General features: G+C 49.3%; 1 protein-coding gene and 1 long non-coding RNA gene across 6 annotated transcripts in view; one reads left to right on the top strand and one right to left on the bottom strand.

The window, feature by feature from the left end:
- The window catches only part of LOC116880153, a 5,292-nt gene extending 2,438 nt beyond the window's left edge, over positions 1–2,854 (top strand). Inside the window, exons 2-3 of the long non-coding RNA XR_004385173.1 lie at positions 1,203–1,281; positions 2,484–2,854. This is a non-coding gene — a long non-coding RNA (uncharacterized LOC116880153). The remainder of the gene's footprint in view (positions 1–1,202; positions 1,282–2,483) is intronic.
- Positions 2,855–19,122: 16,268 nt separating this feature from the next.
- KCNB1 (potassium voltage-gated channel subfamily B member 1) lies at positions 19,123–124,385 on the bottom strand. Of its 5 annotated transcripts, none has more exons than XR_004385172.1 (4): positions 124,217–124,385; positions 122,261–122,993; positions 31,600–34,242; positions 19,123–20,304 (listed from the first exon to the last, which is right to left on the bottom strand). XR_004385172.1 is itself a non-coding variant. In XM_032879005.1 (3 exons), exons 2-3 carry the CDS (start codon positions 122,825–122,827, stop codon positions 32,233–32,235), a joined length of 2,577 nt encoding a protein of 858 aa, XP_032734896.1. In that variant the 5' UTR covers positions 122,828–122,993; positions 124,217–124,385; the 3' UTR covers positions 31,486–32,232. The 5 variants fall into 5 exon arrangements, 2 of the variants coding, with proteins under 2 accessions (XP_032734896.1, XP_032734897.1); XR_004385170.1 differs by lacking the exon at positions 19,123–20,304 and adding an exon at positions 21,559–21,866; XR_004385171.1 differs by lacking the exon at positions 19,123–20,304 and adding an exon at positions 27,003–27,408.
- Between the last annotated feature and the right edge of the window lie 6,656 nt (positions 124,386–131,041).

The raw sequence follows: 131,041 nt of genomic DNA, 5'->3' as shown, positions 1-131,041 counted from the left end.
CAGCTCCATCACTCGGGGAATGGGGAGAGGTAGGGATGTCCTTTGGCTTCTTTATTTTCCCGAGGAATCTCTGTTCTCTTCTGGATCGACTTCTTGTTCTCCTCTTCTTTGTTCTCTTGGAACAAGAGACTTGGAAGTTGGCCCAACAAAATGTTAATTATTTTATTAGTTATTAATTCATTTATTAATTCATTTATCCATTCATCCCTCTGTACCTCCTTTCTTCCATCCGTCCACACATCTGTCCACCTTTTGGTCCATCTATTTCTTTTATCTGTTCATCCCTCCAACCACGTGTCAGCTCTCCATCCATCCTTCTTTCCACTCATCAGCTCTTCCATCAATCATCTCTCTCTCTGCTTTTCTCAATCCTCCCCATCTCCCCATTTTTTTTCTTTCTTTCTTCTTTCTTTCTTTCTTTCTTTCTTTCTTCCTCAATTCACTCAGCTATGAAGTTTTATCCACTCTTTTTACTCACTTATTCATTCATCAAAATCATTCATTTGAGGGACACCTGGATGGCTCAGTTGGTTGAGGGTTTGACTTCTGATTTCAGTTCAGGTCATGATCTCTGGTAGTAAGACTGAGACCTGAGTTGGGTTCAACACTCAGCAGGGAGTCTGCTTGAGGATTCTCTCCATTTCCCTCTACCTGTCCCCTACTCACATGCATGTGTTCTCTTTCTCTCAAACAAATAAATAAATAAAATCTTTATTTAAAAATTTTTTTTCAAAGATTTTATTTATTCATTTGACAGACAGAGATCACAAGTAGGCAGAGAGACAGGCAGAGAGAAAGGAAAGGAAGCAGGCTCCCGGCTGAGCATAGAGCCCAATGCAGGGCTCGATCCCAGGACCCTGGGATCATGACCTGAGCCGAAGGCAGAGGCTTTAACCCACAGAGCCACCCAGGCACCCCAATAAATAAAATCTTTTAAAAAATAAATTATTCTGTTGAAAAACTTTTTTTGAGACCCACTGTGCAACCTCTGTGCTAGGCCCTGAGTGGCAGAGCTCGGTCTCACCCTGCCTTCCAGCATCACATAAAGGAGACTAGTGAGGACCCCTAGGGCAAGATCCCCATTCTCCTTTGGGCTGCTATATAAAGAGCTCGAACACCAGCAAGACCTAACCCTGTTTCCTGTGGTGTCATAGTCTAGAGAGTGCTGGGTCACCTAACTCTCGTTTCTCTTTGGTCCACAGTCCCTGCTCTGATAACCACTGACAGCTATGGGAAGGAGCGGAAAAAGCGAGGTGTCCCCAAGAAGCCGGAGACAGCAGGGTAAGTTGATGCAAATGAATCCAAAGTCAAGCTAAAATTGGTGAACGTTTCTCCTTGGATTAAATTGCTGTCATGTCTCTCTGTCTCTTACTTTGGTGGCATCAGTGTCTCCCACTTCTCGTCCTGGGACATTTGTAAGCTCATTAACATGGAATTTGAAGCCCTTAATATTTGGTCTCCGTTCAACTCCATTCCTTCCTTCCTTCCCTCATTCGCTCATTCCTTCACTGCATGTTTATTGGACACCTGTTATATGTCAGGTACTGGGCTAGGCCTCGAGGCTGCAGCGAAGAACGAGAAAGGACAGAAATACCTATAGGGTCCTAGGGTGAGGGCAGGAATTGCAGCTCAGAGAGGAAGGGGCAGGGGGCAGCTCAGGCTTGTCCTGGCAAGGGGTCGGCTCCGCGGGCCTCCCCGAGGCCGCAGCCACCAGGGGGCAGCAGCCCCACGCCGAGTCTCCCCGGAGTCCTTGACCGGCTGCGTCTCTTCCGGCAGGATGGGGGCGGGGGTGGCGTCGACTGCTAATTGTAGAAAAAGTTGGGTAGAAGTAAAATTGTAATTGGCTCTTATTTCAGATCCTCCAGAATGGGGAACTGCCCTTTTAAATACTTCTCACGGCACATCTTTTCTGTAAAATCGGATCTGTTCTAGAATGCCGTGGCGTGCTTCGGAGTGTCACTTGGGGCTTTTTTGGGTTTAGGTGGTTCCATTTTAGGCACCGCCACTTAGTAGCTGTGTGACTCCAGGCGAGTTCTCTCTCTCTGATGCTTAGTTTCCTAATCTGTAAAGTGGGGCAACACCTACCTCTCCAGGTTTCTGTATTAAATGGTTCATTCAGTGCATTTTTATGAGCGGGAGACTATTCTGGGAGCTGGATGTGACCGTGACCAGAACAAACAGGAGTTCCTGCCCTTCTGGGGCTGGCATGAGACTGGGACACAGACTGAGAAATAAACCACCCAGTCTTTTGGATGGGATGCTTAGACGAGACTTGAAGCAGGGAAGTTCTCAATGATGTTAGTTTTAAAGATTTGAGCCAAGTCTCTTGTCATATGTGACCCGTTGATGAAGAGTGCCACGCAAAAGGTTTCTATTCTCAGGCAGAAATTGTGCCAAGCTGGGCCTACAGAGTCTAGGTATGCAGTAGGTGCTCCATAAATGCTCACAGGCGCTTCGGGTGGTGTCTCCCTGTGTGGCTGCAGGTACTGTGTTCAGTTCCAGCTGGGACCCGTTCCAGGGAGCTGCCGACAGGTGAAGGCGCCTCACGCCCAGTGGACAAGGTACCTGACCCAGGGCCACACGATCTGTGTGAGGTGTGAGTGGCCTGCCCAGGATGCCAGGAGCCGGCGCTGCTACGGAGATGGCGCCGGGACAGGAGGGTAAGCCCTAGACCTTGGGCCTGCGGAAGTGGGATTGTAGAGCCCTGGCCGTCTCTGCTATCTGAAGGACAAAGGTGCCGTAGCAGTCAGATGTTGACTTCTGGCAGGAGTGGGGCCCACGAGGGTCCGGGCCCCAGTGTCCCAGAAGGAGCAGCTCCTGCCTCTCCTGCTGTGTGACCCTGGGCAATCTCATAGCTTCTCTGAACTCCAGTTGCTTCAACTGAAAATGCAGCTAACAAGAGGGCCTCCCGCTGGGGCAAGGGTGAAGGTTAGGGGAAATCGTGCAGATTGAAGAGATAGCATAGTTGACATCCAGAAAGAACACATGGAAAAGGGAGCTGGTATTATTACTGAATCCTTAAAAGCCAGCTTTGGCTACCCTCACTTTATAGGTGGGGAAACCAAGGCTCAGATAGGCAGGCAGTGTGATTTAGTCAAGATCACACAGCAGGATTTGACACACATTTGCCTTATATCAGCTTCTTAGACTGCTTGCCTCAAGGGCAGGTGTCTCAGAAAATAGTTAATATACTAACGATCATGGTAGCCAGCATTTACTGAGTGCTTATGATGTGCTGAGCTTGATTCTAATTTCCTTTTTAAAAAAATCCATTCATTCAATAACTATTTGTCGAGCACTTACTATTGAGCACGTGCTAGGCAATGTTTTGGGCGCTGGGGAGACACAATGAACAAAGCAGATGTGGTCCCTCCTCTTATGGAAACAGCATCCTGCTGTATGGAGACAGACATTAGGCAAATAAATCTGTAATTTGTCAGATGCGAGGTAAGTGTTAGGGAAAGAAGGCAAGATTGGGGGTGGGATTTTTTTTTTTTTTTCAAGGAAAGTGACACGAAGAAGGTGACATTTGAACAGGAATCTGAAGGAAATGAGGGAGGTAGCCATGTGGATAACTGGGGGGAAGGCCTTCCAGGCAGAAGGAACGGCAAGTGCAAAGGCCCTGAGGTGGGAGTCGTCACCACTGTGACCAGAGTGGAGTGAACAAGGGGGCATGCAGAAGCAAGTGGAGTGGCATCGTTAACACACATGATGGCATTGAAACATTCCAAGAACGCAAAGGGAATACTGTTAGGATCCTCTCTCTCCAGATGCAGAGATGGAGAAGCAAAAAAGAGATGCCCAGGGTCACACACCCAGCAGGTGGCAGAAATGGGATTTTTCTTTCCTTTTAAACTATTCTTATTAACATATAATGCATTATTTGCCCCAGGGGTACAGGTCCGTGAATCTTCAGGCTTACACACTCCACAGCACTCACTATAGCCCATACCCTCCCCAATGTCCATAACCCAACCTCCCTATTCTTACCCCCCCAACCCCCCAGCAACCCTCAGTTTGTTTTGTGAGATTAAGAGTCTCTTATGGTTTGTCTCCCTCCTGATCCCATCTTGTTTAATTTTTTCCTTCCCTACCCCCACAACCCCACACCCTCCCTCTCAAATTCCTTATATCAGAGAGATCATATGATAATTGTCTTTCTCTGATTGACTTATTTCGCTCAGCATAATACCCTCTAGTTCCATCCACATTGTTGCAAATGGCAAGATTTCACAGAAATGGGATTTGAACCTGAATTGATCAGACCCCCAAGCCAAGCTCTAGAGACTAGACTGTTCCCCACTGACAGTGCTTTCCCAGGGCAGGGATTATTACATGAGAGCTCTCTTCTGGGGTCTGTCCAGGGAGTTATTCTCACATTTACAAGGTTAGTAATTTCTTTCCATTTAAAAGGGAGCAGCCCTGCTCACTGCAAACCTAGAGCAGGGAATCCCAGTGCCAGATGGGGTTCTCGGGACAGACGTATCTGAACAAGAGGCATTGGGCCTGCACAGATCTGGGTTCAAACCCTGTCTTTGGCCCATATAGCTGCTGGCTCTGGATGAGCCTGCCTCCTGACCCTGATAGGCTCTGCCACTCAGACTGCTGGAAGGATCTGGAGACCTTTGCACAGCCCCTGACCCCTCATAGATGCTTAGTCGTGGAAGCTCCTATCGTCACATCTAACCTATTACGTGGGTATAATGCTAAGTACTTTGTGAAAATGAGGTATCATGGATTTGAGGACCCTGGCACACAGTAGGTATGCAACAAGTAGATGGCAGTCAGTATTAGTACTCTCTAGGGAGGCCCTCTCTGTCCGCCCCCTCCAGCTTCTCTCCCACCTACCTGTCTCAGACCCCAAATTTTCCCATTACAGATTTATTTTTTATTATTTTATTAAGCTTACCAGCTAGAGCCTCCATCTTTGGCTAAGCCTTTCTGGCCTTAAAACTCTGCTGAATGTCCAGTTTCTCTTTTGGATGCAAATAGTCCATGATGAGAAGCATGGCGCTTTGTTGAAGCTGAGATGAGGGTCACGGGAACCCCTGCCCCCCACCAGGGGCAGGTGGCATGGACGGCAAAGGCAAGACTGTTCCAGACAGAGGCATCTCTCCCCACCCCCACCCCGCCTGGGACCAGTCTCACAGAACAGGTGATGGAAGGCCTGACTGGGGCATGAGCTCACCAGGCAGGATTGGGCAGGAGGGGGATCAAAGCGAGGACGGAGACAAGCTGTCAGCCGGATTCTTTCCGTGGGCAGCTGGCGAGGGCGGGCATGCAAAGGGCACGGGCCTGGGGAAGGATTAGCTTGTCAGTTGGGGATTTCAGGAGGGTTTATTTAGCCGGAGAAGTGTCTGTGAGTCTGGAACAAGCAGAAGGAACACCTGCCAACAGTCACACACCTACTGTGTGCTGGGTGCATGTAGGTGGTTTACATGGGGGCGCGCATTCAGACCTCACAAGCCCTTTGGAGACCAGGGGCATTGACGCCATCGTATGTGATGAGGATGACAAAAATAGTGGTAGCTTTAAATACTCTCCTTTGTGAAGTGCCTACTGTGTGCCAACCTCTGTGCTTAGACCTGGAGAATGTAACAGGCATGTAATAGGCACTAAATCAGTGTTTGCTATTATTGTTAGTTATTATGTTGCATTTTTAAAATTGTGCTATATTTTTTAAAGATTTGAATTATACCTACAGAGAACTGTCTAAAACATCTACAAACAGGTTAACAAATGTTTGGAGAAGAGACACCCCGAAACAGTCACCACCCAGGCAGGGAACAGAGCCCGGGCACCGCCCCCAGGGCCCCCACACCCCTCCTAGCCACAACCCCTCCCTTCCCCAGAAAGGAAGCCACCTTCCTGACTTTTATGGTAATCCATTCTAGAGCTTTACTCACCTCAGAGCCTATCTCTAAACCCTAGTTTAATTTTGTTTTGTTTTGTTTTTTCAAACTGTACATCACTAAAATGATGCAGGATATGCCTTTTGGGATCCAACTTCTTTGGTTCTGCACGAGCAAAAGAATGCTCCTTGTAGCATTCGATCATTCATTCCTGTTGCTGAAATGGTTTGCTCTTATGTCCTGATCGTTTTCATTTTCTCTGCGCAAAGCAGCTCCTAGAGCCCTCCCCGTTCTTCAGAGAAGGGAAGAATATGGGTACCTCTGTTTTCCACTGTAGAAATGGAGGCTCCTCGGAGCTGGGTCACGCATGTCCTTGATTCTACAGTCTGTGTTCTTAATCACATCCACTGTGTTACCTTCCAGCAGGAGGAGAAGGGGACGCAGGGGATAAGCAACTTGCCCAGTTTGCCCAGCAAGGATGTGACAGTGGCACCTCCCCCGACATTAAGAGCTGGATCTGGGTCGCCCTTTGTTGGCCTCTGGAATCATGCTCGGCTGCCAGCTCAGGGTCAACTTCTCTATCAGGCTGCAGTGCCCACACACTTTTGGGTCCATGAAAATGATTTAATTTTAATTTCTTTTAAAATCAGGAGAAACAAGATTGGTGATCATAATCATGATAATGAAGATCTAATTCTAAATCCAGTGTGGGTTATAGTCAACTTTATACAATACAGCCATGAACTGGGACTTGACAGCTTTTTCTGCACGGTGGAAGGGGCACACAGAGGCACACATCCCGGGAGCCCAAGAGAGTCCCAATGCCATTGAGTCAGCCCCATGTCTTTGCAGGAACCAGTGGCTGCAGTGGCAAGCGGCCGGCCACCCCCGGTGCCGAGGGACCTGGGAGAGGCTCAGGCAGCTCCAGGACTGTTCCTGCCCTGAGGTCCACAGCCTCGTCTTCATCTAGCGCCCGCGACCCTCTACCTGTCCAGGTCCCCTCTTTCCAAAGCCTCCCTGGCAGGCAGGGAAACCCCCAGGGTTTGGGATCCCATAGGATGAGGCAGTGGGGAGAAGTATGCAAATGTCAGACTGGAGGAAGAAGCCTTGTCCTTCTGTTGACACTGAAAATAGCGCTATGCTTCCCCTCAGTGCCTGCCTGACATCTCCCGCTGGTTCAGGACTTCCCAAAGTTCATCTCCTAAACATACTCGCATGGCTTTTACCCTATTCTCCTTACCTGCAGACTCTGCCCACCTTTTTTTTTTTTTTTTAACTCTCCATGCCTACTTTTTTTTTTTTTAACATTTTATTTTTAAACAATCTCTACACCCAACATGGGGCTCCAACTCACAACCCCAAGATCAAGAGCCACATGCTCCTCTGACTGAGTCAGCCAGGAACCCCCACATCTACCTTTTTTTACTTAAATAATTTACCTTAAAAGGAAGCTTGTACTTAAATACATACGTTTAGGGAGGAATGTTTTATCACAACTAGAAATAAAGATAAATAATACTAGCCAGTTTTTATTAAGCACTTAACCATGTGCCAAGCCCTGTCCTGACCCTTTTACCCACTGACTCCCTGGATCCTGACTTAGGTGCTATTATTATCCCCATTTTACACGTGAGAACGTTGAGGCCCAGAGAGGTTAAGCCACTTGTCCAAGGTCACACAGTGGCAGAACCCAAGGGCAACATTCTGGGCTAAGATTCCCGGCAGGAGAAATACATCAGCTGCAGAAGGCAGGGTTTTTTTTCTAGTTCCCTGCTTGTGACCCCTGTGTTTAGAACATGCAATCATGCTTAGTATGTATTTGTTGAATAAATACTGACTGAATGAAAAGATGAATGATCGGTTGCCTTACTTCGAAGGCAATCAGAAAAATAAATATAACAGAAACCCAATAAGTCTGGGTAGATCTTTCCTGCCCAAGAAGCTGAACATGAAGCCTGCTCTCTTCTCCTTCAAACAAGAAATTAGCCTGTGTCTGAGAGACGGTAAGGCAGCATCTGAGTCTAATGGAGACTTGTTCTATGACAAATTGAAAGAATTATAAGGGACTTGAAAGAGGACTGATTTTCTCCATTTGGGAGTCGACTGTTATTAATTTATTTTTAAACACCTTCATTGAGATAAAATTCGCATACCAAACCAATCCCTCATTTAAAGTGTACCATTCACGGGGCACCTGGGTGGCTCAGTGGGTTAAAGCCTCTGCCTTCGGCTCAGGTCATGATCCCAGGGTCATGGGATCGAGCCCCGCATCGGGCTCTCTGCTCGGCGGGGAGCCTGCTTCCCCCCCTCTCTCTGCCTACTTGTGACCTCTCTCTGTCAAATAAATGAACAAAATCTAAAAAAAAAAAAAATTAAAAAAAGAAAAAAGAAGAAAGAAAAAGGAAAAAAAAAGAATAAAGTGTACTTTTCAGTACATTCATAAGGACTGTATAAACATCCAACAGTCTGATTTTAGAGTATTTTTTTGTCCCTCCCTAAAACGGATCTCCTTCCAGGTGCAGGTGCCCCTCACTCATCAGGCCCCTCCAGCCCTAGGCAACCGCTGATCTAATTTTGTTTCCATAACTTTGCCTATTCTGGACATTTCATATGAATAGAATTGTACAAACCGTCTTCTGTGTCTGATTTCTCCCACTTAGTATCCTGTTTTCAAGGTTCGTGCATTTTGGACCACGTATCCATACTAGAACCAATCATTTAGTGCCCCACCCTGGGTTCGTGTAAAATCATTTCGACAATACTGCCACTTTGGGAAGCTGTCCTGCGATGGATAGAGAATTTGTGGGAGTTAGTGGCTTGTGGTCCCCCTCTCCCTGCCACACCAGCTTACTCTGTGCTTGGAGTGGTGCTGAACCACAGTTCCAAGGATGGAGTTGGAGGAGGGGGTGTGTCTTTCAGCTGGCCTTGGGGCTGGCCAGGAACTGGCCCTCATAATGCTGCTGCTGAGTCCTCCTTCCTAAATCAGTACTCTGGGTACTCCTGGGAATTACTGTCTGTTGCCCTCTCTGGGAGTGTGAATGAGTCACTGGGCAAGCTTTTGAGCAACACCTGTGTGTGCCGGTCTGGGGCAGGAGCTGGGGCAGCAGAGGGGAGAGAGGTGCAGACTGGCCAGGAGGTGAGGGAGGACACGGCTTGACTCACAACAAGGCTGGGCTCCCCAGAAGCAGGCTTTCGCTGCCTCTGCCCCTACACTTGTTTTGACTACAGGAGGCCGTTTTTTTTTGTTTGTTTGTTTTTTTGTTTTTGTTTTTGTTTTTTTTTTGCAGAAATCTTTTTGTGAGTTTAGCTGCTGTCTTCCCAGGCCAGCTCTAAGTGCCTGAATTGCCAGAGCTCTGAAGTCTGTACCTTTTGGAGTTCCACATAGGTACCATTTTTGCAGCACCCTAAGAGTGATGCCTGTTTTAATCCCCTAAAAGGCGCTGTAAGTTAAGTGAACTTTTCTCCATTTTCAGAAGAGGAAACTGAGGCTCAGGAGAGTCAAGTGACAAGGTCTCATCACAACAAGGTCTCATGATTAGGAAATGCTGGAGCTGGGATTCAAACTGGACTCAGAGCCTGTGCTCTTGACCAAATAGGGAGGCAGAAGCCCTCGTGGTGGGCAGCTTGCTTACGGGTACCCAGAAGGCAAAGCCATCTCTTGGGGGTCGTAAAATTGGACATTTGCCTACACCTCCCTCTGGAGAGTGTTGCAGGAGCTTCTGCAGAGTGGGGGAATCTGCTAGGGAGGGAGAGGGAATTTCCACCAGCCAATACTTTAAAAAGATCAGAAATGTGTTGAGGATGGAGGTGGGGGTCAAGCAGTGTGGTGCTCCTGGAACCTTGCCCCACAGCTAAGGAACTCAAGACAACGGCCTTTGGAGGATGAATGACCAAACTCACTGCAACCAACTTTAGCAAAAAAAGGAAAATTATTAACTCACGCCATTAAAATATTGAGAATAGGGCTGCCTTCAGGTTTGGCTGGATCTAGGGTTTTAAAGGTTGAAGCTCTCATATCATTTTCTTTTGGCCCCGCTCTTCTCTGTGTTGGGTTTATTCTTAGGCAGTCCTCTTGTGGGGTATGGATGACTGCCGGGAGCTCTAGACTTTCTTCCTCCCAGTTTAGCATCACCAAGAGGACAAGCACTTCTCATTTCCAATGGCTTTATACTTAGCTCCTTAGCTGAAGTCCTGGGGTTGCTACTTATTTGCCTGGCTCATCTCACCTGCTCATCCCTGAACCAATCAGGCAGTAGGGAATGGACTGCTCTGGGTCTGTGCCAGGGGCACATCCCTGGAACTAGGGGAGGGGCCAGTCCTTCTTGAACCATTTAGACCAGGGATGGGGAACGAACGAATGGCTCGCCCAAAGGAAATGCGGGGTGCTGGTAGCAGGAATGGGAGCTGGGCAGGTCCCAAGACAACAGATACCATTCTCATGGGAAGTACTGGCTATTTGGCTTTGTCACCAGCTTGCTTTGTGACCCTTTCTCCTCCTGGACCCCAATTTCCCCATCTATATAGTGATTATCTTCATGGATTCATCCGGCTCTGAACTTGTAAAGCCCATAGGCTTCATTTAGCCAACGGCCCCACATCCTAGCTTAACAGACGCAAGCTGTGGCTTAGGAATGCATGGCCTTCACAAACCCTGAGATTGAACTTGGGACAAGACACCCAGCCTCCTGTTCCTGCCCATCGCGGCAGGGTACAGCCTGTGATGGTGGGAAGGAAGGGCTCCAAGGAGTTTTCTTTGCACATCTCCAGTGTTCTCCATCTATAATTGGCTCCGAATGAAATGATCTCATCCCTAAACACTGAGGAAGAAGGGTGGTGGTTGGGGGGGGGGGGTGGGAACAGCTATCTGGCAGCATCTGACATAATTTGTGACTAACCCGTTTCCCTCCGGAAAGAGAGATGGTCCGCTCGCTTGAAGAAGTAGAAGTTTGAGAAAAATGTCTTGGTAATCCACTGAGGAGCCTCCAGCTTTTGGGGGCTTTTGAGAGGGCTGAGATATTTCTCCACTCCGTCTAAACCTGGTATCTTCTGACCGTTGCCCACAAGTCAGCTTGACCACCTGTCATGTCAGCCACTGGCCGGGGAGGAGGTGAGCATGGCCAACCCATCAGGCAATTTGTCTTGTATGGATTCTCGATGGGCTTCTGTGGCCAGCTGAAACTCGTTTACATGCCCATACATTAATTTTGAAAGATGGGCTCCTAATCAACTCTGAGAAAGCTTGTCACAGCACCATCTGCTTGGCGCTTGTCACTATCGCATTACATAAGAGGAAAGACATTTTTAAAGAATGCGGCTGCATTTAGTAATTGGATCGCCGGAGAGGAGCCAAGCCGGGGCGGATGGCACCGTGATTCAGAAATGCCACAGGCCCTTCTCCAGGGCGGGGCGGCCTCCCCAGATTCCACGGGGTGTCATCCGAGCCCCGAGTGCAGCCCAGCTTGGGGGACAGGCCTGAGATGGCGTCTGTTCTTCTTGTCTTTCTGTTCCTCTCTTATTCTCTCCTTCCTCCCGTTGGTTCTCCCTCACCTGCCATCTCAAATCAGTTCTACCACATAATAGCAATAACCAAATGACTTTGCTTCCTTGAGCCCTGATTTCCTCATCCGGAAAACGGGGGTGATGAGAGAGGGTGGCTGTGCCATTTAAATGCGGTAATACATCTGAGTTCACACCTTGGGACTAGACCCTCAGAGTTATCAACATCATTTTGAGGGAAGGGTCTTCTGTTTCTTCAATAGGCCAACATACCTCTGCCTCTGCCTCAGGGCCTTTGCATGTGCTGCTCTTTCTTTCCGGAATACTCTTTTCCTGTATCTTTGCATGGCTGTCTTCTGATTCTGGCCCAGCTCCAATGTCACCTGCTCAGATGGGCCCCCCTTAACCACCTTAAGCAGAGTATTCCCTGCCCTGTTCCCTCCAGTCATACACATTCATCTCTACTATTTTCTTCTCAGAACTTGTCATCTGTCTCCCAGAGGACCAGCTCTGTATCCCTAGCACCTAGACCATGGCCCGGCACATGGTAGGTGCTCCATAATTATTTGTTGAATGAATGACTAAACTTGTTAACTCCTCATGACATTTCCCATAAAGCAGGGGCAGGTGGGGAAGTGACTGCCCAGGGTCACATAGCCCAGGGAAGGGAGGGAGGGGAGGGGGGGATGCAGGTGTCCTGCTTCCAAGTTTCCTGTGGCCCCCAGGTGGCAACAGGGCAGACATTTGGAACTTTGGGCCCGCCCCACCACCCAGAAGGGTTCAAGCAAGGAGGAAGCCCAGGGAGCAGCCTCTGAGAATGGTTAAGAGTGAGCCAGCCAGGCAGCTAGGAGGCAAGACTGTTTACAGGAGCTGGGGCCATCTCCATGATAACTGGTCAGCCTACAGCTTCCTGCCTCACTAGGGAGGAGGTTTATACTTGGCTGGGATGCAGTGAGACAATGGGCATGGGGACTGGCAGAGGAGAGGGGACCCTAAATCCCCAGTATGGGAAGTCTTGTTTTTGAGAGCTGTCTAAAGGCTGGAAGAACCTGGTGATACTACATAAGTTTCATGTCTGTGTGCATGTGCGTGTGTGTGCATGTGTGTGCGCGTGAGTGCGTGTGTGTGTGTGTGTGGTGTGTGTGTGTCGGGGAGAGTCTGGGTTGTATGCAGCCAAGGTGCCTGCATTTGAAACCTTCTGCACTGTGACATTTTGTGCAAGAGAATTAACTTCTTGGTGTCTCAGTTCCATCCAGTGTAAAGTGAACAAGGACAGTAGTGCCTTCTAGGGTCATTACGATGATTAAATGAGAAGGGGCACCTGCTGGCCCAGTCAGAAGAGCATGTGACTCTTGATCTCAGAGTTGTGAGTTTGAGCCCCATGTTGGGGGTAGAGATGACTTAACTTTTTTTTTTTTTTTTTTTTTTTTAAAGAGAATACTCTTAGAATGTACCTGGTATTTCTGGAAATCAACTTATATGTGACTTCGGTTGCGTTCCTCCTATGGCTGTGGGGGGTGTGGTCTTAGTCATTCTCAGGAATCTCCACTTCCCTGGCTTTTTTTCATTCATTTAACAAATATAGACCATCCCTTAGGGTGCCAGGCAATGTTCTAGAGGCTGGGAACACAGCAGGGAACAAAGCAGGTGACAATCTCTGCTTGCGTAGAGCTGATATTCTAGCAGGGTAGATAGACATTAAATACGGTAAAAAGGAAGCATACTATGTTAGATGGTTTTAAGTGTTAAGGAGAAAAATAAAGCAAGGTCAGGGGATGTGGACTGTAAAGTGGGGGTTGCAATTTCAGACAGTGGTACCCCTCACGGCACAAGCAGAAGGAGGCAAAAGATTAACTAGGGCAAGAGCATCCTAAGCTCAGGGGAACAGCCAGTGCAAAGGCCCTGAGGCAGGAAAGTGAGCATGTATGAGACTGTATTGTGTCATTGTATCTCTTGGTAGGTCTGCATGTGTGTGGTGTTATGTGGTACCCATTTAGTGTATATGGGTCATTATGGATGGAGATGTTTGTATATGTTTTTCGTACATGGGACTGCTGAGTTCAGCCACAGAGATTGTGCCTGAATAATTCAGGGGATGCCATCCCTGTAGATTGCAATGGAATGGGGCATCCTGGAGGTGTGCCGTGCAGTGGCCCTGTGCATATTTATAAGTAAATATTATAAGAACATGTCTGTGAAAATGTCTGTATGTTCATGAGTCTGGACATTTGGGTATAAGTGATATGTAAATGTGTGTATATGGATATATCTTTATCTAAAATGCTAGTATTTTGTTTATCATGGACTTTTGTCTTAATATTGATTTTTTAAAAATAGGATTTATCTTAATTGAGAGGGAGGCAAATCATAAGAGATGCTAAACTCTAGGAAACAAACAAGGTTGCTGGAGGGGAGGTGGGGGGTGGGGAGAGATAATTGGGTGATGGGCATTAAGGAGGGCACTTGAGTGTCTGCCTTCAGGTTCGGTCATGATCTCAGGGTCCTGGGATCGAGTCCTGCATCAGGCTCCCTGCTCAGCAGGGGGTCTGCCTCTGCTCCTTCCCTTGCTCATTCTCTCTCTCTCTCAAATAAATAAATCTTTAAAAAAAAAAAAAAGAAGGGCACTTGATGTAATGAGCACTGGGTGTTATATGCAACTGATGAATTCTACCTCTGAAACTAACAAAAAATAGGATTTTTCTTGACTACTGAGTGTTTTGGGTGCACCCCCCCTCCATTTTATGCCATGATGAGTGCCTCCCTCTCCTTACCCTGGTCTTGGACCTTCTCTGCCCCGGGGATGGAAAATGAATGTGAGGGAGGCCTAGCTGAGGCAAGGGAAGCCCTTCCTTCCAGTTTCTTCCAACATCTGTGCTTATCAGTACATAACCAGAATCCAAACCCAGTTTGGGCACCTCTTGTTCCTTGGAGATAAGATCTGCTGAGGCCTGACTGCATGAGAGGGACTTGCATAAATTATTTCATTTTATCCTTACAACCACCCTTTGATGGAGATATTTGTTCATTTGATGGAATGTATCTTTATTTAGGGCCTACTATGTGGTAGGAGTCCCATCTGGCATTCCTGCTGGTCCAGCATTTATTCCTTGTCTTTCCAGTAACGGCACCCCCGGTTTTCTTTTAGGGTACCTCGCCTGTCCCCCTCATGGTCTGATTGGTTCAACCTGGGCTTTCTGTACCCCTCCCCCTAGCTCAGGGGTGGCCCAATCAGCATAGTCCATCCATCTGGCCATAGTGATTGATTATGGGATGTGCTCGTGACCACATTGTTCCAGAGTGAATTATGGTTCTTTGGCTGCCTTTTTGGGAAAAAAAGAGCTCTCTCTCCACCCAAATGTTTAGCTGTAAGAAAGCTATAACCCTGGAGCTCCTAGTGAGGATCCACTACATGGAGAGAGATAAAAAACTGAGTCCTTGTGACATTTTTAGGGCTCCTAGATCCAGCCATACCTGAAGCCATTACCCTAAGACTTTCTAGTTCTAAGGGTTTATTTTTAAGAATTTTTAACTAAGCCAGTTTGAGAGGGCGTCTGAAATCCTGCGCTTAGCATCTTTATATATTATCTCCTTTCATTCAGAGATGAACTCCCGGGGGAAGGAGCTATGCTGATAAAGAAACAGTCTCAGCCAGGTAAGTGGCTTGTCCAGAGTCACACAGCAGTTTGGTAGTTGGAGCAATAGACAAAAGGCCTGAGTCCCAAATTAGCTACCATTTTGCTCTGTGACCTTGATCAAGTCATTTCTTCAATATGAGCCTGTCTACCCAACTGTAAAATGGGGAAAATAGTAGTGCCCATCCCATTAGGTCGTCGGGAGGGTAAATGTGATGACCAGTGTGCATAAAGTGCCTAGAACAGGGCTGGGCATGAAGCACTGAACGTGAGCTCTTACTCCTGTGGCTCTTTTTTTGACGGAAGGAGGTGGGTCTGGGGGCTTCACCCCTTGCCTGCAGCCAACACGCGCCCTGCCCCCTGGCTGGTCAGAGACTCCCAGCAGCCCCCGGTGGTGCCTTCACCCACCTCCTGCCAGATGCGCAGACCTGGCTCGCTTAGCCGGGAAGTAGGCACTTAAGAAGCCACTTCCCCAGTTTCTCTTTTAATTTTCGTTACATAAATTTCGCATTTCCTGGAATAGAGATCTTGAACGGCTGGACTCGTTTGAAAATCGAGTCTGCAAAGGACCTCATTTATATTAATGGGGCCTCGAGTCTAGCTTGCAGGGAGTCAGAAACAAGGATGGATGGTGGGGACTCCCGGGCTGAGCGGCTCCAGGCTGAACCCAGGCGCTGCCTTGGGTGAGCAGATGTCTGTAGATTCCAGCTGGGACCACTCCTATTATGGAGGGGGCTCCTGGAGGCAAGGATTGTGTTGCTGCCGCGTCTAACCACCCCGCGGTGGCTGCCCACTGCTCAAAGTGACCCTGCTTGACAAGGCACTGTGTGACGGGCCCCAGCTGACCTCTCCCGCCTCCTTCCCACCCCCCCTTCTTCTTGTATATCCCTCTCCAGCCAAGCTGACCTCCTGAGACTATTTCTGCCTCAGGAACTTTGTCCCTGCTGTGCCCTCTGCCTAAAACGCTGTTCTCCCAGCTCTTTGTGTGATTGGCTCTTTACTGTCAATCAGATCTTGCTTCACAGTCACCACCTCCGGGAGGCTTTCCCTGATTGCCCATCCCTCTAGAGTAACAATCCTCAGTCACTCTGCATTTCACAGTCTACACTCTGGTGCAGAGAGGTCACAAACAGTAACAAACACGCAGTGCCAGACAGACAGGATTGACTCTGACAAGGCTTTCCAAGCTACAACACGTTAATTCACACCACAGTCCTCGGAACTAGCTCTTGTTAGTACCAGTTCATGAAGCGCGGAGAGTTGAAATACCTTACCCAGGGCTACCCGGCCAGAAGGTAGAGGAGTCAGGATTTGAACCCAGGCCATCTTGCTCCCACATTTGCTGGGTTAAGCAGCTCACTGAAGTCACAGGAAGTTAGAGCTTCCTGTCACAAGGACTGCAACGGTGTAGGCTCAGGAGGCTGTGGGAGGCCAGGAAAAAAAAAAACCCCACCTGATCCTGCCTTTGAAGGATCAACAAAACTCCCTAAAAGATGTAGTGCCTCAGCTGTGTCTAGAATTTATTTATATTTAACTTTATGTTATAGCTTAAGAATTTTTAACCTTTCCACGCTGTCCGCAGTTACGTTTTTAAGTAATGGGTTTTATTCCAGGGACAAACAGTGCTATTCATCATTTTTGGGTAGTTGTGTGTTTGCATTTTTTATATTTTTCCAAATGCTGCAAAGGATCTGAACTTTGGAAGGTAATGAAGGGCTTAAGAGCTTGGGCTCCGGACCTGGGTTCAAACCCCAGCTCCTCTCCTTGGCTCCAAGGACTCTACACGCCTGGGGCAGGGGACACCTCCAAAGTCACCGAGGTGGTTAGACCAGTGATAACTGGAAGGCCCCGCCTCCTCACCACCGTCTATGCCTTGGTGACAGGTGAGACCCAGGCTCCCCAGACCCAAAAGGGGCTGAACTGATCTTCTCTCCTGCTTAGCAGGTCCTTGGAAATTAGGTTGGTTTAAGAAAATAAAGTAATGTGAGGCACCTGGGTGGCTCAGTGGGTTAAAGCCTCTGCCTTAAGCTTGGGTCATGATCCCGGGGTCTTGGGATCGAGCCCCGTGTCGGGGGTTGGGGGGAGTCCTCTGCTCAGCCCTAGCCTCTCTCTCTCTGCCTGCCTCTCTGCCTACTTATGATTTCTGTCTGTCAGATAAACAAATAAAATCTTTAAAAAAAAAAAGAAAAGAAAGGAATGTGATAATTCAAGGAGGAACTAGTAGGAGTAGCTGCCTCTGGGAAGGGAAACTGGGTGGTGACCAGAGGGGGCGAGAGAGAGATTTTCCCTGCGTAACCCTTTCACACCTTTCCGACTGACACCCTGTGACATTATTCCCTAGTAAATAAGTAACCATTAAATAAAACAAAAAGCAGGGAATGTATCATTTTCACGTATCTCTGTGGATGAAGCTTTATATAGTATATTCATTTTCTTTCTTCACCTCAACAACCTGGGAAGTCGTTATTGGGCCCCTGCCTGACACCTCAGAAAAGTGAGCCCTTGGTGGGCGGCAGGACCTCACTTCAGGTCACATGGTGAATTATGCGAGAACGTGGACTCCAGCCCAGGTCTCCTGACCTTCGGATCGGGCAGTCTCTGCCCCACCAGGGACATTTCCTTCCCCAGTGGAAGCCATGTTGAGGTGTGGGTTGGGGGGCTGCCAATACTGTAGAGTGGTCATGCAGCGATGCATGTCACAGATCTGGGTTTGAGTCCAGGGTCTGTCACTTGCCTGTTGTGGGATCTTGGGTAAATCCACTAACCCTGTGGGGCCTCTGTTCGGCAGTGGCCAGCCTGCAAGATGGCTTCCGGTGATGCTCATGTCCTTGTATTCCCTCCTTCGGGTCACCCCGGGCCACAGTGAATAGGGCTGACCTGCATGGCCTAGAGGATACTGCAGAAGAGGCAGTGTGCGTGACTTCCAAGTCTGGATAAGAAAAACACATTGTGACAGTGGACTATTATCAGACTTAAAAAGGGAGGCGCCTGGGTGGCTCACTGGGTTAAAGCCTCTGCCTTCGGCTTAGGTCATGATCTCAGGGTCCTGGGATGGAACCCCACATCGGGCTCTCTGCTCGGCGGGGAGCCTGCTTTCCCTCTCATTCTCTGCCTGCTTCTCTGCCTACTTGTGATCTCTGTCAGATAAATAAATAAACTCTTAAAAAAAAAAAGGAAGGGAATTCTGCACACAGGCGAGACAACCTTGGGGACATGATGGTGAGTAAAATAAGTAAGTCGGCCACACAAAAAACCCAAATGCTCTATCATTCTACCTATAGGAGGTACCTAGAGGAGTCAAAGTCGTAAAGACAGAAATCGCAATGGTGGTTGCCAGGGGCTGGGGGAAGGAGAGTGGACAGTTACCGTCTAATGGGTTTAGAGCTTCAGTTCTGCGGGGAGGGACGGTGGCGATGGTTGCGCAAGAGTGGGAGTGGACTTAATGCCACGGAACTGTGCGCTTAAAATGGCTGGGAGGGCACCTGGCGGGCTCAGTCAGAGGAGCATGTGGCTCTCGATCTCAGGGTCATGAGTTTGAGCCCCATGTTGGGCGTAGAGATCACTTAAAAATAAAGTCTTTTAAAAAAGTGGCTGGGGATGGTAAAATTTATGGGATGTGTGTTTTGTCACAATAAAACAGTTGTGGGGGAAACACACCATAGCTTCTGTCTTTCTGTTGGATCGTTCACCCTGAGGAAGCCCTCAAGAGGGATGTGAAGACATTCAAGGAACCCTATGGACAAATTCAGGTGGGCAAGAACCGAGGCTTCCCGCCAACAGCTCTGCATCGACCCACCAACCATGTGAGGGCGCCATCTTGGAAGTCAGCCTTTGGGCCCAGTCAAGCCTTCAGACAACGGTCCTGGCCGGGTCCTTCACGGCAACCTCATCAGAGAGTCCCTTCCAGAGCCACGCAGCTAAGCCACTCTCAAACCCCTGAACCACGGAAGCTGTGTGAGATAATAAATATTTATGGTTGTTTGGAGCCCCTAAGCATTGGGATAATTTGTTACTTTAGCAATAGAAAACTGACATAGTTCCTCATCTGTAAAATAAGGATAATGATCATCTCGCGGGGTTGTTGGTGATGATAATTTTATGATGATACCCATGGTGATAATTTCATAGGTTGTGTTTCATAGGGTTGTTGCTGAGAATTAATTAGCAAATCACGTAAAGGGCTTGGAACAGGGCCTGACGCGCAGTAAATGCTCGGTGAGTGTTAACGAGCATGATTTCATGTGCTCTATGATTTCTGGCATTGGTAGGAGCTCAGCTAGACAATAGCTCTCCATTAAAGAACGCATGTAGGCTGTAGGTTGCAGTGGCGGTAAAAATTATAAGAACAGTGAGAGCTACCATTATGGAGTGCTCACTGGATGCCAAGCTTTGGGCTAAGCAATTTACTTCTTTTCCTCGAAGCCCTCCAGCAGCCCCTTGAAGTGGACATTATTATTTTCCCGTCTTACAGACTAGAAAACCAGGATCCAGAGAAGGAAAAGGACTGGCCCTAGGTCACATAGCAAAGCAGTGCTGTAGTTAGAATTTGAGCTCAGATGCTTCAGACCCCAAGTTTTCTCTTTGCCATCACTTAGACTGAGCTGCAGCTTGATGAATCCCCGCCCCCCAAAGCCCATCTTTCTCCTCCAGCCAGTTCCTGCTCATTAGCACAGAAGGGAAATTGCCAACCCATTTGACAAGTGGGTCCTTTGTTCCTGAAACGTCCCTTCTGCCAGTGTCAGTCTCCCTTCTGCTCGGGAGACCAGAGAGTAGGTTCCCTTAGAAATTTTTCTTTTTCTGATTGCAGTGTCCTCTCCCAAACTCTCTCCTTCCAGATTCAGGATTGGCAATAGGAAGGACACACGCATCCAGAAAAAGCACAAAACGACCTGCCCAGCCTTCGTCCCCTGTAGTGTCTCCTCTCGGGCAGTTTATTCAGGCCCGAACCTTTGCAGCCTGGCACCTTCAGACATGCTACCAGCTGGCTTTTCACAAAAGCTCTCCTAATATTTGCTCTGGGGACATGTGGCCATCAGGAGGGGCATGTCCCCAGACAGGCGATGAGCTCAGGACATGGGCATCACCACACCTGCTCCTCTCCCCGAGGAGGAGGGGAAACAGTTGGGCGACTCCTGACAACACAGCGTTTTTGGAGCCCGTGTGTGTTCTTGTGTGTGGGCAGGAGGGCAGATGGGGCCTGGCGGGAGGGGCAAGGATGTTTGCACCTGCAGTGTGGTAGTGGCTGTGCTGGGCCTGCTTTCTCCCATGTCATTGCTTCTCGGCTATTTCTGAATTGCAGGAAGAAGTACATTTTGCATCATGACCTGTAACACACACAATTGAAATGGAAATTGCATGAATCTGTACTTATATTATGAGCAATGCATTCTATTCTCTTCTGTTCTAGTCTATTTCTATTCCAGCCAAGTTGTTCTTTCATTAAAAAAGTAACAGTCATGACCTGTGAAATAAATTGCGAAGTCCCGTAACACAGGTTTGTAATCTGGGTCTGTGAGCTTGCAGGAGACAAAACTCCCTCTATTTATTTTCACTGACCTCCAGCTGACCTGTAACACTTCCTTTAGTTGCCAACGCAGGCAACAAATCATCTTAGTATTTGCAGTACTTGTGATGTTGTCACTGATACAAATTGTAGATGATTTTGTGTTCCATTATAGTTGTTGCAGATGACTTAAAACAGCATTGACGTTCTTCCACTTCTCAAGGGTTTTGGTCATTAGTAGACCCTCTACGAGATCTGCTTGTTTGTTAATAAAGAAACACATGTATTACTGTATCACATCGTTAAAATATTTTAATAATTGCATTTCAATAGAGTAGGTTTCTTTTGTAAACCCATGCGTCATATTTCATGCACTTAAAATTACTTTTCTGAGAGGGTGTGCATGGGGCTTATCAGACCACCTGGTGGTCCCAGGCACGCAAAGTTTAAGAACCCCTGCAGGAGTGGTCCCGGCTCAGTTTATAAAATGCTGTCCCAAGCTGTAAACTTCAGGGGAGCAGTGCCCTATGGTCTCTAACACATGTGCGCCCCCTGAGCCAACACTGAAAACACACCAGTGGCCAACATTTGTGTAACACTTACCTGTGCCCACCTCTATACAAAGAACCTTATGGATCATTTGACTTAATCTTTATGCCAGCCTTATTAAGTGGGTGCTATTTTTTTTTTGCCCCATCTCTCTCTCTTTACCCAATTTCACTTTTCTTCACACCAGTGTGTCAGACATCTTAATCTGTTAATTGGTAGCCTTCCTCTTGAGGATGTGTTGTTCTTGTCACATTTCTTGTAAGACAGGTCAACTGGCAACAAATTCCTTCCATTTCTGTTTGAGAAAGTCCTTATTTCTCTTGCACTCTTGTGGGGTAATTTTGTAGGGTATAGAATTCTAGGTTGCTGGGTTTTTCCCTTTCTTTTCTCTCAACACTTGCCATCTCTCATTCCATTCTTTTCCTGCTTTCATGGTTTCTGAGACATCAGGTGTAATTCTTATCGTTGGTCTTTTACAGGTGAGGTGTTTTTTCCTCTGGATTCTTCCAGGTTTTTTTTTTTTTTTTAATCTTTGATTTTTCTCTAGTTTGAAAATGACATGCCTGGTGGAGTTATTTTGGGGAAATTTATGCTTCTTGGTGCTTCCTGGATCTGTGGTTTAGTCTGACATTAAGTTTTGGAAATTCTCAGTCATTTTCATTTCAAATATTTCTTCTGTTCCTTTCTCTCTTCTCTTTCTGGTATTCCCGTTATGCAGATGTCACACCTTTTATAGTTGTCCCACAGTCCTTGGATCTTCTGTTTTTTTAGTCTTTGTTCTCAACGCTTATAAGTTTTTGAATTTATGCTCTACTGGAGGGAGGAATTTATCATCTATTAGAGGGAGGAAAACAATAAAATATAGTGTGTCAGAGATGGTGTTATGGAGAACAATGCAGAAGGGGACAGCCTATGAGAGGTATGCGTGTGTGGGTAGGGGATGTTGCCATTATAACCAGGATTGTCAGATAAAGGGGATGCCAAGAAGGTGACACCTGAAGGTGGTGAGGGAATGAGCCATGAGGCCAGCCTGGAAAAGATGTTCCAGGCATAGGGGACAGCCAGTGCAAAGGTCCTGGGGTGGAAGTATGCTTGGTGTATTGGAAAATTGAATGGTGGCCAATGTGTCTGAAGAGGACTGAGGGAAGGGAAGAGTAATCAGACAGGAGATCCAAGAGGATTGAGGGTTCAGGGGTGGGGACTGGAAAGGGGCAGGATCATCAGGTGAGTCCACTCTGGGCATGTCTGAGGAACAGTGAGGAGGCCAGTGATAATGGAGCCACACAGCCTCAGGAGAAAGCAGGGGGTAGTGAAATCAAAGAGACAGTGGGGCTAGGGGATGTATGGCCTTGCAGACAGCACCAAGGACTTTGGATATTATTCAGAATGCGATGAGAAGCCTCTGGAATGTTCTGACAATGAAGTGACATAATCATACTGACAGTTTGACAGGATCCCTCTGGCCACTGTGCTGAGAGGAGCTTGAATGTGATCAAAGGTAGAAGCAGGGAGCCTGGTCTGGAGGCCATCGCAATCATGAGGCGGTAGACAGCGATGGGGTGGCCCCACATGGCGGCGATGCAGGGTTGAGCAGCACAGATTCCAAATCTATTTTGGAGGCAGAGCCCACAGGAACCGCTGACAGGCCATTCATTTAGCACTGTTTGTTATCACAAAAGTTTGGAAGCAACCTTAATGCTCAGCTGTAGGAGACTAGCAATTACTGTGTACAACAGAACACAACACAGGCTCCCAAGAGAATGAGGAAGCTCTTCATGCATTAATACAGAAATACAGAATGATCTTCAAGATCTATGAAATGACAAAAGCAATCTGCAGAGCCGTGTTTATGGTATATTACTATTTGGGTGGGTAAAATAAAATAAAACACACACACACACACACACACACACACACAGATACACACATGGTCCTTGGATATGCTGTTCTGGGTTTGGTTTTTTTTTTCCTAGTCTTTATTCTCTTTGCTTTCCAGTTTTTGAATTTATGTTCTGTTGAAGGGAGGTCAACAATAAACAAAATGTGTAAATAAAGTACAGTGTGTCCGAGGCAGTGTTACAGAGAACAATAAAGAAGAGAAGGGGGATGGAGCACCAGAGTCGGGTGTGTGACTCTTGTAGGCACCTGAGGCATGTTGATAAGAGGTGGTGGGGCCAAGAATGCCCACGTACAGTTAACACGAGAGCCAAATAACCAGAGTTTAGACTTTGGTCCATGCACATGGCACCCGGCGGTGGGGGAAACGTTGCCACTGCTTGCATATCGGGGTGACAAGCCTGTTACATTTTCAGACCATCTCTATTTCAGGTGAAGAAGCTAGTGCTGCCCCCCCAGGTCCCCGATTCAGCCTCTCCCGCAGATCTCACATCCCCATTTCCCTATGCCCTCCCAAAAATAATACAAACTCCACCAAGCTTGTTTTCTCCATACCTTTTTATTGAACTGTGCATACTTCGTTAAAGGACCATTTGCCTAGAAATTCTTGAACATTTGGACATATTTTACAAGACAGGACAGCAGCTGGAGGTCACAATTTCATCTCATCACATGCATAAAAAGACACAAGTTTTTTGTTGTTTGGTTTCTGTGTGTGTAAGTGTGTCTGTGTATGTGTGCATGTGTGTGCGTGTGCACAGGCACACACACACACAATGTTCATTTTCACTTTTACAGGAAGGACTAGAGACATCAACGGACCAGAGATGAACAGGACCCACAAATGTGACCCCAAGAAAAGAGTGGCTAAGGACATTGGTCATTTATGGCTAATGTGATTGGCTTGGCCCCCATCATGGGTGGGGTGATCAGAATGGCTTTGCTGGCAGAAAAGCCTCAACCTCACACCATGGTTCCTGGGAGGGACAGAGGGTCTTAGAGCTGATGGAATTGGGGCACATGCTACCTTTGGGGGCACTGGGGTCAGAAGAAAGGAAGACCCATTAGCTCTCAAAGGTGGAGGGCAGGTTTGCCCTCCTTTCCAGCTGGACTCCCATGGCTCAGGGAATGCAATCCAGTTTCCAGATGTCAGCTCCCAAATTCCTGCCCCCAGCAAATCCCTTCCTTGTTGTGAGCTAGACTAGAACATGAGGCTGAAAATGCAAGACAGGACAGTAGGAAGGAACATGCGGATGCCCTGTGGGGCCCCAGGAAGTGCTGCTCTGAGAAGACTGTGGACCTTAGGGCAGACAAATGTCAAATTTGGATAGCATCATGGCCCCCAGTTGAGTCAAAGGCCAAATGGCATTGGTGGGGCTTACAGGCTTTAATGGAAGGGGCCCCCCATTTCTCCTTCCTCCCTAGTTAGCAATACCCCAAGCCTGGCAGGAACTGATGAAATTCTGTATTCACTCAGAAGTCAATCATTTACACATTCACTCACTCCAAAGAACACCAGCTAGGTGCCTGTATGTGCCACGGGCATACACTGCGGGGGGGGGGGGGTAATCCCAAGTTTCTGGCACATAAAATGATGTTCCCAGCCCTTGGCCTTGGACTGAAGCTAGGATAGGTCTGGAGAGCAAACAGGTTGGCTGCCCCCAGCCCAGCAGCTGCTGATCTTCCTCTTCCCCACCGTTAGGCACAGGGGGCTTTGATGTCAAGCTTATCTAAGGGAGAGCCCCAAACCCTAGTGAAGACCAGGGGGCTACAAGCCAAAGCCTCAGAGAAGTCCGAATCTCTTGGGCATCTTCTCCTGTGCTTCCCTCCTTGTTTTCCAAACCTGGATTAGCTCAGGGAGGCAAGAAGTGTGGGATGATCCACGCAGGACCCTTGAGAGCATCTTAATGAGACAGAATTGGGAGTTTCCTTCATTTTCCAAAATTGTCATGCCATTGTAGCCACTGACTTGAGATATTTCTGCAGGACAGAGCTTCAAAGGGGGATCTTGGGAACTGGATTTTTGTTTCATTGTGTTTCCGGGGAAAGTGCAAGCTCAGTCTGTCCTTGCAATCCTACCGTCCAGCCTCACTTCATAATAAAACCGCCCACAGCTGCCTATACTTGGGGTCGCCTTGAGGATGAAGGCTCACCTCCTCCAAACCCATCATACACAATTGGGGGAGGGGGATTTTAAAACCTCTTGTGTCAAATGCTCTCCTTGGAGAACGCAGTTTCCAGACTGACTGGGGAAGGGGCTACGGATGTGGGAGCCTGGGCAGCGAAAGCCTTGTCTGGCTGCAAAATCAGATTACAGTGGCCTCTCTCTTTTGGTCCTTCTGGACTTACTTCATTGGGTGGAGATTTTCAGATGTCTTGAATGCGATTTTTCTGTTTTATTTGCCAGAAGAAAAAAAAAGCCCTTTTGGAATGGTGCCATTAGCTGTTGCCTGGGCAGTTCGACGGCTGGCTAGTGGATAAAAGATAACTGCATCTTGTGTACAGAAAGCCTCAGGCCTAAGAGGGCACAGGGTCTGGGCAGAAGAGCCGAAGCACCATGAGACGGCCAGCCAGAGATGGGACTGCTCCTTGGCTGGTTTGGGGAGGGTAGCATAAGCCTCATCCCACCCAGTGTGGGGCCTGTTGGGGCACTGGGGACGGGTTAGATGAGTGATTGATTGGTGAGGTCATTAAAGTTGCCCAAGATAGGAAGCAGAAGGGAAGGAGGGTATCCTGCTGCCACTTCCCTCCCTGGCACCCCTCGCGGAAAACTCCAAATCCTAGAATCTGAATTCCTGCTAATTGTGCTCCCTGCTTTTGCCTCAATGCCTCGAGCCTGTGCCCAGATGTTCAAACCACATATACACCTCCCCCGGCGGAAAGGGGTACAGATTTCCCCCGGTGTTCAGTCCAGTGGCCGTGCAACGTGAGGGTCCCTCAGCAACATCCATTTTGTGCGTCATCTAGCCTCTTTCGAAGCAGCTCATTCCCCAACATGGCACCGAATTCCATGGTAAGGCAGCCCTGCCCATGAGAATCACTTTCTTAATCTGAGCTGAAATTGACCACTTCGTTCCTTACAGGAAAGAGACTTTCAGAGACTCACTCACAGTCATCCTGCAGGCATATCTTTCCCCTTCAGGAGAACAGCCCCTTCCCCATCCTGGCCAGGCTTTAGATCTTTTTAGGGTCTTTGGAGAGAAGAACGGAGAGTTAGAACCGGAGGGGAAGAAAAAGATGAGGGACTGCTGGATTCACCAGAGCCCCTTGCAAATCCATTTCTTGAAGTCGGCATTTGGGGACATTCAGGAGAAATTCTAGGTTAAGACAAAAGCAGGGGCAGTAGATAGAAACCCAAACCTCCCAATCTCTCTTTAGATGAAACCAGCCACGGGATAGAGTTATTTGCTTATCTGGGCATCAAACCTGGCAAACTACTGGGAGACAATTTGTTTTGTTCTTGTGCAAAAGTCTGTAAAAATCTAATCTGTTTTATTTGGCTCTGGTTCAAATCAGAGTACCAGGAATTTTGGGGGGGGGGACTCTGATGAGGGGCAGAGTCCAAAGTAATACATTCGTCCTTGGTTTCCTCTTGGGGTTTATCCAAGGGGATGGTTCACTGCCATGGGGGTCCAGATTCGGCTCAGAACTCTCATCTGGGCGGAGGCCAGAGTCCTGAAGTTGATAATGAGGCAGGTGGAGTATGAACATCTAGAAATGAATGCAAATTGGAGATCATCTGGCCTTTCTTCATCTTCCTGAATGAGTTGAGGAGTGGAGAATCACTTTCTGCTGAAGATCCTGCTTTGTGAGATGTCCTCGGCCTACCCAAGGCTGGAAGCTGCCTGGTGGAATTAATCAGGACAGTCCAGAAACTCCCCGGGGCCTGGATAGGTGGAAACTGGAAAAACACCATTGCCCTTGCCATAAGTCTCCGGTGGTATGGAGCCAGGCAGCTGGGAAGGGATGGGGAGATGAGACGGCAGGTTCTTGGGAACGCATCTTCTCATGGTTTGGCTGCAAGCTTGTTTACTGTGTTTGTTTGTTTTTTTTGTTTTGTGTTTTGGGATTTTTTTTTTTTTTTTTTTTTTTTTTTTTGGTGAGGATGTTACAAATGGATTAAAATGAGGAACCAGTAAGAAGTTGATGAGATCTGAGGCCCAGCATGTTCTCTGAGGTTTGCAAGAACCTGAAAATGCTCTGGCCTTCGGATCCAATTGATGTTACAGGGGAGTGGGTCACTGAACATGGCAACAGGCCAGCCAAGAGGGGTTTGGGGGTGCGTTCTGGACCTCAGTGGGAAGTTTGCTTGCGTGAGATTTGTAGTCCTCAGATCTCCAGGGATGAGAAAATTCAGTCTCCAAAACGCCAGCTGGGTTGGGGAGGAGGAGCTGAACCAGCCAACATGCCGTCCCGATTTTGAGGGCCATCGGTAGCCTTGCTTCCCCTTGGTCTCCCTCCTGCTTCCATGCCCTGGAATCTTAAGAACAATAAATAGGAGAAACACACAGACAACGAGGAAAGTTACAGTGTCCACAGACTCTAGGCCTAGTGTCAGGAAATGCCTGCACGAGGAAGTCAGAGCCTGAAGTCTTTCCCCACCGCCAGAAAGTCAGGTCCAAAAGGAAGAAAGAGAGCCTGGGGGGCAATGGGAGGAAATGGAAAAAACAAACAAAAAACCCAGAAAATACCAGCTATGATAATGACCAATCATAAAAATTCCTAAGATGTTACTCTATATTACAAAAGAAGCAATGAGACTAATAGCCCTATTACAAGTTTGCTAACCATACACATACACGTACATACTTTTTATCTGAACAAAAAAATAGACTACTCTGGATATCCTACAATGTAGGCCTGCATCAGATACTTCTAGAGCCAGAAACGTGGCAACAGAAAATGCAGAGGTAAATTTCATTTTGGGGGCGTAGCCAGGCTGGTTTGGGTCTCCCTGGCTGAGTGAAAGGATTTGCATGTTGTCATATAAGCGGTGAGAAACCAGAAGTGTATGTGTGGGGGCGGGGGGCTTGAGCTCAGGGCTGGAGGCTCTCTCTTGTTCCCTTGGGGGGCCGCAGAGGTGACCCCTTCTTCCTCCAGCCACTGGAAAAGCCCTCTCACAAAGGATCATGCCCTAGAGGCATTTCACTACAATCTCACTGCATTCGAAATTACCTAATGGATGCTGAAGCCTGGGATTATGTTACATGGAACTCGTTGGCAGAGAAATAAGGAAAGGGTGGGGGGCAGGAGGAGAGAGAGAGAAATAGAGGGGGAGAGAGAGAGAGACCTGGCTCTTGTGAACCCTTGTCCGTGGTGAAATTTCCATTTCCCCTTGTCCGTGGACTAGACACTCCAGCTGTGACTTGGAGCAAGACAGAAATGTACAATAGTAACACACATCAATACATCACAGTTTTACAGAAGAGAATACTATTGTTGTTGCTGTTTTTCTCCTCAGAAGAGGGGGTCTCATTAGGAGAAAGGGCAGGGGCGAAGCTACAGTCACCAAGACGTGGAGGAGGAGAGCTGGGAATCAGTTTGGCAGTTTGTCGCCACCAGCCCTACTCGGGGGCAAGCCGGGTGAGTTGAAAGGGAGGGCCTCCTCGGGATTTGGCTGTTCCCCAGTCTTCTTCCTTCTTGATCCCCAGTGCTTTTAGAGAAAGGGACTTCACGGAGACAAATGTTCTGTCCTCTTTTTTTCTTTCCCCATTAAATGTGCTTAAGAGAAAATTCCTAAAGAAGGCACTGAGAAATCTACTGTAGCCAAGTCCTATTGTTTTTCTTCCCAAAGATTAAAAAAAAAAAAGTGGAAAAGCCGACTCCTCCAGAGCTTGCCCTCCTCTCTCCGCGGGTCGCAGACGCCCCCAATCACACGGGGACCTGGTCCCTAGCCCTTACTGATAATGGTGGAAGTTGGAAGCCATGGTCCGCTGGGTTCTTGGTGAGTTTCACTGAATTCACCAAAGGGACCAGACATTCACCCGCTAGAGCCCCTAGTTTGGTTTCTTTGGGTTGACTTGTTTTTTTGTTTCCTTTTGTTTTGTCTTTTTCCCATTTTCATTGGTTCAGGAATGGCTGGGACACGGATCACCGAATGAAAGTGGTATTTGCCTCCAATCCATGCTTTCCTCTCCTCTATGAGGACCTGTCTGTCAAGGTCAGCTTCTCAGTGGAGAATCTCGGGTAGATTTCCCAGTGCATGGACACAGGTACAGGCAGGGCTAGACACATATTAAAAATCGGGGTTTGTTCCTTTTTTGGCAGGTGGGGCTTGGGAAAACTTACAATACTCTTATTTTGAGTTGGGCACAGGATAAAAGCTATATTCCCACAATACGTACACAAGTAAAAGAAAAAACCAAAACAAAATGCGATACTTTCTAAGCATAGTATATGCTGAGTTTCAGTTATTCTGTTTCTATAAGAACTCTATAGGACTCTGGCTTGTAAGCCTGAAAAGGTAGGTTCTTAATGATACTTCTGAAATCGTCCTTCAAAAGTGACTCAATAAAATGCTACTTTAAGGTCAGACAAACTACACGGGGAAGGGAGGGCCAGGTCCTGTGTGACCGCACAAGGCAGAAAGGGCCTTTGGTTACAAGGAGAGTTGCACCAATTGGTTATTAGTTTAAAAGAAAGAAACAAGAAGTCATATCCAATCTGTACACTTCTCATCTGCTTCAACCACCAAATGAAATGCCTCGATTTGAAGAAGGGGTGGTTAAGTACCTTCTCGCTATATATGGCTATGTTTAAACATGTTCACTTTCCTGATATGTAAAATAGACTCTATTATTATTGTTATTGATTTTTACAGATAGCATCAGCTCTAAAAATATCTGAATCGGAAATCACAACTATTTACTTTTATCAAAAAGCATTTGTTTGTTTTCCCTGAATTTTCACGTTTGTGCTGACGGCCGACGGAAATGGTGATAAAAACAAGGAAGAGACGCATGAGCTGACATGGCTCGGGGACGACTGTCAGGCGGCCGCTCCTCAGGAGGCCCCCAGCCCCCAGTGTGCCCCGCAAAGTGCTCGGGCCGCTGCTGCCTCCTCTCCCGGGCGTGTCGCCAGCACAGGGCGCCCTCACCCTTTCCCTGCCCCTTTGCCGTTGCTGCCAGGGTGCTCTGAAGATTTCTCGGAGCGTCAAGATACTGCGGCATCGTTTTGTTGGGTAACACAGCAAAGAACAGGACTGCACCCTTCTGGAGGGATCCCTAGTCCTCGGAGACACCTCGAAGCAGTATGAACCAGGTACGGATTCAGCAGAGAACAGGTGTTTGTAAGGGCGGTGGAATGACTCCGTGTCATCATACCTGTGACAGGTGGTCCAACCTCATGCCACTGTACGGAGGGCAGGTGAAATGACTCCGTGACATTTGTGAACGGACAGACAGATCGTGCCATTATACTAACAGGCCAACCGGTAACACCTTGTGTGAAGGACAGGCGAACCCTGCCGTATTTGTTCCATCAGGAAGACGTACGCCTGTCACCAGATGGTGGATTGGCAGATCTACACTACTGTACTTGGGACATCGTCCATCAGTGCTGTATTAAGAGAACGACATCAGTACACTGTACCCAAGCCAGGCAGATCAAAGACATGTCATCTTTCCCAACAGCATGACATCATGCTACCCGGTGGCTCAACCCGATGTTTCTGAACCGAGGAATGGCCAACACCACCATCCTGTGGGACCCCACTCAGGCAGGCCAATGCCAGGTCATCAAAAGGGGACAGGAAGACCAACACCAAGAAATACGCCAGAACCGTTCACAACGCACACGAATACTTATTGCTTTTGTCTGTACTGGCCGCGATGACGGCTGCAGGAAGGAGAGCTGAGTTGGAGCACAGACAGGGAGACTGAAAACACACCAACAGCTGGTTGACAAGAAAGAGGACAGAGTAAACACCCAGTGCCCACCGTCCACTGTATTCTTCAGAGATGTGCCTGCTTCTGGTACACGTGACTCTGCGGGAGGCCCCACTCGAGGGGTCAGTACCCTTCCTTGCAAGGGGACTAATGGGAAGCGTCAGAGGGGCAGGGGAGGAGGCCACAGACTTTGACACAGCAAACAGCAGGACCAGCACAACACCCCCCCACCCCACCCCGTGGCTGGACACGGGCATGTACCAACAACCCAGCTATAGTCCCAGAAAGTGGCCCATGGGAAATAGTGCTTGTTTTAAAGTGCAAGACGTTGACACTGTCCCTGGTAAAACCTATTTTTGAAAAACATAAAGTGCTTTTTATTTTAACTTTTTTTTTTTTTTAAACTTGAATACCACAGGAAACAAAAAAGAATTTCTATTATAGTAGATGCTTTCCCTGCTGCCACAGGAAGTATTCAAAAGTCTGAATTGGGCATTTCAATTGGGGATTTTGTTTTTTTCCTTTCATTTTTGCAGGTTAAAAAAAAAATCAGATTTTATTCTGTTCTTCAGTAACACACAGTCTCTTTGAATAAGCTATTTCTTTTGCATATTTGACACTTGCATATCTTTTGAGTCTATACTAGTGATGCACAGAAAGTGTTTTCCTTATAACAACCCTACAGCACTGCTCACAGTTCATACTGCCGGCTGAGTGCCTGCCGTCTGAACCCTTCCCGGATTGCCAGGGGGCAATTAGAATCAAGGACAAGTGGTGCAACTCACCCTGACGAAATCTCAGAATAAAATCTCAGGTACTATGGAACACTGAAGTCAATGAAGACATTTGAGTAAGGGTTTCGTGCTGGGATCGTGGCTGATGGCGCAGAAATTTCCCCATGACACGAGTATCCTCTGTAGCCTTCTTAACAGTGGGATCCATCCAGGAGGTGATGGACAGGAGTTCCTAGAAGTGGCCAGGTAACATCCAAAACCAAATTGGTCAGCCCAGCTGCTTGTTCCGGCATCCTTCTCCAGCTGAAGCCAGGAGGGCTGGAGAGGCTGCGCCCCCTTCTCCCCGCGAGGCTGTGATGGACAGCCATGACAGACAAGTGGGGAGTAGGTGGCCTTCGTTAGGTCCAGCATGTGGTAGTGGTGGCTGTGAGTTCTGCCCACGTCATCTCCCAAAGAGGGCAGTGGACTTGGTACAAAGAGATGCCACATCCTGTGGCTTGGCCGACTGCATTCTGTCATACCTGTCGTGGCTCTCAAGGACCTAGGGAGCCTCCCGTAGAGTTTTGCTTCTGTCTGGAGGCTCTGCAGAGCCTTTCTGAGTTCGTGCGGAAAGGCTCTGCGGCAGGGAAGCTGGACGGCACGCCTCTCGGGTCTCGCCACGAGTCTATGTTGTGGGGAGGCAGCTCAGATGCTCTGATCCCGTGTGCTCGCGTGGGCTCCTCCTCCCGGCAACACGCGGACGTCGGGGGAGATGTGGTTCTCGAGTTTGCACTTTTCCTGGCCACTGGGGCCTTTTCCAGTCAATGCTTCTGTTGAGTAAATGCAGTTCTGCCTTAAGAACTTAGGGGAGGTGGGTAAGGGGGAGCTTTCGAAGTGGTTCTTCTCTGATCTTGTCCCGACGCTGAACTTGGGACTGGTGCTCGCCTGGACGCTCTTGGGAGGGCTGGAATCTACACTGTAGAGAACCTGCCCCTCGTCATCTGTGTCCGCGTCGATGTACTGGTGGACACCTGCTTCGAAGTTGAATGCTATTGCTGTGTGTTTCTCAGGTGATCGGGGGGGCGTCCTAGCACTTGCTGTGGTGTAGACGGAGGACTCTGGACTCAGTACAGGCCTGTCCAAGAGTGTGGCACACTCGAGTCCGGCGACAGCAGCGGCAGCGCTCCCCCGGTTCCTAAGAGGGTCATGGTACATCCCCAGAACGGGGACTAGTGGACTGGGGTCCCCCTCCATGAAGTTGACTTTAAGTGCTCGGAGCTTCAGGGGGTTGTTCGTCTTCAGAGAACTCTTGGGGCTCTCAATGAAGAAGGTAGAGCGATGGCTGGCATCAGGGGTGGGGTTGGCCTCCACAAATCTACCACCACTGGCAGCCAGAGCTCCCCGCCAGCCCACCTCTGGGGCCATACTGCCCCCAGTCTTGCTGGGAAGTGATGCCAAAGGGCTGTGGGAGAATCTGGTGGCTTCCGGGAAGTCTGTGGCACAGCTAATGAAGCTATCAATGCTCGACATGCTTCGCATGTCGATGACCCCTTCTGTACGTGTGGGCAGAGGGGCTACAGGGCTGGGGATACTCTCCATTTCAAGTTCTTCCTTTGGTTTGCTCTGCGTTGTTGACTCCTTCGTATTGAGGATGGGTTGAGATTGGGTCTTGGCCATCTTATTGTACATGTCTTCCAACTGCTGGACGTTCAGGTGCTGAGGACTAGAAGATGATCTGGCCTTCTCAGGGGATCCCTGCTCCTTGGTTTCAAAGGACTTACTTGAGCTAGTTTCAGACAGTGTCCTCTTTGTCCATTTCCATTTGTTGGGAGACAAGTGATTATCTTGCACTTTGTCCTTCTTACCCATATTGTCTCCATTTTTCTCAACCACAATGTCCATCATCTCGATGCTCCGGGCAAAAGCATCTTTCATGTTCATGGAGACGATGCTGCCATTCCTCTTGGCTCTCTCCAGAGCCTCTCTCCGCTTGATCGCTTTCTCCTGCCTCTTCTGCTCCTTGTAGAACTCAGAGAAGTTATTGACAATGATGGGGATGGGAAGAGCAATCACCAGGACCCCTGCAATGCAGCAGAGCCCCCCGACAATCTTCCCCAGGAGAGTCTTGGGGTAGATGTCTCCATACCCAACGGTCGTCATGGTGATGGTGGCCCACCAGAAAGAGGCTGGGATGCTTTTGAACTTGGTGTCATCCTCATCCTTCTCAGCAAAGAAGACAAGGCTGGAGAAAATCATGATGCCCATGGCGAGGAAGAGGATGAGCAAGCCCAGCTCATTGTAGCTCCTCCGCAGGGTGAAGCCCAAGGACTGGAGCCCAGTGGAGTGGCGTGCGAGCTTAAGGATACGGAGGATACGCATGATGCGGAAGATCTGGACCACGCGGCGGACGTTCTGGAACTGCAGCACACTCTTGTTGGATTCGGTGAGGAAGATGGTGACATAGTACGGCAAGATGGCCAACAAGTCAATGGCATTGAGCGGGCCCTTGAAGAACTTCCATTTCTTAGGGGAGGAGAGGAACCGCAGCAGGTACTCCATGGTGAACCACGCAATGCACACGGCCTCCACGTGGGCCAGCTGGGGGTTGTCTGTGGTCTGGCCGAACTCGTCGAGGCTCTGCAGCTCAGGCAGCGTGTTGAGTGACAGGGCAATGGTGGAGAGGACGATGAACATGATGGAAATTATGGCAAGAATCTGCAAGGAGAACAGAGTGGAATTTTGTTACCACCTGCCAGGAAGGATGACCATCTCAACACCCTGCATCTGCAGTTGCTCTCAACATGCCCGGATGTCTGAGCAAAAAGACCCCTTATTCGAATCCATTTATTCCAGATGTACAAACCAAGGCCCAGAGACGGCAATGATCTAAAGCTAATATTCCAGCCCAGGGGGCGGGGTCACCAGTGAGGATGCAGGAGATCTGAAAGAGGGTGTAGGGTTGGCAATTGAGAGCTTGGGCTCTGGTGTCAGGCTGTTTTGGGTTCGAATCCCAGCTCTGCCACTTCCTACCCTGGGCCAGTTGTTTACTTTAAGCCTCATTTTCCTCTCTGCAAAATGGGATGGTAAATAATGTCTACCTCGGAGAGCCGCTGTGAGGCATAAATGCGCTCACACGGGCAAGGCATCAGGACAGCTTCCAGCCGCGCGCAGAGTGTCTGATACATGCCAGCTGTCCTCACAGGGGAGGTCTCTCAGCCCACAGCACCCCATCAGCCTATCCCACCCAGCCTCCGAGGGGTCCAGCTGGTTTTCGCTTCCTGCCCTGTCCCGAAATGGCCAGCTCTATCCCCTGAGCCAGTGCCCTTGTGGCTGGGCTAAGTATGAAAGGCTTCCATTTTCTGCAGTGAATCCCCGCTCACCACACCGGGTTGTCAAGCCTGCATTTTCATCCCAACCCCGCTCTTCAGGCCTCTCCTGACACAGGTTCCCAAATGTCACCCTTCTCTGGCCACACGCTATTGGTCAATCCTACACAGCTGTGTCTCTTTTTCTCTGTTCAGTGAAGGCCAGGCCATCTTTTAAAACTCCGCCCATGCGTCGCCTCCCTGCAGAGGTCATCCTTGGCGGGGCTGGCTGCTCCCTCCTTCGGGCTCCCTCGTCATTCTGTGGGTACTTTTAGACACGTTCCATTACAGAGGGGGCTCTGTGTGTGTGTGTTTATCACTGCCCAGAATCTATGAGTTTTTGGGGACAGGGATGGGTTCTGAGCCTTATCTCTGCACCCCCAACACCTAACCCGGGGCAGGGGCTCCCAAAGTGTTTGTTCACTGTTGCTCAAGTTCACAGAGCAACAAGTGGAAGGGATAGGACCAGAAATCAGTTTTAAAATATTTGGCTACTTTTTATTGATCATGTACTATTGGTGAGGCACCTTGCTAGGCAGTAGGGATGCCATTAGCAGCAGGAAAGCTCTGGTGTCTTTCTCAGCCAGCTCAGATGATGAAAGTGGGTGTCACGTGGTTCCCCAACCTCAGCTGCTCTACCAACTTCCCAGGTTTGTTCGTTTTGTTTTCTTTGCTATGCTTGCATCCAACGTATCCTCTGTCTTTTAAACAAAAGCTTTTGGGTTTTAATTCTTCATATTCACTTATTGCAAAAGTAAAATTCCGTAACCACTTTATAAAAAGAAATATCTGATACATACAAAGGTAGATCAAATTTATGTACATTTACAAACCATAATCAAGTGAACACTTGTGAACCTATGACCCAGGTGAAGAAACAGTATGAGACAGTAACGCTGACATCACCCTTCTCTACCCTGGGGGGAACCACAATTTCTTCTCATCTCTCTTCATTTCTGGAGAGTTTCTAATAGAGAGATCTATGTCCCTAACAAACTGCTATTTTGTTTCGCTCAGGACCAACATCCTATTGTATGTGTTCTTTTGTTGCTTGTACTACTCTTCCCTCAGTAGCAAAACAACACACACTGCTCACCTTTTCTGTTCTATTTTAGCCTTGTCCGAAGAAAAGACATTAGCAAAGATGCTGGTTTTGTGTGCTAGGGAAAGGTGTGTTAAATCTTCATTAAAATAAATACATGCTTATTGGAATAAAGCATTCCGGCGGCATACTTTGGGAACTCCTGCACTGAGTTAGGAGTGTGGGTTCTTGAGGTAGAATCCAACTCTGTCATTTACTGGCCAGGAGGCCTTGGCATTGAAACTTTCCTTGCCTCAGTTTCCCTACTTCTGAAATGGCGGATATTCCAGTCATTCATAATTGGGGATCATTTGTCAAAATTTGACAAATGCCACAGGAACTTTTGGTATCAAAAATTTGATAACCAAATTTTATTTGGTTAAAATAAACCAAGAGCGGGGCACCTGGGTGGCTCAGTGGGTTAAAGCCTCTGCCTTCGGCTCAGGTCATGATCCCAGGGTCCTGGGATGGAGCCCTGCATCGGGCTCTCTGCTCAGCAGGGAGCCTGCTTCCCCCTCTCTCTCTGCCTGCCTCCCTACCTACTTGTGATCTGTCAAATAAATAAGTAAAATCTTAAAAACAACAACAACAACAACCACAACCAATAGGGGAGGGCTACTCCTGGCAGCCAGTGGGTGGAGGTCAGGGCTGCTACGGAATCCTACCGTGCACAGGAACAGTCCCTCAACAAGGAATGATCTGTCTCAAAATGTCAACAATCCCAAGGTTGAGAAACCCTAGAGTATACCAGTAGCCAGCCCCTCATAAATGACAGAGTGGGGGGCGAGGAGATTATGCACATGGGATTACCAGCACAGGGCTAGACACAGAGGGGGTCAGATTTTCTGAGGCAGCCAGCCAGGGCCTTAGGCTGAGCCCGGCAGCTTCCTACTGTAGGTAGGCACTGATCCCCTCCCACCAGCCCAAGGGAAGCCGGCAGAAGAGCAGATTCCCGGGGAGCCTATTCCTTTAAGAGCTGGGAGGTCCCACTTCCCCCAGAGGCTGGCAAGGGAAGCCTGCTCTAGTTTCTAACCCCTAGACAACTCCCGGGAAGGCCCACGTAATTGATGTTCTGCTGACAGACGCATGAATTATGCACCGGGCATATTATGTGATTATTACATGCCGTCCTTAGGGCCTGTTATTCTAAGGCCTGAGTCAGCTTTGTACCTGAGCATGTGCCCCGCCCTCCCCTCCTTTCAGCCCCAGAATGCCTAGAAAAGAAGAAAAGGGGGCAGAGGCCTCAGGGCTCCTGGGGGAAGGCTGTCAGCTGCTCAGGGTTGTGTTGGGAAGGTCAGAGCACCTCAGGTCTCCTTCCCAGCATGTAGGCACCCCTCTTCACCCATCCTGGCCCTGCTCACAGACTGTTTTCTTTCCTAGGTCCACCGAAGCCTGACTTTAGAGTCAGGGCCTTACCTCCTGGCTGGGGAACTTCCAAATGGGTGTTAAACCCTCTGTGCCGGGACGCCTGGGTGGCTCAGTTGGTTAAGCAGCTGCCTTCGGCTCAGGTCATGATCCCGGCGTCCTGGGATCGAGTCCCACATCGGGCTCCTTGCTTGGCGGGGAGCCTGCTTCTCCCTCTGCCTCTGCCTGCCATTCTGTCTGCCTGTGCTCGCTCTCTCTCTCTCTCTGACAAATAAATAAATAAAATCTTTAAAAAAAAAAACAACCCTCTGTGCCTCAGTTTCCTTATCTCTAAGATCTGGTGGGGGTTGGGGGGTGGGGGTGGGTGGAGGTGTCCAATGCAAGGGTGCAATGAGAGTCCAATGAATTCATAAGACTCTTAGATTAGCTTTTATGGCTGTTACTACTCTAGTAGCCTTCTACTTATTTATGAGCTGGTTTGGGATCTAGGTTTGAGTTCTGACACTATTATCCCTGGCTGTGTGGCTTTGGACAAATCGTTACCCCTCTCTGAGCCTCCATGTCTCCATTTGTATCTCTAGAATGGAGATGGAAGTAACTGAGCACTTAACCACATAACAGCTACTAATATATGTTATGTTATGAAATTATGATCCGGGTAATTTATCTTCACTCCTGCTCCCAGCCCCTGGACTGGCTGCTGACGTCTGTGGGCCTGCTAAGGCCAGTGCCTGCTAAGGCAGCAGATATCCCACAAATGGCCCGAAACCCAAATGAACAGTATCAACCTGGTCTCTGGGATGGACTGCAGGGGACCAGCCAGCACCGGAGTCCTCCCAGCCCTTCTTCAAACCCCTGTCTGGGCCTCTGCATTTCCAGCTTTGCTTTCCTGGGATCTGAGCCCAATCAGATTTGGGCAGGACTCCAGGAACCCAGCAGCAAAGGCAAAAGCCAGGACAGGGGACTTAGAGGCAGTCCTCAAATTCCCTCCCTATGAGGAGATTCCGGATCCTGGAACCCACCTGTCTGCACCAAATGGGGGCAGAAGCTTTGGTCCTCTGGGGGAAGTGAGCAGCAGGTGGGAGTCCCCAGGGTAGGGGTGCTAAAGCCAGGCCCTTCTCCTAATTGTCGGCTCTGGTAGTTGATCACGGGGATGCCCACCTTTGGCTCTAGCAGCTATAAATACAAACTGTTTATCATTGCCTCCACACACTCCCCTGCTCTTCCAGGAACGTGAACAAGGCACAGAATATCTGTGCATAAAAGGGCACAGGCTCCTGTCTGGAAAGATGGGGAGACATAAGCAGAGAAGGGAAGGGACTCATTCGTGGGTGCACAGCTCACTGGAGTCAAACCCCTTACATGGATGTTGGAAGGTCCAGCAAGCGGAGAGACATTCAGGGCTTGGAAACCGGTTTTTTTTTTTAAAGTGTCATGAATCATTTTTTAATTTTTAATTTTAATTCCAATAGAGTTAATCTACAGTATTATGCTAGTTTCAGTGTACAGTATAGTAATTCAACAATTCTATACATTATTGGGGGCTCACTGTGATACGTGTGTACTTTTATTTGGAAACCGCTCTTCGTGCACAAGCATGTTTGTAGCAACATTATCCGTAAATAAAAAAGTGGAATCAACCCAAATGCCCATCAACTGATGACTGGGTAAACTGGTATATCCGCAGAATGGAATATTACTTATCCATAAAAAGGGATGGAGGACAGACCCAGGCTCCAACAGAGATGAACTTTGAAAACATGATGTGAAGTGAAAGAAGCCAGACACGAAAGGCCGCCTACCATAGGATCGCACTTACATAGTGTCCAGATAAGGCAAATCTTTAGAGATAAAAAGCAGATTATGGCTGCCAGGATGGGAATATGGATTAACAGTTGTTAATGGTTACGCGGGATCTCTTTGGGGGTGATCAAAGTGTTCTAAGACTGATATAAGGTGATGGTTGCACAACTGGGCAAATTTACTAAAAAATCAGCGAGCTGCACACCAGAAATTGGTGAATTAGATGGTATGTAAAATAAGCCTTAATAAAGTTATGACATTTTTGCTTTCCATAATGAGTATCCCATTGCTTTTAATTATCACAACTGTATTGCTAGGTCATAGGAGAGAAGCAAAAATCCAAGCAAGCCATAGATAGCCCTGCTGTGAACTCTGCGATGGCTCCATAAGCTCTTGGATAAAGTTCTAATCCTTGGCATTTAGTTGGCACGTATTTCTTACCAAGTGCTGCGCTAGCTGCAGGGGATGCAGCATGGAGAAGACCATTTTTGTGGCCTCAAGGTGCTGGGAGAGAGAGGTGGACAAAATAACACAAAAACCCATAAAAGAGCAAGATGATGGCAGATAGTGTTAAGTTCTTTATGTTACTGAGAACAAACCAGTGGGATTGGTAGGGTAGTGGCGGGGGTGGGGGGGTGTCCATATGAGACTGGGTAGTTAGGGCAGACCTATTTCAGGAGGTGCCCTGGTTGTTGAGACTTAAGGATGAGGAGTACATCGCTCAAAGATCTGAGCATTCTAGGCAGAAGGCATAGCATATGCAAAGGCCCTGAGGTGGGGATGAGTTTGGCTTAATCAAGCAACAGAAAGCAGCTCAGGGTAGGTGGGGCTGAGTAAGAGGGAGAACTGGAGGGGATGAAGTTGGAGTGGCAGGAAGAACTGATGAAGAATGATAAAGAGATTTGGATTTTTATATTAAGACTACCTTTCTTCTCTCTCTCCAGACTCTTTCCTGAATTTCCCACTGCATATTCCATCCTGAATCCTGGTAAAAACGCTTATAGTTCCCAAGCCGCACTGCCATGGTGGCTCACACCTGAAGATCCTCAGCATGCTGTTCCCTCTGCCTTTAGTACCCCTCCTTCTCCACGTCTCCTGGCTGACTCCTACTGCGTCCCATCAGCCCCCAACTCAGAGGTCATTGCTCCAGTGAGCCTGCTCTGACCCTCCCGTCTGAGTCCTTTGGACTACCACTGCTCCTAAGCTTCTCCCATCATAGCACGGATCTCGCTGAGCTGGAATGTGCTCCTCTGTGTCCTGCAAAGGAATGTCTGCTCGTGAGGACCCAGGCTGAGTCTGTTTAGGACTGCTCTGTCCTTAGCTCCTGAAAGAGTGCCTGGCACAGAGTAGGTATTCCCTAAATAGTTGATAAATCAGTGAACAGGCAAATGGATGAAAGGGAGGCTCAGAGAATGAAGTGAGTTTTCCAGGGCTACACAACTCAGAAGAGGTAGAACTGGGACTTGATCTCAGGTCTGCAGGTGTCCACAAGACATTTTCAAGGACGTAGAAGGAGGCAGCTTCTGGACTGGTAACCCTTTCTCTCCTTTTATGGCCCTTCCGCTTCCCTGGCTTTAAACGGAGATTATAGCCGGGGAGTTTTAATTAGAAGGGTCACTGGCGCAGATCCGATTAAGGGGATTGGGAACAGGCTGATGGGAAGCAGATGGGGGGTGGGCATCCATGGGGGATTGGTGATAAACTGGAGTCAGGAGCCTGCAGGTGGCGCTCCTGGGCACAAAGGGACAGGAATCCAGGGATAAGTACATTTGGACAACAAAGGATAAAGGCAGAGGCCTTGGGGTGAGCCAGCAACGGCCGCCTTCACCAACAGAGGGCAACCGAGTCACGAAGGTGGAAAGGGGGTGCCATGGCAGTGCTGGGGGTATCCTAGGCATTATATTTCAGAAGCCTTTGGGCTGAGAAATTTATTTTTACTTATTTGCCCAAGTTTCAAAATTGCAAGATTTCACATAAAAATCCAGAATTTTCCCATTCCTTTGGAAAATCGGATGATGTCTACACGCAACCTGGATTCCCAAGGGCAACCACTGCCTGGAGCTAAGGACAGCTGCCCCTTTAGGCAGGCCCCTTTGCTCCTTTCGTTATCTGTCAGGTCGCTGTAGGTGCTGGGTTTGCAATGGACTCACTGACACAATACTGAAGACTTCAACTGCTTACTGACTTGCTCCTGTATATGAAGAACTTTCTAGACGAGATCTGTATCTAATTGCACAAGCCAGAAACCTAGGGGTCATCCTTGTCTCCATATCCAACCCATCACCGAGTCTTGACAATTTTGGCTCACAAACATCTTTGGGTCTGTTCCATTCGCTCTCTGCAAGCTACCACCCTGCCCCCAAGCCACCATCACCTCCCATCGACCACTGCAAACAAACTTCTTCCTGGCTTCCCCAAAGACACTCTAGCCTCATGTGGCAAACACCACTAGATGTCCCCAATACCTGTTCTTCTCTTCTTCCATTTTAATAGAAATTTAGCTGGACATGGGACCACCCAGAATAAGGACTACATTTCCCAGCTTCCCTTGCAATTAGATGAGGCCATGTGATTAGGTCTGGCCAGATGAAATGTGAGCAGAAATGATGCTTTCCCATTGTTTCCTCTTTCTTGCTAGCTGGGAAGCAGATGTGGCGGGTAGAGCTAAAGTAACTATCTTGGGTCTGAGATGGAAGTTAATCGCAGCCTTAGACTGGCCCTTTAGTGAAAAAGTTTGCCAACTCCTGGTCTGTCTTGTTTAAGCCACTGGATTTTGGGGTCTCATTGTTACAATCACTCGGTCTACACTTTGCTGAACTCTCCAGCCTCATCCTGTACCATGCTTCCCTTTGCTCTTTCACTTCACGTGAATTAGTTTTCCTTTGGTCCCTCACAGTTCTCATGACCCTACTTGCCACAGGGCCTTTGCCCATGCTGTTCCTTCTGCCTGGAATGCCTTTTCCTCCATTCTGCCTGGTCAGTTTCTTCTCATCCTTCTTAGCTCAGCAGAGGTATCACCTCCTCAGGGAAACCAATCCTGACCCTGAGTTGATCAGGTCAAATCTGTAATTGCAGGTTTTCCGAGTACATGTCTTTCACTTCAGAATGCTGCCCAAGTTGCAATCTTGCAATAATGTCCACCTCTGTAGAATGTAAGCAACTTGAGGACAGAGGTTTGTGTCTGCTTTTTCTCAATCTTGAGTCCTCAGAATGTATTTATGGAATGAAGAGTCAAATTTCATCCTGAAAACCACCTGCATGTTGTGCTGTACCCCTTGCCCTCACTTTATAATCAGGGAAACTGAGGCTTAGAAAGACAATAACCTACGTGACAACAACAGAAGTGGCCAAGGCAGAGTTTGATCCTGTGTCTAGCAGGTGCTGAAGCCCTTCTTTGTTTTAACACCTGAGCACCATTTTTTATCCCAGGACTCTGGGGTCTGAACTATGGTTTTTAACATATGTCTTCACTTGAACCATCTCCCCCAGATGATCTGACTCTTTCCCACACAATCTGGGCTGGGCATCCTTCTCCTACTAGGTGAATTCAGTTCCCATGAGCTCTGTCAAAGCAGGGATTCTGAGAGCTGGTGAGATTACAACCTCCTGCCCATCTGAGGACAATGCCTCTGGTGGTGCTGATGAAGGCTTGACTCTGGTCCCTGCAGAGGGAGGAGGGACTAGTGGGAAACTTGATCAGAGCAGTGTTCTTCTTGCCTGAGTGACAGCCAATTCCCTGGATTTGCTGAGGGCATGTGGAACTGAGGCAGGGACTGTGGGTCTCAACAGTGATGAATGCTATCGGTCCGTCCCTGCTCAGGGAGCAGTGCATTGAATAGAAACAAGGAGCACAGGAAATGTTAGGTAAGGACAGTGTCCATGGGTTCTGCTGAGCTACAAATCTGTCCACGTGCCCCTGAATCTGGTGGGATGGGGAGGGGGGAAGGTAGTCTTTAAGAGCCCAGCCAGGGCAGCTGGAGGTGCTAAAGGAAGCTAACTATGTTGGTCCGGATGCTGGGGATGGACGCCACTCTGGCTAATATCAAAATGATGGCTCCATGATTGGTTATTTTCAACAACAGCCAGATTTGCTGGTTAATGTCCAATATACATTTAGAAGAAGACATCTGGGGGACTTAACAATAGATCTTTTCCATGTAGCATCTTAGTCTCACTAGAGATTCACGTTGAGGTGAAACGGATGCATGGGTTATCAAGAGACCTACCTTCCAATTCTGGCTGAGGATCTCTAGGACAGTGTCTTTCTCATGAACGGCCACTGAGAATCTGCTGGGTCTCCAGCGTAGTTCCTTTCCAAGCCATGACTCAGGGAACCAGTGGCTCTATCGTCTCAATGTGTGACTTGCATTCTTGCCAAGGCAGGGGCAGGAATAGCGTTGGAGAAGTCACGCTTGCCTGTGCCCAGAAGTGATATGCGTCATTGCCTCCCCTGACAGTGAGGTCTGAGATCTACGCCCTGCCTCCCTCGTGGGGATGCAGTAAGTGCTCTGAAACCTAGAAAATGCTCACGGAGGCTGAGGAGATGGTCTCCAATGCGGGTGTATGCGAAGTGTGACGCACTGGGAGGCTCAGAAAGAAGTGATGGGCATTTGATGGGTAAGTCCTAGAGACCTGTCATCCAACACTGTGCCCAGAATCAGTAATACGATATAGTGCACTGAAAATGTGAACAGGGTCGGGGGCGCCTCCATGGCTCAGTCAGTTAAGCATCTGCCTTCTGTCAGGACCCTGGGATCAAACCCTGCATCGGGCTCCCTGCTCAGCAGGGAGGCTGCTTCTCCCTCTCCCACTGCTCATGCTGTCTCTCATGAACGCTCTCTCTCAAATAAATAAATAAAAACTTTAAAAAAATGTGAAGAGGGTAGATATGTTAAGTGGTCTCACCATAATACAAAAATAAAAATAACTGCGATAGATATAATAAAAAATAATAGCATTTGGAGCAGATCTTTAAAAAGAGAGAAATTACCAGCAAAAAAAAAAAAAAAAAAAGGAAGAAGAAGAAGAAATCTTCTTTTCCTTTCATTTAAAAGTAGAAATCCAGTTTTACCGACACTGAGTCCATGAATCCACACTGGCATTCTGTTCGCCGTGTGTGTCAGACAGCCATGGGGGAAACGGAAGTGCCCCAAGGGAGGAGGGGACCCCTCACCTCAGTGGGTTGGCAAAGAAACCCTCACATCTTTGACCACAGCCCTGCAGCGTGTGTATGCCTGGCATGGAAGGGGTTTCTAGCACTCACTCCTTTCTGGTTCTTGTCTTCTTCCTGGGCACCCTGGAGGCCTCTATATCCTTTGTGCACAACTGTGTGACTCTCTATGCCGTGGGAGGATGTAGATGGCTTCCAGGCGGAGGGTGAGTGTGTGTGAGCTCCCTTCTTCTCCTCAGCAACAATGGGGGTCTCGTGTTGAGAGGACAGTGGACCCTGAGTCACCGCAACTTGGATGAGGGCGTGCTGCACTCTTGCTGGGTCCTTAGTGGGAATCACACAAGTGAGAAATAAAACTTGGATGTGTCAAGTCACGAGATCGTGTGTTTCCTCACCACTGCAGCGAAATCTAGTGTATCCTGACTAATTCATCTAGTTGAGCTGGAGCGCAGGTTCTGTTCTCTGTTCTGAGCAAACTAGTCCTCGCAGATAAAGACAAAAGGCTTACAAAGATCTTTGTAAAGAAACAACAGCTTGGAGGTCGGGTTAGTAATGTCAGCCCAGGTGAGCTCCAAGGTAACTGCTAAATGGATACTTCTCCTGGTGTGAGCCCAAAAGCCCAAGGCCCTGAGGTTCAAAACAACGATGATCTCATCAGATCTGACTAAAATTAACTAAAAAGGTCCAAGTCATCAGGAAGACTCTGTTATATGAATTTTCACCCTTTTACAGTGAACCGTCTTTATTCATTCAAACACAGGAAGAAACATGATCAATGAACAGAAAAAATTAATGAATAAACTAGGTCCAGTGGGAGGGGGGACCAGAATGTACTGGTTAAGAACCTAGGCCTGCATTTTATTTTATTTTAAAGATTTTATTTATTGGGATGCCTGGGTGCCTGGGTGGCTCAGTTGGGTATTTGGCTCAGGTCATGATCTCAGGGTTCTGGGATCGAGTCCTATATCAAGGAGAGGCAGAGAGAGAGAGAGAGGGAGAGAGGGAATGATCTCAGGACTCTGAGATAAGGATGTGAGCTGAAATCAAGAGTTGGCTGCTTCACTGACTGAGCCACCCAGGTGCCCCACAGACCTGCATTTTAATCCCAGCTTCCTCATTTTTCAGCTATGAGCCCTTGGAAAAGTTACTTAACTTCTCTGAGCCTCAGTTTCTTCACCTGTGCAATGGGGATCACCACAGTTCCTACTTCGTTGATGATTCCATGTGATCACACATGTGGTGTCCAGCATACAGTCATGGCCCAGGGAATGTTTGCTGCTCATTTGTTTTCAACTGGAAGGAAGATGTGAGCTTCATATAAGACCATTCTAATGTGGAATCTGTTATCATGAGCTATTATTACTATTCACTGGCAGGGGACTGAAGAAAAGGTCAGAGTCTGTGAGACCTGGGTTCAAATCCTACCCCTGGACAATCAATGTTCCCTGTGTGGAACATCACCTCTCTGAGCCTTAGTTTCCTCATCTGTAAAATAGGAATAGTAATACATACATAGGCACATTTTTTTTGGATTAACCTCGTTCATTCATCCATCTGTCCGTCCATCCACCCATTCATCCATCCATCCATCCATTCAATGATGTACCAGGTGCCATCTTAGGCAGTGAACAAATCAGGCAGAACTCCCAGCTTGTGTGGAGCTGACCATCTTGTAGAGGGAAGGGGTATGCAGTGAACAAAAAATAGGTCAACAGGATAATTTCGGGTGATGGTAACTGCTTGGAAAATATTAAGCCGGTTGGTAGGAAAGGGGACTAAGAGATGTGTTTACCTGAGATGGTCAGGCAGGGCCTCTCGGTGGAGGTGACCTCTGAGCTGAAACCTGAAGGATAAGGAGGAGCTGGCCATATGACCATCAGTGGGAAAAGCATTCCAAGCGGAGGAAACAGTAAGTGCAAAGGACCTGAGGTGGGAACATGTCGGGCCAGCATGGCTGAAGTAGGGTGACTGAAGGGAATAAGGGGGGATGAAGCAGGAGAGGGAACGGGGTGGAAGTTTATGGGTTTTCAAGCCACACATGCCAAGCGCAGAACCCGCTACAGTTCTTATGAATACTCTTAGCGGCCGTCTTCCACTGACTCCCTTCTTCGTGCCCCACTAAGGGCCTGCTCCGGAAAATAAGGGCAATCATTCTTGTGTCCCAGAAGAGTCCCTCAGATAGCCAGCCAGAATCCTCCAACCCACTGTTTCCTCTCAGTGGTTTTCCAACCCTGGAAGCCATGCAGCTCCTCAGCGGCAAATTCCCACTTGTCCGAGCCGTCCTGGGAGTCGAGCCCAGGCTCTCCCCACACTGTAAAACCCCATGGCAGCAGTCTCTGCAATATCCTGAATGGAGTCCCCGTTACCATCATGACAAGTGTCATTAAACACCTTTTCTTCAACAAGCTCCTTCTCGGGACCCTCAAGAGCCTCCCGTCTTCCTGTTCTAAAAGGGAAGTCAGCAGAGCGCTCAGCACCTCTCATTGGCTGACCCTTGGGCCTGGAGGGTCCCTTTCCCACCCCCTCTCGCACAGTTGGCTTTTTCACTTCTTTCAGGACTGGCAGAAATGTCACCTCGGAGAGGCCTTTTCAACTTCTCCCAGACGGAAGCATGAGCCCTTCTATAAGGTAGGAGCTACGTCTTGTCACCCCCCCTTCTTGAAGCCCTCCAGTGGCTTCCTACAGCCCTCAAAACAAGGTCCGCATTCTCACAGGGCTTACAAGGCCTTCCCTGATCTGGCTCCCATGTTGGCCTCTTAGATCTCCTTTCCTCCGCTCTTTCCTGGGGTGCCTGGCTGGCTCAGTCGGTGGAGCATTTGACTCTTGATCTTGGAGTTGTAAGTTCAAGCCCTATGTTGGGTGTAGAGATTACTTAAAAATAAATAAATCTTGTGAAAACCCCACAAAACTCCTCCTCATTCATTCCTCCCCCACTGTTCTACCTCCTTGGTGACTTGCCACAATCTGCAGTCATCTTGTTTATTTATTCACTCACTCATTTTCTGCTTCCCCGCCTACCCAATCAGCACTGTGAGGGCAGGGACTATGTCTGGCTTGCAAAGCTGAACCCCATTCTCCAGCACAGCGCTGGATTGGTGTTGGCCCTCCACAAATTCTGGTACCTTAAATGAAAAGTGAATGGGTGGATGGATGGATGGTTGATTCGGGTTGGTTTGGGTTGGTTTGGGTTGGTGGGATAGTTGGGTTTAGAAGCCATGGCCCCAAGTGGACCACCCAAGATGCAATGTTCATTGAGTTCTCGCCCTGTGTCAGACACTACAGGGAAATACAACCTTAAATTAGCAGCTGAATTTCTAATAACAATGACATAATACTAACAGCCAAAATGTACTGATTACTCACCATGCCAAGCACTGTGTTAGCTGCTCTGCCTGCCTAGTCTCATTTACTCCTTATATCAACCCAAAGAGGTAGATACTCTCATAATCCCCATTTGTAGTTGGGAAAACCAAGGCTCACAGAAGTGAGGCTTCACGAAGGAGGAGTCATTTGGGCTGGGCCCCTGGTAAGCACAGATGCAGAGGCTACAAGTGGGGAATGACAGGCAGCCCCGTGTGGCTGGCGCAGGTGTGCACAGACAGAGAAGGCTGGCAAGAGTAGACACCACCACTTATGGAGCACCTACTGTACGCCATGTCCAAGGCATTTATCACAACCATCCTGGAAGACAGGACCTTTCACCACTGCCGTCTTTCAGAGGAGCAATCTGAGTCCTGGAGCAACTAAATAACTTGCCCTGAGTCAAACATCAGAATCAGGCTTGAACTCAGGCCCACCTGACCCTGGGGTGGGCACGCTGGGTCAGAGGTGTATTCAGGGGTCTAAGAGGGAGAAAACGAAGGCAAGCTGTTAATTGAGCAAGTACTAAGAACCAGGCACAGCATATCATCTCACTCAAGCCTCCCAAGCACTCAGGAGGTATGGTTGTGGAGGATATGATTTTGGACTGTTTGGTATTATTTTTTGAGAATCAACCCTCCTCCTCTCTCATGTACTCAGTGAAGCTGCCTCTGTTCTCCAGTCTCAGTGGGTAAGAACGACACCCACATTTACCATTAGAATAACCCATCCCCCTGGCCGCAGTGATCGGTTTAGTAGTGTGGACATGACTCACACTCACCAATCAAGTTTCATCTTGGGCTTTTTTCCCCTGGAATTATTGGAAAAGTAGTGTTCTTTTTCATCAGGGGCTACAGAGTTATCATGATGTCAACCTGGAGAGGCCACAGAGTCCTCTTTGGACCTTTGGAAAGAGTCTTCCCAAGAATATAGTCAGTACGGGGGGATTCTATGCCAACAGACATATAGGTAGGTTAAGCTCCTAGATACAGACATTCCTGAAGCCAATATCCCTGGACTTTCCATTAATGTGAACTGATCAAAACCCTTTTTTTTGAATAGGCCACTTTGGGTTGGCTTTCTGACCCTTGCAAATCAAAAGTGACCTGGCCAACAAAATTCTCACCTTCATTTAGCAGGTGAGACAACAGATTCATACAGGTAAATTGACTTGCCCAGGATCACACAGCCAGGAAGTGGCTGAATCACACACGGGTATCACACAGAAGGTACCTGGCATCTGACAGATCTTCGACAAACATTGATTTTTTTTCCCCCCTCCACTGACCAGAAATGGTGGAAAAAAGGACCAGAAGAGATACACTACATGGAACTCCCTGAGCTCTAAGCTGCTGGGCCGATTCTGGTTTCCTTTTGAAATCCTTTAAACTGCCCTGGGGTCTGGCAGGAGTGGGAACCAAGTCTCAGGATTTGGCGAGTAAAGTGAACCAGCTGTCAGGATGTCTGCATTTGAATACAATTCCTGAGGTTCCCCTTCCCTCCAGAAAATGCCCTCTGAGGGTCCTGGCTATAACCCAGAGCTTCCAGGGAAGGACCTGAAGTCTTAGCACTTACATATTTACTTATTTACTGACTTAAAATACAGTTGACCTTCCTTCGTTTTTTTCTTAATTGACCTAATACTTCTTAGTGACTTATGCTTAGTAGGTTCTTGCACAGGTAATAGATTTGGTACCACTAAAGATTCTGAGGTCATTTGAACTTTTCAAAGCTCCTTCACACTGGGGCTGAACGGACAGTAGGGGGTTAGCCTGCCAACTCTGGTGTTGGACTTGCAGTTGGGCTGCAATCCCGGCTCTTGCCAGCCTGGTGACCTCTGGCACATTTCATAACCCTCTGAGCCTTAGATTCCCCTTGTAGGAGAGAGAGCCGATTTGGAAGAAGTAAGACATGGAAGATAAGACACTCTTAGTACAGAGGTTAGAACCTCTTTAGGTTTGGGCTGTGAGAGGGTGTTCTGCATAGAGGCTGGGCCCTGGCATGGGTCGTTAAGTCAGTGCTTGGGCCTCAGCTTTCCCAACTGTAAACTGGCCACAGCACTGCAAACCATGGGTGGAAAATGCACACCCTCTCTGTGCGAGGGGCCCAACGAGAAGCCGCTCTGTCAGCTGGAGGGCTCCACCTACCGGTGTGCAGGTGGCTTTGGCCCATTCACTGAATTCCTTGCCAACATTTATCTCTTCTATGGATCCAGATTTCCAGCTTCTCAAAAAAAAAAAAAAAAAAAAAAAAGGAAAGAAAAGAAAAGAAAAAACCTAAAATCTGAGGCTCTGGCTACGCTGGACACGTCCTCCTATGTGGCAATCAGGCTGGATCTGAGCGCCAGCTAGTCCAGGCCTGTGTTTTTAAAATCTTCTGCATGACCCGCATAAGTTGTTTATGAGGCCTGCTTGGCCTCTGCCGTGATCTCGGCTTGCGAGCCTAGGAGTAAATCATTGCAAGCGTGGCCGGCGATGAGGGAAAGGACTCAGCAGTGCCAGGGAAACAGTCATGGCTTCCTCAGAGTGCTGGGCCTGCAGCCGGGTGCACGCAGTGCTCTGACTCAGGGAGGGGTGGATGGGCCACCTGTCTCCTTTAGCCCCAACCGTACTGTGGCCTGACTGTCCTGGTCTGCAGGAAAGCCACACTGTTGCTACCTTTTAGTCCCTGGCTACATTTTCTCCTGTCCCTCCTGCTTCCAGACTCCTTGAAGCTCCTTCCCATTCTCCATCACCTGCTCTGCCAAAAAACCAAAATGATGGGATAACAAACAATAGGGTGCCCCAGGAGGGCCTCTCTGAGGAGGTGACATTCGTGTGGCAATCTGAAGGATGCAGAGGAGCCAGACATGGCACCATCTGAGGACAGGGTGTTCCAGGAAGAGGCAGCAGCAAGTGCAAAGGCCCTGAGGCAGAGAAGAGACTGACACATACGAAAAAGAGAAAGGAGAACAGTGTACTGGAGCGTGGAAGGAAGGCAGTGGGTGTCAGAGATGAGATCACAGAAAGAAGTGAGGAAGGCCTTAAAGACCGGATGAGCCATTTTATTCTGAGAACCACGGGAGCCACAGAGGGCTTCTTAGCAGGCCAGTGACATGGCCTAATGTGGGTTTAAAGAGCTTCCAGCTGTGTTTAGTAACGGCCTGTAGCTGGATTGGAAAAGACTCAGGAATCTAAGTGAAGAGGACGGGCAAGTGTCCAGGTGAGGGATGGTGGCGGTTGAGAATAGAGAAAACTGATTCAAGGCATATTTTGGAGGTGGAACTATCCAATTTGCTGATGGCTCAGATGTGTGGGGTGAGGTAAAGAAAAGTCAAGGAAGAGTCCCCGGTGTGGTCCTGAGCAACCAGAAGGATGACAGTGGCTGTTCCTGAGCTAGGAGGACAGGGTGGGGCATCCTGGAGAGGCTGGAGGAGCACTGGGGTCAGATCATGATGGGCTGTGCATGCAGGCTGAGGGATCCAGATAAGACCCCATAGGTAATGGGAAGCTACGGAAGGCTTCGGAAAAATAGTAGAATATTCATTTGGTCATTCAGTCATTCGGTCATATTTTTGGAGATAGGTGGTCCACATTCTGCTCTCTTCCAGACAGCAACGTTCCCCCAACCAGCTGTGGGTTAGGGGGCACAAGCCACCTCCCTGGAGCCTGGGTGTGGATCAGGGATCTCACCTGCTGATCCCTGGGTTCTCTTCCTCTCCTCTTCCATCCTGATTAAGGAGCTGAAGTGCATTTTAAAAATCTTTAATTACTGACAGCCTGTCTCCCCTCTAAAAGCTCCACCAAGGCAGGGGCTGACTTCATCACTTCTGTATCCCCAGTCGTTGACCTGGGTCTGGCACATCGTTGGTGCTTGATTAACTGTTTACTGAGGAACTGAATTAAGAAGAAAAAGCCCCAGTCTGCCACCCTTAAGGATCAACTGAGATAACTATGAAGTGCCAGGCTCAGGGCCTGGTATACAGATGGCATCCAATAAATGGTAACAAAACTGCACAAAAAATATGGTCACACCGTCTGCAGTCCTGGCCCAGTTTCTGGTGTGTCTGGAGGCTTTTCCAGGCCAACATGGGTCTGAGGGGTGGGAGGGAGAGGAGGCCTGTGACCCATACTCCAGGGCCTGGACAGGATAGGCTTGGTATCTGTACTAATCCGGCTAAGCAGCCGGATGTGTAAAGATGTGTAATCCAAGGCCTCAGCATCCTGTCCTGCTGGCTTCAGCCTGACCTTGGCTGGGGATGACCCAAGTCAAGGTGGATGCCCTGACCTCCCAAGGGTCTCCAGAGTTGAGACCTTTTACACAGCCAGGGACAGAGACCAAAGGGAGCCCTTCTCAGAGAGCAGAAGGGGGCAGGCTCACCCAGTGCTCCGTCACCCTCCACCCCTGCCAATCTGGGAAGTTCTATCTCTGTGCCCCTCTCCTATTCCTGCATCACTGTCCTACAGTCCTCCCTGTTAGGGGTTAATGCTGTACAAAGACACTGTCTCACAGAAGAAAAAAGGAATTCATTCATTCATTCATTCATTCAGCAAATATTTATAGTGCCCAAACCATGTGCCAGGCCCTGTTCCAGATTCTCAGGACATAGCAGTGACCGAAGTGGATCTTGTCTTCACAGGACTGACATGGGGGTGGAGGCAGCAGATATTAAATGAGGAGAGATGAATTAGCAAGATCACTTTAGGCGCTACAAAGATAGGCTACTGGGATAGAGAGTGACTGGGTGTAGGAGGGCATCATTAGCTATGGTGGTTAGGGAGGGCTTCTTTGAGGAGGTGACATTTGAACTGAGACCTGAAGAAGAAGGATCCAGCTGTATGAAGATCCAGGAGAGGAACACCCAGGTAGAGGAAAGAGATTTTAATCCTCACAAATCCTAAGATTTGGCACTATTACCTCCATTTATTGGGCACTTACTATGTGCCAGGCTCTGTTCTCAGAACACGCAATACATTGTCTGACATTTAAAAAATTGGCTGTAATTTTACAGCGGAGGAAACTGATCCACAGGAAAGTTAACCACTTTGTCCACGGCCACACAGATAGCAAGGAGCAGAGCTGGGATTTGAACCCAGGCCTGCTCCATCCTCCAGCTGATAAAGATTATTCCCTATCCTCACAGCACAGGGAGGAGAAAAATGCACTGAGCGCCTAGCAAGCACCAGGCTGTTCGACTTCTATCATCTTTTCCTGCCCCTACCTCTGAAGGCCACCCACTGGTCCCCAGCCACGTGACCCATTCTGATCCCACCCATGTGGCCCAACCCTCCTAGCCATAGTGATTGGCTGTGGGTTGGACATGTGACCAGGATGGGCCAATGAGAGCGAATCCTGGGACTCTGGACGACCGGCTGGGCTTTTTTTGAGGGGAACTGTCTTACTTGGAGATTTGGAAGCGGGGGAGACCAGAGACCTTGTCTGACAGTGAAGCTCGCCCCGGGACAGGCAGAGACAAAAGATAGGGGGAGACTACTGTGGGACAAGTCCTGACGGTAGGGCCCCAGGGCTGTGTATCTGGGGCCAGAAACCGGAGCTACTTCTGGACTTACCAGTTACTTGAGGCAATCACTCAGCTCTCTCCTTCCCAGCTGAAGCCATTAGAATTGGATTTCTGTTGTTTGCAACTGAAATTAGAACATTTCCCCCCTCCTGGAATGTCCTCCTTTGTCTTCTCTGGTGCCACCAGTAGTAGTATTCTTACTGCCACCAGGAAATAACCACCGCCGTCACCAAGACCGTTCCCCCTGGCATTCACACTGGCATTACCCATACCAGTATCGGCGCCGCCACCGCCACTGGGGATGGGTTTTGTGCTGAGGCTATTCCCGCTCCCAAGGTCGACGCTGGCACCGCTTCCATTACCTCTGCTCAGGTCACACTCTCTGCCCGCAAAGCTCTCCCCTGCTCACGCGGCACTTTCACAGTCCACGCGGAGTTCCACTGCGGTTCCATCGCGGGAGCAAGAAAACCAAAGTTGGCAAAGAGGATGGAATCTGCCTCCAGCTACAGGCAGCGCTGCTCTGGCTGCTCAGACTCTCCTCCATCCACTCCCTCACCCGCTCATTCATTTATTACAGAAATGTCACCGACGGCCTTCCGGCGGGGAGCCGCGCTCTGCGGGAAGCTAGGATGCGGTGGACACAGACCTGGCTCCTGCCCTCCCTGGGCTGCCCGTAAGGTGGGCTCTAGGACATTCCAAGGAGCCTCCCTCCCAGGCCCCACAGAAAGCCTCCCCAGAATCATTTTCTCCTCCTCCAGGTGCTGAGACAACTATGGAGGAGCCCAGTTTGTAGGCAGAAAGGAAGGACTGCTGTGATTTTTACCTCTTACCCCAGCAGCCCTGGGCAACGGCCATTCTGAGTCTTCCTTGCCGACGCCTGTGGGGTTGGGTAGGGATTCTCTACCGACTTCACTTGTCTCTGCACAGTGCTGGGCACACTAGACACTTGGTAACTGCTTATTCACGGATTGTTTCTCAGGGGCAGAACCAGGCCTCCTTCCTTCCATCCATCCGCGCGCATCCTTCCACCCGCCGGCCCTTTCTTCCCCTTTCCCGCTCTCCTCTCCCTCCCTTCCTTCTGTCCTCCTGCTATTTCTTCATCTTTGGTTCGTCCACCTTCCATTTACTTAGCCAGCATCCAACATCCTTTAGGCTTCTACCATCCATTCACCCCTTCCCCTCTCCCTTCCTTTCCTGTGTTTGTCTTTTAAATAATCCATTATTTGAATCAATTCTTCATTCATCCCTCAAGAGCGTCAGGCCCTGCGTCAGCTGCCCCAGGGAAAGTGGCCATCCCTCCATCCCTTCCTCAGAGACCGCATACGTGAACCATACCCTGTCCCTACAGTCTCTCTCCTGAGCTCTTCGAGGGGCCCCAGCTCTCATCCTGGCACACAAAGCTCTGCAGCCTTTTTTTTTCCTCTTGCCTGTGTTTGGAATCTTCCCTAGAGTTCCAGCTCGAAGACTGGGCAGAGGCTATAAACACAACCACTTTCTTTGGCTGTTCCAGGAGCTGATCTCAACCCTTGCCTTTGGAAAACGCGACCCTGGGCAGGGCCAAGTTGCTGCACTGCTCTGCATACGAACGGTACAGGACTGCTTAAGTGCCTACTGTGTACTGGCATCATGGGGAGTGTAATGAAGAAGACAACCTTCAAAATTTCTAAGCCTGAGGGCCCCTTCCCAGATAACCTTTCCCTTTACTTTCATCCATTCTAGGGCTGGAGCCTCAGAGAGGGGGTGACTAAGCAGGCTGGTCTGTGGCAGAACCAGGACCGGAGTAGGGGGCTCCTGACTTGGTGTTCTGTCCCTCACCTGACTGCCTCCCAGACCCCTGCCCATTCTCCTTGGGCGATGAAGGAGGATTCCAGCCTCCAGGTTTTTGTTCCCGCTAGGCTTCTTCCCAGCCTCCTTTCCTAGAATGTTAACATTTTCCTCACTCTTAGCAATTTTCGAGGAGGAGCTTGTGAGATAGAATAAACAAACAAAAACCCTGATTCTCCCAGCCACTTTCTGAGGCACTCTGAATTCCTACTGAACTTCTTATCTTTTGTGACAACTCAGCCCCAAGTCCATGCTTCCTTTTAAAAATCTTCCTTCCGGTTTCCTGAGTGCTGCTCTTCCCCTCGCCCTTGCAGCCAGCCCCGGGGGGTCGAACATGCAGCCACCAGGAGCGGCCAGGCAGGAAGTACAAACAGCTGAAGTTGGCTGGATGTCAAATACCAGGAGGGGTGAGGGGCGCTGGGGCCACCTCTCAGCAGCTCCAGGAAGGGATAGAGATTGCGCCAAGGTGGCCTGATTTTCTAGCTTCTCAAGAGAAACAAAAAAACCCTGAGCTTTTCCCCATGTAATCTTCCAAATTGTTAATGCTGGCGACTAATTAAAATACGTAAATGCGGTTCAGTTCAAACAATACACATTAACAGGCTAGATCTGCTCCTTTCCCCTTGACAAGTCATCTGTGAGCTGCTTCCTCCTCCCCCACAAATTGCCACCAGAGAGCCTCTGCTCCAAGAGGAGCTTATCGCTTTGAATACAAACGACATAATAACCACAGTAGCAGCTACCACAAACTGGATATCCAAACACTTAAATCACCCCTAGGAGATACTGCTCTTGTCATTTTACAAATGAAGAAATCAAGAGGCTCAGAGGGGTTAAGGAACTTGCCCAAGGTCACACAGCTAAGTGACGACTTGGATTTGAGCCCCAAGCTGTGTTGACTCTAAGACAGTGACCCAGCCCAGCAGTGGTGGCACTGCCCCAGGTATTTTGGAAACATGGGGGTGGGGCAGGCATTTCTGATTGTCACTGTGAGGGGACGGGGTGCTGGTTGTCAGTGCAGGGGAGGGGGGCAGGGAAGGGAGGTGCCCAAACAGCCCAGCGTCAGGAGGTCTTGTCCTGAACCTGTCCCCACACCAACAGCAAGCACCCTCAGCTTTCTCTTCTCTGATGATGGTGGCAGCCATTACTGAGTGCCAGCTGTATGCCAGAGATTTTTCGATCCAATAGCCTGATGAAGTAGGTACTCTTGGTATCCCAGCTTAAAAGAGAGGAAAACTGCAGTTTGAGGTGGGGTGACTGGACAGAGAGATTCCATGGAAGGGGCAGCAGGGCCAAAACGAAGGTGAAGAAAGTTAAGGGAGTCGCCAAAACTCAGTCATCAAGGTGAGTCATCTTTTCATGCATTATTTTAGAAAATCAAACTTGATGAAAGGAGGTCCTAATGAACAAAATACCTAAATCTTCCATAAAGGCAGGCTCTGCCGTGTTGAGCCGTCCTGGAGTCTTGAGAGAAAAGGACAAATCCATCAAGGTGACCCTGGGTTAGTGCCTCATCCTGGTTCCCACCCTGGGCAACAGAAGGAGGGTGGGAGCCCAGGGCCATAGGTACTAATGCTACCCAGGGGGCCTTTCTGTCACTAGCCTCAGGAAGATGGGGAGTGGGGAACCAGTCTTCCACCCTCGACTCGCCCGGCCTTGATTGCAGCTGATTAAATTATAGGCCCCCAAAAGCCGTGATTTGTAAAGTAGAAGACAGACAGGCCTTTAATTAGATCCAGGCGGGTGGGTGGCTGGTTAATACTAAGGTCTGTAATAAGTGCTGTATTTTTGAATTTGTTGGCTTGATCACACACGTTCTGGAGGCCTCTCTGGAAACCTGTTCATAGAAAATAGGGTAAACAGCTATTTCCACCCTGAGAGATGGAAAATGACTGTGCAGCAGGGTGACTGTTGCTGGGGGCAGCAGCTTGGGGACAAACCTCAGCCCAGCAGGTGACTGGCCTGGGGCAGGGGACCTTGGGCAGGCCCTCTCTGAGCTCCTGCCTCCTCCTGGGCAGCCTCAGAAGGGGAAGACCTTCCTTGAAGGTGGGAGGAGGATTAGAAAGGATGCCCAGTAGGGGCCCATGGCTCAGGGGCTTGGCCCCAAGGATAACCACTTAGGAGGAATATTTGCCGTTTACTCTTGAAATTCCCTTTCGGTTGTGAGGACCCCAAAACCTGGAAGTTCAAAAGGCAAGAAGTAAAATGAGGTTTATTTCAGATGTGGCCTTCTGGGGTGGAATGTTCGAGTCTGAGGTGGAGTCTGTTGAGGAAAGGGGAAGGAGGACATGAGGAATTTCTCAGTCTCCCTTCCTTCCTTCTCAAATGAGAAAAGCTCTGTCTCGTGCTGAGATAAGACACTGGGTTCTAGCTGAAAGTCTGGCATGTACAAAAGCTCATTATGGTTCCAGTTCTAAGAAATAATCGGCAGGGGTTCTGGACCCCGTAGCCCCGTTTCTGGCTATAAGCACAGATGGGAGCTGGCTAATGAGCAGAGTTCATCTGGTGCGGCCGAGAACGCATAGCGGATCCCGAGGGGGCACTGCGGACTTCCCAGCGATCCTCAGCAGGAGAAGCAGCAAGGCGGGTGTGGACTGGTCAGGAAATAATGTGCGCTGGTTTGGCCTCCTGGACTTTCAAGGGTAATTACCAAGGATGTGCACAAATTGGATAAAACGACAAGCCACTCTCAGTGTGCAAAAACTCAAGTGCAGTGTAAATAAACAAACCATTAGGTTGAGAAAGGCAGGAACAACAGATAACAAACAGGGCCTGTACTCAGAGGTTGGCTGTTGGTGGGAGGTTGGCTCCAGCATACCGCCCACAGGGCATGTTCTGGAAATTTGGGAGGATGTCCCAAGGATGGGAGAGGCCGCCTCAGGAACTGAGTGTCGGGGGAGGCTGGCCTGCCCGGCGACCAGAGAGACAACAACAACCCTGCTTACAATTTCCTGAACTTAGACTCTGACTCCATTTTACATATAAACACTTCAAATATCCTTTGCCAAGGTTTTCATACACCCTGAATTTTCCAGAAACACAACCGCTGGATAAAGCAGGGGAAGAACTGTACTTTCTTCTGTTCAGAACTTGGCCAAGAGTTAGTCACCACCTCAGAAAAATCACGTGGTGGATGGCACCCCCAGTTGTGGTGTGTGAGCTGCCAACACACCTGGGCCTCTCTGCTTCTGTCACGGTCACACTCACAGTGCTATGTATAGTGAAGGCACCTGACACTTTCGTGGTGCTTTCTGGTGTCTTTGTCGTGATCAGGCACTAGTTTAATATAAATTATTTCCCTCATAATTCTCCTTTCTGTTAAAGGCAGTGTGTCCCCTCGAGAAAGTTCTGGTTGTCACCCTGGGCGTGGAGTGGGGTGGGGGTGGGTGATGGCTGCTGGCGTCTAGTGGGTAGAAGTCAGGGAGGCTGCTGAGCAAACCAGGACAAAGCACAGGACAGCCCCACAGCAAAGAATTTTCCTGACCTAAACATCAACAGTACTAAGGTTGAGATGTCCTGCCTTAAAATCAAGTCCTTTTTCTGGGCCACATTGGCTCCTAGGAAGGTTCCATAGGATCTTACTATCTTTCCACTTGGTGCTTAATTGCCAGCCTTTCCTAGTGTAATCTGGAACTACCCTCCACTGTTCTGTCACCCTGCTTGCTCCCTACTAGGCCTGGGCTCCCGAGCCCCGAGCTGGCCAGCTCATACTCTGACTTCTCTGGTTCAAACCTCGAAGCAGCTGGGACATAGGTGCCTGGCTGGTAAGACCCCTCTAGACATGGGCAGACACAAAGACAGAGAATGTCACTAGCCTGACCAAAGTCACACAGAGAAGGAAGTGCTGGGGCTGGGATTTGAACTCAGGTACCCTGATTGCCAGCCCATTCTCTGAAACTTTGAGAGGTGACCTCCTTTGGGGTTCAGGTTTTCCATGACCTCCCCGCTTACCACTTTCCATGCCTTTCTGGTTAGAAATGAGCCCTCAAGTTACAGTGGAAACAGGAAGAGAAGCTGTCTCTGAATCCTCTCCCTTGGTGATGGGCTGAGGCTCCGAGCTAGATATTGGAAAGACTTCCTGATGATGACAGGTTCCCTACGGTGGGATGGGAGAGGGGGATGGAGGTATGGCATGGACAGCGGGGCCCAATGTGGCAGCACAACACGGGTGCCGAGAAGAAGGCTTTGGGTCCCAACTGGGGTCTAGTTTCTGGCTTCCACTCCAGACCTCGGACAAATTCCTTCACCTTCCCGAATCTCAGTCTCTCCATCTGGGAAATGGGGCCTACTTCCTCAGTCACTGAATTGTGAGGATTCGATGAGAATATTTATGAGAAAGGCTGGCTCAGGGCTTGCTCAATGAGGGGAGCCAGGTGGCCATTAGCTCCATGATCTGTGGAGGCAGGGGATACTCTGGAGAATTCTAGAAGGTGACAGTGTGTCCTCCTTTCCAGTGGGTAGAGGAAGGAAAAGGAAAACAACTGCTTGGTTTTCTCCTTTAAGAATACTCTCCAGCACATCACTCTGCACACTTCCTGCACAAAGTTATCACTCCAGACCCTCAACCAGCAGCCCCCTGGGCACTGAGTGCTTAACCTAAAGAGGAGAGTCCAGAAGCTTGCCTCAGCCCTTCTCTGGCTTGGGCATGTTTCTCCCATTTTTACATCCATTCAGTCACCATATACTGAGTACTTTCCGGGTGCCAGGCACTGTGCTAGGCTCTGGGGGCAGAGCAGGGAATGAGGCAGGAAGTCACTGTCCCAAGGAAGAGTAAGAGACAACACACACACACACACACGCACACACACACATGCACACACACAAATAGCAGAGAGGGAGTTAATGGAGATGGGGAAAAAGTGGGAGGGAGGCAGCTGGTCAAGAAAGGGTCCCCTGAGGATGTCTGCTAAGCTGAAGTCTAAGGATGAGCACAGTAAGAAAGAGGAACAGCAAGTGCAAAGGCCCTGAGGCAGGAACAAGGTGTGTTTGAGGGCCAGAAAGAAGGCCAGTGTAGAAGCAGCAAGGGAAAGAGGACTCAAAGACAATGACGAAGAGGCAGGCAGGGGCCAGATCATGCAGGGCTTTGGAGGCTGGGATGCGGAACTTCCCATCTATTAAGCAGCCAGAGGAAGAGGAGGTTCTGGGCCCTGAGTGGAAGAGCTGCCTTATCTCTCGGGAGCGCCAGGGCTCATGGGGAAACCTGTCACTCCCACCCCAGAAATCTGGCTTGCTTGTGTGCAGCCTGCCCCAGGGTACGGCCCCTCACTGCACATGCCTACCTCATTCCTGCCTCCTCACCTGTGCTCAGGCAGGCACCCCTGCCTGCAGTGCCCTTGCCTTTCCCCTAACTGGTCCAATTCCTCAGCCCACCCTTCCTGAAGAGGCCCTCCCTGACAGCTCTAGCTCATGGGGACCTCTTCCTCCCCTCATCACCCCTCTGACACTGAAATCCCTTGGAGGATTTTGCTAAATTCCTGGTCCTCCTGAGACTGATTCAGGAGGTTGTGGTAGGTCCCAGGAATCTGCACCTTAAACAGACTCTTCAATGTGATCCTATTTCGGAGCCTTGCAGAGACCCAGCTGTTGGCATGTGCCCAGAGCCCCCTCAGGCAGTAGAGTATAAAGTGTGCGAATGGACTTAGAAGAACCAAAAAGACCATGGGTTCGGATCTCAGTTACGCCTCTTACCCAACTGGTGACCTTGGACCAATGCCATCAGCTCTTGGAGCCTCAGTGTCCTCCTCTGTAAAATGGGGACAGTCATGTCTAAGTTGAAGTGCCGTGAGAAGATGACAGATGTGACGCCCCTCACCCAGAGGGTGGTCCACTGGCTTAATGAACACAGTGTGGTCCCCACCCCACGGCTGCTTCCCAAGGACCTGAGTAAGAAGAGGCACTACACACTGAGGCTTGTTGTGTTCCCGGCAATGTTCTCTAGCCCAGGGGTCAACGCGCTTTTCCTGTAAAGGTCCAGGCGATGAATATTTCAGGCTGTGGGCCATGTGTCTGTCACAACCACTGCACTTTGCACCAGAGCACAAAGGCAGCCAGAGACAAACAGAAGCAAACAGGTGTGGCTGTGTTCCAGGAAACCTTTACGGACCCTGAAATTTAAATTTCATGTCATTTTCGCTTGTCACGAAGCGGTATTCTTCTTTAGGTAGTTTTCAATGCCTCGGAAATGTAAAAGCTGGTGTTTTTGCTTGCCAGCCAGACACACGCAGGGAGCGGGCTAGATCTGGCCCTGCTGTAGGCACTTTGCAGGTGTTCGCTCCTGGGACCCTCAAGGGAGAACGTTCGTTCTGGATGGGGAAACAGGCTCGGAGAGACTGAGATCCACACATGAGCTCCAGCCACGCTGCGAGAGAGACAGCCGTGAGGTCTGAAATTGGGCACAGCTGGCTGCAGAGCCCATGCTGTTCTCCACTTGCTGAGGTCACAGGAGCCTCAGATGTAGACCCCCTGTTTCAAGAACCAGTGACTTCTCCTTATTGAGAACGAACTTTGATATCGTTTTAGTCGCTGCTATTTGAGTGTCTATCACAATAGCCAAATCTGTATCCTACGTGATTCTGAGAATGCCTGGGGGGCATACTAAGTGGGGTGGCCAACAGCCTTTCTGAAAGGAGAGGTTTGTACTAAGACCCGACTGTGAGAAGGAGCTGGTTATGAGAAGTGCCTGAGGCAAAGAGTCCCAGGCAGAAACCAGTAACTGCAAAGGCCCTGGGGTGGGAAGACCCCCTCTCCCAGGGCTACCATAGGTTCCAATGCACATCCCACCAACAGGCTGTGTTATGATCATCCGTGGGGTTCTTCCTCCTGTGGCAGGTGGCTTGATTTCCCTGCGCCATAGTGTTCTCATCTAAGAACTGGGATAAACAGTACTCTCTTCATAGGACTTTTGTGAGGACTGATTGAGTTAATGCATATAAAGTTTATAATGGGTACATAGTGTCTGGTACGTAATGGGTGCTCCATAAACAGTGGATCCCTTCCCTGTGTTCTCTGAACAGAGATGGAGTCCTAACAACATGCTTCCCAAGGTCGGAGAAGCCTCACTGATGACTTAATGTACAAGAACAGCTTTCCCAGATGGAAATGATCTCTCATACCTCTTTTATCTCTTTTTCTACTCCAACCATCCAACGATCCATCCATTTATCTACTTATCCACCATCTATCATTCATCTGTCCACCCACCCACATATCCAGCCACCCACCCATCCTGCCACCAGCCAGCCATCCACCCACACATCCATCCTCCCACCCACCCACCCACACATCCATCCACCCACCCATTCTTCCATCCATCCAGGAAACATTTATGGAGAGCCTGTGCCAGGTTCTGGGGATGCAGAAACCAAATAAACTCAGTCGGAGCCCAAAGGCCCTGAGGCACGATAAGCAGCTAAGTTGCCTTATAGAACATGAAAGAAAGTGTAGAGTTTGAACCCCACTCTGCCAATTCTCTCAACTGACCTCAAGATAGCAATTTCACCTCTCTCAACCTTAACTCTTACCAGTAAAACAGAGGTGATAATCTCTACCTCCAAAGATTAGGTGAGGTCAGCAAGAGTGTGGCACATAGTAGGCATTCAAAATACGGTTCCCGTTATTCGTGGCAACCAGGAAAGGTTTCTTGGGAGACTTCTAGGCATAAAAGAATGCAAAGAATTTGGATATGTAAGAGTGACAGAGGGCAAGGGGAATTCCGGGCAGAGGGCACAGAAGAGCAAAGACAAAAAGGCAGAGAAATTCAGGGTTCATAGAGGGGCCAGTAGAAGAGGAATGTTCTGGTTTCCCTCCTTCAGGGTTCTCAGGGGCAGCAGAGCCCCAGTACTGAAAAGGACAGGAGTGGGGTAGGATAAGCTCTGAGGGGTGAGGACCTGTAGTCCAGGTGACCCAGATAGCCACAGGCAGACAAAACTGGGTCATGGGAATTCATCTCTGCCACAAGGCAGGCTCCCCTGCACTCACCATCTAGGCTCGTGGGGCCGGGCTGGGTGGGAGGGGATTTGTTTGGACACTTGGATGTCCCATGGGCTTGTCAAACTTAACAAGGTCAAGTGGAAGGGCAGCTGGCTGGCACAGTGGGAGAAGCATGTGACTCTTGATCTCAGGGTCCTGAATTTGAGCCCCACGCTGGGTGCGGAGCCTACTTAGAAAAAACAAAACAAAACAAAACAAAAAGAACAAGGTCAAGTGGAGTTCTTGATCCCCTAACCACCTGCTCCTTACTGGGTCTTTCCTGTTTTGGCAAATGGCAGCTCCCTCCTCCCAGATCCTCAGGCCACAAACCGGAGAGCATCCCCGATTGCTCCCTGTCCACCAGCACATTCTGTGGGCTCCACCTTCAAAACAAATCCAGAGTCTGACAGCTTCTCACCTCACCACCACTGGGTCCAGGCCACAGAGAGAGCCCACGAGGACTGCTGCACTGGCCTCCTCATTGGCATCCCTGCGTCCTGCCCCTGCCACTGTCCCGTCTCAGAATGATCTTTGTAAAAGTACGTGGACCTTGTCACTGCCCTGCTCAAAGTTCCTGATGGCATCCCCTGCACCTGGAAGAGCAGTCCAGCGGCCTCACCACGACCTCAAGGCCCTACCTGAGGTGGGCCTGACCACCTCTCCCACCCCACCCTGACCCCATCACTCACACCGTTTTAGCCACACCAGCCTCCGTGCTGCTCCTCTCACTCCCCAAACTCATGCCAGCCTCAGGGCCTTTGCACCTATAGTTCTCATTTCCAGGACTGCTCCTCCCCTGGATCTCTGTGGGGCTCGTGCCTTCTCTTCCTTCATGTATCAGCTTGGATGTCATCTCCCCAGAGAGGCCTTGGTGAAGTAACTCTCTCACTTGTTACCCTGAGACCATCTTTCGGGGTTTCACAGCACTTCATCATGTAAGTTCCATGAGGGGGCAGGGACTATGTCTCTCTTGATCCCCTATGTATCCCCAGCTCTCTGGTATACAGTAAGTGCTCAATGAATGTTTGTTGGATGAAAGAATACATAAGGCTTTCCCCAGTGGGGAAGTTGAAGAGACTTCTCAGAATGAGAATTACGGATTCAGGGAACATTTTTGAGACATCTGAGTGTGAGGCTCCTAAAGACAGTCACAGCCAGCATGCCCATTGTACAGATGCAGAATCTGAAGCCCAGGAGGGGAGGGAACTAGCCCTCAGGCACACACCCCTGTTGGCAACAGAACACACCAGGCCTTCTGCCTCTCAGCCCTCAGCTAAGGGCTTGGTCTCAGTCATGGCCTTATAGAATCCTCCTGATAGTCCCTGCCGTCTACGGACCTGGCCACACTGGATGCCCCTCCTCCCAGCCCTGCATCAGCCCTGCCATCTTTCCCTGCCCCTTATGGGGAACTCTTCCATACCTGCTGGCTTCTGGAAAGCCCAGCAGGAAGCCGAAAAAACCACAGCCTTTTTCCCTCTGGGATTTCCCTCAGTAACTGTAGAGGCAAGATCACTGGGCAAGGGGTCTGTGCTACCTCTGGGGTTCAGCCAAGGGTGGCCTGGGGCCCAGAGGCATCTCCCCACCAGCCTCTGTTCTGAGTCCTGCCTCCAGAAGATTCTAGAGGAGAGGCTTGAGGATGGGGTCAGGCCAAGGGTCGCAGCTCGGCATGGTGGGGTGGCCTTGGGACAGCCTCTTCTTTCTCTGAGCCTCAGTTTCCCCATGTAAAAAAGGGACAAAATCACCAACAGTGCAGTGAAATAAATGGAAAATCTTTCCTTGCTTCTGCAAGAAAATACCAGCTACCACAGTTTGAGCACCTACTGTATGAACGTCTCTACGTAGTTTAATTACAGCTTTCAAGCCTTCCAGAAGAGAAGCCACAGTAAGATACGCTCACAAAAGAACCTGAGAGTACCCCTCCCTGACATAAACACTCCGTCCACAACGTGGGTTCTTACTATGATAATGCACTTGGGCATTTCTTGTTCTTGTTTTTTCAATGGTGGTTGTGACTCACTAAATTGCTTCTTTGACCTTTGGTTTGAAAAGCACTGCGTTAACCTTACACTTAAACCTCACAAAACCCTAATAGAGAATGACTATTAATACCATTTTCTGGATTAGGAAAGGGCTTCAGAGGGTGGCAGCTGGCTCAAGAAAGTGACAGGTCTTAGTCGCCAAGCCCAGACCCCAAACCAGGGTTAGGACCCTATAAACCTTTCCGCCAACCTGGGCAACTTCTCTTCCTTGGCCCCAACCTACTCCTCTCTTGGTTTCTGTAAGCAAGATGTCAGGTTAGTAGAACAGATCCCAGGGATGAATTAAAATAACAAGCTGTGCCAGAGGAAGGGCGCCAGGGCCAGTAGGAGCAGGGAAGAGGTGGGGTGGGGGGGAGAGAAGAAAAAAGGAGGGAGCGGGGAGAGAGAAAGAAGTTGGAGAGGGGGGAGGGAAAAAGAGAGGGAGAGAGAGAGAGTCTGTCTGACTTGAGAAAGGCAACGATATTTTGACTGGCTCAGTTCCCACCAGGACCTCCTCCAACCCTGCCTGCCAGAGAATCCCAAGTGTCTTTCTACAAGATCTGATCCTGTCCCTCCTCTGCTTTAGAGTTCTCTATGGCTCCTCAATGCCTTCAGGATAAATCCATACTCCTGTCTGTGGCTCTCCAGACCCTGCAGGATCTGGCTCCTATCTTCTTCCCCACCTTCCTAGCCCCCGACCTGTGTTCTGTTTTTCCCGTCTCAGACGAGGCTATTCCGAGGGGCCATGCATGGGCTCTGCTCTCTCCCTACTCCTCTTGCCCACGATGATAACTCCAGCTTCTCCTTCAAGGTCTCTTTAAAAATTAAAATTGGGGCACAGGGCGGAACCTGGCTGGCAACACCCACTTCCCCCGAGCTAACAATTGGGAGGGAAAGACTGACAAAGGTTTTTTTGTTTTGTTTTGTTTTTAAAGGATTGTATTTTTTTTTATGGGCACCTGGGTGGCTCAGTCAGTTAAGTGTCTGTCTTTGGCTCAGGTGATGATCCCAGGGTCTTGGGATCAAGCTCTGCATTGGACTCTGAACAGTAAGGACATGGGTGGGGTGGGTAGGTATGCGAGAGCTAAGAGGGGAAGGTAACTTCATATTCAGTGGCTTGAGAAGGTGATCTTTGAGCTGAGACTGACAGGGGGCTGGTCCCCAAAAGATGGAGCAAAGAGCGTTCTAAGTTGGCTAGAGCAGTGGGATATGCCCAGCTCCACTCCAGCCCCCAACAAGTTCTCATCCTTCTTAAAGTGTGTGTGGTCCAGGCCAGGGTGGGCAGTGGTTAGACCAGAGCAAAGTCTACTAAGGCCTCCTTATCAGTTTATCAGTGGCAGAACACTGGGCTCTATCCTTTCTGTGGGTGACCTTGGGGAAAGGTGTAAGATACCCAAGATGAAAGGACCAGCAGTCTCTCTAGTAACCAGATGTTAGGAGAGGGCCATGCCTATCACCTTGAACATGATGTCTTTTCCCTTGTCATAGATGTGGCTGCATTTACTCACTGACTCCCACCTCAACATGGCCCACTGTATGCCCCTAAGACCCCTGTGGCCTCCTTAACTTCATCTCATGCTTCAGCCCTCACCTGCTCCACTCCAGCCACAGTGGCTTTCTTGGTGATCTCCTACTGTATTGAGCTCATTTCTGCCCCAGGGCCTTTGCACTGCAGTCCCTCTTCCTGGGATATTCTTCCCCCATTTTGTGATGCTATCCTTAATCAAACCTCAGCTTCTTGGAAGGAACTGGGATTGCGGAGTAGAGGGGCCATTCCCTAAGGGTCTTAAACAAGAGTTTTCATGATACGGACATAAGGTTGCTCACTGCACCACAGTTTTATCAGATCAGAAAGTTTGGAAACAACCTCAGTGTCCATCAACAGGGGGGAACAGTTAAAACAACAGTGGGCCATCCACACAAAGGAATATGAAGCAGCTGTGAAAGAGAGCAAGGTGGCCCAATACGCAGAAATAGGGCATAATTCCCGAGGTACGTGGTTAGCAAACAAAGTGAGATGAGAACATTATGTATACTCAGCTCTCATTTCAATAAAACAAGGAAAAAAGTCTATACACATAGAGGGATTTGGATTTGCTTATGTATGGATAAATTATTTCTGGAAGGGGTCAGAAGAAATTTGGAACAGTGGCTGCCTCTGGAGGGGAGGACCGGGGACAGGGGCAGGAAAAGGAATTTTCCCTGTGTGCTCTTTTGAACCCTGTGCCTTTTATACTAGGAAAATATATCACCTATTCAAAAAACTGACATTCCAATATTTTTAGGATTTTGACCTTATCTCTAAATGGGTTACACACACAAACAGCAGGGACACGGTGACGGGCACGAAGTCTATCAAACCACGCCATCCTGACATCCTCCTACTGGCTTGCTCTGAGAGAACACCATGAATCTCAGATATCAATACACAGATAAGGGGCACCTGGGTGGCTCAGTGGGTGAAGCATCTGCTTTCCGCTCGGGTCGTGATCCCAGGGTCATAGGATTGGGCCCCATGTCAGGCTCCCTGCCCAGTGGGGAGCCTGCTTCTCCCTCTTCCTCTGCCCCTCCTCCTGTCCTTCTCTCGGTCTCTTTCTTACTCTCTCTTTCTCAAATAAATAAATAAGATCTTAAAAATTATACATACCGATAAAGAACACAAATCCCGTGGTAATCTTATGCGCCTCACGCTTACACTGCATTGTAACGGTGGGTCAGAAGTATGTGTTTATTCAATTTAATATTTTAAGTGTACCATGATTTTAGGGATGTCTTCTTTTTTGGTTTTTGTTTGTTTTTAAACAAATTAATATTCCAGGAGCCTCAGAAAACAGCAGTGTCCCAGGCTTCTCTTGGCCTGAGCGGAGCCTGTCGCAGTTCTCTTCAGGGAGGGAGCAGGGAGGCTCGGAGGAGAGGACAGTAAATCTACAGTTCCACATTTAGCTTCTCCTAGGGGACCGTGGGGACTTCACCAGGGTGCAGGGGCAGGGCCAGGCCTGCCACTGGGAACATGGGTCCTGCTGAATGTGGGCAAGAGGGAATTCCCAGCTGCTAAGGCTGGTCTTGCTACAGACTGGGGCGGGTGGAGGGGGGGGACCACGTGTTGGTTTTTTAGCTGCCTCTTCTGGAAACAGCCCCTCACAGTATGGAGCCAGAAGCTCCACCCAGTTCTGTCCAAATCCAAGGCCCAGACTCTTGAGCCACGACATCAAAGTGAGAGAGGCTGATTTAGCCGTGGCCATGGCCTGAACTGAACCCAGGTCCAAGTTTCCCAGTGGAAATGATCAAATGGCCCTACGAATCGTGTAGAAGACTTTGACTCGATGTGAAGCTCACCCTCTGCTGCCTTCGAAGCTCATGTCCAATCTGCATTGCACTTGATTCTCACGACTATTCTAGAAGGTGGCACAGCCGGCTTCATTCTCCCATTTTCCAGAGAGGAAAGCTGAGATCCAGGGTGGGGAAGGGACTTGGCTAAGGTCACATGGGGGGGCAATGTCATATACGGTAGGGTTTTCAGTCCAGAGCTCTCTCGGAGACACTACCTGGAGGAAACCAGGGTAGGCCTTGCTTGGGGCCCTGGGCCCAGGGCACGGAGAGGTTCCTTCTCGCCAGGTGGGCAGAGGCCAGATGGTCTAGCCGGCTGTCCTGCTGAGCCTGGTGACGGGGGAAGCGTGATGAGCCACCAGCAACAGGGAATCACAGGATATCTACAGGCTCAGGGAGACCCATCAGGTCTGCCTCCAGGCAGTATCTGACACACACATGCCCACATCTCACCTCAGATAGCCCGTGGGCCAGGCCACCACCCTTTCCTTCTGGAGGAATGTAATCACCTCCTTACTGTCTTCCTGCTTCTGTCCTGCACAGTAAGACACACTCCATTTTCCACATTCCTCCAGAGGGGTCCTCTAGAACCTAAGCCACATCATTTACTCTTCTTTGTTCAAAACACCCCCATGTTTCCCAATACACTCAGAACCAAAGCCACAGCCGTAACAATGGCTCACGAGGCCCTGTGTGCCCGGGCCCCTCATCTCTTTGACCTACTTCTCTCTACTTTTCCTTTCCCTCCCTCCATTCCAGCCACATTGGCCTTCTTGCTGCTCCTCAAACATACCAGGCACTCCCCTGCCTCAGGGCCTTTGTACTTGCTATTCTCTTATGCCTCTCTCTTTTCTTTGCTTCTTTCAGGCCTCTGCTCAATGTCACATCCCCCAAACAGCTTTCTTTGACCCTTCTATTTTTTTTTTTAAGATTTTATTTATTTATTTGACTGAGAGATAGAGATCACAAGTAGGCAGAGAGGCAGGTTGGGGCAGGGGGAAGCAGGCTCCCCACTGAGCAGAGAGCCCAATGCAGGGCTTGATCCCAGGACCCTAAGATCATGACCTGAGCCGAAGGCAGAGGATTAACCCACTGAGCCACCCAGGTGCCCCAGACCCGTCTATTTCAAATGGCACCACCCCGATTAATACCTGTCCCCGTACTTCTGACATATTACATCTTTGGGTAGATATTATACATTTAATCATATCTTATTGTTTACTGTTCTTCCCTCCCTTCTAGATTGCAAGCTCAATGAACTGTGGGGTTCTTGGTCCTTTTCTCAACAGCTATAACTTCAGTGCCTAGCAAGGGGCTGGTGTACAGTAGATACTAAATAAAGATTTGTCAGAAGAACAAATGTGTGGATTCCAAGTCTCCAGATGAACTCCACAGGGCTCTGAGTGGGCCAACAGGCTCTGAAATGCCTAATAGATCTTTCTCTCCAAGAAACGCAAACCCAGCTCCCCACTGGGGTTGGGCAGTTTACTTGCTGGGCACATGTCCGTGTCAGTACAGCAGTACTGGTCACTGTGTTTTTGTGATTGGAGGCAAAAATACACTCTGCTTTCTTAAGACAGTCCAACAAACACAATGAGAACTTTCTGGAGCTCAGGGTAAAATTTGTAGAGTGAAATCTACCTCCAAATGTGTGGTTTACAAGGGAGCAAAGAGGAACCAGGGATTATTTCTTTGTAAAAAGCAGATGAGATCTTAGTAAAGGTGATTTCCCTTGGGGTGGCTCCCATTTCCAAAAACTCATTATTATGCAGAAAATAAGTCATTCGTGACGATAGTTACCATTAACTGAGCAGTTATTATGGGGTGAGGCAATGTGGACTGCATTAGGTACACTGTTTATTCAATCCTCAAGACATCCTTGAATACTATCCCTGCCAGCGAGAAAAGGAATCCAAGGCTCAGAAGGTGAGATGCCGGGGCACCTGGGTGGCTCAGCGGGTTAAAGCCTCTGCCTTCGGCTCGGGTCATGATCCCAGGGTCCTGGGATCTAGCCCCACATCGGGATCTCTGCTCCGCAGGGCGCCTGCTTCCCTTCCTCTCTCTCTGCCTGCCTCTCTGCCTACTTGTGATCTCTCTCTCAGTCTGTATCAAATAAATAAATAAATAATCTTAGAAAGAAAGAAAGAAAGAAAGAAAGAAAGAAAGAAAGGGAGATGTCTTGCTCGATGTCCCACAGCCACTAAAAGGAGACGTCGGGACTCAAACCCTGCTCTTCTTGCCCCAAATCCAAGACCAGATCTTCAAGGACCCTGGCACAGGCAACCTGCTGCTAAGATAGAGCCCATGCAGATGAGGACAGGCCTGCTCACCAGGCCTGAAAAAAATAAATCTAGGTCATCCAAATGGCAAAGCCAGCCGGTCGTGCAGCACTCTGAGGTCGGGCTGGGGTTACGACTCACTGTTGGTGTGTTCCTGGAAGATATCCAGAGAGCTCTGGCCATTTTCTCCTAAAAGCTTTGGTGAAAGGCAAGAGAAATTGTGTTTGGAAAGCCTTCTCTGGATTCCCTTAAAGCAGGTGCTTGGGGGCCTAGAGCAGCTGCATGTGCAAGGTCCCAACTCAGGTATGGGTCTGCCCTGTCTGAGAAGACATTGTGACTCACAACTGGGCAAAAAAGCCTGGATTTCCAAGGGACGTAGAACTGACAGGGTAGAGACTTGCTTCAGGCTTGTCCTCTGAGACAAAATGAAATTTGGCCCAAACCAATTTTGGTCCATATGAAATGGTAAGGAATGTCTTGTCCTGGGATGGGCCCTGATGGTTTAATAGTCCTGTGAAGCATTTTCTGCCAAAACCTCTTGACCTACTGATAGACCTTTCCAACCACGTGGGTCTTTTTTTTTTTTTTTTGACAGACAGAGATCACAAGTAGGCAGAGGGACAAGCAGAGAGACAAAGGGGGAAGCAGGCTCCCCGCCGAGCAGAGAGCTCCACGTGGGGCTCGATCCCAGGACCCCGAGATCACCACCCGAGCTGAAGGCAGAGGCTTTAACCCACTGAGCCACCCCGGCTCCCCCAGCCACGTGGGTCTTAAAGCACATTGCTCACCAATCCTCCATCAAGAGGCAAGCTCTATGCCCCTTCCTCTTGAATTTGGGCTCTGTAATTGCCTGTTCAGTAGACTACGGCAGAAACAATGTGGTGCCAGTTTCAGGACCCAAACTTTGAGAATCGGGCATCTTTCACTTCCTGTATCTTGGGACCATCACCCTTGGAACCCAGTCGCCATGCAGTGAGGAAGCTCAAGCTACTCCACGGAGAGGAACAGACAGCCAGGAATTACTCCACGTTGTGTGGGGGAACCCCTGGTGAGCCGCCCCAGCCGACTTCCTGTGTGGAGCGGAAATGAACCAGACCCCGCCCCCTGCCCCCTGCCTTGCACCTGCTGTATAAATGAATGTCTTTGTTTCAAGCCATTACATTTTGGGAGTGGCTTGTTACACAGTAATAGGTAACCAGGACACCTTCCCAAATATGAAGGACTTCCTGGGTCTTACAGGAACCCCAAATCCAGATGAAGGACTTTAATTCCGGAGAGGCATGTCATTTGAAGGCAGGCTAATAAATCAGGCTGCAAAACTTCATCTGCTGACAGCCCGCCGCTCCGCCCCACGACTCCCCGGTCTCATCCACTGGAATAGTTAAGAGCAGTCTTGGGTAATCTTCCCTATTTGAGATAGAGTCCTCCGTCAAACACACCTTTAGATCCTCTGTGGACGGGGTGAAGGGGACAAAGGTGGAGACTAGATGATTTCCCTTACTTCAGGATTTTGGGTATTTTTCATGGAATTATCTGGTAGCTATAGTCCTATTTGGAATATCAAAGGAAACAAGGCCACTGTATAGGAAAGCACCAGAAACCTCTCCTTCTGCTCTTTTAATGACTGTGTGGGGCTGCCATGGAGATGAAACTGGGAAGAGGTAGAGGAAGGCAGCCTGTAAAATCTCAGTGAAGGCCTCTTTTTCTAGGGCCTGGCCTGGCTCCATGGAAGTGGGTTTGTCATGTGATTCAAAAAGTCTCTAAAACTCTGTCTGCCAAACTGTCCCTCTCTCGGACTTTAAGTTAGCTAGAACTCCCGAAAGGCCCACGACAAAAGGACAGTGCCCAGGAAGCATGAAGAGAGGGGTCTGAGGACAATAGGCATTGCCTGCCTCATACCTGACAGTGCCCCAGAAGCTTTCATCAACATTAGCTTGAAAAATTCTTTCAGGAACCCAATGAAGGTGATTGGATATAAACCGTGGTCTACACGGACAATACTACTTCATAATAAGAAGGAATGAACTACTGGCACATGCTATAGCAAGGATGAACTTCCAGAACATGAAGAAACCAGACACAAAGGGCCACATATTATAGGACTCCACTTCTGTGAGATGTCCAGAAGAGTCAAATCCCTAGAGACAGAACATAGATTGGCGGGTGCTAGGGAGTGGGAATAGGGAGTGAATGGATACGGGCATGAGGTTTCTTTGGGAGGTGTTCTGAAATTGCATTATAGTGATGGCTCCATGACTATGTAAATTTACTAAAAAATATTGAATTGCATGCTTAAAAGGAATAGATTTTATGGTATATAAATTATTTCCCAATAAAGCCATGATAAAAAAGAAGAACCCAGGGAAGTCAGAGGTAGGATACAGGGGTCAGGGCTGGGGGGTGGGTAAGGCATCGTGGAGCATAGGAGATGAATGGTTACATACTGGTCAGAAGGGATAGAAACTGTGACCGTCTTGTCACTAACTGGGGAAATCACAGAGTGGAAGACTTCTGAATTCCCACTAGTCAGAAAGAGATTATACCATGAGTGGGATCAAAGCTGAGAATACAAATGATAATGGCTAACACTTATTAAATCTGATTCTACGTCAGACTATATAAAGCATTTTACACATGTGGACCCTTTTGCTCCTCCCACCAAACCTATACAGAGGTGTTGGGAGACAATTTTCCATGGGCCTCTCGAAGTTTGCATGTCTTCTGAGCAAGAGATATGGAAAGCTTTATTCTGGACTGTTTTCTCAAGACTGTAGCATAGCAAACAGCCTTAGAAGAGAAAAGCTGCATCTCACTCTGGAGCAGAGGGCAGGGTTGTTTCCTAACCAGTATAATAAAGAATGTCTCTCTCCAGGGCAAAGCCTGGGCAGGTCTGCCTGGAGCCTCCTTATAAGACTGGGGGTTCCCTAAGCTTGAGGATCCCCAGTTGTGGCAAATCCAGGTGGTATGGCATCTCTTTGGGCTGTTTTGCAGTGTCCCCATGGAACTTAGGGGCAAAGAGAACTCATGGGAATGTGGACTCAGGCCACCTGACCCGCTGTGATTAATAAAGCCCTTTGTCTCTGACTGAAGAGTCTCGTGTCTTCTCCCAGCACCCATGAAACTGGCAGGCTCACCTGTTAGCTTGTAGGCAAAATAAAATCTCAAATCCTCTGCCTTTCTTGACAGTGGGCACTCACATCTCCCCCATTTTACAGATGAGGACTCTGAGGCCTAGAGAATGGAATGTTCTTGTTCAAGGTCACAGAGCTAGCAAGTGACAGAGCTGGGATGGAAACCCAGACTGGGAAAAGCAGGAGACCCGAGGAGGGGATTGGTGAAGGCATCAGCTGAGAGTGATGAGAGCTGAAAGCTCCAAAGATACACAGAAGGTCGCACCTCTCAGCCTCCCAACCCCACACCCCCCTCAGATGCTGCCTGTCCCCACATCCGGCTGCTGGGGCTGAGCAGCCAATTTGGGACGGCCGCGATATATTTAACGGTGAGTCACGCTCTCCCCCAGCAATCAGCAGTGGCAGGCTTGGAGGATGCAGGGAGCATCTCTGGGAATCCATGCCCGAGGGTCGCCATGGCAACCCCACCCGACTCGCTTGCCGGCAGCTGGGATGCCAGCGCTTGAATCGAGGCAGAAAATAGTCTCATGGCCAAGTGTGGCCAAGGACAGTGGCAGGCCTGCCACACGCTATCACCAGTGGGTTCCCCAGGAGTTGCTGCGGGGGTCGTGAGGACTTGGTGATAAGGAAGTCTCAAGGGCATGCTGGTGAACTTGGAGTCAGCCCGTGGAGGCCTGATGTCCCTGGGTTCCTGGGATGAGGTACTTGACTTGAGAATTATTTTAGTGAATGCCATCTCTTTTTACCTTGCTTGGTTCCTCTTGGTTTGTCTGTTCTCTCTCCTACCCATCCACTCTCACAAAGACCCTCCTCCGTTTGAGGCTTCTGACTGAGCTCCATTACAACACCTAAAGACTACAGGCAGCTTGGGTTGTTAACCACAGATCTTCCAGAATGATTCTGAAAACTTCAGAACATGGCCAATCAGCCACTCTCACATCCCCACAGCAAATATGAATATTCCAGGGAAAACAGTCTGGAATTCATTCATTCATTCATTCATCAATTTGTCCTCTCAATTGCTCATTCTGAATTAAATTCAGGGTCCTCTGGGTCCTCTGGAGGAACTGAACTTGGTTATCTCTCTATCCTCATCTCCTTCCACTCTCCCCTCTCTAACTCCATTCTAGCTCACCAGCCTTGCTGCTGTACCTTGAATGTACCAGGTACTTCCTGCCCCAGGGCTTTTGCACTTGTTCTATATGCCGGGTCAATTCCTCCCCCAGATAGCCGCAGCCTGACTGCCTCACTCCCTTTAGGACTCCGCACACGTCTCAAGAGAGATACCATCAAGACCAGCCTGGGAGAGAGCACCCAATCCAGCCCCAAGGATACGGCCAAATATATACACCTATATATACACACAGATCGTGACTTACTTTCTTCCGTTGGTAACAAGGAGAGGGAAATTGAAAGCTAGTGACTTGTAAACTGAATATGGCCCACAGATAGGTTTTGTTTTGTCCAAACAATGTTTTGAAAACTTTGAACTAATTGCTAACATTTATAAAATTCGGGAGACTGCATTTTAAAATCCCACTTTTCCACTTCTCTTGGAAAACCGGAAGATCAAACTCCCCATTCGTGCCTGGGTAACAGCGACTGGGTGGGGCCGAGGAGTGGTGGCCTCTTCCCGCCAGGCCTGAGCGCTCCAGCCTGCCGCAGGCCAACCTGGCCCTCTGAGTTCATTCATGCGGCCACATACAGGCTCCGGGAGTCTGTGCTCGGAACCCGGGCCTCCAGCCTGAGGTCTCTCAGGTCTTTCATTTGGGATGGAAAGAGCAGAGCATAGCAACTATTTTGCTTCAATCAGAAGAACTGCATTTCTGGACTAATCCAAGCATCCTAGGTGAAGGCAGTGGAGAAACAAAGGCCCACAGGGGTGAAAATGCTGGCAAGCTGAAGGACTGCCAGTAAGTAGTCTGGCGTGGGAGGAAGCCAACAAAGTCCTGAAGGGCCCTAATACCTTGATAAATCACTTCAGCTTCTGAGGGTAATGGGGAGCCACAGAAGATTCTGGAGCAAGGAAAAGAGACACGATCACAGTTAGCAGTGAGGAGGGGATGGGGAGTGAGAATCACCCTTGATATCAAGTCTGGCTCAGGGCTCTCTCAGGACCTAACCCAGTGTGGAATGCATACAGGGATGAGAGGGCTGCTGTCTCCCCCCAGCACCCTCAGCTCCCAGCTCCCTGCTGGCTGTCTTATAATAACAGTGTTTTCAATACGGACATTCTGGGTCCCCTGTGGTGGATCTCTCAGTCATCCTTCCAGAGAGAAAACAAAAAGCCCTGTTTTGCCACGTCTATTTTAGGCTGCTGCCTACATCCTTGTTCTTCGGGAGGAACACACGCTCCTGGGGGCCCCTTTCTCCGCTGTGGCCTGGCAGCCAGGTCTGGACCACCAGGCTGGGTTCTGTATTGGGAAAGGACCAGCAGATGTAATCATGGAAGCATGCCAGTGAAGCCGGTGGCTGCGCGGGGATGGTGGTGTCGGAGTCGGTGTCATTGTCAATGCCAGTATCATTAAGGCTTGGAGACGTGGAAGTGAGGGAGAAGGTAGCTCAGTCCCATCCAAGTGCTCACCCTAGATAGACTATCTTTGACTGTTCTGAGCAGTTAGGGAAAGCCCACCCTCATTGTCCCCCGAAGATACTGCCTGGAGTCAGGAAGTCTACCCTGTATGGTATGTTCATGCCCATTTTACTGAAAGGAGAAGCAGAGACTCAACAGTACCTGGACGGTTCCAGCTGACTTATTTTACAGAGGGTAAACTGAGGCCTGAAAAGGCAGCATGGTTTGCTTAAGACTGTAGAGCAGCTGGCCACAAGCTGAGACTGAAAAGACCAGAATGTAACATCTCGCAGAGCAGGAACTTGTCTTGGTCATACCTCCATCCCCGTCACATAACATTAACATAACGTTTACCAAAGAGTAGGCCCTCGATACATAACCTGTTGAATGAATAAACAACATTTCTGCAGCTCTATTCAGCTTTTACAAATAATCCTCACACCCATTCCCTGATTTTGACTGTCATGATTATCTTCCAAGCCAGGAATAGCATTTGTCCTCACTTGGCAGGTGAGGTTCAGAGAGGTTTAGCTGCCTGCCTAAGATCACACAGCCTGGAAGTGGCAATGGTGGGATCTGCATCCACAACATCTTACTGTGGGCTGGGCATCCCTTAGAATCTTTGGGGCAAGGAAGAGACCTTGGAAACCCCACCCAGGCGGTAAAAGCCTGGTCCCCAAGGACAACTCTGGCCTGAACTCTACTACACAATCTCGGGGCGGGGGTGGGGGAGAGACTAAGAGAGCTGTTTCTCAAAATGGTAAACAGAGTTGCCCTCTGACCCAGCAATTCCATTCCTGAGCATGTACCCAAGACAGCCACACAAAACTGTGTATCTACACAAAAACTTGTACATGACTGTTCGTGAGACCATACTCATTATCTCTGAGAAGGGGGACAATCCAAATGCCCAACCACAGAAGAAGAGTAGACGAAGTGTGGTCTGCTCATACCACGGAGTGGGATCCTGGCATGAAAAGGGAGAGAGTGCTGACACCCGCCACAACATGGAGGAACCCTGATAACACGATGCAGAGGAAAAGCAGCCAGACCCAAGAGGCCCCACAGTGCACAATTTCATTGATAGTAAATATCTGGAAAAAGCTAATCTATAGAGACAGAAAGGAAAACAGTGGTTGCCAGGGGCTGAGGCGAAGTGGAAATGGGGAATGACTGCTAATGGGTATGGGGTTTCTTTTTGGGGTGATAAAAATGTTCTAAAATTAGATTGTGGTAATGGCTGCACAACACTGTGACTACACTAAAAACAAATGAATTATACATTTTAAATGGGGGAATTCTAAACCATGTGAATTATATCCCAACCAAACCAGTTTTTAAAGAGACCAAGAGGTGCATTTATTTCCATGACGACGGAGTTTTAGAAGGGGGAATGCGCAAACGAGCAAACGTCTCAGCATGGGCGGTCCTGTGCTGTTGTCCCACATGTCTTGGGACGGATTCCAACCCCAAGCCCCAAGGATTCACCTGAGGGCTTCTTCCTAGAGAAATGATAATCTGCAGAGCACCTCTTCCAGGCAGCCCTCCCAGATATCCCAACCAGGGACAAGAAAAGGAACCCAGTATGATGACTGGGCATTATTCCGTGTCTGGGTGCTCTGTTTGTGATATTTCACTAAAGCCATGCAACAGCTGTGCTGTGTGCAATGGAACATCATCACCCCTGTTAACCAGGCAAAGAAATGGAGGCTCAGAGAGGGGAAATGACTTGTCCGAGATCTCCCTTGCTGTGACCTTCACTGTTCCGGTGACGGCTTCAGCCAGAGCATCCCCAACCACTGCTGACAGAATGATTCTCTACCTTTCATCAGATTTCATTTGAATGAAGCCAAACATCTTTCTCAGGGACCCACCTATCAGGGATTCTAGGCTAGATCGGGGCTGTTTTTCTAGACTCCATCCTGCTAATGCCTCGTGTGCTGCTGTGTACTGTGGACTCAGTAACCGCTTCTCAAATAACCCTGATGTTGGGGTTCAAAGAAGAAGACAAGGTTGCTGCCTTGTGAAGCATTCACATAAAGCAATTTCACAGACTTCCCCTCCTCAGCACTAAATGAAATGAAAGGCTCTCTCTTCTTCTGAAGCTTTAGGTTCAGTTTATAGGTCAGTGGAGAATTTCCCACCAAAGTGCATAGGCAGAGCTGCAAAGACACATCCTTTCATGTCTCCATCTGTCCGTCTGCCATCTGTCCATCCCTCCATCCTCTTCCCATTTATTCTATTCACCAATAATTCAACAACTATCTATTGAGGGCCTACTATATGCCAGGCACTGGGTTTGTTGCTGGGTATAGTGGAAGAAAAGCTAAAACAAGCTCCTTGTCCTCATAGAGCTCACAGTCTGGTGGAGGAAGAGAGGTCTTAGAAGACACATAAAATGTCAACATATATTGGGATGAAATGTCACCAAAGAAAAGTTCAGAATAATAAGGGGAACCTAATTTCTTTTGGGGAACAGGAGAGGACTCTATGAGAAACTGGATAATGTGGGATAAGTATGATTTATGATGTATCAGTGAGGGATGCTCTTGGTTTAAGCAGAAAATGCTTACTAAAAGAGGTTCAAAGAAGCAGAGGATTTATTATCCCCCATAACAAAAAGTCCTGAAATAGGGTTACCCCATCATCAAGGCACTCAACAATACCCTCAAGGGTCCAAGTTCTCTACCATCTATCTGCTCTACCATACTCAGAGAACTGGTTCCATTCCCAGGCTGGTCACCTCATGGACTCAAGGTGGCTGTCATTGCTCTAACCATCACATGAAGACATGACCACACCCAAGAGGAGGAAAAAAGATCCACTCATTCTATCATTTCCTGAGATAGAGAAAACCTTCCCAGAAACTTCCTGGCAGACTTAGTGAGGTCAGATATCCATGCATAAACCATCACTGATAAAAGGGATGGGGCCACCATGATTATCTCAAACAAGAAATTCTTACCCAGGGGTAATTTTTCCCTCCAGGGGACACTGGGAGATATTTTTGGTTGTATTAAGTGTGAATTGTGTATGTGTGTGCGTGCGTACGGTGGGGGGTGGGTGGTGTTATTGGCATCTACCGGGTAGAAGCCAGGAATGCTGCTAAACATCTTATAATGCACAGGACAGACCCCACAACACAGAACGATCCAGATGGTAACAGTGCCAAGGTTGAGAAACCCTGCCTTAGATCAATCAGAATGAAATTTGAGTCATGAAGGCACCGGGTGGAAGCTGGTGGAGGAATTGGTTGGGAAAAGCTTCCTTAGAGGGTATAATAGTTCAGCTGAGTCTAGAAAGATGGACGTTGGCTAAAGCGATCCAGGGAATGAGTCAAGCCTACCATCTGGCTATATGGATGAGCAGAAATGGAGACGACCTCCTCCATCTTGTCTGCCTCTTACAGTGGAATATTAGCCCACATGGCAGGGATCTTGCCTGCCCTACCCACTTTTTTATCCCCAGTCCCAGTTCAGTATCTGCCACAGTAGCTGTTCAACACTCTAATGTTCAAGAATAAGTGAATGGGATGAAGGAGATCCACTCTCGACAGTGAAATCCCAACTCGGGAAATATCCTGGCCGTCACACAGAGTGGACACTGTGGACACATTCTGGGATAAGCATGGGGAGCAGTCGGTCTGCACCAGCAAGACCCCACCATTACACGGAAGGAGAGACCAAGTCATACAGAAGGGGAGATTCTCGTCCAAGGTCACTCAGCAAGTTGGAGGCAGATGCAGGCCAGAATCCATGTGCCCCTTTCCTAAACCTGGATTAACACCAACTGGCAGATCCAGAATGATCATTTGGAGACACATGATTTGGCGGATCAGTTTCTAGTTGCTAAATCTATTTTGGGTCCCATATCCTTACAAAGCTGTCTTTCTGGACTGCCTCCCCTCGTGACCCCGAAAGGATGTTGAGTGGGCCGCCACTTTGTCAGTGACATGCTACGCTCAGATTGCAAAATGGCAGCCAAAATGGCCGGCCCATGAACATGTTTTGTTTGGCCCACTCAGTTCTTTTTAAAAAAGTATTATTTGCCTTCCTTGCCAACAATAAAAAAATTGGGACACGGTGCCTATTATCCAAATTTCCCACATCTCTTGGATAATCAGTAGGTTTGGCGACACTGTGTGCATTTTTCTGCATGGCAGCCATTCACCAAAGCTAGGTGGCGGCTGCCCCTTCAGTAGGGACACCACTGCTCCATTCCACCCCAGGGCCCTCCTGGCACGTCACTCTCTCACATACAGGCCTGCCTCACCCCAAAGGCATTCTGAGGCTGTAACCCCAGCCCCAGATGATAGGGCATGAGGTGAGCAGGCAAGGACACGTAGGGACCCAGGCAGGACACCCTCCCCCTCTCTCAGAAGGAAGCCCTTGGTGACCATGGCAACACACTGCCATTTGTAAACAGATCTTCCACCTGAAATGCAGACATGACAAGCATATCTCCTTTCTCAGCTCAGGCAGCATCGGCTCCTGGCACCCCCAAAACCCAAGGCAAGAAGGGGGAGGAGTGTGATCTGCCTTCTCCAATCTGGCCCCCAAATGCAGATGCCCCAAACACCCCCATGTGTTCAACCAAACCAGAGATGGGGGCGTTGGGGGCGGGGGCTTGGTTTAGATTCCATCTTATGTAAAAAGACCAGAAAATGTTTGATTAGAGACAGAGGAAGGCGTGGGTGTCTGAGCGGGGCTCTGATTCTGGGCAAATGTACACATTCCCTAGTACCCGCCCTCCCCTTCACTTCCTCTGGGCAAAAGCAGCCTCTCCGCGCAGCTCACCGCAGCCAGCCTCCCCTCAGCCCTGACCCAGCCCTTTGTCGGCGGCATCCTGGAGTCCCCAGCACAGCCGCAGGTTTCTAGGCTGCTTACACAATCCGGAGGAAATAAAGCAATGAAATGAGAATCAGCCAGAATAAGGAAATGCCCCACGCAGTATTTCCCTTTGAAACTGAGAGGCTAAAACCCAGAACAGCAGCAGAAACTGGAAGCCTCATTGAGAAAAGACACACAGAGAGGAGTGCCAATTAGCACCCAGGTCCCCTTCTGGGAGTGTCAACTATAAATATTAATGGCCATAATCATCTGGTATTAGTCATAACGCCTTGTAAATTAAGGTCACTTTACTGGGGGTAAACAGCCGCATTAATGGCAGTAGAAGGTAATCATGCTGCTGGCTGCTGGCCAGGTGTGGTCCTCTGAGGCAATGGCATAAATCAGAAGAGAGAAGCTCAATCTGTGAAGTGGTGCAGGTTGGGGGCGGGGGGGCACACTATCGGTGTCCGTAGCCCCCACAATGGGGCCCTGGGGCAGATCTGATCTGAGAGGGTGCAGCTTCACGCAGGTGATGTTGGGAGAGATTGAGCTTCGGGGGTGGGGGGTGAGGCCGGGTGGGCAGGGAGAGGGGGCCCCAAGGGAGCAAAGGTTTGGACTAAGGGCAGAGGGTGGGAGTTGGAGCTGCAGCCCACCATTTTTCATGACAGCCCTGATGGCTTTGATATGTGATACAGCCCCTTGCCTTCCTCCTCTCCCTTCTTCCTCCCTCCCTGCCTCTGCCCTGCCAGCGCTGGAGACTCTGGAGTCTTCATTAGGCCCAGGAGACACTGAACTTAGAACTCAGATACCTGGGGTCCCCCTCCCCAATGTTTTCATTTCTTTTATAATTAGAAGGGGGAAAATGAACTTGTAGACTGCAGAAAATGTTTTAATAGATAGAATTAAAATATTTGTCTTTATACCAATGCAGCTATAAAATATAAGCCTGGATATTTTTTATGGAGAAAGGCAAAAGTGCCCCAGGGCCCGGGAAACTCATCCCGTGGTCCTGCTTTCCAGGGCCCCCTCCTCTCCCATGACTCCATCCCTTCTCTCTTTCTCTCTCTCCTCCCCCTCCTCCCCTAACCGTGGGATCGGAAGCAATCAGCCCTGCTTTGTGGAGTCTGTTTTATCCTGCGCAAGACAGGTGAACAATAATAATTAATAATACTGACAGTTAAGTGAAATAACATCAGTGGAACATTTGACACAAAGTGGTATTCAGGGGTGTTACTTCCCTTCCTTTCCAGGAGTTTCTGGGATCCTGGGAGTCAGAACATGCAGGGGAGACAGAGTAACACAACCCCCTCAGCTCCCCCTGCCAAATGCACCAACAGCCACCGCCCCACTTGCTGGGCTCTCTCATTCCTCTAAAGGATAAATGCTTTTCTTGACTGGAGAAAACTCATGAGGCACATGATGAGGCTAGCTAGATCAAATAAAGTCCCTGAATTCCAACAGAAAGAAAGCATCCATCAGGGCTGGCTCCAGCCAGGGAGGGGGGCTGCCCAGCTTCTATCAGCCAGGACTGGATACATCGTTGGCAGAACCCCGTACAAAATGAAAATGCGGGGCTCCGTGCTCAGCAATTATGGAGTTTCAAGACAGTGACAGCAGGGTATTAAAGCGTGGGGCCCTTCTGAGCAGGGAGCCTGGTGCTACTGCAGGAGTTGAACATCCTTGGCCAAGCCTGACAGTGGCTGTGGCAGTGGGAGGGGGAGGGGAACCACCCTGATCTGTGACCCTCTGGTCTACTATAGTCCCTGGCACGTAACAGGTGCCCATCAAGCCCACCCACTCATGGTTCACTTGCTCATTGCTCTAGTGTCTGGCCTGCAATGTCAGAGGACTCCTGGCCCTCCCACTGGACATCTGGGCCAGGCTGGGCCCCTGGGAGGTGGGCTAAGACTCCCTCCCCAGCAGGTGTGCCCTGGACCCTTTCCCTGCTCCCTCCTCCAACTTCCCCCAGACACAGTGGACCCTGTCTCCAAGTTATGCTAACCATCATCTCCCCCACCCCGCCAATTGCAAACATCACAGGCCAAGAGTAAAAATAAAATGGAATCCTAACAGTCAAAATAATAAAACCCCAAACTTCTTAAGCACCTGCTAGGTGCTGGCCTAAGCATTTGATATATCCTGGCCTATTTTAATGCTCACACCAACCTTCTGAGGTGGGTCCCAGGATTATCTCCTCAGGCAGAGGAGGAGACTGAGGCACAGAAAGGTAAAGTCACTTGCTTAAGGCCACACGTAAGGCCACACAGCCAGGAAGTGGCAGCATGGGGCTTCAGTGAAGGCTGATATTGGACCAGAGTGGGGAAGAGAAAGGTGGATCCTATTGCCTCTTCCCAGCCTCCAGGCAGGAGGCCCAGAGACCACTAGGATGTCTCCTCCTGGGAGTGGAGTAGAAACCATGGGTGACAGAAGAGAAGAGCATGGGCCCAGTAGAGTGCTAGGCTGAGTCCCGAGGCTTGCGTTAGAACCTGGGTTCTGTCACTATTCGGCCTGGAAGGATCCACCCTGATCTGTGTTTCCTGCAACTTTGCTGACTTCACCTCCTACACCCTCCCTTCACTCACTCCAGGCCAACAGATTGGTTTCCCTAGTGTTCCTAGAATCTACCAAAGGCATTCCCACCTCAGGGCCTTTGCATGTGCTGCTTCTACTTCCAGAGCACCCTCATGCAGCTATTTACGTGGCTACTTACTTTTCTGGTTTAAATTCAAGGACCACAAAGCCTGTGTGCGTTGAGGGCATGATGTGTCTTCTCTGTAATGGAGAGGCCTTCTCTGACTGCCTCACCTGGGAAGATTTGGAAAGTGCTTTGAACAACGCTCAACACTCAGTAAATACTGCAGAAGTGACCAACACTGTTACTACCTTCTAAATTTGTAGCCACTCCACATGTCACTTGGATCCCCTTTCCTTCTCTGTTTTCTTCATTGCATTCACCCCTTCCTGAAATTATCTTGCATTTTTGTCTGCTTGGTGCCTTCCATCTCTCCCACTAGAGGGTGAGCTACACTGTGCGGGCCCTTTGTCTCAGTCACTTTGGATCCAAGAGTTAGCACAGGGCTCAGCAGGGGTGCGGGGGCCAGGAGAGCACCTCTCCGAGCCTTGCTTTCCTCATCTGTACAAAGGAGGAATGGCAGCCTCCTCAGAAGCAGGGGAACAGAAGGAAGGAGGGGAGACCCTGCCGAGGTCCCGTGATGCTGGTGAGGGAACCGCAGCGATGTTACAATTCCTAGAGCTTAACCCTGAAACGAAGGGCACAGCTGCCGGTCGTTGGCCTAGACCCGCCCAGGCTGTCAGGCTTGGTGCCCACCAGGGCTCTTCCCACCCAAATGGCCACCGGCCATCTGTGTCAGCACAGCGGGCTGACCTGGCCTGACCTAGGAGGCTGCCCAGCCTCAGACAATGGCCTGAGGGTCACCTGGGCTCCAGGTTTCAGGCCTGCCTTGGCCTGGAGGACAGCTGAGGGGGCAGACCCCTGTACGGAGTCCTCACCTTGCAGGACGTCATGGGATTCACAGGGAAATGCAAATCAGAAGCACCAGGAACTATGGCTTCACACCCAGTAGGATGGCCGGAGTTAGAAACCGGACAACAGCAAGTGCTAGCCAGGATGCCGAACTCCAAGATGGTGCAGCCGCTTTGGAAGAGTCTGGCAGTCCCTTAAAACGTCAGCACAGAGTTACAGTATGACCCAGCAATTCCACTCTGAGGGAGATACCCAAGAGAAATGAAAGCCTAGGTCTACACAAAAACTGGACACAAGTGTTCACGGCTACATTATAATGACCCAAAGTGGAAACCACCCAGATACCCACCAAGTGATGAAGGAGGAGCAAAAGGTGTGGAGCCGGACAGTGGAATATTATTCAGCCACAAAAAAGAAGCAAAGTACTGACACACGATGAACCCTGAGAACGTTATGCTAAGTGAAAGAAGCCAGACACACAAGGCTGCGTACTATATGACTCCTGTATATGAAATGTCCAGAAGAGGGAAATCCAAGAGACAGAAAATAGATTAGTGGTTGCCTAGGGCAGGGATACTTGGGGAAATGTGGAGTGATTACTACTGGGTATGGGGTTCCTTTTGGGGGGTGATAAAAATGTCCTAAAATCAATTATGGTGATGGCTGCACACTCTGTATATACTCAAAAGCATTGAATTATACATGTTAAATGGGTGAATTATACACCCTCCCAGTAGTATCTCAAAAAAGCTGTTGTATGTACTTATAGAGAAAATATGTTTGTGAAGTGTCTATTATGAGCCAAGTGAGTCAAACAAAATAAAACTCTGCTTTGTCAGGAAGGAGGAGACAAGAGAACATGTAAAAGTATAATTTGACTCGTGATGGTAAGAAAACTAAAGCAGGAAGGGAACAGTGTAAGTGGCTGGGGATGGAGCTGCTTTAGACTGCAGGGGAGAGACACTGTGGCCCCCGAAGGCCACTCTGAGGTGGCGGTGACATCCGAACAGAGATCTGAACAGAGACAGAGGGAGCCACAGATTCTCAGTGGAAGAGCATCGAGAGAAGCAGCAAGTGCAAAGGCCCTGAGGTGAGGGCAGCAGGCCAATGGAGCTGGAGTGTAAGGAGCCTGAGGGAAGGTGGTAAGAGATAAGGTCAGTGAACTGTCGGGGGCTGGATCATGGAAGGCCTGGTAGGATGTGGTAGGAACTTTTACTCAATTCTGAGCAAGGTGGGAGCCACGGGAGGGTTTTAAGCAGAAGAGACACATGTTCTCACTATAGTGTTCATGGGATCCCTCTGGCTGAAAAATGGAGAATGGACTTTGGGGAGGTTGGAAGACAGGAGACCAGGGAAAAGCTAACAGACCAGCTGAGAGACAATGGGTGCTCGGCCCAGGGGACAGAGGTGGAGATGGAGGTGTGGAGAAGCAGTCAGTAGACAATCCCATCTGTGTTCTAGCCCCCACCACCCCAAAGCCCTGACATTTGCAGGGACACTGACTGTCATGTAACATGAACTAGCTGTCAGATGGGAGCAGGGATTCCTTGAACAGTCTGAACTCCTTACACTCTCCAAGGTCAATCCTGCAACCACCTGCCCAGAACTTTGAAAAGCCCCATAGCCTTATAGACTCCAGATCCTTGCTGCTTCGATCCCCTGCGGCCAACTGTCCTGACCCCATCTGGGCCCTGGTTCAGCCCCCCGCTATCAATTTCCATAAGAAACCCCACCCAACTCTTCATCGTTCTGGCAGACTTTAAGACTCAGTTTCTACATCTAGAAGATGGGGATAATAATAGGAGATGTGCCTCCAATGACTGTTGCCAGGATTAAATGAATTAATGTATGTAAAAGCACTTAAAAGAGTGCCTGGCACTCCGCACATGTTGGCTGTTACTATTACTGTGTGGCCGTATTCCAGTCAGTGGTGAGGGGTATTCGGTGGGTCCCTGGAGAGGGGTGTCACATTGGAAAGGACACCCACCCAGAGCTAACTCTCTTCCCTCACCCTACTCCCACCAATAAATTCCCCTCCTTGTCTCCTGTAGCACAATCTGACCCTCTTTCTGGGAAGCCCCGGCCCCAGCCCTCCACACCGCACAGGGGCTCACTCATTTCAGGAGGTCTTGAGAAGCCATCTCCCCAAAGGCACTGGGCTCCTGTGAGGAATTCTCCTGCCAGCCACTAAAAGAATATATTATCTGTATCTTCTTCAAGGAGATGGAAGCACAGAAAGAGGGAGAAATATGCCCAAAGTCACAAAACCTAGCTGCGACAGAGCTGGGATGGGAATGTAATCTACATCTGATGCGAAGTGATTAAAGATGGAAAGCTGGTTTTATTGCAGGCTTATTATGTGCCAGGCATTTTGTATGCATCGCCTTTTAAAAAATTGTATTTTTAACATGAATTATTTTTTTGAAAAGATAATGCACGCATAGTTTGAAGATCAAAAAGGTACAAAGGGATATACAGTTACAAGGGGGATCTCTCTTCTGTCCCCATTCATTGTCATTCAGCTTCCCTCCCCATGCCCCCCACCCTCCAATCCCGGCAATTACCATTCTCACCTTCTGATGACTCCTCCCAGTGATAGACTATGAGTGGCGGACCCTGCTTGCCTACCCAATATCCATCCTCCACCTAGGAGAACCCTAATTTTGTTCAGGCGGCAATGTATCCAGATAAAAATACTCATGTTCCTGGACTCCCTTGCAACTAGGAGTAGCCATGGGACCCAGTTCTATACAATAAAATGTAGGTGGAAGTCCCTAGGCAGGGCATTCTTTTCCACTCCCTCCTGACCCCACAAGACAAGGCAACTGGAAGAGAAGACTTTTGTCTTTTTATTTTCCTTTTGCCCTTCCATTTTCTTCCTGCCTGGAATGTGGACTTGATGCCTGGAGACAGAGCAGCCATCTTGAGAGCAGGAGGATCAAAGCCACATGCTCAGAATGGGGGAGTGGGAAGGAGGATGCCCGAGTTCTTGAATACCTATGCCAACTCCGGTCCTCCCAGCTCTGGACTTGTATTTATTCAAGTCATCACTTGTTGAATTTTCTGTCTCTTGCAGCTTTCGGCCTTCCTAACTGATGTGCTATGCACACAGAAGCATTTATACTTATCTACATTCTTCCTTCCCCACAATCATGGTAGCGTACACTATGCTCGCCCTTTGGGATCTTACTTCTTCACTTAATGATGTATGTTGGTGGTTGTTATAAATCAGTACACACAGAGCTGCCCAAGCTTTTTAATTCATGTGCCAAAACTGTAGAGATGCCCCAGAGAACCTTCAACTAGTCCCCTCCTGGGCCACATTTGGACTGTTCTCAAATCTGCAAAGATAATCCAGGTACATATTTCATTCTCCACGTGTGAAGGTGTACCTAAAGGAGTAGAATTGCTAAATGAAAGGGGTTTGGCCAATTTGCATTATACCAGTAACGTGCTAGTCTACCTACACACTGTCTCTAATCCCTTCAACAACAAAATATGATAATGCTCAGGGGATTTTACATGGCCTTTCCAAGGGCATTGCAGGTAACGTTCGAACTGGGATTCAAACCGGGGTCTGTCTGATATCGAAGCTGTGCTTAGAAATACTCCTATGACACTGCTCTCCATGTAGGGTGGCTTCCAGGGCCTCTCGGCAGAGGAAAGAGTGAATATGACCAGGTACTGGTCTGTGCCTGAGAGGGACCTTTGGAGTGGGGCTGTGGAGAGACCCACATGTATCTGAGGCTGGCTTCCAGCTCACATCTGCCCCTCCCTTGCTGTGTGAGCAAGTCCTGCCTCTTTGCCGGGCTTCAGTTTCCCCATCTGTAAAATGGACAGCTTGGAGCTGTTGATCTCTAGGACCCTTTAGTAGGGCTCAGCTTCTGGAAAACCGCCATGTCTGAGGGTCTCCTGGGAGCTGCTTTTCAGCCCCTAAAATGGAAACGGTCTTCTGAGCGGTTTTTCCTCCATTCCTGACCAATCAGAGGTCAAGCGCATCCAGGGGTTCTATTTCTATCTGTGGACTGTGGTCACAATCCCTGGGGGAGGCCATGCTGAGGGAACAGCCCAGCTGCCCTGCTTTCTCTGCGGATCGCGTCTTCCTCCGGCTCGCTGACACCCAGACTCTCAGGGCAATGATTCCAATTATGGTTCCATGTATTGAGAGCTTACGTTAGTCAGGCCCTTGACAAAGTGCTTTACAAATACAATATATACAAATCTGGAGGAGAGGGACTATTCTTATCCCCATTATACAGATAAGGTAAGAGAGGTTAAACTATTTGCCTAAGCAAACTGGTGAGCACCCAGCCAGTAAGCGGCAGGCCAGCGACTGGACCCCGGCGAGTCTGGTGCTCTTCACACAGGATTTCTCCACCACGGCACTGCTGACATTCGGGGCCGGATCATTCTTCGTTGCGGGGCTTGTCTCCTGTACAACAGGATGATTAGCAGCGTTCCGATCTTCCACCTTCTAGATGCCAGTATTACCCGATCCCCTGATGTGACAACCAAAAACATCCCAGACATTGCCAAGTCTCCCCTGGGGGTCCCAAATCGCTCTTGGCTGAGAACAGCTGCCTTAACCACAGTTCTGGAGGAATGGATTCTGGCTCCATTTGGGGACTGCTAGCTTCCTGAGCCCAGCTTTAGCTCCTAGGAGGCACTGCCAAAGGCTGAGAGAGCCTCATGGGGGGACCATGCCTGTCATCTGATGTAAGTGTCGCAGGGCAGCCTTCTCTGAGGTGAATAATGGGCAAACTCAGGTGAGGAAAAATGAAAACCAGAAACTGCCTCAATGCAGGGTCTAGTTAAATTATGGTATGTCCACAGCATGGAAGGTTATGTTGCTATTAAAACGAATGGGCGTAATGTGTTTTTGCTGATGTGGAAAGATCTCTAAGATTTATTAACTTATTTATAGTTACAAAGCAAGGTACAGAGCAGTAAATATGACATAATCCCACTGGTATTAGGAAAAAAAAAATGAACTTTCAAGATATCCTTATTGAAAACCTACTACTTGCCAGACACTGTTCTAAGCAGTGGGAGGACAGCGTGGACAAAACAGACACAAATCTCTATTTCTGTGGAGCTGGGGGATGTGCACAGAACATGCAAACACGTGAAGATTTTGTAAGAGTGTGCAGGAAAGGCTCGCTTTTGAACCTGGAGAGGTGGGGGTGAGGTTTCTATCTTTCCGTGGCAGACCCTTCGGTAGTGTTTAAATCAGTCTTCACCATCTGTATGCAACCATTTTAATTCTTAGTTTTTAAGACTGAACTAAAAAATTGGAGGGAAGGCCAAGTGCAGGGCCTGGTCCATTGTAAATGGACTGTTTCCTGAGCACCTACTATGTGCAGGTACTGTGCTGCATGCTGAGGACACAGCAGTAAAGCAAGAAAGGTAAGAAACCACCCTCGGGGAGAGGACCCCCTCACTGACCGGGGGGAAGACAGTCATTAGAGAAGTAACTACAAGTGCTGTTAACTGTTATAACGGAGGGGACCCTGGAGGCATCAGAACCTAACGGAGGGGTGCCCTACAGATCTGGGGAGCTGGAGTCTGGGCTCTCTCCTGAGATCTCTCACCGATGTGACTTCTACTCTGGACTACTCACAGAGTGTGGCTCCCACGGGGCTCTGGAGCAGTAAGAACAGCTCAAACTGACTGAGAACTTACAACCAAATGGGCGCTCTGTAGGGACTTGACATGCATTAGTTTATTTAATCCTTACTGCAACTCTCTGAAATAAATACTACTTTGGTCCCCATTCTATAGAGAAGAATGAGAAGGCACAGAAGGGATGAGTGACTTGCTGAGGGTCACACAGGTAGTAAGTGGCAGACAGAACTGAAACCCAGGTGGTCTTCTCCAGACCCCACACTGTAACTACTTCCTTTCATGACTTTCTTCGCCTTTTCCTCCTCTTCCCTGCTCATGAGGAGCAGTCCTCAGCCTCCAAACCCTCCTCCGGACATGAGGACGTCCTTCTGCTCCCAGCAGAACACACAAGGACTGGAGAAACAGCCCTTTGCACACTCTCCTGTCCTTGCGGCTCACGAGGCATCTCAGCTGTGCCCTCAAAGCCGGTAGTGAAGAGGGATAAGGATGGGCAGGAACCAACAGCAGCATATTGGCCCCTCTGCCCTCCTGTCCTTTAGGATTAAGGACCTCAGCTGACTTACAGCCAAGGATCCAGACTGAGTATAATCTAAGCCCCTGAATGAGCCCTGAGCTGAGTCTTTATTCTGGTCATACTGAACCCTGACTCTGGCCACAGATTCCCTCATGACCCCGGTCCTAGTCTAAACCCTGACTGTCGCCACAACAGAGTCCTGACTTTGGTCACAGTCTGAGCTCTGGTCCAGGTCACATACCTGATCCTAGGCTGAGCCATGACCCAGGGCACATACACAGGACACTGACACTTCTCATTCATTAAGCCTGATCCTGGTTGCACACTGGGCTTTACCTTGACCTCAGATACACAGCCATCTCTGAATGCTGCTGTCCACTGTCCACGGGCCTGGAGAACTCCCAGAATGCCCTCTTTCCACTTCCCCCAGATCTTGGACCAGTCATCCCCTCCACCTGTGCAACGAATGTCCAGTCTGCTGTCTCCAAAGACCAAAATGGGAGACCCGGGGAGCCCTAAGAAAGACAGGAACATGATTTTAGGCAGAGCTAAATTCTTGGGAGGTCCCTTCCTGTCCAGAGGCTCTCAAACTCCTATTTCTCCCTGCCCATCTTCTTCTCCCATGTGCATGCACATATTTATCCCAAAATAAAATTCATCAGCGGAGTTCCGTCTTTAAGGAAGGGAGGGCAGACGGCAGCCCGCCCAGCAGCTGGGCAGAATTCTATCATCAGGGAGAAGTGTCCCCAGCAGGGAAGGACTGTGCCTTCTCCCTCCCAGCAAAGCATTACTCACTCTGCCCTGGCTCAGCTTCATTCTGAGGGGCTGTGAAGTTCCTGATGCTGGCACCATGCTGACCCAGGGAGCCTGTCTTCCCAGTGTGGCCGTCTGCCCCCGATCCTGGGAGTCAGTCCCAATGTCTGAACAAGGGTATCAAGATTTGTAAAGGGTCCTGCAAGGTGCTTCCAAGGCTGGCAGGGTTTGACATGTCAGGAGAACGTCCTTGTGGCCTCCTTAACAGATGAAATTGGCTCCTTAAGACCAAGGGGGTTCCCTGAAAATGGGGCTGGGGGATGAGGCATTATGCCTTCCTTACTCATTCATTAAGGAGGCATTATGCCTTCCTTATTCATTCCTTACATTCATTATGCCTTCCTTACTCACAGAGTGCAAACATTTGAAATCGAGGACACTGAGCAGATTCTAAGTTTTCTGCCCAGTTCTCCTCCCATCTCTGAAAAAGACTTTAGCTCCTCTGGGTTGAGAGTTGGGTGGAGGGAGCCAGAGAAGGAAGGTGAGAAGCATCATCCAAGCCCTACCATGACCTGCGACAGCCCATGAATTGCATCCTCCTTGGAGAGTCAGGAATCAAATACCCAGTGAGCCAGTCAGGACAAAGAGGGAGAAAAACAGCTGATCAGCCTGTTGGCCATCTTGTCAGTCTGCTACAGAGAGAGGCAATGGTCAGCCACTCATCCACTTGATCAGACACACGGTCGATCAGTCAGACAGACAAGGAGATCGACAGACGTTCTGCCGTCATCTCTTAGATACAACAGACCCCTAGCAGACAGCCAGACTACCAGGCTATCAGCCATCCCGTCAGACATGGAGACAGCTAGCAGGCACTCAGTCAGACCAAGAAATGGAGAGACAGGCTGAGTCATTCATCTAAGTACGGACAGACTGTCAGCCAGTCGGACAGACAGAGACCAGCAGATCATCTGTCAGTCATTCAATCATTGGGTCAGACACCTAAGCAGACAGGAAGGTGGCCAATGAGTTAGACATTCAGAAAGACATTTAAACAAGGAAATGGAGAGAGAGGCAATTGGTTGTATGTCTAATTTGTTCGATATAACAACCAGTCAGACAGGCAGCCAGACTGTCCGTCAGGCACCCGTGTGGGCAGAGCTCCTGCGACACAGGCAGACAGGGAGCGTGGCAGTTCTGCACCCATTCGGTCAAAGACAGACAGACGAACAGCCAATCACCTATTCAGATGCACGGCAGTCAGCCAGACACCTATGTGGACAGAAAGACACAGCCAGACAGCCATTCATCCAGTCAATCAAACAGCCAGGCCGAAGGACAGACAGACAGACGGGGATCTAGATATGCGATCGGGCTGTTAGTCGGACCTGTGGCCGGGCAGGCAGGTGGCTGTCTAGCCAGTCATCCGGACACTCAGCAAGGGGTGTGGGGACCGATCAGACGTCAGACACTGTCAGGCACCGACCCTGCCCCCTGGCCAGTAACCCAGCTTTTCATTATAGGGACATCCAGGCTGAGCAGAGCTGTCGCTGGACCCGTGAAGGATGCTGGGAAATAGGACAGGTGGTCCTGAGCTCACCAATAAGTGGAGTCAGAACACGTCTCTCAAGACCCTGACACAGCCCTGCAGGCAGTGGGGGACAGCATCCTAGAAGGGGAGGGAAGAGGACCAGGCTCGGCAGCCAAGAACACAGCATTCTGGGTGGGCTCGCTACCCATCCCCCACTCGGGATGTGGGGCAGTTTTCTTGTTTGTGTGCTCCTTTCCTTAACCTAGGTGTTCGGTTAGCTATGGAGATAGGGTGCACACACATTCCCCCACCTCTTTATCCACACTACACTGTGCCCCTCCCCAGGAACCCCCCTTCTCCCTCCGAAACACACTGAACACATTGCCAGGGCCTGGGAACACCCCAAAGGCTTACTATTTTTATAGGCCTCAGGGCTAGAGAAGGGGCTGCAGTATGTGCATCTGTGTCTTTTGGGGGGCATGTGTGGAATCATTTGTTGGGCCCTCTCCTTCCTCCCTGCTCTGCCAAGTTCTCCCTTCCTCCCTCCTCCACTGGAGCTGGGGGTTGGGAGGCCCTCCCAGGCCGCTTCCCATTTTGGGAATTGGGCTGAGAACTATGCAAGGAGACCGAAATAATTCCTTTTTCGAGCCTGGCCAGGGCCAAAGCAGCCCAAACATTGGCACAAAACCAGTGCGGGGGAGCTATCTAGGAGGAGGGGAAGATGGGGGGAGCGGGTGGGGCTGAGCCCTGGGGCCCAGGGAGACAAAGGCCTGGGTGTCTGCAGAAACACTTCCTTACCCAGCCCCAGGGCTGGTTACCAGGAACCTGGAAGACTCAGAAGCTCAGTGGGGGAGTAGCCAAGCAAGAGAAGGGTAGGGGGCTGTGGGGGGGTGGGGAGGGGATGGAGAGCAGAAGACAGAAGGAGCAGAAAAGGAGTCACACAGGCCACACTGCCAAAGACAATTTGGAAAACAGACCATTTCTAGCAGTCAAGAAGGAAACTCTGGTATCTTCTGAGGACCCACAGCCCTCCTCGGGGCAGACGGGGCATCTGCAAAATGAGGAAGACCCACTGACCCTCTTACTCAAGTAAGAGATGGTGGCAGGAGAATCACTTAGTACACAGTAGGTGCACACTAAACGCAAGTGGCCGGTCAGAATTCAAACACAGCCCACTTTGCACCCCAGCAGCACTGCCTCCTAGCCTGTAACCCAAGCCATCTCCACCGGCTTGGTCTCTGTGTCTCTGGTCTGTAAAACCGAAACAATGACAGAAGCCCTTCTCCAAGGTGGGTACAGGATTAAATGACAGGAAGGTGTAGAAAATCTAGCACGTGGTGGGTATGCAAGGCGTTTTAGTCTCTCCTCCTTCCTCAAAGCGTCACTGCTATTTCGGTGGGGATTTACAGCAACTCGGCCAAGGGCAGATCTCAGTCTACATTTTCTAGGTGACACCACCTTGAGCCAGCCTCTTCTCTCTGAGCCTGTTTCCCCCTTGTGTTAAATGACACTGAAGGACAAGAGATGTCCCTGAGAGATCTTTCATCACTGTCATCACCAGAGGTCATGTCTGATCATCTTAATTCCCAGCATGCATTTCCCCCTTCCAACGGTCTCCCCCGCCTGCGGGGATCAAGCCGTTCTTGGAAGCCAACTCCCCTCTGCCAAGGATAAGCCAATCAGTGCATTCAGTCTCCAGAATAAGCCAATCAGTGCACTGCATCCGCAGGCTATGCACATGGCGCCCTCCTGCCGTAGGGATTGGTCAGAGTGGAGCACGTGACTTCAACTAGTCCAATTTGATTGATTTCTGAGACTTCACAGGAATGCTGGAGTTCCCTTTTCTTCTGGACGACACGGTGTGCAAATGTGATTCCTGGATGTGCCTTTGGGGCTCCCAGGAGGGCACCCAGCCCGAGGAACAAAACTGACAAAAAAGGGCATAGCAGAGTGGACCACTGACACTGTGAAGCCATCCTGTACCCCTCCTCTACCTGGATCAAACCTCACTAGGCTTTTTTAGTTAGTCCATCTAATAAATGCCCTTTATTTTCTCTATCAGTTTGATTTGACTTTGTTTATTTGTCACACAAAGTCACCCCTGCAGACATATTTCCTTTGGCAAAGTGGTTTGGGTTTTTGTTTGTTTTGTTTTGTTTTTGGTTTTGGGGGTGTGTGGCTTATTTTAACCCTCATCACTGCCTTTCTAAATAGATGCTATTGTTCTTCCTATTTGAGCAATGAGGAAGCTAAGGCTCAGAGAAGTGAAGTGACTTGCCCCAAATATCAACCTGGAAATGTCTCATGCTCCTTTCATGACCTGCCATTTCTCATCTAACTCTGAACAAGTGAAAGGGAGAAAGACAGTAACAACCACCAAGAAACTCCAATAAAAATTGTTCCAAGAAAGAGAAATCTCCTAATGCCACGCCTGGAAGATGCTTAGAGATCATCTTAGATGATCTTAAGAGGGTTGAACTGTCCTCAACCCTCCCATGTCAGAGATGGAGAGATTGAGGGAGGCAGACTGAGAGCTAGGGCCTTCGAGGGCAGAGGAGTCCCCTGCTATTTCAGGCCTGTCTGGTGGCTTCCTTCTGGGTAAAATTTCCTCACAGGCTTTTGGGAAACCATGACTCCACTCTGGAGCCACCTGGCATACATGAGACTGACCCATGCTCTGATTCCAGGCCTGGCCAATTAGAACTGTGCATTCCCCCTAGTAATGACTATTGGCTCAGTTTGGACACTGACTCAATTACACCAATCAGAGTGAGTCCTGGGGCTGGGACTATAGGCAAAGATATGCTCCCAGTCCTAACCAAGCTGATTTTAGCAGAGAGAACAGGCCCTAGGTTAGGGCCTGTGGTGGGCTGCTGTGGCCAGTTACAGTTTAATGATGTAGATCATTTTCATGATATTCATTTTTAAACTTGTCTTCCATTAGGCTGACCAACTCAACCTGATTTGCCAGGACCATCCTGATTTTAAAACAGAAAAGTTCCATGTCCAGGGAACAGCCTCAGTCCTAGGCAAATGGGGATACAGACAGTTGGAAACCCTACTTCACTTTATGGGTATCAGGTACTAGCTTTCCACTACTGGCAGGTTCTTTTTATAATAAAGTTCCATAAATTTAAAAATTGAGCCAGTTAAGGGAAAAACACTTAGTGTACCTTTATTGAAAAGAAATGACAGAAAATCATGCAAACTGCCTGTGGGTGTGAGCCACCTCTGGGAGATACAATGCCTGCAAACTTGGAAACCCACACTCAGTCCTTGGGTCAGTGGCCTACTGGCTGTTTGATCCCAGATGACTTGCTCACCCTCTCTGAGCCTTCGCAGAAGCAGGAATGGTGTGGGCAGGCAGGTTCTATTAACTCACTTAGCATGTGGGCTCCTCCCAGGGCAAAACCTGTAGCCAAGAGCAGCTCACAAATCCTTGCGGAGGCCCGTCATCTCCCTACTGTGCTTGGCTGATAGGGGCCATATCTGCCAATTAACCACCATTCAGCTGAGACGCCCTTTAGAGATGCTAATTGCCAGGTGCCCAGGAGTCCCCACTCCTTCCTGGCACAGGCGGCTGGCTGTCAGTTCCCTGCCATTACAGTCTGATAACAGGGCTTGATTTGTCTACATAGACCAGGGTGCAGACATGCCATTAGCATCTAACTATGGCACAGCGCACAGAGCATGGTTCACCAATGTGCGTGCGTGGAGCACACACATGCCAGCAGGCATCTCCTCCTGTGGACAGATCTGCAGACACATGCACACCCTCAGGGTGCCTGCTGAGGCCGAGTGTGGAAGTGACTCAGTGTATATGTGTGCTCTGTGAGCCACTCATAAGCCTGCATAGCAAGAGCTCCAGCCAGGTAGACTCAGGACCACGCCCATGTGCCCATGTGTGCGCACATGGTCACGCTGCGTGGGGTTGCTGCCAGGATTATATGACAGGTGCCTGGAGGTACTGAGAATAGTGCCTGGCATGTGGTTAGTCAGCACGCAATAAATGAGATCTCTCACTGACCATTTTTTCCCCAATACTCTCTTACTTGTTGAGGTATGATTTAGACACAATAAAACATACAAGTTTTCTGCATTCAGTCCAATGCCTTTTGATAAATGAATACACTGGTGTAACTATCACCCCAATTAAAGTATAGAGCCTTTCCACCACCCAGAAAATTCCTTCAGGCCCCTTCTGGTGAGTACCACAAAGGCAACACTGTTCTGATTTCTTGCACCATAGTTTAGTTTTGCCTCCTCTTGGAGCCCACATAAGTGGAATCATATTGTATGTTCTTGATGATAACTGTTACGCATGCTCAGGTGTGGGCAAACAAGCATGCATAGATGCATACACCTGCACATGTGTGCACAGGAGCTCACAGAGGCACCCAGGCACACACACAGGATTTCTAGGCTGTGAATCTCTTGGGCTCAGTCTGCAGCTCAGCCTGGTTTCACGAGGTCCAAGTGGCTAAGGGAGGAGAAGGAGCCCTTGGCACTGGGTCCAGACCTTGGGGAGGCTCCTTCAACGTCTCCCTCAGCTCCTTCTTGCTGGATGACCTCCGGCAAGTACTTAAAAATCTCAGTTTTCTCCTTTATAAAATGAGATGCTTGACACCCACCTCATGATAACTCCCCTCGACTGACTGCTTACTATGTGCCAGGCAGTGTTTTAAGGGCTGTGCCAGTCCTAACCCAAGTCCATCCTTCCAGCCATCTGAGAATCTGTCTCACAGGTGAGGATGCTGGGGCAGAGAGGTCCAGCAACTTGTCTGAGGTCACACAGCAAAGGAAATGGCACAGTTGGATTTGAACCCAAATCCAGAGCCTCCACTCGCCAGCATTACGGTACCACTCCTCATGAAGACCGTAAGGACGTTGTCTTTGTCCAGACACCTGGCCCAGGGTAGGTGCATAATAAATGTTTGACGTGGCTACTACCAAGAACATCTGCCCCCACTAGCTCAGTAATGCCTCAGAACAACCCCACTTTGCAGATGAGGAAATGAAGGCTCAAATAAGTCCGTTGAAAAAATCCCAGATCTTCTAATTCCGAATCCCACATTCTTTCTCTTCTCCCCACTCGGGATGTTGTATACCATGAAGGAGGGACCTTGCCTGTTTTGCTTATTGCTATATTCCCAGCACCTAGAAGAGTGCCTGGCATATACTCAGTACTCCATAAATGTTCTTCCAATGAATGGGTGCAGGAGGGAACCCGATGGCCTCCTTTACAGTGCAACTTCCTATACTCCAAACCTGGAGACGGGTGTCACTTGTCCAAGGTCACACCCTGCCTTAGTACCACTGAATCTGTCATATTCTTCTGCCTGGCTCACCCTCTCTACTTCCTGACCTGAGCAGGCCAAAAAGATTGGAAGCCCCTGAGGCACTCTCAAAGGCCACGTTAATGGGAAGCTGGCAGGGAGCCTCTCCCAACTTCATTACACTGGCCAAGGTCGGTGTGGAAGGCTGCCAGGCTAAACCTCAGAAAAGGCTGGCCAGAGGGACACAAAACCCCGGCTTGCCAGAGCTTCTGCTCTGGGGAAGGGGAGCATTCCTGGCAGAGGGGGTGGGGAGGGAGGGCCGGGCCAGCCTGTAAAAGCTCTCTACAAACAAATGCTTGGTCTGCAGCCCACTCTGACCATCATCCCCAGCAAGCCAGCAGAAGCAGCAACATTCCTGAGCCCAGCAGGACACTGTGGCATGGCCTGGGGTCTGTGCTTGTGGGGACTGGGTCCATGAGAGCCCATCCTAAGATGCAGGGGAGATGGGGAAAATGTGGGGTTTGCTGGAGAGGGGACAGGATGCCCTAGACCGAGGGTCACTCTCAGTTGTCAATCCCTAGCACTTGTCTGTGGATGGACATTTTAAATACACTGATCACTTCCTCTCAGGACTTAGGTGGGCGTCTCCAGAAGCAGAACCGAGGGGAGGATTATTAGGTAGCAGAAGAATGGAGGCAGTGCCTTTAGGAGATGGTGAGAGTGAGAGCAGGGGACCTGGCAGGGCAGGAGCAGTGCTGGATTGTGGTCTCAGCAGGCATCTAGCCTCAGCCTGACCCCATGGGGAGCTTAGGAGCGTGAACAGCACCCGGAGTTTGTCCAGCCTTTGAGTAAGAAGGCCGAGCTTCTGCCCCTGACTCAGTGAGCCGTGGGCTACAGGTGTGTGAGCAGGGAGGTGCAGGGTTGTAGGCAATCCCAGGGAGCCGGGTAGGGTGCGGGTGCGCCAGCCAGGAAAGGGGATGTGGGTGAGGCCGCTTCATTGCACGAACTCATCAGGACCTATACCTTCCCCATGGAGAGCCAACCCTCAGAAGAAAGAAGGAAAGGCCTGAATAGAGAGGAGACTGTTTCCACCACCCTCCGTGGCAGGCCACGGCACCTAGTGTTTGATAAACAAAGAAATCACCCCACCCCAACCCCCAAAATGGCTGACAGGGCCTCTCTTCTGTCTGTGGGATGCTAGGTCTGGGAGGCGCTGCAGGCAACGCAGGGAAACGCCAGCACCCAGGTCCTCCGAGCGGATATGCCCGCTGGCCTGGCCCAGGACAGGATGGGGCCCGCCTCCAGCAGCAGGCAGGGCAGATGAAGTTACAAGGTGAAGAAAGACAAAGCCGCCCAGCTGCACCTCGGGGGGAGGCCTTGGGACAGTCCCTGGGAGGGTGGTAGTGAGATCTGACCCTGTGGGGAGGCGGTATGAGGGAGGAATAGGGCGTGGAGGGTCCTTGGGAAGGTGAGGGCCTGGCCTGTGCCCCCACCCCCACAGCAAAAGGCATCAGACCCTTCAGTCCTGAGCAGGGCCCCTCCTCACCTTCACCCCTGCCAAGCTAAACCCTCCTCCTCTGGGCACAGCACTCTACAGCAAGCATGTTGAGGTGGGCGAGCGTAAGGACTCCTTTATACAGGTGGGGAAACTGAGGCTTGGAGAGCCTCAATGCCCCTTCATTAAGCGCCTACTGTATATCAGGCACAAGGTCAGGTGTGCTTGTGATACACAGACTGGAAACCCTGCTCACGTAGAGCATATACTCAAGTGGGCCAGGAGTGTGGAAAGCAAGAAGGTAACAATTACCATGGAGAAGGGAGAGAGAAGGCCACTGGTGGAAGCTGTCATTTAAAAACGGACAGTGAGAAACAGAACACCTGCTTTGGAGTCCGGCAGGTTTGGCATACAAATCCCAGCCCCAGCTGAGTTTTGGGCACATGACTTGGCCTCTCTGAGCCTGTTTCCTCACCTGCAAAAGGGAGACTGCTATGTGGAGGCTGAGGCTCATCCGGGCACACCTCTGGTCAAGGGGTTCGGACCCTAAGGCACAGGCAAGATGCTTTTAAAGTGCGGTTTGAGGGCTGTCTACATCGGGATCGACAGAGATCCTTGTTAAAGATTGTAGATCCTGAGCTGCCACAAGAGACCTTGATTCTGTGGTCTGGGGACAGACCTGGGAATCTGATTTCTGCAAGCATTCGGGACCCAAGGCTTGGGTGTGGGGTTAGCCTGTGGCTGCCTCCCTGATGAAAACTCACAGGTGCCCAAAGGGGAGAAGCCTTTAAGGACCACAGGGCTCAGCAGTGTGCTCCATTCTGCAGATGAGGAACCTGAAGACCAGAGAATCTGAGTGACTTGCTCAAGGCCACACAGCTGATGAGCAGCAGAGCTGGGTCTGGGATGGTTGACAGATAGAGGCAGAGAGGTAGCAGCTGGTTCAGGTCACAAGCAGTGGGTGCCAGATAGCAGGGGTGGGCTCAGGAGGAGAGCTGAATTTTGTTCCAAGTATCTAATTCTTCTGGACTGGGAGAAGGATGCATGCTTCCTTCCCATTCGAGAGTGTTAAATGACCCTCCGTGGACTCCTGCTCAGTTCATTCCTTGGGGAAACAAGATTCTGCTACTCTCTGTCACACCCTGACCACCCCACGGCACCCCAGTCTCCCAGGAAGCCACTACCTGGAGCCCAGTGAACCCCATGCTCGCCAGTGTGGGACCTACACCACTGGAACTAGATGCACTGAAATCCAGATTTCTCAACCTCCCTGCACAGTGGAATCCCCTCAGGAGTTTTGAAAAATACCAGTGCCTGAGAGCCACACCTCGAAATTCTGATTTAATTGGTCTGGGGGTGACCTGGCATTGGGACTTCCCAAGATCCTCAGCCTATTCTCACATGTAGCCAAGACTAATGTAGCTGTTCAGGGACAAGACATCAAATCACACTGATTCAGTGTCAATAGTGCCAGCCTTTCCAATTCTCCTTCAGACCTCTGGACTCCCTGAAGGGGAAAGCCGAGTTTGAAGCTAATGGGATTTTAACACCTCTCTAACACGTGTACATCTTTCCTTTTAACCCAAAAAGAGCAGGTGTCAGGCTCCAGCATCTGGCTAGAATTTCCCAACATGATTTATGGTGAATGGTACCAGTTGTTCATAATACCAAATTTCCCCCTAAAACAACTTGATTTAAGTAAAATAAGTGAATTAATTTAAAGAAGAGTATTTTATGTATATCCCCCAGGCCCAGTGGTGGTCTATGACCCAAGCAGATCCCCTCATGTGTGTTCCCTTCTGGCTTCAGGAATTGGTTCTGAGATGAGCACATCATTAAAGTGTGTCTGGTCAGAGCCCATTCTGGAACTTCTGCTAGAAGCACCAGGAAGAAGTCCTCTCTTTCTACTGCTTTGGTGCTCATAGGATGGACTTTGAGAGAAAATGTCAGTTCGGAGAGAGAAGTGAGCTTCCAAGGCCAAAGGCACTAGTGGTGGAATTGAGATCTGAACCATGTTCACTTGCCCCAAAGGTAGTACAGCTTTCAAATAAACCACATTTCTGGCAAATTTACTGGGATCCCTCAGAACTTCTGTTTCCTGGGTTTAGAGTATTTACATGCAGCATGTGCTTAGGAAAAATTCAAAAGCATCCTTTAGAACCCAAGTAGGTATCTTTTTTTTTTTTTTTAATATTTTTTATTTGACAGAGATCATAAGTAGGCAGAGAGGCAGGCAGAGAGAGAGGGGAAGCAGGTTCCCTGCTGAACAGAGAGCCGGATGCGGGGCTTGATCCCAGGACCCTGAGATCATGACCTGAGCCAAAGGCAGAGGCTTAACCCACTGAGCCATCCAGGTGCCCCCAAGTAGGTATCTTTAAAAAGGTCTTAAATAACACTGTAATTATTATTCTGGAGAAGATTTGGCACCCTTGCTCCTTCCAGCTTGGGACAGTAAGAAACTTCTGGTTGGAGTCTCAGCTAGACATATCAGACTATCTCACTCACTCCCCACTGAAAGGAGTGTGATATCTGCTTTCTGCCTATTGTGGTAACTTCTGAATTCATCCACCCAGCCACCCAGCCACCCACCTATGCAGCACAATTTTACAGAACGCTAACAAGGAGGGACACGCAATGCCAGAAGCAGGAGAGACAGACGAACACAGCAGATAAATCCTGCCATCAGAGAGCTCACAGTCGACTCCAAGTGGGGGAGGGCAAGTAGTAATCAGATAATTGCTTACATGGATGTGAAATCACAATGGGAACAAGGCCCACCCAAGAGAGGCACATAGAACTCTGAAAACCATAAACTGGGAATTTGACCTATTAGGAGATAAGAGAAAGCCTCCTGGAAGATGGGACATTCGATCTGGGAGCTTTGGGATGAGCAGGCAATAACTGTGTGAAGAGAGGAAATGCATTCCAGGCAGAGGGAATAGCACGTGCAAAGGCCCTGAGTCAGGAAGGAACTTAGTAAGTATGCTATCAGTGTGGCTGTGCATAGGAAGCCAGGAGATGAAGTCAGAGAGGTGGGGGTTCTGTCCGCCTGGAGCTTTTCAGGCCCCTGGGAGGAGATGTGCTTCCTCTCTCCACCCCATCCTCCAGCAAATTAAATGGAAAACTCTCAGCTTTCCCCCTCCTCTCTCCCTTACATCATAAAGATGGGAAAAAAACAAAACACTGCCATTATGAATTTCTGGAGTTTGAGGAATACAACAAAGCATCCATACAACAAGGGGAGTTTGGGTTACTTATTGCTAATGACAAATTCTTAGAAGAAATGCCAGGGCCTATCATGAGGGAAATGACATCAAGTTTGGGAAGTCAAGAGAAATCTGCTTACATAGAGTCATAAAAGATGAATTAAGGAGGCCAAAGGGGCTAAGGTGGGAGGTGCAAGATTGTTCTAGTTAGCACAGCATGTGCACAGGTCCTGAGGTAAGACCCTGAGTGGAGTCCTAAGGATCTAAGAAAGGCAAGAGGGAGCCATATGATGTATGTAATATGAAGGTGGGTAGTTCTTATAGGTCTTTAGTGACCAGATAAGGGATTTGGAAATCATCCCAAGAGCAACGGGAAGCTATGGAAGAGTTAATGCCCCTCCCTACTGCCACTCTCCCTGACCCCTGTCCAAAACCCCCGTATAGATAGAATGGATAAGACTGGAGGTGGGCTCTGAGTGAAATGATTTGAGGCCTGAAAAACTCTCTAAGACCATATCGAAGGGGAAAATTCATTCATTCATTCATTCACTCAACAAATTTTATTTAGTAACTACTATTCTAGGCACAGATTTTTTTAAAGATCTTATTTGGTTATTGACAGAGAGAGAGAGAGAGAAGAAGCATGTAGAGCGGCAGGCAGAGGGAGAGGAATGAGCAGGCTCCTGGCTGAGCAGGGAGCCCCATGTGGACTTGAACCCAGAACCCCAGGATCATGACCTGAGCCGAAGGCAGATGCTTAACTGACTGAGCCACCCAGGCACTCCCAGGCACAGATTAAACACTGAGAAAACAAGCAAAACCTGACCAAGTCCCTCTCTGATGGAGCTTATAATGTAGTGAGATGAGCCAGATAAACATATAATACACCAGATGGTGGAAAGGGTATGAAAAAAACAAGCAAGGGGGCACCTGGGTGGCTCAGTGGGTTAAAGCCTCTGCCTTTGGCTCAGGTCATGATGCCAGGGTCTTGGGATCAATCCCCGCATTGGGCTCTCTGCTCGGCGGGGAGCGTGCTTCCCTTCCTCTCTCTCTACCTGCCTCTCTGCCTACTTGTGATCTCTGTCTGTCAAATAAATAAATAAAATCTTTAAAAAAAGAAAGAAAGAAACAAACAAACAAATAAACAAGGAGGGTAAACTATCAGAGCGTGAAGGTGGGGGTGGGGGGAGCATGAGGGTGGGCGAGGGGAGCTATAGTCATTTACCAGGAAATGAGATCTAGCAACTGGTCCCTGCCAACCACCTTAGCACTGAATGCCTGTCATGTGCACATGCATGTGGTACGCAGAGTTGAAAGGTGGCCCTGCAGCACCTCCCCGTCCCACCATAGATGAAGCTCCCCCTCCAGCTGACGCTAACAAGGCCTTTGTGGTGACCACAGTGACCAGCACACTCTTCCACTTCCCCACAAGCTGCTGCCAGCCACACATCTCCCAGGCCCGGGAAGCCACAAAGACTTGGCATCTTTTTGGACCTTTACTTAACACCGTTTGCCTTTCTTTGGAGAACAAGGAGATGAGATTGGGTGTTGGCAGGGCTGCCTCCCAGGGCCTGCTGCGGGTCAACCAGCAAGAAAAGGTAAATTAAATGGGGTTGACAACAGAGCAAGGGTCCCTGGTAGAGGTGGGGCCGGGGAGACACTGTTTAGCTGCCTTCCTGAGGACCAGGTCACCCCTCAGAACACCTCCTGAGTGGATGGGCATCAGAAACAGAAGGAGAAAGAGGCATAAATGACAGAATCCCACCAGCTAGATGGAGGTTTGGGGGGTCTTCTGTGGTTTGCCTTTCTCCAGGAACTGCTGCAGAGGGGATGGACAATGAAGCTTTAATGACACACATAATGGATGAGACCCACAAAATACTGAGTCAGGGACAAGAGTTCCGACGCCAAACACTGAGGTTCTGAATGTGCCTGCCAGAATTCCAATCATGACCACCACTGAGGTGTCCTGACCATGACCTTCAAAATTCAGTCTCTGAACATGACTTCCAGCCTGGAACATCCGTGTTGCGACCTTGCCCGCTAGAGTTTCCATCACGAGTAGCGGTACTCTGGTGCTGTACTCCTTGGGTCCAATTACAGATCTAAGGATTCTGACAATGGATGGCGGCCTTCTAACCTTGAACCCCAGAACTGTGAGCCTGAATGCCAGTGTCCCAACAACAAATATCACTGCGTTGATCTCAAGAAGCATAATTCCAATCTTGAACATGAGAATTCCCATCCTGGGCCCCCAATCTCTGCCCCAAATTTCTGAACACTCACGCTTCCCAGCCTGAATTTGTAGAGCTGATACCACTCTGCAAGGATCTAAAATTTAATTCTACACAATAAACTCTTCCATGGGCCCACAGCCCCTAGAAGTAGGCCAAATCTTTGGATGGGGAGGAAAGGAAGATGAAAATAAAAATAACACCAGCTTATAGTTTTTGCACATCAGACACTTTGCTGAGCACTTTACATGTTTCTTCTTATTCACTCCTCCGGACAACCCCTGGGAACTTGCTATTCCCATTTTACAGATGAGGAACCTGAGGCTCAGAACCAGTCCAATTTGCTCACTCAGTATACAGTGCTTTTTACAGTCTTACAGCAGCTTTTTCTTCCTGCTCTAGTTGGAGGCTGGGTTGGGGGACGTTGGTTCCTGTTAGCTAATTAGTTAAGGAGTTTCCTGACTTGTGTTGGCACCCACTCGGGGTGCCCTGGGTTTTGAAGCCAAGTCCCAGCTGGGTAGGACAGTCATTCATTCAACAAACACCTGCTACCCTGTCTTGTGCTTGGTGCCAGAGCAAGGAGAGGGGAGGGGAACCTGCTGCTTCTGTCACCCAAGCCCTACCCTCAGCTCCCCCTTCTAGATGGGAGGGCTTCAGAGACCAGAAACGGTCCCTCCTCTTGTTTCTATCCATCAGAAGGCTCTGTGCCTCAAGGGTCAAAAAGTGGAGCCCTGAGGGCTGAAAGCGGTCCACAGAACTGTGTTTGGCCCACTCAGATCTGTTTAATTTTTAAAAAAATTATTTGCCAACATTAATAACTTGGGATATCGCACATGAAAAAAATTAAAATCTTTGGAGGGGGTTGGCTGGTTGGCTCAGTCAGTTCAATGTCTGACTCTTGATCTCAGCTCAGGTCATGAGACTGAACTGTGCGTTGGGCTCTGGGTTCAGCAAGGTGTCTGCTTCTCTCCCTTTTTCTCTTCCTCTGCCCTTCCCAGCACTTGCACGTTCTTTTCTCACTGTCTCTCAAATAAATAATTCTTAAAAAAAAAAAAAAAAGAAAGAAAGAAAGAAGAAAAAGAAAATCTCTGGCTGGGCCCAGAACCCAGCCTGGAGCTGAAGAGCGGCTGCCTCTTTCAATGGGTATGTATTCTCCAGTCCCCACCGCTCCCTGCTGCCTCTCTGACACCAAGGCTGAGAGTTCACTGTCTTGCTCACTGAAATATCACAGTTCTTCCAGCTAGCTGCCTTGTTTTTTTTCTTCTTCTTCTTCCTTTTTTTTTTTTTAACAATTTTATTTATTTATTTGACAGAGAGAGAGATCACAAGGAGGCAGAGAGAGAGGGGGAAACAGGCTCCCCACTGAGCAGAGGGTCCCAGGCCGGGCTCAATCCCAGGACCCTTAGAACATGACCTGAGCTGAAGGCAGAGGCTTAACCCACTGAGCCACCGAGGCATCCTGCTGCTTTGCTTGTTAACACTACCTCCCTGGCCCCTGTGACCATTTGAGCTCAAGGTCCCCAAGGAGGCACTTTTTCCTTGGCAGGTTCTCGGGGACTGAGAGACCTCCTATGCCTTGCCCAGGACTTGTGAGTCTTTCTTCCTGGGCAGGGCTGGCTTCGTGGGAGTGCAGCCTGCACGGTCCCCCAGGGCCCTGTGACTTGAAAGGCCCCGAGCTTGGTTGCCGGCTCTGCTGTCACGGTCTTGAAATTCTTAAGAATTTTTGAACGAGGAGGACTGCATTTTCATTTGGCACTCTACCCCCTCAAATTCTATAGCCAGCCACCCCCTCCTCCCCAGGGCATCGCTCAGTAACTGGGGGCATCCAGGACGCACGCACCCACCACGGATCTCTCCAGTCCGTCTGGAAAATGACCTCTTTGGATTGGTCTATTCTCTCAGTCTTGAGGCCAGCAAGCGTCTAAAATGTTTATGTAGGGGAGGGGGGCTTGGGGGCAGCAGACTGGAGGGATGCGGAGCGGGACTGGCGGACGCGCCTTGGGCCGCATTTGCATAGCGCTTTATGTAAGAGAAGCTGCCTACCTTCCAGCCGCTCCTTGGCACAGTCATTGTCTGAAGAATCGAGCAGCCAAGGCGTCATAGTCGGAGGCCGCATTATGGCAAGGTTTGGGGTAGACTATCTTTCTTCTCTCCCTCTTGAGAAAAGGCGGGGAGAAGGAAAACCAACAACGGGAACGAAGCACCGAACCTGGCCGGGCGCCATATTGGCCGCAGGGGGCGCCGGTCCTTCCGGCTTCACGGGGTCCTTCCGGTTTGGCAGGGCTGCCGCACCCAGTTATCAGCCGGGGAAGCTGAGGCCGGGGAGCAGAAGGGTCTGTCTGCCCGGGTTCTCATAGCTCACGTATGTGGCGGTGTTGGGCTTATGAACCCGAAGCTCCAGAGTTCCAAACCAGACTTCTTTCCACTTATCCTACCAGATGTGACATCTGAGACAAGGGAAAGCATGGGGGCCGAGGAGGGAAGGACGCCTGCCCCCCGTGGGCCTAACCTCAAAAGAAACTGGAAAGACATTTCATCGCAGAAAGAGCATAAAGGCCGCCACATCCAAATTGGTCATTCAAGGTCAGGGAGGGCCTTTCTGAACAGGTGACATATGAGCCGAGATCTGAAGGATGAGAAGAGGCAGCTGGCATTGCAAGAGCTGGAGCCAGGGGCCCAGAGAGGTTAAGAAATCTGCTTAAGATCATACAGCTAGCTTGTGCCTTCACTCCCTCCCTCTGGCCCTCCAACAAACCCCTTCTGACAAAACCCCTCCTCTGTTTTAGTCCCTCGGGCCACGTTAGAATACTGGTCAGCAAGCTTTTCCAGGAAATGCTATTGTAACTCAAAGCAGCCTCAGAGAATAGGTAAACAAATGGCCAGTGGCAGGCGTTCCAGTAGAACTTCAGGAATGAAATGAGCAGCCCACCCACCCTGCTTAAGAACACAGAAAGGAAGAAGATACAGTCCTAGACTTTGAGAAATTCCTGCCTTACTTGGGGGAGATAAAACAAATTCAGAAGAATATAGAATCCAAGAGGGAGCACACAAGAGGGAGAATCCAAGATGGGAGACCACATCCGGTTGTTCTCTACCAAAAGATCTTGCTTCTCTCCTTCACAGCATACAGATTATGCTGTGTGATTACTGTCATTTATTTTTTTATTTCTTTAATGCCCATATCCCTCCAGGAGCCTAGAAGTTCCATGATGCCTGTGGATTATTTTTGCTGCTTACATTTATTCCCTGCCGCTGGCCCCAGACCCCCGCTCTTGGTAGTAGCAACTCATCCTGCATCCCACCTCTTTTACTTCCATCTTTTGGTCTCTTTCCAGCTCCAGTCACTAAGCTGTGATCCAGACCTGTTGAAGTGATTGACTTAGGGATGGGCCCATGAAAATCAGTCCTGGGGTTTTGCTGGCTCTATTTGGAAAGAAACATGCTTTTCCCACAGGATGGAAGCCTGGAGTTGCTGGAGATATCTTTCCAGCCATGTTGGTAGAGCCTGCTGAGAAGCCAGAGCTTAGAGATATTAAACACCAAGAACTGATGACATATTTAAGCCCCAGGATCCAACCCTGCCTGAAGCCGTCCCTAACCCAGGACTTTTCACTTACATTTTCTGCTTAGTCTGTTTGACCTGTATATTTGTTACCTGCAACCAAAAGAATCCTGACTAATAGATATTCAAGTGTCTCTCAAGCACCCAGAACGGTGCCTAGAATACAGTCATACGCAATGGATATTTGTCGCACAAACAACAGGTGGCATTGAAGCAGGAGCTCAAAATATGCACATGCACCCACGTAAAGTTATAAGGTCCAGAGGATTGCAGAATGGAAGCCAGCTTTGAAACCAAAAGGACTGTCCCAGGAAGAGGAGAGGATGACTGAATGAAATTGCAGTCATTATTTCAAGGAATAATAAATGATATGTAAACATACCCATGGCATAGAAGATAAAGGAAAATTGATCCCTTCAAAGAGAGTGGGAATTTCAGGCACGATGAACAAATGGAAGGCAGGTTCAATATCATCGTCCTAGCTCTACCTTCATTTTGCTTCCCACACACCGCTGGCAGGGCAATCATGGGCAGCCTCATCGGTACACTTGGGTCCACAGGGACTCTGAGAGGCAGCACTGACCAGGGTCAAGAGCCCCAAGGATCACACGGGCCTTGAAAGACTCAAGGATGGGCCCTGGGCAGCAATTAGTGAAATATGCTGGTCTATTTTTAGAAGCCGTTTCATTCCAGGCCCATTACCTGGTAGATGTGAGTGATGGTATGGAATTGTCGAATGGAACATGATTCTCTCAGACAGCATCCACCTGTCAGCCCACAGTGGGCAATTATAGTGGAGACCGGCCTTGTTGCAGAGCAAAAATGGAACAGTCAGGGCACGAGGAAAACACCTCAAGTGTCTTATTCAATTGTGTCTCCTGCTGTGAATGGAAGGCCTGAGGTCACTTATTCCTGGCCCAGGATGTGTGAGCATGGAGTGGGCAGGTAGAGACAAGGATGGTGGGAGGAAATGGGAGGGAGGGTACACCTACCTGCAAGACCCTTGCTTTGTAGGGGAGAGCCCTCTGATGAATCATCTCGCAATCGTGCAAGTTTGCTCACTCACTCAACAAACACTAACATTTAAGCAAAAATAATAACAACAATAGTTAACTTGTACTGAACACTTGCTGAGTGCCCAGGACTGCTCTGCGTGCTTTCATTTAGAACTATCACCCTGGCTGATGTCACCCTCTCCAAATTATGGATCAGGAAGTCAAAGCCCAGAGAAGTTAACTCATCCCACCGAGGACACACAGCTTGAATCATCCCTGAGCTGTGATCTGAATCTAAGCAGTCAGGCTGCTGACCCTGAGTTTTTTTGTTTTTAAGATTTTATTTATTTGACAGAGAGAGAGAGATCACAAGTAGAGAAAGAGAGAGAGAGAGAGAGGAGGAGGCAGGCTCCCTGCCTAGCAGAGAGCCTGATGTGGGACTTGATCCCAGAACCCTGAGATCAGGACCTGAGCTGAAGGCAGAGGCTTAACCCACTGAGCCACCCAGGCAGCCCCTGCTGACCCTGAGTTTTAAAGCAACCCTGTCTCTCTGTGGGCCAGGCCTGGCATTCACAAAACAGCCCATAAGCTACTCTTCACAGTGTTTTGTGCAAGGAAGGTAAGAACAGCAGGTTTTTGGAGCACAGAGGAGGGAGCAGCCAGTGCTGCCTGAAGAGAATGTGGGTGGGAAAGGGAGGAGAGACTGCAGGCAAACAAGTGGAAGAAGGGGGTGCAGGGCAGATCAAATCAGCCTGGGCAAAGGTGTGGAGCAGGACCAGGGAAGGACAGGGTAGTCTGGGAATGCCAGAGGTGGGTATGGAATGAGCAGAGGGGTCAGGGAGAAGGTATGGAAAGAAGTGAAGGTGGAGAGGTTGGCTGGAGCCTTGAAGGTCAAGCTAAGGAGTTTGGACTTTATCCTGGGAGTAGTGAGAACCTTGGAAGTGTTTCTGGAAGGGGATGATATGAGCAGACTATACTTGAGAAAGATGGCTCTGGTTCTCTGAAAAGGATGGACTGGAGAAGGAAGGCTGGAGGCAGGGAGGCCAATGTGGAGGCTAAGTGGAAAGGCCACGGTCCAACAGTGACAGACAAGGTCAGCCCTCTGATCTTGTCTCCCCAACTCCTCTGCTGGCTTACTTTGGTCCGGTCACACTGGTCACCCGGCTATTCCTTGGCTGACCCCAGACATGCTTCTGCCCCCAGGGCCTTAGCACATGTGGTCTTCTCCATTAGCAATACTTCCCTGCAAAGTCCACAAACTTCCCTCTCTCCTTTTCTACATATCTTTGCTTAATTGGCACCTTCTTGGTGAGCCCTCTCCTGACCATCCTTGTAAAGGCCTCCACCCAAACATCACGCCTCCCCTTCCTGACCTTTCTTCAATGGCTTCTGTCACCAACCAAAATATTACATTATTTGATCTTGCTATTTCATCCAAAATACTTCAGTGTGTATCTCTAAAAGATGAATATTTTAAAACACAACCACAATAGCATTATCATACCTAAAAAAAGGCTTATTTCCTCAGTAGCATCAAATATCCAGGCGGGGTTCATCTTTCCTGATTATTTCAGGATTCCTCTTTCACAGTTGCCTCCAATTGGTATCTGTATTTGTTTATACTTTGAATGGTTTCACTCTCTCTCCTTCTGGAATATCAGTGCCATTAGGGCTGGGATCTTTGTTTTGTTCTCTGCTGTGTCCCCAGCACCTGGCACAGTGCTCAGCACACAGTAGGTACTCAACACATCTCATTGATTGAGGTCATTGAGCTGGTCATAATCAAGAACAGCTGATATGTGTGTTTCTCATTATTTACCATTTCACCTTATCTAATGCTCACATCTTCATGCAATAGGGCTGTGATGGGTCCATTTTATAGACAGAGAAATGGCACCACGGGGCTCAAGGACTCACAGCTAGAAAACGGTCAGGGGCTAAGACTCACAGCATGGACTGGGCATCTGTAGACCCTGGTGGAGGCTGAGGGTTTGTGGCTGCCCAGGAACTGCCCCCACATCCCACATATATCCCCAAACCCACCACTCTTCATGGACTCCCCTGCCCCTCCGCCCACCCCCCAGGCTGCCATCTTCTTTTGCCCGGAACATTGCTGTTTCCTCCTGGAAGTTGTTCATCCTTTATTTCTGTGGTGCCCACTTCTCATGCAACATCCAGTGGGTGGAGGCCAGGTTTGCGGCTAACATCCCACAATGCACAGGACAGCCCCTCACAGCAAAGAATTACCTGTCTCCAAATGTCAGTAGTGCTGAGCCTGAGAAACCAAGCTTGGGCAGAGAAACCGCAGGCGTTCAGCATCCAGAGTGTGGCGGAAGTTGATGCGAGTCAGACTTCCAGAAATGTGCTAGCAATAACAACGAAAGCCCCAAAGTTTGTAAATAAAATCCTTTTTTCATCGACAAGTACATATTCTCAGTTATCTCTAGGATAACATCATTCACTCATTTGACAAACATTTATTCAGTGCCTCCTCGGTGGCAGACACTGTTCTAGGCACTGGGGTACAACAGTGAACAACATAGACAAAAGCCCGACCCTTTGAAGCTTGGATCCAAGTTGGGGATAGAAAAGGTAATTGCATAATTAAGTAATTGTATGCCATGTCAGGTAGAGAAAAATAAAGCAGGAGAGGGGAATGGAGAGCACTGGGGGTACTATTTTATAGGATGGTCAGGGATTGCCTCGCTGAGAAGACGACGTTTGAGCTGAGATCTGAACAATGTGGGCAGTGAGTCTTATGGATACCTGCAGGAAGCCTATGGGCAGAAGAAACAGCAAATGCAAAGGCCCTGAGTTGGTAGACTGGTATGCCACTGGAATAGCAAAGAGGCCACTGGGGTTAGATTGCAGTGATGGAGAGAGGGAGAGTGGTAGGGAAGGAGGTTGGAAGGATATTGGAGGAGAGGGGAAAGATGTTAGACAAGGGCCCAGGAGGCATAGCGTAGGACTTGAGTGTTTTTTCTAAGGGAGATGGGAGCCATGGATTCTGAGCAGGGGAGTGATCTGACTCATAGACATCCCTTTGGTTGCATGTGGGGGACAGACTGTGGGGGTGGCGGGAAGATGGGAGCACAGACAGGAAGAGGCTCCTGCAGTTGTTCAGATGGGAGAGGATGGGGACACAGCAGTGGGGCGGTGAGAACTGGCCACATTCTGGACAGGTGTCCCCCATGCTTGTGTTTTACTCTCTCTCACTTGCATTCCACAAAACTTTCATGAGTAGAAGTGGAATGATGGAGCCATGCTGGGTGTGTCAGGGACTGTCACTTATCTCTGTCAACAATTACCCAGACAGCACCTCCCTATGTTCCCAGCACTGTGCACAGAGCTCTATGTCTGTTAGGGCCTCTGACACGCTCTACCCCAGGGATCTACCCAAGATCAGTCATCCAGAGCAGCAAATGGTGCTAGGAAAACTTGGTCCCTTACCTCACACCACACACAAAAATTAGCACAAAATGTTTCAAAGCCCTCAATGTAAGACCTTAAAGTATATAACTCTTAGAAGAAAAGATAGGGGGAGAGCTTTATGACGTGGGATTAAGCAATAACTTCTTGGATATGACACCAAAAGCATAGGTAATGCAAGAAAAAATAGACAAATAGCACTTCATCAAAATTAAAAAACTTAGATGCATGAAAGACACAATCACCCAAGTGATAACACAACCTACAGAATGGGAAAAAATAGGTCTGCTCATAGATCTAATAAGGGGTTAGTATCCAGAATATATAAAGAACTCTACAACTCAACAACAACAACAACAAAAAACCAAACAACCTGATTAGAAAACAGGGAAATTACTTGAATAGACATTTTTCTAAAGAATATGTACAAATAGCCAGCAAGCCCATGAAAAGATGTTCAACATCACTCGTCATTAGTGAAATGCAAATCAAGACCACAATGAGACTCCACTTCACACCCAGAAGAATGGCTATTATCAAAAGAACAGAAAATACCAAGTGCTGGTAACGATGTGCAGAAATTGGAACCTGTTCCCTGTTGGTGGGAATGTAAAATGGTGCAGCTGCTGGGGGAAATAATATGGCAGTTCCTCAAAAAAGAAAAAAAAAAAAAAAGGAATTACCATGCAATCCAGCAATTCCACTACTGGATATATACCCAAAAGAATGAAAAGAAGGTCTGGAGGAAATATGTGTATACCCGGGTTCATAGCAACGTTATTCACAGTGGCCAGAAGTAGAAGCAAGCCAACCATTCATGGATGGATGAATGGCTAAACAAGGTGTGTTAAACACATACAATGGAGTATTATTCAGCCTTAAAAAGGAAGGAAATCCCGACACAGGCTAGTACATGTATGAACCTTGAGGACATTACAGCAAGCGAAATAAACCAATCACAAAAAGACAAACATTACATGATTCCATTTCTGTTTGGCACCTAGAGCAGTCAAATTCAAAGAGACAGAAAGCTGAATGGTGGTTGCCAGGGGCTGGGGTGGGGCGTGGAATGGGAATGCTATTGTTTAATAGATACAGAGTTTCAGTTTTGCAAGATGAATAATTTCTGGAGATTGGTTGCACAACAATGTGTGTATACTTAACACCCTTCAACTTATACTTAAACATGGTTAAGATGGCGAATTTTATGTTTTTTGTATTTTGCCGGAAATAAAACAAGAAATCATCTGGGGGTTGTGTTCCAATTGTGGCGCTCAGGCATAAGTGTTTTTCAAAGCTCAAGGGATCTGAAGGTGCAGCCAGGGTTGAAGGCCACCACTCTGTGAAGTGTGCCCTGTTATACATCTACTTCCCAGTCTCACAGAGGTGAGGTGTCCCGTGGGCTTGCACCGCCAGGAAGTGATGGAGGTGGGATCTGAACCCAGGCAGGCCCTTAGGAATAGGTCTTGTGTGGCGACATTACGTTTTGTTTGTTATTTATGTCACCAGGGAAACATTTGAAGGAGAACTGTGCGCTGGACATTAGCATGTGAATTTCAGCTCCCTGGCTCCCCTTGGTCACGCTCATCTTTACCAGAGACACCGAAACCAAGAATCTGTCTCTCCCTCAGGGAGAAGGTTGGGCCCTTATCTATTAAATTACCTGTTAAAATAATGCTTAATGCTAATCTGTGTCCGTAGTAGTCCCAGCCAGTAGCCTTTGGGGGCAGGTCATGAGGGATCGGGAGCCAGGAACCCTGCCAAGTCAGGTGGGAGATGCTGAACACATCCCTCCCCTCAAAGCATGGTCCCCCCCACCCGGGGATGGGGCAAGGGCAAGGTGGGGATGGCTCCTGGAGCTCCCTTCTCACCTCCTGAAGGCTCTTCACACAGCCCTGGGGCCAGACCATGGGTTCAGTCAGAGAGCCCTCCCACTCCCTGTGTGACTGTAGGCCAGGCACTTCACCTCTCTGGGCCGTGGTATCCATGACTGTGAGAAGAGGATGATTGTTGCTCCCTCCCGGGGTGGCTCGGGAGTCAGATCCTTTGGGCCCATGACTCTCCTTGCGTCTGCACTGGCCGTCAAGTGCTGTTTGGTACCTACTGCTGCTGTTGGTTCTTATTTTATCCAGGAGACGGAGGTAAGGCTGACGGAACCCGCCAGCCCAGGATTCTCTTCTTTTAGGAGGATTTCTGATAGGGGTTTTGTTGTAAGATGCTTTTTTAAGCCCACAAGACAGCCAGGATACTGAAGACGTGACATCTCCCACAGATCTGTGGTTCATTCCCCCCAGAACCAGATCCTAGGAGACCAGGATCCAAGCACAAGTGGCTTATGTGGAAAGTCATCCCAGAAAACACGGTAGGGGAGAGGGGTCTGAGACGGGGAAGGGAAAGAAGCCAAACGGGGTGTATTATCAAGCAAGGAACGATCAGGGGCACCAGGAACTCTGGGGCCCTTTGTAGACCGGGCACCTCTGAGTTATACTCCCATCCAGGGGTGAGGGGGCAGGGGTGTTTATCCAGCTGTCCCCATCAGTCAGCAGGGGAGGGCTGCTCTGGGTGGGACATCAGGTCCCTGTCTTAACTGGACTCACTGGCCACAGGAGGCCTCTAAGGCAAAGCACTACCGGAGCAGGACGGCTGGGAGTTGGGCTGGTGGCACTGAAATGCTAAGAGCTAAACGGATCTGGGTGGGACACTGCCACTCCTCTCTTGGGGCTGAGTCCCCCTTCTGCCCCAACTGTCCCTGTGATGGTGAACAAGTGATACAACCTCACCTTACAATGAGCACGGATCATTTTAGAAGAAGGAGACTTTTTTTTTTTTTTTTTAAAGGAGCTTATTTATCTGGCAGGATCATCAGGATTAAATGAGACAATGACAGTTAAAAACAAAAAACAAAACCCTAAAGGTTACTGAAGGCTTTCTATGAGCCATTGCTTGTGTTAACTCATTTAATTTGGTAGCGACTCCATGAGACAGGCATTGTTACTGCCCTCACTTGATGCGTGAAGGAACAGGACCATGGAGAGGTACGATGGTCGGTCGGCCCCAAACCATGCAGTAGGTGAGTAAAGGAACCAGATTTTGAACTTGGGCCATCCAGCCCTAAAATCAGGGCTCTCATCCATGCCACTATCAAGTCTAGGAAGTACACAAAGTGCTGGGTATGGAGTTGGTATTTACTGCAGGCTTGTTCTCTTTCAGTTAATGAAGCTTTGGCCAAACTGCTCATTTGGCCAACACTTTTCCTCCCTAAGCATTTTCACATTAGTAGCCTTTTAAAACCCCCTGGGAGACCAGCTGCCAAGGTATGACCCTGGTCAAGCATCCTAACAGAATGGAAAGCTCTCTGAGCCTCGATGAGGGTCAGAAAGTCCTGGAAATGATCCCTGATCTTTCACCAACTCATGACCCAGCCAAGTCCCTGGCATCCTCTGTGTTTCCTTACAACAAACGCGGATCCAGGATTTCTGACGCCTGTCTTCAATGCCTTACACCCACTATCATACTTAATCCCTTGGGCAGCCCCGTGAGGGAGGTTTTAATGTCATCCTCATCTACAGATTCGGAAATGGAAGCTAGGGGAGGTGAAGTGATTTGCCCAAAGTCGGGAGCTAGGAAATGGCAGGGCTGGGATTCCAACTCAGGATGGTGTAAACCCACAGCCAGGATTCCGGATCTCTGCAATATCGTCTCTGAGGAATAAACGCAAACATCTAGGATGACCGACCTGGGCTGGCAAGAGCCTCGGCCACTGATGACTCATAGCGCTGAAAGGGTCCCGTAGATTCCAGATTGGTTTCCCTCATTTTCTCGCCCCCACCCACCCCCTGCCCTTATTTTTTTTCTTGATGATAATACAGGAATCCCCCTGGCTCAGGTTAAGGAAACAAAGCATCATCACATTAGAGGTATGAAATCCCAAAGGGGTGGGCAGTGATCGGGCAATCCACAACACTGGGACAGGAGATGTTGCCAAGCAGGGGTGTAGTTAGCAGACAGGAATCCCCTGGTCATGCTGATCATCACTGTTGTCATTTATTGGATGTGTCCATGTGCCAGGCACTTCCTGCAGATTACCACCTCGTGGCCCTCTCAGGTGGGCTCCATTTTAATTCACATTTCCTAGATGAGGAAACTAAGACTCAGAGAAGGGAAGGAATTTGCCCAAGGTCGTATTCCTAGCCAGCCATGGACCTGAGAATTAAACCACATCTGTTAGACCCTGGAAAGGATTCCTTTTTTTCTTTTTTAATATTTATTCCTAAGTAATCTCAATACCCAACATGGGGCTTGAACTCACAATCCTGAAATCAGGAGTCCCACAATCCACCAACGGAGCCAGGAACGTGCCCCACCCCCACCCAGACAGGATTCTTTATCAAATCGTGGTGGGCAAAATACTAACCACTATCTTGAAAAAGAGACCGCTCCCACTTTTGAATATAAGAATATATAATTATTATGATTATTCACATTTATAAAGTACTTTCCATTTGCAAATTATATTCACATCAGAAATCTGAGTCATCGAAAACGCCCCAAGAGGTGGGCATTGCTCTAACTGCCATTTGGCTGATGAGCTCAGTACAGTGCAGACAGCTTAAAGAATCTGCCTAGGATTCCAGGATTCAGAAACATAGGCTGGGAACCAGACTAGCCAGGGCTCAAGTCCTAACTCTGCCATTTTCATTCCTTCAACAAATATTTATTGAGTGTTTAATTATGGGAGTTCCAGCAAGTGACTTCACCTCTCAGAACCTCAATTTTCTTTTTGTGAAAGAGTCTTAATACCACTCATCGAAGCCATTTCTTCCTGCATCTGAAAATGCTAGATGCTTGCCTTCCTTGGCTTCCCTGAAGGGAGAGCATGAGCGTGTGACCTGATCCTGGCCAGTGGGATTTGAAAAGAAGTCTGAGAGGGCTCCTGGGAAAGGTTTGCCTCTCAGGGATGAAATGACCCTCTTCACTGGTTGGACCTCATGGGTCTGCACTAGCAGTCTTGTGACAAGAGGCAGCAAGCCTGGGGACCAAGCTACATGCAGGAGCTGGAGGAGCAGAAAGACAGAAAGATTCTAGAATCCTGATGGCATCCTGGAGCCATTCACCCCAAACCAGCTACCTTGGAACTTTCTGTTACAGGAAATGATGCATCTTCCTCCTTGCAGAGGCCGCTTCCAGTTTTCTCTTCCACCACTTGCCGTCCAAACTGGCAGATTACCTGATAGGATAATCTATCCTTCAATGTTGAGGGGATTTCAATGAGATAGGGGTTTTAAAGTACCCCTAATTAGTGCCTAGCACACTCAACAGTAGCCAATCAGACTGAGATACACGCCCCGAGACTATTCCAGGGAGGGCAGATGCTCCTGGCCTGGCAAATTATACCCCTCTCTCTCCTGCTAAGAAAAGCCTGGAGGTTTTTCCAAGAAAGCGGAAACCCAGCGGTGGCCTAGGACCACAATCTTGTCGCTCTGACAGGGCCGACCCCAGCTTCCAAACAAGAATCCATCACACTGCCTTTTGCCTAATGGATTTTGATTTTCACTCCCCTGACGGTGAAGGCAAGAGCCTGTACTTTGGTTTGTCTCCGTGTTGCCAGAACATCCCATCAATTATTAACAGCGTCAGCTCCGTCTCCCGGTACTGCTATCAGGAGGAAAGAGTTGGTTGCAACTCAGCCCACCCAGTCATGGAGAAGGACTCTGCTCCTACTTACAAAAACAAGCCGCACCTACTCCCGTGTGCTAGGCACTATGCTAAAGCTTGAGAAACAATTTCAGGATGATTCTGCAAGGAGGACCTTGTGTCTCCATCTTATAGGTGGAAGATGAGGGCTCACAGAGGTGAACCACCTACCTGAGGCCAAAAACTGGGGAGGGGGTAGGACTGGACCTGGGATCCTGGTCTGTCCTTGCTCTAAACATAAGAGATATGCTTGTTCCTGCATCCCACAACCACCGAGAAATGATCCTCCATTTGACAATCTCATTCTGGGGCCTCTGAGAAGTGTCCACAGGCTTTGCTGTTCTGACAAGCAAGGCACCTAACTTGGGGATGGATGGAGTGGGCAAAGCGCAGATGATTGAAGGAGGCCAGGAAGCTGGGCTGCAGGCAGCCCGTGAGGAACAAGAGACAGATCCCCAAAACCCGTGACAGGCTGACTGACTGATGGTTTGATCCTTCTTTCAGTCCACATGTTATTGGGAGCTCCTCTGGGCCAGCCATCTTGATGGGTGCTGGGAACAGAGCAGTGACTATAACTCATGGAACTCACACTCTGGAGGGGGCAGGGGAGGAAGAAAAGGAAGAAAATACAACTTCAGATGGTGCTCAGAGCCTATGCAGGCAAGACACTGAATGTGGTTTCAGAGTAAGGGGAAGGAGGATGTTTTAGACAGGGGTCTCTCAGAGGAGGGCTTATGTGAACAGGGACTTGCTTAAATGAAGAATGAGGAGAAACAGCTGGCGACAAGACAAGGGGGTGAAGTATTCCAGGTGGCAGGAATAGCCAGCGCAAAAGTCCTGAGGTAGGCTGAAGCCTTCCCTGTATAAGAACAGCAAGGAAGCCAGTGGACTGGAGCGCAGTGAACCAGAGGAGAGTTGAGCAGATGAACTCAGAGAGAGGACATGGGGACCGATTCAGTAGGGTCTGATAAGCCATAGTGGAAGGTTTGGATTTTATTCTGAGTGTGGTGGGAAACCTCTCGAGGATTTTAAGAAGATGAAAAATGTGATCCAGCCTATATTTTGAAAAGCTCACTCTGGCTGCATTGTGCACCATGAGTGCAGGGGGCAAAAGTGGAAGGGAGACTGGAGAGAAGTCTGTGGCACTCAACCACTATGGAAAGAACAACATCTTCAAAATCACACTTGGATTTGAATTTCTGTCTACTCCCATTTGCCTGCTGTGTGACCTTAGGCAAGTTACTCAACCTCTCTGAACCTCCCTATTTGTAAAAGGCTGGATAATAACAGAGAGCTGGTATAAGGAGCAATTGTATTGTAACATTCCATACACAGTAAATGTTTGATCAATGGTGGTCGGGATTTCTATACTGAGGGACCAATGAGCCTGCCTGCCTGCCTCCCCATTTCAGCTCTGGCTGCAGAATGTCCTAGGCAGTCCATCTGCCGGGAATGTGAGTGGACAGCCTGAGCCTGGGATCATGGAGAGGTCATGAAGCCCCTCCCCGTGAGCGGATTAACCCGAGGGCACGACTAGGCTGTTTATTCCCAAACAGCACCTTTTGCAACCCTGAACTCCCTCCCGGGTCTTGCTGCCAGACACCAATCCAAACACAGCCCTTTGACGCCTTCTTCTCTGGGAGGGTGACTCGACCCTCCCCAGCCCCTCATTCTCACGTCTTAGGGACAGGATAGGGTGGAGGGGTGGGGGTGGGGAAGAGTCGTGTTTGGGCCTAACCAGGGGGTGTGTAGGAGGAACCCTCGTCAGGCCTGGAAATAGCAAAATAAGTCTGCTGATCCTAAGCCGGTTAAGGGTGAGTGACTGTCTTAAGAGAGAGGCTTTCTGGACACAAACCCTAGGGCAGGATTATGGTCAGAGGCAGCCCACAGAAGAGGAAATCAGGCCTAGAAATCTCTACATCCTCTTGGGGTTTGCCAGGGAAGAGGGAAAATGTTCAGGCCTCCATCCACCTTCCTTCCAGCCACCCCCTCCTGCCTCTATTCTCAGAGGCCTCTCCCCAAGCTGCCAGATCTGGGAAAGGGACCCCACAGTGTCCCCTTCAGACCCAGCCTTGCAGGTGGATCTTCAGTGAGGGGCCACCTAAGCCAGGGGGATCCCAGAAGGAGAGGCCAGCGGGGACACGAGGCAGCCCAAGCACATACATGATGTTGATGTACACGCTTCCTCCTGCCTTTTTCCTTTTGCCACGAACACATTGACCTGCCCGTCCACCCCATCCCCACCCCTCCTGGCCCCACTCTTTCAGAGTGTTCAACATGTCTTTCCTGACATGGCAGTCCTGGATATGACACCAACACTTCTCTTTTCTGGCTCCCCCTGGGCCTTACACAACCTCTTTGAGAGCACCAAACACATGCGTTGCCATTTACTCCCAACACTCAGCGCTCTGGCCACCTGAAGACAGGCCCCATCTCTCTGAGCCATTCCCGGAACCCAGCCTCACACAACGGAGCCGCTCATCAACCACTGACCCCCTTCCCTGGTCTGGCCCCCCCACCCCAAGTCTGTCCCGGGCCGGCGTAGCCTCTGCCTTTCCCCACAGCACACTGGCCCCCTAGGTTTGATCTAAGCCTTTTTGCCTCCTTCTGCTTCATTTTTTCATGTTGCCTCATTTTTCTGTCTTATTTCAGAATTTACATCCTCTTCCGACAGCCAAAGCATCTTTACAAGCTGCACCAAATCATTCTTGGAATAAACTCACGAAAGAAAGAAAGAACAAACCAGGGGTGACCCTTCGCCCACGAGCATCCACAGCCAGCTGTGTGTGTCACGTATGCACACATCCACCCCTCAGAGTCCCTTTGCCTCATTTTTCTTACTGATGTTGAAACTGTCTGACGGCATCTGTGTCCTCCAAGCCCATCTGTAAGCTGCTTTTATTCCTTCCTCGGGGCAAAGTAGGGTTAAAAATACAGGGATAAGTATTAGAATCGCAGTTGACCCCCCTCCCACCTGGGTCTAGGACTCCACAAGGGAGCGTTATGTATACAGACCAAACTCAACTCCATCCCAGCAAGGCTTTACCGTCCCTCTGTGCCTTCTTACTCAGTCTACCCTCTTGCTGTGGGAGTTGACGTCTCCGTAAATCCTCTTCTCCAACAGAGTCGAGATATCGAGTATTGAATCATCGAGGGATGAGGTAACCAGTGCAAACAGAACAGTCGCAACGGGTTGGTCCTCACCTCTGAGGTCTGGGCCAGAGCCCCTCCCCCTTTCGGGTCTTCTTATTTGGGAACTAAGCCAGAGACCCCCAGCGGTGGTCCTCAAGCGGGGGACCCAGGCAAAGCCCCCAGTGCAATTGCCCGCAGATCCCAGACTCACCTTGGCAGCTACGGAAGAATTGGGCTTCTCCAGGAGGTCCCAGAGCTTTTTCCTCTTCTCTGCGCAGCAAGTGTTATCGAACTCCTCCCCCTCCCGCTCCCGCAGGGTCTCGGCCTCCCGCTTGAGCTCCTCGTTCATCTGCTCCTTCTTCTGGTGGTAGCGGGCCTGGCAGCAGGACTCCAGGTAGATTTCGTCGATGCCCCAGTAGTCAAGCTCTTGGCTGAAGCTCAACGCGCACATCTCCTCCATCATGTGCAGCCGCCCAGTGCGGTAGAAGTTGAGGATGGAGGTGAAGGCGCCTGGATGGCGGTCAAAGAAGTACTCGTTGTCGTCGAGGCTGTAGTCGTCGCACACCTCGAGCAGCGAGTCGTGCGTGTTGCAGTCGCGTAGCTTGCCCAGCCGCGTGCGGGGCAGGCGGTCCAGGGTGCGCCAGAGCACCTCGTGTGCCAGACCCCCGACGTTGAGGCGGACACGCCTCGAGCACGCCTTGCTGCGCACGATCTCCATGGGCTCGGGCGGCAGCGAGCTGGTGGAGCGGGAGCCATGCTTCGTCATGCCCGCCGGCATCGCTGGTCCGGCCGCCCCCGCCCCCCCTGCCCCCCCAGGCCGCTGTCACTGGACCGCAAGGCCGGCCGCTGCGGGGGAGGGGGGCAGGGAGCGCTGTGGGCTGCTGGGGGTGCAGGGGACTGCACCTGCGCGCGTCACGGCCGTCTTCTCACCTCCATCCTGACCGCTGCAAGGCAGGAAGCGGACGCGGGTCAGCAAACAGGGAGCTGGGCGCGGCCCCTCCCCACCTCTCCACCGGGGCCCCAACTGGCCTTGACCTTCCCGGTACTTAAGCGGCTCAGGACTTGGGGGACGGGGTGGGGGGGTGGGGGTTGCCCTACGACTTGGCGCTGTCCCTCCCGCCGGTGCTGAAGTCCGCTCCACCCCATGGGTGGAGGGAGGGGCGGCTCTTCGGGACGGGGAGAGGGCCCCCAAGAGGCGCTCCGGGGATCCCGGAGGCCCCACCCCGGGTTTCTGCCGCCCAGGACCGACCCAGCCGCCCCGGGCGCTGTCCTCCCCTTCGAGTGCTGAAACTCGCTTCTTTCTGGGTCTCCCCGTCGAGTCCCAAACCAGGCCCCACAATGGGCAGAAAAGGGCGCTGTATGAAAAACTTTTTTTTTTTTTTTTTTAAGATTTCTCATCTTTTCTTTCTCCCTGCTTCGAAATAATTAGAATTTGAGTTCTAGGGGGTGGCAGCGTGTTTGTTTTTTTCTAAACCTTGAAAGACTTGGGGGGGAATTCTCGGGGGGATTGCTGCTGCCCACCTGTCGGAGGTCACAACTGACAGGGTGGTCAAAGACAGCCTCTCTCGGGAGCGACCCCTCTCCCTAAAGCACGGGAGCATCTCTTGAGGTCGCTCCGGTATCTAAGTGAGCCCTGAAAGATGCAAAGCCGAGATCTGCGCGGAGTCCTGACCCTCCCTCTGTGACCCCTCACTCCACACCGGGAGGGGCGCGCAGAGTCCTACGGATCCACCTGCTCCATCCTTCCTTTTCTCCTTCCCCGCCCCCTCCCCCCTCCTTGCTCCTCTCCTGCAATGGCTTTTTATAACTCCGGGTTCTGCGCCTTTCCCGGTGCTTGGAAGGGAATGGGTGGGGGAGGTGGGAGGCGGGGAAAGGAGCTGAATTTTCTGGCCTTTTCAAAACGTGCCCTCCTCTCGCCGCGCGCTGGTGATTTCGGGGGCTGCCCTAAGCCCCCCAGCATGTGCTGACGCCCCCTCCCCTCGTGCCTCCCTAGGCCCCAACCCCTGCCCGAAGAATCCCCCCAACCATAATATCCCCCCGCCCACTCCCCCACCCCCCGCCTGAAGCCGCGGAGCCCGGGTAGACCAACAGGCCGAACCGCGGCAACCGAGTCCCCGTCCTCTGTTCCTCTGTGTCCCCGCCGCTGGCCGCGCGCCTCAACACTCACCCCCTGGGCGGCCGCTTCCCGGGGCCAGGGAACGCGCATCGCCCCGGCCGCCCGGGCGCCCCCGCCCGCGGGCAGCGGCGGACCCGGGGCCGGGCCGGGCCCGGCCTACGCCGGCCGGGCAGGCGACGCGCTAGGGCTGCAGGCGCCGCGGAGCCGGGGCGCCCTCTCTGAGGCTGGGGGCGCGGGTGGCAGGTCCGCGATCGGGCGGCGCCTCCTGCTCCACCTCCTCCTGCTCCTGCTCCTGCTCCTGCTCCCGCGGCGGCGGCGGCGGCGGCGGCGGCGGCTGCTGCTTGAGCGAGATCAACAAGTCGGGGCTGAGCTTAGGCTCTGCGCTGGCTGCGATTCTGTCCCGCACTTCGGAGCGCCGGGAGTCGGGTACTGAGGCGGGACGGCGCCACCTGCGGGTCGGAAGCGTGCGCGCGGCTTAACTCCTGCCTGCCCGGCCCAGCCTCCAGGTGAGGATGGGGGCGGGCTAGGGCTTTGAGAGAAGGAGCTGCACCTGGCGGCGCGGCCCTTCCCACCTGGGCTCCATTTCCTGGCTGCCTCGCAATCCCGCCTTCCTTTGTCAGGTGAAGAAGGTGGGGGTGAGCGCCTACTCTGTGTGAGGCACTAGGATAAACGGCTGAGAAACAGCTGGGAATCAGACACAAATGTTTAGTCCTTGGAGAGCTGGCTGGAGACTGACAAAAACCAAGAAAGTCAAAAGATATGTCCGACGATGATAAGCGCTGGGGGGATAAGGAGGCAGAAGAGAGGGATAGAGGCGGGGGTGCGGTGGGGGCAGATTGCAATTTTAAATAGCCCTTGCTTTCATGAGTTTCCTTGCTAGATTCTCAAATCGAATTGTAGAATGGAATTCTGGATTCTAGTGGAAGAAGGTGGACAATAAAGTCGATCAACAGAGAAATAGGCAATGTGGCAGTTGGTGGCAAGGGCTAAGACGAAAAATAAAGTAGGGTGAGGGGAAGAGAGAGTGAGGGGTCAGCTGGTTTATAGAGCCTTGTGATTTATTCATTCGTTCATGTTACCTTGAGCAGCTGGTTATTGAGAGTTTACTGTGTGTCTGGCCCTGTGCCAGGCTCGGTAAAGGTACCATCCTCCCCTGGAGCTTCTGTCCAGTGGAGGAGACAGAATCCATCAAATAATCTCTAGAAATGAATACAGAACGAAAGGATTTACCTGAAGAGGTGAGCAAGGCTTTCCTAAGGATGCCATAGTTGGGCCTCATGTTCACTTATTTATTCTTTCAAATACATATTTACTGCTGACAAGTAAATAGGTGATAGGGATACACAGTAAGCACTCTGCTTTGGATGAGAAAGCTGTGGCTAAGCCACAGGGCCCCTTCCCCTCTCTGACCCTTTTCTTTATTTATAAAACAAAGAGATTCATTTCCATAGTGTTGCACATAATATTCATTTCCATAGTGTTGCACATAATATTACTATACACACACATGTATTATAATATGTACATATTATATACATAATATTATGTGTATATATACAATTATATACATACTATTAACATAATATATAGGTACATATACGTATATTTTTTATATTTATCTTTTATATTTAAAATTTTTAAATTTTATATTTAAATATATTTTACATTTAAAATATTAAAATATATTTAATAAAATATTATATATATTATATATATTTTTTTTTAAGTAGGCTCCATGCCCAGCATGGAGCCCCCCCAACACACAGCTTCAACTCATGACCCTGAGATCAAGACCTGAGCTGAAATCAAGAGTTGGGCCCTTAAAAGACTGAGCCACCAGGTGCCCCAATATTACTACGTTTTTTGAAGTCTGTTCACTTTTCATTACCTCCATCATCATGGTCCTTGTCCAAGATGTCATCATCTTGTGGGTAGAAGCCAGAGATGCTGCTAAAAATCCTCCAGGGCACAGGATGGACACTCACGATAAATAATCCTCCTCTTCTGAATGTCAATAGTGTCAAGGTTGAAAAACCCTAGATTAATTTAATAGAAGGCAAAGGCATTTGCTGGTCTGGAAATGCTATTCTCTCAACCATGACTTAGTGAGCACCTACTATATGCCAAATACTACTCTTAGACACTGGAGATACAGTGAGAAGAATAAAACAAGCAATCCCCATGCTCTTGGACTTACATTCTGGCGGGGAATACAGTTAGTAAACAAGTTAAATAAAGAAATCTGATCACTTAGGTTGTGATAAATGCCATGAAGAAAAGTAAACAAGAGGAAGTGCAGAGCATATCTGGGAGAGGCTCCAGCAACTTTAGACAGGGTTGTCAGATAGGAAGTCTTCCAGGAGGAGGTGATATATCTAAGCTCAGAACCTCAGGGCAAGGAGAGGAAAACCATGTGAAGTTCTGAGGAAGGGGTATAGGCAGGGGAGCCAATGAAAGCAAAGGCTGTAAGGTGGAAATGACCTTGGGAAGGGAGGTTAGAGAGGTAGACCGGACTAGGCCATGCAGAGCCTTGTTGGAATTTTATTCTCAAGGTTATAAAGAATGAGTTTGAGTTTTTTCTAATCCTGATGGGAAGCCATGACAGAGTTTTAAGCAGGGAAGTCCCACATGCTGATATACTCTGTGAGGTGAGCAGCTGTGTGCATTATGGAGTACTGGGGGGGACAAAGATGACAGCAGGAAGACCCCTCATGAGGCATCTGCAGCTGTCGGGGCCAGAGGTGAAAGGCTGAGACTGGGATGGTGGTGGTGGAGATGGCTAGGCAAGGTCACAGTCACAAGGCTCGGGCAGGAGATTGATTCTTCCCCAAGCCCAAGGCTAGTGCTAGATATTCCTTGTCATTTGGATTCTTTCCTCTGGGTGGCCCAAGTCCTGCAAAGTTGGGTTCCAGATTTAGATAAAGAACATCTAGATACATCTGGATCTTGGAAGTACAGACAGTGGGAATAGCTCTGTCTCTCTCTGTTTCCCCAGGCTCTGCACAGCATGCAGCTGAGAATTTTTACTTTCTGAATGAAAAGACTATAACTATTTGAAAACATCTCGCCTTCATTTCCTAGAATTTTCTGCCATCATAAGAGGAGAGACTTAAAAGCAATTCAGGGGAAAGTACAGCCCAGAGGTTGAGATACTGAGTCCTGACAATGTCATTAGAGTTTCTGGATCCAGTTGTGCCTGAAGGCATTGCCCGTGGGTTTTCCAGCTGTGTGAGCTAGTAAATTCTCCCTTTTTATCTAACCCAGATTGAGTTGTGATGTTTTCCTTTATGTCCCAAAGAGTCCAACTGATACAATTCTTTCTCCACAAACCAAAAGTTTACCATCTCCTTATAATGTACTTATAAGAAACAGGGGAAAAGCAAATGAATTCATAGGAAACAGGGCAAAAAGAATAATAAAATTCAGAATGTTTTACAGAGAAGCCCCCTCCCCCCACCCCGTAAGTGTTCAAGTATAACCATGTCATTTTATAGACGGGAAAAATTAACAGCTCATCAAGGAGAACAGTACCCCAAAAGTCAACCAGAGAGGGGGGCAGCTGAGGGCTGGTTCTAGGTCACAAACCATATCTATTCAGGCCCTCTCAGGAGACTTCCTGCCCAGAGGTGTTGAGATTTTTTACCTGAGGCTGAGTGATACCAAGTTAACCCAATTCACCCCTATAAATACAGGTGAATCCCTTCTCAACTGTGGTAGCAAGAGATGTATCCACTTGAAGTCAGTTTTTTCCTTCTTACACTCCATAATACCAGCTATCACTTACTTAAAATCCCACTAAGTGTCCTCAAGTTTCTTGGCACTTCCAGGCATGGAATGAGAAGTTCCCCTCTCCCCTCTCCCTCACAGACCCCTGGGAAAGAATAACTGCTTTATGAAGTAGTTACGGGGACACCCAAAGGCTCAAAGGAAATCACTGACATCTCTGAGTGGATGTCACTCAGGACAACTCCTCTTTGCTGTGGCCTTGCCCAAAGTTCCAGCAGCCCTGGGGGATTTTCCATCAGCTTGGACTCCAGTCTTCTCGCCTGCTTCTCTTTTGTCACACCCAATAATAATAATCATAATCACAAATAAAATGGGGTTCATGGTAAAATCTACCCCCCCAGAGTTGCTGGGGAGTCTAATGAGATAATACGTAGTGCTTAGCACTCATGCCTAACACTAGGAAGTGCACACTCATATAACATAGTAGCAACAGCCACAATAGTAACAGCCAACACTGAGCAGTTACTCTATACCAGACACTGTACTAAATGCTTTGCATGTATCTGACCTCATTTAAGATTCTTTTAAGCTCTCTCACCCTTGGGCTGAATATTCTAATATAAAGACCTATTTGCTGTTGGATGATCCTTGAGTGACCAGATGTCTGATTCTAGTGTCCATCCCATTCTACTCTAACCTGATGGACTTCATCAAGCCCTGGGTTTCCTGGACCAGGTTCCTGGTAAAGGGTAAGCCCGGTTTTCTTACCAACCCAAATATTTATGCGTTCTTCTTCCATCTTTTGCCCAGCACCTACCCATCAATCCAGCCATCTATTCAACCATCCATATACTATCCAACCATATAGCCATCAAATTATCCAACTGTACACCCAACCATTTATCTACCCACTTATCTATCAATCTATGTACTCACATAACTATCTTTTTTTCCATTCATTCACATATTCTATCCACTACCCATCTTTCCACCCATTCATACACCCACCAACCATTTATACATCCACTACCTATTCATTTATTTACCCATTCATCTACCCACTCACCCATATACCCAATTACCTACCCACCTAGTTACTCATCCACTTACCCATCCACCTATCCATGAGTCTACTTACTTACTTATTCTTCCCCACACACAGTTATCCAGACCAAATATTCATGCATCTGTCCACCACTCACCTATGCCCTCATCTGTCCACCTATCCATCCACCCACCCACTCACTGGCCATCACTCTCTTGGCCATCACTCACTCATCTTCTACCTACCATTTTAGAGTTTGTTATTACACGTATTGCTCTGTGGTAAGCTCCAGCTCCCTTCCTGGGAGGAAATATGGGTGCCCCCAAGGGTCCCACAGAAGGAGATAGGTAAACCTGCACACAGTCCATCAAACCCTTTTGTAGCCTGGACTTTGCCAAAGCCATCGACTCCCAGGGTCTGCAGCCAAAAAATGATGAAATACAGGGCATGGATGGATTGAGGCATGAGCTTCCAGCAAAGCAATTAAAGGTAAAGTAATATTTCTTCCCCGCAGATGGCCTGGGAACTCCAAGATGTGATGGAAAAGGAGCAAGTCAGCAAAAGGAGGAAATCAAAGCTACAGAGATCGGGAGCAAATGAACTGATTCCTATAAGATAACATTTCATTGACATCTAGCTCCCCTGCCCTTTGGGAACTGATATCTTTTCTACCTTCTCTCCACTGTCCTTGTCCACCTCTTCCTGGTCTCATCTGACTCCTCTTTGATTTTCCTCCCCTAGTTTAATCCTTCCTCTAACCCAACCTCCCCACAGCTACCAGGGTAGGCTTTAAACAGAAGTCTGGCCATGTCATTCCCCTGCTGATAAACCTTCATGACTCCTTGCCATCCAGGATAAAAGACAAACTCGCCCACAATGAGTGAAAAGACCACTTGTTCTCTTAGTGTGTATTTCCTGAGCACCTACTATGTGTCAAGCTTATGTTGCATGCTAGGAATGAGGGAGTGGTAAAGCTAACCTTCCTTCCTGGAGATCATATTCAACTGGGAGGCATAAACAGAGACATTTAAAAATAATCTGATATTGATCATTGCTGAGAAGGAAATAAGAAAAGTATGAATGTAGGAACAACAGAAAGGAGGGAGGAGGGATGCTACAGGTGAATGATGAATCAGAGTAATTAGCAAGCCATAAAAGAGCAAGGGGAAGGGCATTCCAAGCTAACGGTAGAAGGGAGAGCAGGTTCAAAGGCCCTGGGGCAAGAGGGTTGAAGGAGATGGAATGTGGTGGGTGTGGCCATAGCAGACTAAGTGAGGAGGGCAAGAGTGGTCCAAGAAGGAATTGGAGAGAAAAACAGAGAAGGAGAAAAATTACGTAGGTGAAGGCTGTGGAGAGGTGTTTGGATTTTATGTCAAGAGCCTTGGAGAGTCTTAAGCAGGGAGTAGCTGATTTGATTTTTACCTTTAGTATGTAAAATGGTGTTTTAAAGACTTCTGAGTTCTCAGTTTCTGCTGTGGCCTCAGTCTTCAAATTGAGGACAATCGTGACAAGTCCCCTCCCTCAAGGGAGAGTGATGGCCCCTCTGACACAGGGCCAGCCCCAGATGGGCTTTGCGTCCCCTGCCTATCATCCCCTCCACAGAGATGGGGAGGCATCTCATGGCATTTTGGGTTTGGGGAGACAGTTGCCAGAATTCTGAGTATTTCCTTCTTTCTCACATAGAGCGGGTCCTAGGGGGAGGTCCCAGGGCAAGAGGACAGCATGCCACCAACTCTCCCCACTTGACACCATCTTACACACACACACAGAGATGCTGGAGCAACCAGAAGGGAGGGGAGCTGCCACACCACCTCTGGTCTCCTGTATCTGGATGGAAGGGCAAGAACTGTCTGCTATATTGAATGGAAACATATGTAAAAAAAAATGTCACTGTCTTACTTGAGAGGTCTATCACAGCCAAGTTCAATCCCACCAGACCTGCCTCCATGCCTCCATGCCCCCTTATAAACGAGGAACCTGATGCGAGGGACATTTACCTTGGGAAATTACTTTTTCATCTAAGATTGGAGAGAAAAAACAATTTTCTTTTTATCTTCCCCAAATCTAATTTATTTCACCTCTTCATTTTTGTATTAAAATAAATG

Source organism: Lontra canadensis, unplaced genomic scaffold (assembly GCF_010015895.1).
Source record: "Lontra canadensis isolate GAN:19392208 unplaced genomic scaffold, GSC_riverotter_1.0 scaffold65, whole genome shotgun sequence".
NCBI classification, from domain to species: Eukaryota; Metazoa; Chordata; class Mammalia; order Carnivora; family Mustelidae; genus Lontra; species Lontra canadensis.
This window is presented reverse-complemented; position numbering and strand designations above follow the sequence as displayed.

Excerpts from the sequence above, each read along its gene's own strand:
- KCNB1 (XM_032879005.1), bottom strand. The coding sequence starts at position 122,827 with ATGCCGGCGGGCATGACGAAGCATGGCTCCCGCTCCACCAGCTCGCTG. Across the intron at positions 34,243-122,260 it reads ATTCTTCCGTAGCTGCCAAG|ATTCTTGCCATAATTTCCAT; the intron begins GTGAGTCTGGGA and ends TTCTCCTTGCAG.